The sequence below is a fragment of the Rosa chinensis genome, chromosome 4 (assembly GCF_002994745.2).
Source record: "Rosa chinensis cultivar Old Blush chromosome 4, RchiOBHm-V2, whole genome shotgun sequence".
Taxonomy (NCBI): Eukaryota; Viridiplantae; Streptophyta; class Magnoliopsida; order Rosales; family Rosaceae; genus Rosa; species Rosa chinensis.
The window spans coordinates 14,475,516-14,619,694 of record NC_037091.1 but is presented as its reverse complement, the minus strand read 5'-3'; the positions used below and the strand labels follow the sequence as shown (position 1 = coordinate 14,619,694).

Genomic DNA, 144,179 nt, shown 5'->3' with positions numbered 1-144,179 from the left:
TTCATGTTGAAAAAACAGACAGGGTGAACGGAGCACCCGCTAAAGCCGTCCAACGGCATTGCAGAAAACCAGACAAACCTAGCTAGGGCGACAACCTAGGCTCCGAAGTTCTCGATATAAGTTTATATTTCATGGAAAACTTTTTAGATTATATCTTCACTTTCACTCTTCATTTGAACAGAAAAGAGTTTGAATTAAAGAAAATAATCCCAGATTAAAAAAAAAAATTTAGTTATCCATGGTTAGAACTGTAAGTATATTATTGACACATGACAACTTATCTTTTATTATTTGATTTTTTTTTTGGAAGAATGACTGGTATAGCTGCCCTCAAGCCTAGATTAAAGAAATTATAGAATACATTGGGGGGGGGGGGGTGGGACATGGTGCCTTATCCCCAACTTACAATTAGCGAGAATAGAGTGTACCGCAATAATAGTAGGAATCTCTAAAAAAACAATGTATTCTAAAATGCACAAATTAGCAATGGTTGCACTTCTGGCAACTACATTTGCTTTATAAGAGAGCTGACATACCAAAAAAATCACACTCACGAAGAGCGTCAATGAACCTATAAAAATAACTTTCCTACTATGTTACCAATCGGAATTAAGACCGATGACACTAGAAGGTTGCATTCATTCAACAGTGACCCGCTGCCTCGCTAGGCCAGACAAGGCACACCGAGTGTGTAAGCCGGGACAAAGCCCATCGAACTCTACCACAAATTGGTAGAGATTTATTATAAATGTAAAACTACAAGTAAGCCCACCAAAATGGGCCCAGTAGCTTAGGAGAGGCCTAACCTCCATCTAACCCAACAAGTCGGACGCGCACAACAGAAGACCACCGACGCTAATGGATCTGTGCCTCCACCATCATCGAATCACGTCACATCACTGAGCCATGAACACCCACTGACCTTGATGGTGGAGACGCCCTAGATCGGAGAGCTAAATTAAATTCGACTTCTCGAATGGGTCGATCACCACACCCTACATCAAAATTCAACAACCCTAGAACAAGAGGAGATGCAACGCCATCCTAGTTCGGCGATTGAGGTCGTCCTCACCAACTCCCAATCCACCACCGCCGCTCCACCATTGCGCACAACCTGTGCCAAAGCACCGATCGAGTACGGATGAACAAGCTGAACTATGCTTGTCGCGCCTTCTCAGTATGAGGGTCAGACGACTCACCCGACCTCCTGTGCCAGCCCCGTTTACACCACTGCCCCTTGCCAGTGGACTCACACAGAATGGGATTGCTCGGCCAATGACAACGTCCCAAGGAAGCGCCGCCGGACGGGGTAGTAAGATGAAAACCTTTAAGCAATGCAACTGTTTCGAAAAACTGCTCCCAAAAAAGCTGAAGTCAACCTGTCGTGTTAAGACAAAACAAATATATATATATATATATATATATATATATATAACAACTTATCCTGAAGTGCAAAAGTTTGTCCTTATGAGCATGATTTGAAATTTTATGGATGTAAGAGCAAAATGATCACTTATAAAGGGCTTTTCTTGAGTTTGCTAGATAATTAATTATTAAAAAAACATGCACTTATTTTTAAGGGATCTTGACCCAATGCCCAAATTTGGGTCAAGATACCCCTACTTAATCTGGTAAGAGATTTTAATTCCTGCTCACCCAATTCACATATCAAACGACGGTTATAGGCTCTTAAAATTTTAAAATTACCATATGCCACTACACCCCCCTTTCTCTCTTCACATCGACTTAGACCAGAACTCGACATCGGCGGCCTCCTGCATCTCCTCCCGCCGCCTGGATCTACATCCCCACCTTCCTCGTCGTCCTTACCGGCTCTGGAACAGTTGGCAATGTCCTCTTGATCTCCCCCATGTTCCTTCCCCAAATGACGACGTCCGGTCCGATCCCCAACGGCTTCACCATCTCTCTCACCGGACTGTAGGCCAGATCGTTGGAGGACTCATCGGCCTTGATCGGTGGTGTGAGGTTTTCGAGGGTGTTCTTCTCCTACGACTGCGATTCTTCCCACCAGAAAAGGCTTCTTCTTCTTCTTCGTCTTCGTCTCCTACGACGGCGAATACCGCAAGGCATTGTCGATGTCTGGTGTTTTTCTCTGCATATTTGGTTTTCTAATAATGATCTGATCATGGTGTGGGTACAAGCAGATGTGATTAATGTTCTCTCGGAGAAAATGATATTCTGATATTAGATCTCTTTTCATGTTTGCTGTATGTGCTTCTAGACCTACTTGATAGCAAAATTGAGAGGTAATTATTAAATGGATGAGGTACTCTGAGAGTACTTGGATTTTTTGGTGGAAGTGGTAAAACAATTTGACACATGAGAATTGCTACTATATAAGGTTAATAGTAGGGCTATCACTCGGTCGGTTTGAATCGATTATAGGTATTACCAACTTCAAAACCAAAGCTTTCGGTTTCGAAATTGAGATACCAATTACCAACCAGAATTTTCAGTTTTTAATCATACCTGCCAAATTTGGTATTTCGGTTTTCGGTATTACCAACTTTAGAATAACTAATTCTTTATAATATAAATTAGAATAAACAATACTAGATTTTCAAGTTTATAGTTATAAACTTTTTTTGATTGAAATAGGTCAACCCATTCATTAAGTTCAGCAAGCAGTATAAAAACAAAACACCCCTATAGGGTCGACAAAAAGAATCGTTCCTCAGAACCTCTCAAAATCCCTATCCTAGAAGAATAAAAATCCCAAAAAGTCCCCAGTACACCCACCTTTCAGAAAGTCCACGCACCATTATTCTAATAAAAACCTAGAAACCTCGAAGCAAACATAAAATGATTTCAACTAAGGTTCTGGTTTTTGCGACCCAAAAAGAAATTAAATTAAACTAGCAATAGAAGGTGACAGACCACCTTCCACATTACCCTCAGCATCAGGAGATGACCCAAAATGGGCCTATAACCCTGTCGAAAATAACCACATCCAAGGCCCAATTTGGGTAAACCTTAGGGCAAACCCTAGAGCACAGTCCCAAACTAGAGCCCAGCAAGCCACTTTAGGAGAAACCCTAGCCTCCCCAATAGTTCTGCCGTCGCCGTCAACCTCTTGGAAACCGCCGCCGTCTCTATAGAAACTGCCACCCCCATAGAGATCACCACTGCCACCATAGAGACCACCGCTGCCCAAGTTCCCATGGGAACACTGACCACTACCGTCATAACCACCATCAAGGACAGATTGCATAATCAGATTTGATACCCAGCAACTCAAGTCCCCTGACGAGCAAGACAGATCCACCATCACCACCATCAAATCAATGCAATCCCAGGCAAACCAACCTGACCAATCATCGCTGCAAGCCGCAGGCTGAACATTGGTACTCGCCCTTGCCCTGGCATCCATCCTCCCCAGAGAACCCACATAATTAACATACCGATCCAATCTTAGATCGGTAACAGAGCCACCATCACCACAGCCATAGCATGCGACGAGAAGAATTAGGCAGCAGCCTAGGAGCAAGGAGCCCCGTCGAGTTGTCCCGCCGGCACCACCAAGAGTCAGACTAGAGAAAGGTGAAATGACCCTCCTCTCAGTCAAAAGCACAAGACCGCCACTCCCTGATAAAAGCTGCCGTCGAGAAACCTCCCGCAAGGGAGTCAGAGAAGAGAGCTTTAGAACATTTTTCATTGTTTACATAACAATTGTTATAGCTGTAAACTTTGTATTCATCTACTTATTATAGTTTTCTTTTATACATATGACATCAAGTTTTTGCCATTTTCAATAAAACTAGGTTATTTAACCATCTTTGACCAGGTTACTTAAGATACATGTACTATTAATGTAGTATATGTAGTAATGTTCATACTATTATGAAAAATTTTATGTTTATTTCTTAATATACATGTATGTGTATTGAAAAATATAGTATATAAAGCTAATATTTAGATAATCAGTAGATTTGGTATTTACCAAAACCAAACCAACTTTTTCTGTAGTTTTCGATTTCAATTTTATTGGTCTCGATTACCAAAAAGTCGGTTTATCAAATCTAAAATATCGGTTGGTGTCTGTCGATTTGGTAATTACCAAACCAAGTGGCAGCCCTAATTAATAATGAGTACTAACAGAGGTTAATAGTGGGTTTTGCATTGATGATGTGAAAGGTGAATTCTTTTGGTTCAGAACACGTCATAATGGAGGAGAAGATAGAGAATTGGAGGAGGGTTGCTTCGTGGAGCAGAGTTTGGTATACTAGAGGAGATGAAGTTGTTGAAAGAACTGCAGGATCATTCTAGTTTGTTAATTTGTTCCCTTCCTTCCTTGCGTTTTTTTTTTTCTTACTTCAATTTTTGAATTTGGGTCGTATTGTTTGAGGTTGATGAGAATTGAATCTTGAAACCGATGTTGTTAAATTAAAGTGTAGTAGTACTGCAACACAAATGTCCAAGCGCCCATTTTGAGAGGCAATAATAATCATTTTATTGGGAGATAATAAATTTTCTTTTTTTTGGGGGGGGGAATAAATTTTTTATTGAGTTTATTGGGGGGCAATAATAATCCCCGGTGACCTCTTTAGGGACATCCGGTGAGGTTTTCGGCAACCGATGACCGGAGTCCCGTAATAGGATTCCCGCAATCGATGACTGGATTCAAGCGATCGCATGACGGGACTCCGGTGAAGTCTTCACTGACTTATCTTTCTAAGTGACAAAGAAAATGAAGGCAAAATTGTCTCAAAAATGAATAAATAAATATTTAATTGGATATTAAGGTAAAAAATATGTAATTTGTTGAGTAGGCGGGTAATCTTATAAGATATTTAGGTAAATGAAGTTAGTGTAGTTCAAATTTAGATAAATGAGCATTTTCCTTATTTTTGGAGCCAAGACTTCAAGAGTGAAATACAGTACCATGCCCTGGAAAATTTATAGCCACTAAAAGTGATTGGCACACCCAAGATCACTAGTCTTGGTACTTCATTAATTAACTGTGATAAGATGGTGATAAGGGCGGGATTCGTTTATGGCGTTTTAACAAGGCATATTTGATACCGCTTTTGATAAGAGACATGACACTACCTCGTAGTGTTTTAACTGTGAAGAATTAATTAACAATATATATCTTTTGAATTCACTTTCTTCGATCTCTTATCTTATCCTATCTTTTTTCTTTGCTATTCTTAAAAGGATCGTGCAGAGGTAATATTGTACTTGTGCTCCTTTGAAAAGTTTAAATAAAACCAATATATAAGGCACAAGGAGTGGACATTTCCTCGATATGATCGTAAACCCTAGAAACCCTAACAGAGTCTTACAGTGCGTTTGGATGAGAAAATTATAAAATCCGTAGGAATTTATAAATGATGGAATCTTTAATTCCATCAATCTAAAATTCTATTAATTGCAAATTCTATTGTTTAGTTGCATCTATTTTGGATTTGAAATGTGTAATAAATTAAGAAAGTTTAAAACAAATAAAAAGATAAAATAGAAAAAAAGTCTTGTTTTGGAAATAAAAATTGAATACTGCAAAGGAATTCGTAAATGACACTTATTTTGGTGGAAATTGAAGTGAGGAATTTAAATAACGAATTCCTTCGTTTTTTTTTCATAGAGAAATTTAAAATTTCCAATCTGATAATGCCAAACGAGGGAATTGGCTTTTAGGAATTATGAAATCCTCAGTTTCAATTAAATTCCATCATTTTTTCTCTCATCCAAACACACTCTTAGGGTTTTCGGTAATCACTTCTTGTTCATTCACTACAATTGAATCCATATCCATTGGATATTAACTCCTATTCAGGTGATCACTGACCAAACAAAACGACCCAACTTGGGGCTTTTGGTGTAGGAATTAGTAATTTGGATTTGACAATAGCATTTGTACACAACGATTAAAATATCAGTTTATACATATCTATCGAAATATTAAAAAAGATATATATCGAAAATGTCTGGGATATATTGAAGATATTTTAGAAAAGAATTTTTTTGAAAGATTCAATTTTTTTTTTGATAAAATAGAACATACCAATGGTATGCCCCCGTTCATAGATAAAGAATAATACAGAAGACTATTCCATTGAAACATTTCTGCTCAGAGTAGTCTATGCCACATAAAAATACCTGGCATTGCAGGCAATCTATTTTACCTAACCTTACACGCCGAGTACGCAATTGTGGTACGCTAAAGCTAAGCACTTCCACAAGACTCATAGAGATATTCTTATAAACATAGACAATTAAGCTAACTAATACAACTAGACTACGATGGGCTCCTGCCCTTGAAAAGGGTCAGACCTCCTCACAAACCCAATTAGCCCAGAACTTGTGACCAAGCCCAAAAAACCTAGTCCCAGGCCCAGGGGTACCAAAGACAACACAATAGCATAATGTAATCTGCCCCTGCTGGTCATCGCCGCCGCCGCCACATTTTCCTGCATACGGCCCTTCCAACGCAGCATCAGCGCCACCTCCTCCCAACTACCTAACATAGATCAGCAGAATCCTGACCGGTGCCGGAACTGGAAAAGAAAAACAATGAACTTGACAAACCCAATTGGCCAAAACCAGCGACCGATTAGAAACTGCGTTCTCAACAACTAATCGCCGCTGCAACAGTAGAGGCCTCCTCGTCAGCCAATCCTCGACCACCACCGCTACAAGAACCGCACTTAGTCAAATCGCCGCTGCAAATCCTCCTGCTCCAAACCGCAAAACCTGCTCCAAACTGCAGAACTTGCTCCAAGCCGCAAAACCTGCTTCCTCTACCTCACCTTAGAACCTCGCTCGACGACGATAGATCACGTCTCTGCTAGACCCGATGATGAGGAGGAGATCCGTCGCCGTCGCTCTCTGGGCTCAAAAACCTAGGTTTCACTTTTTTTCATATTCTTTTCTTTTTCTTTTGAAATATCAATATACTTGAAAGATTCAATTTATTGGATTTACATATATATATATATATATATATATATAAATGTCAAGTTCATCTATATCCAAAAAGAGACTCTAGGTGGTTGCAAGAGTGCAAGACTCTTCCATGCATAAATTAAAGTGCACAAACTCTTATATAGATTCCTCACTATAATTGTTTAGGTTGTTCTTATCTTTTCTAATCCAACATCTTCTGCAAAATCACATGGATTCCTTACTATGATTTCATAGGTAGTTCTCCTCGTCTAAAATATTCAATTCTTCACATAATTGAGGGGATTTCTTCATACCTAAATTCCCTTCAAGGGGATTGCTCCTCACCTATATTTACTTTGAGGGGATTTCTCCTTACCCATCTCCCTCTAAAAGATTTCTCTTCACCCATATTCCCCTTGAGGGGAATACATTTCACCCATATTTGCCTTGAGAGGATTTCTCCTCACACAGATTCGCCTTAAGGGGATTTCGCCTCACTCAAATCTGCCTTGAGAGATTTCACCTCGAGGCATTTTTTTCAAACAGGTTTAATTGTTGCCTCTCTATTAGACAATTTCCTGAGTAGAAACCGTTCTTAAGTTTTACACCCCCACATAACCTCCATATTCCATAATAATCGAGTAACTCTTTGATTTTTTTCTTTCTCTTCTCATATTTTACAATATTTATTCATTTTATTAGGATATATATCTTAAATATCTAATATATTAGGGATATTTGATGATATCGGAGAAATTTTGTAGAAACAGTGAAATATAAGATATTTTCCCTTTATAATATATCGGTCTTTCCAAAAGAAGATATATCGGGGGCATATATAGGAGATTCTACACATATTTCAAGCATTCAGCTTGTGTGTACGTGCTCAAAGTGGAGGAGCCAACTGTCAACAACACCATGGCACTAACAAACAGTCACCATCTGCATTCTTTTTAGAGAGAATATCACAAATGATCACTGAACTATGGTTTGTTCGACACTTTAGTCACTCAACTTTTGAAAATATCACTTTAGTCACTCAAGTTAAATATCATTTATCATTTTAGTCATTTTGTCTATTTCCATCCATTTTTATCCATTGAAATCTTGTAAATATTATATTATCTCAAGGATATTTTGGTCAAATTACTAAAAAATAAAACTTCCTTCTCTTTCACTCGATCATTCTTCCTCCAAAATTCCAATCTCCAAAATTCCGGCTTGGATTAGATGCAAAAGTGGGATTTGAAATCTGGGTTTGGAGGAAAACCCAATGGGACTATACATGCAGACAAGAGCGGCGTCGTCGTTTTGGCCAGCGATGTCAAGCTCCGAGCTTCCCTCACTGAAGCCACCGTCGTCGGCGGCCCCAGCTGGAAAATCTTGTGCAACTGCTAGTGTGAAAAAGAAAGACAAGTGTTTGGTTGCAATGAGTAGTGTCAAAAGAAAAAGAACTTACCAGAACAGCTTGATGAGACTTGCTGAGCCCTTCCATGGAACTGAGAGTTATTCTGCTTCAAAGTTTACAGTTTCCTTTCATTAGCAAATGAAATTCGTATCTGCTATCTTACTGAAAACTGAAAAGTCCCCAAGAACTTGACTTTTGTGATCTATTTGATCATGAGATTGATAAATCCAAAGTGACGTTCGGGAGAGTATTAAAAATTAAGAAATTTGACATTCGGGATGTGAGACATTTTGACCCACTCCTTTCCTTGTTCCCTCGTTGCAATGTTCTTGGAGAATTTCACACCCAGTGACGGTCAAATTCTGCAATGTTGTCATCTTAAGGAAATCTGGTAGCACTTGTAAGAAGAAGCAGGAGTCAATCTCTAAGGAATTAAGAAGCGGCATTATTGCAATTGAATCATGTTCTTCTGTGAACTCAACCCTGCACTGCCTTCCCACACGACCCCAGTTGCTCAATATGTCTTTACCCTGAGATATTTTAGATTTTTTTATATTATTTTCTCTAATAAAAAGTAGTGATTAGACAAAACTGCCCTCAATTTAACTGCTTAAAATAATAAATTTAATGGCAACTAAAGTGATAGACAATGTTTAAGTTGAGTGACCAAAGTGATATATTCAAAAATTGACTGACTAAGAGCATCTCCAACGGGTTGGTTAAAAAATTTGTGTCAAATTCAAATTTGACTGATGACGTGTCAGGGTTATTTTAGATAAATTTTAAGTCCAATGGATTAGTTATATTTAAATATTATTTTATCATTTTTTGAAATATTTTATAACAAAAAGAAAACTATATTTCTCTTTCTTCCTTTTCTCTTCAGGTCTTCGCTCTTCTTCTTCTCTGGGTTTCAATCTCTCTCAAAATCTAAAAGGAAATACCCTAGTGGCAGCATATACCACAACTCACCAATTCAACCCACTCAAGGAATCAAGCTCCACCAAGTGCCAATCCATGCTCCAGGAGGTCGGAGACGAACCCAGAAGCATAGGACGACCAAGGAGGACAGCGGCTTCGCGGGTACCAGAAAATTGCAGGAACTTCGCCGGAAAACCCGAGTTGAGCAATTTTGTTGGCGAGTTGCTTCCTTATAGCTTTGCCGCGGGTGGATTTGCGAGCGGGCCATTAATCCCAGAGAATCAGAGAAAGAGAAGAAATTTTGGGGATAGAATTAGGGCTTTAATAGACTGGGGAAAACATTTGTTCTGTGTCTTTTTGCTGTTCTTGGAAAACCCAAGAAATTAGGAAGAGGGTGTTGTTGAAATCTCTATCTTCTTCTCCTTCTTGATTTTGCTTTGGTCTGGATAGTAGATAATGGGTATGAAGAAGAGAATGAACGAGAGAGATGAGGAAAGAGAGAAGACAGAAGAAGAGAGGAGAGAGGAGAGAGGAGAGAGAAGAGAGAATAAAAAAATAAAAGATAGTTTGTCTTTGGTCTGTCAAATTTGACAGCCTTCATAATCTGTCTTTTGCCACATCAGACCACGTCAGAAATGGCACATGGGTTGGAGTAAACAAAAATGTCAAAAGTAGCCGTTCAGTTGTCCAAGTGGCAAAAGACCGATGGATTGGAGATGGTCTAAAGTGTAGAACACGTCACAATTCAATGACCATTTGTGATATATATATATATATATATATATATATATATTTTTTTATATCATAATAATTAATGGAAATCCCCATGTTGTGGATAATGACAAGCCTCCGATGAAGCTCTGTGCACGACGTATATGTCTAGCTAGCATATATACAACCATCGTCATGATTGAGTTTTGGCCGTACGCACTCTTCTCGAACTTTAGTTGGTGCTATTCAGACGTAAAATGCTTTGATCAATACATTTCCTACCAAGCAAAACAATTGAATTTCCATCAATGTATTCCACAATATACAAAATTTTTGCAATCAGTTAAAATAAAACATTCAATAAATTCCTTTAAAAAAACAAGCACAGTCAAGCAAAAATGAACTAGAAATTATATAGTTATCATTAGGGCTGGGCGTCCGGACCCGAAAGACCGAGGACCCGACCCGAACCGAGGAAAAAAGCCCGATTCGGTTTGGTTTTAGAATAGAATTTTTCGGTTCGGTCTAAAGCCCGACCCGAATTCATGTAATCGGTTCGGTCTCGGGTTCCATATTTTCAGGTCCCGAAAGCCCGAACCGACCCGAATACTGTAGCAGTTGCCACATGTCAGTCTATGATTGGGTGTTATAATAATAAGTTAAATATTAAAAAATAAAAAATAAACAACCCTAAAGGTAAAGGGCCTTTAGTCCAGCCCTAGAGAGTAGAGAGTACTCGACCTCAGCCTCCCTCTCTCAGCCGATACCATCGATGCCATCGATACCATCTCAAATTCTCAATCTCAGATTCTCAGCCCCAAATCTCAGTGACTCAGTCTCAGGCTCTCAGCCGGTTAGCCCCAAATCTCAGTCTCAACCTCTCTTTCCAGTCTCCAGTCTCGATCTCCAGTCTCAACCTCTCTCCAGTCTCGATCTCCAGTCTCAACCTCTCTCTCCAGTCTCGATCTTCAGTCTCAACCTCTCTCTCCAGTCTCGATCTCCAGTCGTCGCCGTCGATTCTCCCTAAGCCTCGATCTCCAGTCATCTGTTAAAAGGAATACAAACACGGCAAAGAGAACAGGTAACTCTTATCCAGATTATATTTGATTTATGCAGTTACTTTTTCCCATTTATCTCAACCTGTAATTGTATTGTTTTGGATTTTCTTGGCTTTTGCAACCTGTTTCTATAAATTCAGTTTCATAGGGAAGAGAGTAGGTTCTCTCAATTGATGTGCTATAAGGATAATGACATATGGGTTTATATATATCAGTGTTGACATTGAATTCTATCGGGGCACTAACAACTTTCTAATCATATAAACCATTGTCCTTCATGTGTAACCTTGAGGAGGTTCTAGACTAATGATAGACTCCAGTACTCACTTCAGAAATCTCCTATAAATTAAAGTCTTATTTGTACCTTCAGCAACCTCTATGCTCCACCAATAGCAGTAATTGTCAATTGTTTCTGGAATTCTTCAGTCATTGTAATTTCATAAATTGCTACCAGTTCTCGATCTTACTTCATGATAATTCTTTCCCCATGTGTGTTTATTCTTTTTAGTATTAACTCTGCTCAATATTCTAGGTGAACGTATTAATACTAACTCTTTCCTTTTGTTATTTTCTTTCATTGGAGTGCAGATGCAGGACTTTGGAATATGAAGTTGCTGATTCTTTATAGCTTATAGTCTTATACTCCTTTCAAATCTTGGTCATAGTCATAGCATTTTATGGCTTCTCCTCAGAATTCATCCCACAGTTCCGATTCCAATTCATCCCAAAGTTCTGATTCCAATTCCAATTCAAAAGCCATTGCTCTTCCAACACCAACTGATGCTTCAAGGGTTCAGACGATTCCCAAAACATTCAAAAGCTCGAAGAGGAAGGCTGGTGTGAAGAGAAAACATGGTCAAGCTGCAGCTGCTGGACCGAGCAATGTTGGAGATGATGAAAAAGAAGCAAAAGAAGAAAAACCTGCTGGAAGATCTTGGGTGTGGTTGCACTTCAAGAAGATTAAGAAGCCTCAGTTCGAGATTAAGGATGGTAAGAAAGTTCAAACTTGTGTTAAACAGAGAGCTAAGTGCAATTATTGTGGAACTGATCTTGCATCTGATACTTATGGAAATGGAACTAGTTCACTTAGGAGACATATACTAGAAGTGTGCAAAAAATATCCGGGTAGGGTTGATTTAGAAAGTGGGCAGCAGGTATTAAGTACCAGTGGCACTAAGGAGTTGGTGATGGTGAAATGGAGTCAGGAAGCTTGCAGGGAAGCAGCCTGCAAGATGATAGTAATGGATGAACTGCCTTTCAGTTTCATCGAAAGGCCGGGGTTTAGATACTTTTGTAGTGTGGCTGTACCTAGGTGGGATGTGCCTTCTAGGAGGGTTATTGTGAAACTATTTCTGTCCATGTATAAAGCAGCCAGATTAGAGCTGAAGAAAGAGTTAAGGAATCATTTCCTTTGCTTGACCACCGATACATGGACATCAGTGCAAAATATCAACTACATGGTGGTGACTGCCCATTTTATTGATGCTGGTTGGACATTGCACAAAAGAATACTGAATTTTAGGGTGATTCCTGATCATCAGGGCAATAGCATAGGGAAGTTGTTGGAGGCATGTTTGCTTGATTGGGAAGTTGAGAGAGTGTTGACAATTTCCGTTGACAATGCAAGTGCAAATAAGGTTGCAATTGAGTACGTTAGGAAGAAGATGTTAGGCTGGGAGAAACAGCCTGTTCTTGGAGGCAAGTACCTGCATGTTAGGTGCCTTGCACATATTCTGAACCTCATTGTCAGATCAGGCCTAAAAATGATGGAGAAATCAATTGCTTCAATTAGGAATGCGATACGCTATGTTCGGAGCAGTGGACAAAGACTTGATGTTTTTAAAAAGTGTGCAGAGAATGAGAAGGTTGAGTCGAAGAAAGTATGCATCCTTGATGTGCCAACAAGGTGGAACTCTACCTTTCTAATGCTAGAGACTGCTTTACAGCTGCGAAAAGCCTTTGATAGAATGGCTGATGAGGAGGACAGCAAGTACACGCGGTACTTTGATGAGGAAGAAGACATCGATGATGAAGTGGATGAGCTGCAAGTTGGAGGGTCTGATTCAAGGAAGAAACAGAAGACAAAAAGGGTGGGGCCACCGGTTAAAGAGGACTGGGAAAAGGCAGCAGTTTTTGTGAGGTTTTTAAAGGTCTTCTATGATGTGACAATGAGGATTAGTGCCTCAAATCACCCAACATCATGGAAAGATTTTCATGATATAGTGGCCATCAAATCGGAGATCGATGAATTGTTCAATAAACCGTATGATTTCACTGGTTCAGAGACTGAAATGATCTTGTTCGATATGGCTGTGAAGATGAGAGGGAAGTTTGATAAGTATTTTGGAAGCTTGGAAGACTGCAATCAGCTTTTATTCATTGCCTTCGTGTTAAACCCAAGGTTCAAGATCAGAAACTTTGAAAGTATCTGCAATAAGTGGCTGAAAATGAAGTCCGATGACATTAAGAGGAAGTCTGCCGAGGTTAAAGAGCTTCTAGTGGCCCTTTGTGATCTGTACAGCTCCTCAATGATGTCTTCAAAGGCTGGAAATGGAAAAGCTAGGAGTGGAGAGAGCTCAATTAGCCAAGGCAGCAAATCCAGCTCCAAAAGGACGGTTGAGCCTACTGGAAAAATAGCGGACATGGAACAAGATTGGGAGAAAGAATTGGAAGACTCCGACGAAGCTGTTGTTGCACATGAAGTGGATAGATACTTATTGGACCCAATTGAGAAGCCTGCAATTCCTCATAAGTGGGATATATTGGAGTGGTGGAAGTTGAATGGTGCCAAGTATCCTAATCTTGCTGCCCTTGCCAAGGATGTTTTGGCAATACAAGTGAGCACAGTGGCAAGTGAGTCTTGCTTTAGCACAGGCAGAAGGGTCATTGATCCCTTTAGGAGTTCTCTAACTCCCAAAACGGTGGAAGCATTGATATGCTACCAAAATTGGATCAGATCCGAAAGCATCCACAACATTCAATATGTTCCTAGTATCGAGGACATTGAATTTTATGAAAGTGTGGAGGATGGTATGATTTTTATTTTTGGAATGGCTGCCTTGTTAATTGATTTCAAGTTTATAATGCAATGTAGTAATGTCTACCAAAATCGGGACAGTTCTTGTTTAAACTTTGTACTTTTGTTGTTTTGCAGAACATGCAAGGGAGGAAGGTGCTAGTACAATTGATCAGCCTGAAAAGCCATCTACGTCTAAATCATCTAAAGCTTCAAAGAATTCAAGGGTAGGTAATGCCGGCAAAAGTAAAGCAGCAAAATAAGGTACTGCCCCAGTTATTCTTTAAAACTGTGCATTTCTGCATTTGGTTGAGCCTACTACCTTTAGTTAGTTAATGTTATGCAATCTGCCCCAGTTTTTGTTTAAAACTGTGCGTTTATGCATTTAGTTAGCACAAAAAAGGTGGGCCACCGGATTCAGCTTCTTCACTGCAAGTAAGTGGCTTTATGGCTCTGGCATTTTGGGTTGTTTAAATTGCTTTTTTGTTCTTGTCTGAAATTAGTTTAATGGAAGCTCAAGTTAGAGAAAGTAGTAAAGAGCTTAAATTTATAGTTCATTTTGGTGTTTGAGCTTTATGTTTGTGCTGAGAAAGTAGTAAAGAGCTTAATGTATAATCTGCCTAATGTTCTGCATTTCTGTTGGTTAGTGCTAAGAAAGTAGTAAAGAGCTTAATGTATAATCTGCCTAATGTTCTGCATTTCTGTTGGTTAGTGATGATATTGGATTGTTCTTCTTTTTGGGGTTATGAATTTATGATTAGATTGTTCTTTTCTGATGGGAACAAAATTTGTATGATTGCCGGCAGTGGAAAGTAAGTAATAAGATTAGAAAAACTAAAATTAGAAGCCAGATTTTTTTTGGGGTTCACTTCTTGGCCATGTTTTGGACTTTTTTTTAACTTTGAATTTGTAAATTGATCAGCTTTGAAATGTGAATGCAGAGTTGCAAAGAGTTGTCATGGAGTTCTAGACCTGTTGAGCATGGGAGCCGGCCGAGCAGCAATTTGTGGCTTTGTGCAAAACGGGAGGATTGTGTTCATGTTTCTGTTGCAGTTGTAGTACCATTCAAACTTTGAATTTCAAATGATTGAACACATAGTTGAAATGATTGAATAATTTGGATTGTTTTCTGTTGGACAATGGACAATGTATTTGTGAGTTTGTGTTGTAAACTATATAAATTTGTAATAATGCATGATTACTGTTATGTTAATGAGATAATTGGATATGTATTCTAGTCTTCCAGGTACCAAAATGAGTGGCAAATGACAAGGTGCAGAATTGTATTTGGAAAACAGGGGAAACTGGCAAACATTCTTGAACTGGAAATTGGGCCCGAAAAAGCCCGAAAAGCCCGAAAGCCCGAACCGGTTCGGTTTCTGTCGGTTTTCATTTCGAAAAAAGCCCGAACCGGCCCGAACCGATATTCTCGGTCTCGGTCTCGGTCTTACTGATTTTCAGGCCCGGCCCGACCCGAGCCCAGGCCTAGTTATCATTGATCAATTCCTTGCACTAAAATAAAAACCCAATGGTAATTCAATCTTTCAACAAAGAAAGAACAAGATAACAAATTAAAAGAACATTAAAACTATATTGGTCAACTGTTAGTATTGTATGGGGATGAAATCAGCTGTCTCAGATTTCTGTGTCTCAATTCTATCCCCTCAACATGATTGGTTCATAGAGATTAAAAAATGGAACAAAAGATTATGAGAATATTTTTTTAATCTCTATGGATAAAATTGGGATAGAATGATGGGGATAGCTGATTTCATCCCGTATCGTATGTGGTACTTACTAGAAAGAGAAAGAATAGTTTTTTCCCGTATACCCAGAAATATCATGTATTTTGCTCACTTGCACCAACAAATTTGTATTACACTATTCTCTTAGGAAAAGACTTATAAGGGTAGTCCTATTTAAGGTAGTGCCTATTGTATCCTATGTTGACTTTTGAGTTTGGATTTTATTATTTACTTTGAAAAACCTAATCTCAAGCTTCTAAGAAAAACAAAACTAGCTTTCAACATGCCCAAGTTTTTCACCTAACGGTTACTTTAATAGGCAGAATCACTGCTGCTTGTTTCTTTCCTAAGCCAAAACTAGTACTTCCGATAAACAGAAAATCTAAATTTCAAGGTTCTACAGGATATAGGCATAAAATAGATGGACAATATAAACATAAAGCATTCTGAAATTGAAAAATTTTGACGAAGTGGATGAGCATTCTAGAATTATTTATTTAAACATAATTACAAGCTAAGAACTCAGAGCCTCATTGTTAGGTAAACAAGTAAAAACAGTTTAGTTATCCATGAGAATGATTACAAATACTTACTTGAAATAAAAGCACACTACTCCACACTAGACAGGAAGGAAAACACACACTGCTACTATGGCTTTCTTACTTCTTGAGAGAAGACTCTTCTGCTCAATTTTCTAATGTCTTACAAACTGAACCTAAAGATCCTTTTATAGGGAGCGGAACTCAAACTGGAATTTAAAACACTAAAATGTACAGAACAACTCCATTATTTTTTGCTCTCGTGAGTGCTCCGGATGATTGAGGTCGATTGACCAAAAGCATATTCCTTTAGGTGAAATGTTTTTCACCTTCTTCTTTTTTGAAAAGCAAAAGCATCTTTAGGAAAAAAGCCAAAGTTGCTTTCGGTGCTTTTTACACCTGCTGCTTTACATGTTTTCATCTGTTTCAGAATTGTGGCCTAGGACAAAAGAGCTGTTTTCCATTTTAGCTTTAGTTCCGTTTTCTTCCATCTTGTAGTGGTTGTCGTTTTCAATCTTTTTGATCCACTGAAAACAGGCTAACATAGAGGCGATCTCCTTTCTCTTAAGAGATAAGAAAAGGTCACTGCTAATAACCTTAGGGTGATCATATGCAGTAACAATAATTTTTTCTCCTGTTGCCAAAAATGTATTTTCTGTATCTTCTTCGATGATCTTCTTGATATATTCTAGTGACATAGCCTTCATGGAAGGAATACTAGAATTTGGTTGACCATTATATCCAACAAATGCAGGGTGAAGATACTTCCCTTGAATGATTCTCACATAATAGTATGGAGAAATATAGTCAACCTCACCATTTTTCTTCTGAATCCACTCTGGTGGAGTAGATCTGAACTTTAATACGAGGATGCAGTCATTTTTTCTAACATTCTTGATTGTGTTGACTATCATGGGCGGTAGTCCCTTGAGATCATCATTGGTTTTTGTTCAGAGGTTATGGACAAAACCGTTTTCAACAAGCCAAAACTTGTGTTCTTGAGGATGTTCACTCTGAACATTGACTACATATCTTCCAACATAAGGTCCAGGGACAGTGAAGAGGGTTTGAGGTAGACACGAGTCGAAATTTTGACTTCCAATAAGATTATGAAAGTCGAACCATTCTGATTCTTTTAGTGCTAAAATTAGAATTCCAGCACTTTCAGGATCTTCAAGATACTTAATTTTTTCAATCTGAACAGCACTCTGCTATGTATTTTCATAAACTTCTTCAAAATGTGGTCTGGCATTTTCATGGAGTTCTTCAGCTAAGGCAAACAAAGCTGGGAACATGAGACCACTGTTTCTTTCCTGAAAAGCATATAAAAGGTTATCTAAAATGACTTTCGGTGATATGCTAATCTTCTGCCAGTTCTGAACACAAGTTCATTGAAAGTTTTTAATTCATAATTGAAAACATTTATAACTCCAAATGGAATTATTTTTCTTTTTGGCAAAGCAACAACCTTAAACGGTTTTGATGAGCCTTTACCGTCTGCCGTTTGAGACGGGCTAGCCAATCCTTTACCCTGGGATTGATCAGTTGTGGCTAATCCTTTTGGATTTAGCAGAAATCTTTTGAGGATTTTTTCTTGGGGTTCCTCAGCATTTTCAGGTTCTTTTCCTGTCTTCTGTTTTTGGGATTGCGACCTTCATCGCCTTTTTTTCGGCTGAACATTGCCATTTCTCTTGTTAAGGCGTCTGGAAGATAGTTCTTGTTTCTTGCAATTAATTCAACATTATAATTTTATTGGTTAAGAAATAATTGCCAGTTTGCTAATCTTCCTCTATCAGTAGCTTTATCAAGTTTAAATTTTTTTACTCTAGCATAATCGGTGTGTACAGTAAAGGGTTTTCCTAGAAAAGCTGGAGAATTTAAAATTATTTTCTTAACAGCTAAAATTTCTTTTTCTCCTGTAGGATAATTTTGTTCTATAGGGCTGAACTTGCCGCTACAAAATTTACAGATTTTTTCAATGTTAGTTCCAGGAGTTTTTGCCAAAACAACACCAGACCAGTAATTATCACTAGCATCAGTTTGGAGTATGATTTCATCATTCTCTTCTGGTTGTTGTAGAGGGGGGAGATTCTTGCAGAGAGATTTTATCTGCTTCACAATTTTTTCATCATCTTCTGTGAAGTTCCATTTTCTTTTGGAACTTGTTTTAGGAGATAACATTGCTGTTAGTCCTGAGATTTTGGGAATGAAATCCCTTCCATAGTTGATGACTCTTAAGAATCTTTCTAGACTCTTAGCATCAGGAATTTTATCCGGGAATTTTTAAATTTTCTCAAGGATATGGGGTTGGAGTTTTATTACTCCATTCTTGATATTTATACCAAGAAAATCAACTTCGTCTAGGATAAAGTAGACTTTCTTTTCTCCTAGGATGATTCCATGCTGAACTAGTAGTTTAACAACCTCATGAAAGTGTTTCATATGTTCTTCTCTGTTTTTGGAGAAGACAAGGATGTCATCAATGTAGACGACACCAAATTCAGCAACATGTTTGAAGATGTCATCCATCTTTCACTGGAAGATTGAAGGGGCTTGTTTTAGGCCAAAGGGCATTACTAACCATTCATAATGACCTTGTGGTATTCCAAATGTAGTGAGAGAAACACTATCTGGATGCATCTTGACTTGCCAAAAACCCGACTTTGCATCGAATTTTGAAAAGACTTTGGCTCCTTTGAGCTGATTGATCAAGACTCTTACTTGAGTTATTTGATATCCGTCTTTAACGGTCTTCTTATTGACATCTCCGTAGGCAATCACCATTCTAACTTTTCCTCTAACATTTTCTGCATGGTTTCTCACGTAGAAAGCTGGAGCATGATGGGGGCTAGTAGATGGTTGAATTAATCTCTTGTTCAGGAGATCTTCTATATCTTTTTTAAATTCTTTTTGATCTTCTTCTTTATATTGAGGAATAGCTTTGACATGACATATAGCATTCATATCATGTAATCTTAATTCACAGACCACTGAGTCTTTTTCCCAAAATTTCTGCGGGCTGACATCTATATTCTGTTCGAGCATTTTCTTGATTTTATCAAGAGTAGGGATTTTTTAAGATTCAATCTTGTTTTGGAAATGCTTGAGATTATGCTCATGGATGAAACTAGCTTCTTCATCTTCACTAGTTTCTTCTTCTTCTTCTTCAAATGATTCTTCGATAAGCAATTCTTTTTGTTGCTTAATTTGAAGTACATGTTCAAATCTAGGCTTGTAGGGCTTATGATCACCACTATTTTATTGTGATCTCTGATATTGAGTAGTAAAGTTTGGACCTACTACACTTTTTTCTTGGGGGTCAGTCGATCGACCCAAAATATTCTGTCTCCTTTTCTGAAGCCCATAGCTTATTCATCTTGAACAAATCTCTGTTGGAGAAGGAAATCATTTCCCAATAAGAAATCTGATCCTTGGCCTTCTGATTGCCAAAGAGTATTGATGATAAATGTTCCTTCACCAATGGTGATAAGAACATCTCTAGCGACCTTTTTCATGGTTAAATGGCTTCCATCAAAGGGGACACCAGTAACTATTCGCTGATTGTCTTCTTTCCAGAGTTCTTCTGGAGTTGCAAATCTCTTTGCAACTGTGAATCCTAATCCATTATCTACAAATGTATGTAGATGATACTTTTTGTGATCAGAGAATTTCAACCCAATCTCTATGTAGTTGCTATATCTACAAGTAGAGATGACTTTTGATTGTTGAAGCTCATTTTCTTGAGCTTGTTCTTGTGGAACAAATGGCTTACATTCTTCTGGAATGTTTTCTGGTTCAACCAGTTCAACTGGTTCTATATTGTCATCGATCTTTTCTTCCTTTATTTTTGAGGAAGATTCAACAATTTCTTGGAACAAAGTTTCTATCTTTTTCTCTTTTTGTTCACTGAAATATTCTTCATATTCTTGTTCTACCAGTTGGTTGATAACGCCATTCTTGGTTTTTCTTCTTACTTCAACTATGAAGCATTCTTTGTGATAAGTCTTTTTCGATTCTTCACAGAACATGGGAAGTCCATTCTTTTCATGACATAGGCAGTAGTCACAAATGAATGTACCAGGATTAATCTGATATGAAGACACTATTGCTTTTGTCTGGCTTTGTTCCCAGTTTTTGACTTTCATAACATTAATCTGTCTAGATTCTAAATATTCTACTTCAAAATCTAATTCAGAATCAGATGAGGATTCTTTTGACCAGGCAGAGTAAACTGACCTGTCATCATCCTCTTCATTAGAATAAGTTATTTCATAGCCTTTCATATTTGTTGTTTCTACTATAGGCTCATATTCTTCAAATAGAGCTTTTGTAGATATTTTAGTTTTTTCTGGACATTCATTGGCATAATGCTCTTCAGCTTTGCATAACCAGCATCTGTAAGCTTTCTTGCCTGGTTGTTTATTCTGATGGTGGGTTTGGTGATTCTTATTTTTCTTGAAGAATTTCTTTTTTGGATCTCCATCCTGTTGTTTCTTGAAGTTGGAACTTTTCTTAAATTTCCAATCTCTTTTCTTATCACTCTTTCTGAATGGTTTTGAGTAATATCTTTCTTTTTTCTTACTGAATTTGGATTCATGACATCCCTAGTTGGTAGGCATATCTAGTATTCCATAGTAGAAGTTTTCAACTCCTTTGAGTTGTTTCTTGGCCATTTTGTCTTTAAGATTTGCTTTGCATTGTTCTTTTAGTAATTGCCTAATTCTGTTGGAAATTCCTCCAACTGAAAATCTTTCAATTGGTTTTTCAGCTATGCTTTCTCCCATAGCTGTTCTCCATGGTTCAGGAAGTTTCTTGTGTAACAGGTTTACTAGATCAGTATTTTCTAGTTCACCTATTGTGCAGTAGTATTCTTGGAATTCATTTAGATATTCTTCAAAATATCTCATGTCACAAATTTTGAGAGCATATATATTTGATTTGGCCATTTCTTTAGCCTTTTCACTCAGCTTTGAGAGATCTCCACAAAATTGATCGTACAGGGGTACTGCAAAATCATACAGAGATTTTAAATTTTTTATTTCTTCTAGCCAGTCTCTTCCTCTGGCAGTCTCTCTAAAAGACAAATAGTATTTTTTGACTACTCCGGTGAGAGTAGTTTCATAGTACACCTGAAGGTTTGGTGCTTCAAACTTTCCAAGGGTAAGAGCAGAAGCCATCATGAGGCTATCTACCCATTGGTCAATAGCTTTTCTTTTATCTAGAGCTTTGTCTAGATTTAGCCATATACCATAATTCGTGATTGGCACCCTAGGCATATTGTCTTCTGGGACAAATCTTTGAGAATTTCTTTCTTCTTTTCTGCTTGTAGGAGCTTTTTGCACAGGGAGTTTTAGTTTTCCCTTTTCTCTAATGATCAAAGTTTTGGAATTGGAGCTTTCTCAGTCTTCCATTTCTATATCTTGATAAGGAAGGATTTTTCTTACCTTTTTTGTTTTGAAAATTTTCATTTATTCAATTAGTTGTTCTAATCGTTCAGTATTTTCGCAAGATTCTGCTTCATCATAGAGTTCATAGAGTCTTTTTGCTCTAAACATATTTATTGGTCTATTTAGATCATATTCTAGTTCTTCTTCAGTGATAGGATCTATTGGTTCTTCTACAACAAATTTAGTGCCACTAGTACTTGCTTCTCTAGTACTATTGCATCTTCTGAAATTTCAGTTTATCCTGATGTTCTCAGGACCGACATCACTTTTTCTGTGATCGTGAAATTTTAGACTGATATTTTCAGTCTTTCTACTTTCATAAATTACTGCTTTGGCACTTTCTGGTGGTTTCTTTGGACCAAATAATTTTCATTCAATAGGAAAAGTTACTTCATTCCAAGTAACCTTGTGAATGGTTCTTCTGACTGGTGAGGAATCCAGTAGTAAGACCTGAGATATTTGATATCCTTGTCTTTGGTTCTACTGTGGTACTCATCAGTTTATAATATATTCTGTATACTATTGCAAGTTCTTGCATGTTTTCTTTCATTGATATGCCGTCTGTCTTGACTCTCAATCTTAGACAGTGAGCAGTATCTTTCAAGCTTGTAGAGAAGTTTGAGAAATAGTTGAAATACGCTACTTGATTGCATAAAGATGCTTCAAGCGTTCCCAATAGACTTTCTTGAAAATATGTTAGTCTATTGTCTTGTAAGACACATAGAACTGAACAGTTTATGCCTTCTCGGGCCAAGAGTTTTATGCCAACTTGGACTGCTCCAATATGCATAAATTGATAATTTTTTACCTTTGCTCTGGCAACTTCTTGAGGAGTGATCATCAAGAGATCTGTTTCTCCTGTTGTGGAAGGAGTTGTAAATTCCAATAATTTGAAATAATGGTTGTCCATCAATTCAAACTTTCCTCTTTTATCACTACTACAAAAAGTTAATCACACAACACTAATCACACAACGGAACAGAAATCATCCGTTGTGTGTTTAAGTAAGCTTTATTGCACAACGGTACTTGTTATATTCTGTTGTGTGAATGCCAACAAAATGATAACTTTTTTATCAGAACTACATTGCACAACGAACTTAAGTAATGTCTGTCGTCTGAGTCTTAAAAAAATTAGCGGCAGATTTCCCTCCACTTTGGAGCCTTGGTTGCCTCTTGAAATCTGAAATTTGTGCTACTTGATACAACGGTGCTTTATATTTCCGTTGTGTGATTGAAAACTGGATGCCAAATTTTGAGGAAGCTTGATTGAATGTCTTCCACAAGGTAAACCTAGTGCAAGCTGTAGAAATCAGACAACAGAAGTTATACTTTTCTATTGTGTGAAAGTGGGAACATATAGCCGGCAACATTTTGAGCCAAATTGCTGTATGCGGCAGATTTCCCTCCATGTTTTGACATTTTGATACTCTTACAACAGTTTGTTAGGTTTCTGTTGTGTGAGCAACTTTAGAATTTGTTGGAAGTTTAATTGTGCCTCCCACCCAGCCCAAGCCACATCGTGTCGAAAGAAAAATGAAACAAATTCTCTCGAGCTCTCTCAGTTGTGAAACCCCCGTCTCTTCACCACCCCTCCCCACGACTCTCCCAATCGTGAAACCCCCCCCCCCCCCCCCCCACGAAACCCCTCTCTCTCAGTCTCTCGATCTCTCTTGTCTCAATTTCATGCTCTCTTCTTCTTCAATCTCATCACCCCTTTTCAAACCCCAACCCTAAAATCTTCCTCCCCCAGCAATGGCCTCCTCCCCCGACCACAACCACACCCTGAACGGCGATTCCAACACCCACGCCTCCAAAAAGCCCAAACTCTCCTTCATCACCCCTCCGAAATCGCCGCCGAATTCTCCCACCACGACCCCACCGTCGCCCGAATCAACAACGGCAGCTTCGGGTCCTACCCCGACTCCGTCCTCCAGGCCCAGCGCCGCTGGCAGCTCAAGTACCTCTCCCAGCCCGATCACTTCTACTTCAACCACCTCCAAGCCGGCATCCTCCACTCCCGCACCCTCATCAAGGACCTCATCAACGCCGACCACGTCGACGAGGTCTCCATCGTCGACAACGCCACCACCGCCGCCGCCATCGTCCTCCAGCAGGATGCCTGGGGCTTCTCCGAGAGCAAGTTCGAGCAGGGCGACGCAGTCGTCATGCTCCACTACGCCTACGGCGCCGTCAAGAAGTCGATTGAGGCCTACATCACTCGCGCCGGCGGGCACGTCATTGAGGTACCCTTGCCGTTTCCTTTGAGGAAGAGAAGCAAACACGAGTTGCGGCAGAAAAGGCTCTGAAGCACCTTAGAGAAGAACACTTGGAAGCTGATTCAAGAGCGCAGGACCTCTCTGCAAAGCTAGCTGAAGGTCAGATTGTGTGGCTTCGTTTGTAAATTTGTAGCTTCTGTTAGACACTGGAGCTAATGACTGTGAATTTGCGAGTTTATGGTTAGGAGTCTGAATCTGTAGCATTGTGTGTTGAATTGTGTAGCTCAACAGAAGTACTCTGTCTAGACTTTATCAAATGTGACTTTATCAAAGTTCTTGATCGGTTTACCTTGGCCATTTCCTACTGTCTAGACTTTATCAAATGTGAGTGAATTTTCTTTGCATTTGTGATTTTATGAAGTCTTTGATTTATGCATTTACTTGCTGGGCGTTTGATGTGTGGCAGGGGATGTTATATTTGATGCGGAGTATCCGATGTCTGCACCCGATATTATATTCGGACCTGAAGATGAAAGTTTTCAGCAGTTTCTTGTATTGCATGGTGAAGATCCGAAGTCTCCCATGAACCGTTTGGGTGGTTGGGATAGCAGAGACCCTACGCAGCTCATGCTTCTCGTTCAAGAACTGAGGTTAGGGGCGTTTCTCGTGTAGGTTTTGAAGTTTTCGGTCATTTTTGGAGTTGCTGTTGCTAACTAGTTGCATGTTCCAATTTTAAGAGATCAATACATGGCCTACCGGATGAAGCGTGTTGGAGAGGTTCAAGATGACCGCGTGAAATTTGAAATTAGCACAATTGCTTTTCGGGAGGTAATGTTTCAATTCAATATTGTTTGTCTTGCAGACTGTGAGAACTTTAAATTTATATACCGAGTGCGAGGGGATGCACTAAGAAGTCTTCTTTTGTGAGTATTTAGTTGAGACCAGTTGAAGATACTTTCATTCTTTTCTTTTTGTAAGGGAAAGACAGAGATTGTAAATCCTGGTGTATAGATTATAATGACCGCGTTATTGCTCATCCATTGAAGTTGGTCTTTGTATTATTTTGACTTGGAATGCAACATGAGTTCAATCAGGAGCAACTTATCAATTGATTCATTTCTTTGGAACATTTTGACCGGCTACTTTAGCAGATGATTGTTTTAATTCCTTCAACTTTTCTTCAGGGAATTGAGATGCACTTGAGTTCTGGATATGATAGGTGCATGGCTGAATATCTCCCCCCTCTTGAAGAGACTCTTGAAAAACAGGTCAGCTGCACTTCATTCACTGGCGAATCTATTCAGTCTATACTATACAGTTGTAATTTTGAAATGTATCATAATTGTTAGTAAACTTTGTCTTGTTATCAAGGTTTTGGAGGCAGTTTCCTTAATTGATGTTAGAAGGCGCTTTATTGAGGCATTAGCCGTTCAGTTTGGAAGACCAGTGGAAGCTGATCCGGTATGCATCCTAGGCACGTACTTCTTTGCAACGTGTTTGAAACACTAAGGGTAACTGTTCATCTTGAAATCGCAGATCTTTTGCAGAAAGGCAACGTTTCTAGCTGCTTCTGGAGTTTTCACATTTCTGGTATGCTTAATCGTACTGTATCCTATTTGTATGTATATTACTTAAAACCAAGGCCTATGCTAAGTCATTGATCAATGAATTGATACTGCACTATCACATTTCTTACCATTTTGCCTACATCTAGCAAAGCTTGTAAGTCATGTCAGTTTTATACACTTTACTCTAAATATAAAAATAGATATTGTTATACTGTATTAGTTGGCCTTATTGTTATATGAAACTTGTTGTATTTGCTGCATCCTTGCACTTGTTAGTTGATCTTCCACATTTATTGGCCAAGCTTATGAGAGTTTCGTTTGTATAGGTTCATTTAACAATTACAACTCAGTTTCCAAAGCAACCGCCAGCTATAGTGCTTCAAAGTTCCCAGGCAAGGATATTCTCCTCCCAACCTGTAGATTATTTAGTATCATTGTCAAACCTTAGATATATAGGTAGTCAGTGTTGTCTGCTTCAGACCAAAGGTTAAAGGTCTATCTGCTACTGTACATATACATATTGTAAAATTAATATTCTTGGTATCTTTTATCTCATGCATCAAGTGCCCGTGTATGAATATTTTTACCAGCTTTGAGTTACCAGACTTGTACGAGAATTATGTTATCTAAAGTTGGGTTACTGCATATTTACCTCACTAGCAATCTAATTTCATGGTATAATTTCTTCATTTTGTTTCTGTTTTTACTAGCCTTTCTGTTTACACTTTACTACTTTTTCTTTTCATTTACAAATGCATTACAGTTATCTGTTTTGTTCTTGTTCGTTATTGTCTTCGCTATTGTGATGTGACATATCGGTGATTGTCATTCATACAGTTGTTAATGTCCTCATTGCATACTAATATATGTTGTGTTCTTTTTATCTGGACTTGGGTTTGTTTTGATGCTGATATTGATATTGAATTGGTTGGTTGTGTGTGCAATGTGCAATGTGCAGTGATCCTGCGCAATCAAAGACTGCGTTTGTTACGTTCAAGGATGCCAAAGCTCTTGAAATCGCACTCTTGTTATCGGCTCTTGTTCTTGGGTTACATGCTCTTGTTCTTCATTCCTCTGGAAAACCAACCCCTTTGGTACTGTATCATGCTCTTCTGCTGCAATATGTGCTAACTCGTGAAGCTTCACAATAAGCTTGGAGGTGATGCAAATGAGAATATATATAGTGCACAGGTTGCTTGATAAAATGGCACAAGAAGGTTTTGTTGAAGCGAAAAGATATTATATCAGCTTTTGATTCATGTGTAGCTAGCTAGGAATGCTTTATTGTTTGGTACATTACCTAGTCACTTGAATGTATGGATGTTTGAAAAATGGTAATGGAATGATATGGATTTGAGTACTTTTTATGTGGTAATTACTGTCCAATATTTAGTCTTACAACACAATGCAAATCAATGTGTTGTCTGATTGTAAAAGAGTTCAAAATTGAGGCTTTTCCTACAACAGTCACTGGTTTGTTACCCAATTTGATTACAACATTCACACCACAGCCAACCAAATAGAGTAGTTGTGTGAACTAACAACCAACAACAAAAGAAAACAAAGTTCTGTTGTGTGAGATTATAACACACAACAGAAATGAAATCATCTCCGTTGTCTGAGTAATCAACATACAAGGGAGATAATTTCACTTCAGTTGTTCTGTTGTGTGAGATTCATAACACACAACAGAAATGAAATCATTTCCGTTGTCTGAGTAATCAACAGACAAGGGAGATAATTTCACTTCAGTTGTGTGTTATTAATCTCAGACAACAAAGAATGAGTAATATCTGTTGTGTGTTATATATCTCAGACAACAGAGAATGAGTTATATCTGTTGTGTGTTATATATCTCAGACAACAGAGAATGAGTTATATCTGTTGTGTGTTATGAATCTCACACAACAGTGAATTCTTTCTTCTGTTGTCTGAATGTACCGACACATCCCCGCGCATGCCATGCCAGGCACATGCTTGCACAGAATTCACACAACGGAAACAGATATTCTGTTGAGCAAAGTATTATCACACAATGGTGAAATCACCGTTGTCTGATTTTTCAATCACACAACACTCGTTTAGACCACGGTTAGTTTGGTCATCACACAACAGAAAATCACCGTCGTCTGATGACCTTTTTGTAGTAGTGTATAGATTTGTTTGAAATCTAATTTTGGAATTGCGAAGTTTTTTACCTCTTGTTCTATTTCATTGTATTCGAATTCTTCTGCATTTAGGAGTTGTACTCCTTTCTTTTTTCCAAAGATGCTCATCATTTTGACATCTCTTGCTACCAAGTGTTTTGGCTTTTCATATTTGATTCTAGTCAGACTAATAGAAGGTTCTAGAAAAATCATGTTTGGAACAAGATTCTTCTCAGGGTTTTCTAATGGTTTGAATCCATTAGCTTTCTTTGATTTGATTGGAGGCCTTTTCTTATCCTTCAGTATATTTTTTTTATAGAATCCAGCATTTCTTGTTGTTCATTGATTTTTCTACTAACACTTGTTAGCTGTTCTTCTTCCCTTTTAGGAAGTTCTTTGATATAATCAATTTTATTTTCCAATTTTTCTAATTGGTAGATTATATCTGGTAATTTTTTTAGATGATCGTGACATCTAGATACTTCTTGTATCAGGTTCTGTTGTTTCTCATCAGAAGATTTTAGTAGAGAATTCAATTTCTGTAATATTAATTTAGACATTGTCCCCATTGGGGATTCCCTTTTTGAGTTTTTTCAGCAAGCTCTGATACCAATGAATTGTAGATCTAACCGATGCTCAAATAATCAAGAGGTTTTTGTTCCTCTCGAAGATACTCTTCAAGATCTCCGAAAATTTTCTCAGATTTATAAATTCTTTTTTGAGCTATAAAGATAATTTCTCAGTAATTGGGAGTTTCTCTTTTAAGCCTTGCTCGAAAATATTTTAACTTTCTCAACTTTTCTTTTTCTTCAGCTAACTCTTTACTAGTTATTTTGTAAATATCAATTAATTCTAATATGGAAATGATAGAAATTATGAATAGTGAAAACTAACTGTTTACCTTTGAATATAGAGGATGAATTCTAGCTGTAATTATCATCTAAACAAATAATTTCAAGATGGGTCCACCACGTTTCATCAAAAGGAAAGAAAAAATATTGTTCATAGTAATAGTAAAATTACAAAGGTCAGAGAAAGAAAAGGAAAAAGGTGTACTAATGGTATAAAAGTAGGTACGATGGGTAGGTGAGAAGAAAAAGAGAAAAGTTTTGTGTGAAAGGGAATAAAAATAAGTTAGTAGTGTTTTAGGGAATCAGAAATTGAGAGAAAATCGCTTTGTATTCTCATTGATAATAGGGGCCTCTTTATATAGAGGATTACAATACTGTACTTACATAGGCATTTGCAAGCATAATTAGCTATAATGAGCCACGCTCATGCTACCGCTAGTGGTACCAACTCCCGCCAAAGGAGTGACCTACGGGAACACAGCCAAGCAGGCTACCGCCTGAGCCCCGGCTTGCCCCCAGATCACAGCTGACGCGCCGCGCCAAGACAGCACCAGAAGATCCAAAAGCTGGGGACTGAAGCATGTCAGTCCCACATCGAAAACATGAAGAAGATCAGCTCCTTCTTCACCTATAAAAGGTTCTCTCTTCTCTCCTCATTAATTAAGCATTTAATACTTACTTACTGTTACTTTGTCAACACAAATACATTGACTAACTTAGGCATCGGAGAAGAGAAGACAGCCCAACTCGGTCTCCCTTTGACATCCTCTGTATTTCACCGGAGCTCTAAAGGGTATCATAGATAGCGGTCCGCCCATCGGACCAGCTTTAACAAAGGTTTAGCTACCGCTGAACGTTAAACATTAACAAATATATAGAGTCTGAATCATACAAGGAAAGATAATCTCTAGATTCTTCTGATTAAACCCTATTACCACTAGGTCAAGTAACCTAGAGTTTGGGCCAAACACAAATTAGGGTTTTACTTGAACACTCCCCATTATGTTGCCCAAATGTGGGGCTTCTCTCAGAGGATTACAATACTGTACTTACATAGGCATTTGCAAGCATAATTAGCTATAATGAGCCACGCTCATGCTACCGCTAGTGGTACCAACTCCCGCCAAAGGAGTGACCTACGGGAACACAGCCAAGCAGGCTACCGCCTGAGCCCCGGCTTGCCCCCAGATCACAGCTGACGCGCCGCCACGCGCCGCGCCAAGACAGCACCAGAAGCTCCAAAAGCTGGGGACTGAAGCATGTCAGTCCCACATCGAAAACATGAAGAAGATCAGCTCCTTCTTCACCTATAAAAGGTTCTCTCTTCTCTCCTCATTAATTAAGCATTTAATACTTACCTACTGTTACTTTGTCAACATAAATACATTGACTAACTTAGGCATCGGAGAAGAGAAGACAGCCCAGCTCGGTCTCCCTTTGACATCCTCTGTATTTCACCAGAGCTCTAAAGGGTATCATAGATAGCGGTCCGCCCATCGGACCAGCTTTAACAAAGGTTTAGCTACCGCTGAACGTTAAACATTAACAAATATATAGAGTCTGAATCATACAAGGAAAGATAATCTCTAGATTCTTCTGATTAAACTCTATTACCACTAGGTCAAGTAACCTAGAGTTTGGGCCAAACACAAATTAGGGTTTTACTTGAACACTCCCCATTGTGTTGCCCAAATGTGGTGTTTCTCTCGTTGCCTCGCTAAAAATCTTGCCGAGTAACAAAAACCCAGTGGGACAAAAATAACCTCTGTCGAAGGGGAAAAAGAGCACAACACAGCCTTCACGCTTCGAGGTGAACATGTAGACATCTCCCCCTGATGTCTGTGCTTCCCCCTGATGACAACGATCATGGGAGTTCAGATAATTTCAGCAAGCCAATCCTTGCCACATGTTTCTCGAACGTGGAATTAGGCAATGACTTAGTAAACAAGTCTGCCACATTTTCCTCAGATCGAATCTGGTTTACTTTGATCTTGAGGAGCTTCTGTTGTTGCTAATTTAGAAGAATTTGGGCGATATATGCTTGGTGTTGTCGCCTTTGATGTAGCCTTGCTTCATTTGTTCAATGCAAGCAGCATTATCCTCATAAATGCTAGTAGGCTCATCTGTGGTAGACTTCAGACCACAATTGCTTCGAACATGCGTAACTATGGATCGAAGCCATATACATTCACGAACTACTTTGTGAAGAGCAATAATCTCTGCATGATTCGAAGAGATAGCGACTAAGGTCTGCTTTGCAGACCTCCAAGATATCGCAGTCTTTCCCATGGTGAATACATAGCCAGTTTGAGAGTGACCTTTGTGTGGGTCAGAGAGGTACCCAACATAAGTAAAACCTTCCAAAACACTTATATCGTTTTGAGATGGGGAGAGGGGACACAGTCCACCATGTATGGCGTCCCTGTTACTTGATGGGTATGAATCCATCTTCTCTCTGTAGGGATAGAACAAGCCCATATCAATCGTACCACTTAGCTATCGAAAGATATCTTTCACACCAGTCCAAAGGCGTCGTGTTGGCGCAGAGGTATATCTAGCTAACAAGTTCACAGCAAATGAGATGTCCGATCTTGTGCATTGTGCTAAGTATAATGATGCGCATATTGCACTTCTGCCTCTAGCACTTATTCATCATCATCTTTTGGATGAAATGGATCATTCTTTGGATCAAGACTACGGACGACCATTGGGGTGCTTGAAGGCTTAATCTTGTCAGTGTTGAAACGCCTAAGCATCTTTTGGGTATAAGCTGATTGATGAATCAGGATACCTTCTCTACGGTGCTCAAGCTCCAAACCGAGACAAAACCATGTTTTCCCAAGATCTTTAATCTCAAACTCAGATTTCAAGTGTTCAGCGATTTCCCTTAACTCTTTAAGGGTGCCAATTATATTCATGTCATCGACATAAACCGCTATTATTGCAAATTCGGAACTTGTCATTTTTATGAACACACATGGGCATAGTTCATTGTTGACATATCCCTTACCAATCAAGTAGTCACTTAGACGGTTATACCACATCCGTCTGGATTGCTTCAATCCATATAGTGAGCGTTTCAATCTAATCGCAAACGCGCTCCGTGGTTTAGAGCCACTTGATTTGGGTAACTGAAGTACATCAGGAACTTTCATGTATATTTCTGTATCTAGATCCCCATATAGATACGCAGTAACCACATCCCATAAGCTGCATGTTCAGTTTTTCAGAAACTACCAAACTGACAAGGTAGCGGAACGTAATGACATCCATTACGGGAGAATAGGTCTCCTCGTAGTCGATTCCAGGGCGTTGAGAGAAGCCTTGCACCACAAGGCGAGCTTTGTACCTTACAATCTCGTTTCTCTCATTACGCTTTCTAACGAATACCTATTTGTGACCAACTGGTTTGGTGTTGGGCGGTATTGGTACAATTTTGCCAAATACCTTTCTTTTCGCTAGAGAATCAAGTTCTGCCTGGATCTCATCTTTCCATTTTGGCCAATAAGCTCTACGTTAGCATTCATCGACGGAGCGTGGTTCGATGTCATCGGTCTCAATAATCTCACACGCGACTGAATACGTGAATACATCATCAATGATGACGGAGCTTCTTTCCTACTTCCCATGTACACTAGTGTAATTTAAGACATCTCTACATTCTCAGGGATAGGTTCTGACATTGAGGCGTACCCCAATGATGTCTTTTGGACATAACCATAATCCAGAACATTCTCATGGGACAAATTTTGAGTATCGATGATCAAAGGATTTGTTTGTGCCTCATTTGCTCTCTTTCTAAGGCGAGTATCCTTCGAACCAATCGGTCTACCGCCCTTCCTTGCTAGACCTGCAGCCATAGATGCCACATCATTGCCATTCTGGGCAATGGCGCCATCTCCTGGTGTCATAGGAGTGGTGTTATGTCCAGTATTTGGGACATCGATCCTTGCAGGAACGTTTGCAGCAGGTATGTGTGATCTCGTCACTTTAGCAACATCAGAAAACGTATCAGGCAGAGTGTGCTACGTTCTGGTGCTCAATTATTCTTCGCACTTCAAGTTCAGACTGTGCGGTACGGGGATCGAGATGAGACATAGTGGGGACAGACCACGACAATTTCTGTCGTTCCTGTTGAACATCTGTGTTCTTATCTCCCCCTAATGACGGGAAGACTGTCTCATCAAAGTGACAATTCGCAAATCTAGCGGTAAAGAGATCGTCTGTCAAGGGTTCAAGATAGCGGACAATAGTTGGAGATTCATAGCCAACGTAGATGCCCATTCGTCATTGTGGACCCATCTTAGTACGCTGTGGCAGCGTAATAGGCACATAGATGGCACACCCAAAAACATGTAAGTGCGAGATATCAGGCTTATACCCAGTCACTAGCTGTAACGCAGAGTAAGTTTGGGTGGCAGTGGGTCGTAGACGAATTAGCGTTGCTGCATGCAATATTGCATATCCCTAAGCAGAAACAGGGAGATTGGTGCGCATAACCAATGTCCGTGCTATCATCTATAGTCGTTTGATAGCGGCTTCTGCGAGACTATGTTGGGTATGAACATAGGGAACTAGATGCTCTACATCAATCCCCACTGACATGCAATAGTCATCGAACATTTTTGATGTAAACTCCCCAACATTATCAAGTCGAATTGACTTAATGGGATGGTCAGGGTAGTGAGCCCGTAGATGGATAATTTGGGCGAGGAGTTTAGCATAAGCAGCATTCCGAGTGCACAACAGCGCGACATGTGACCAGCGTGTCGACGCATCAACCAATACCATAAAGTATTTAAAAGGTCTGCATGATGGTTGAATTGGTCCACAGATATCCCCTTGGATTCTCTGTAAGAATGGAATGTGTATTTTGGGATCCTTTGCATAGGACGATCTCGATCCTAATTTCCAGAAGGAACAGACTTTGCAAAATGAGCGAGGGGCCTTAGAAGCAACCAATGAGGATTTTGGTTGGGCCTACGCGTCTGTAGCGCTATTAGAAGCAAAATGTGTGGCTACATCTCCCATCATGGCGGTGGAGCCATGGGAATTGTTGTTTATGGCGTCATGGCCATTGGGAGGAACAACCATGGCATCATGCTCATGGTTAGCACCATTGATGGCATCATTACATGGGACTTGGGCGGCCCTATGGGGCCCCAAGACTGCTGCAGCGCCAGATGCTGCAATTGTTGCGGTCTTGCTAAGTCCAGGAATCAATTTTCGATTCTTGATTCTTCTCACTCTAAAGAATAGATGTCCTTGTGAAGTCTTTAGTATACAGAGCATCATAACACGACCAGGGTGCCCTAGTCGGTCATGCCAAAGCCAGTATGTGTCAAAATCCAAGAGATCTTCTCTTATGACATGATTGGATTCAATTGGTCGAATTGTAGTGACATAAAGTCCACTACATTGACACATAAGCTTCTCTAAGATGCGCTTTCGTCCTCAATCATTAGAGGTAATGCAAAGGAACTCTTTTATGTTCTCAGTATGCGTTTTTCGCATGGAATTCGTTGGCTCTTATATCTTTAAAGCTCAATAAGGTTCGATTTGCCTTAGGAGCATAGAGAGCTTCTGCGACTTTAATCAAGGTGCCATTTGGCAATAGGAATTGGGCCGTTCCATGTCCTTGAACTAAACATGATGGCCTAGCCATCGTAGTCACAGAGGAATATATAGGCAACATCTCTAAGAATAATTGCCTATGGCGTAGAATGGTGTGCGTAGTCGCACTATCTGCAAGACATTGTAGTTCTCCAGAATCCATTCCTAAAAGAAAAGCTCGTAATTAAAAATGAGTCATAAAGAAAAGAACTCAACTTTTATTAATAATCCAAATGGAATTACATCATCGTTTCTTTGACCAAGGAAAATCAATCCAATAAACTAGCTAATGCAAAACAATGGTAGTCGTCTAACTCCTTTCGGTAATTCCAATGCAAATGTGACCAGGTGAGTAGAGAGATATCAGTGGAGCAAAGCTCGCTTAAGTACCACTTATCTCAAAACCTTCCTAGACATCACACTTACATTGAGTACGCCTACTTTGAAGAAAGACTAATACCATTGGCATCTACTAAAAAAATAATATGGCAATTGCCTACATCTCTTGGAAAATAAAAAGACTTAATCAAAATCGCCAGTTTCTGGGTCTTGATCCTTGTAGTCTTCCACCCTTAGATCGAGATCGCCATCTTGATCTTCTTGTTCCATGTAATTTGCCTCCCTTGCTTCACGATACTTCTTGTATGCGTTTGCAACATTTTGGGATGCTTTACACGCCCTTGCCTAATGTCCTGGTAGTCCACACCTGAGACAAGCATCATTATGGTCAGGTTCCCTTGATCGAGGCGCTTTAGGAGCGCTTTGAGGAAGGTTATTGCCTTTGGTGGCGTCACCACCATAACCGGAGGCTTGGCCCCTCTCTCTTCACACGTTTTCCTCCACGGTTCCGTGTACACCTATCTTGGCAGTTTCCTTCCTCTTTGGGGCGAGAATATGGACCAGAACGTCTAGAATTATCCCTATTCTTAGAATTTCACTCCTTGCGTCCTCCCTTGGAGGCGCAACTATAATTAGACTCCGGAATTGACTTGGTTCCCACGGGTCTAGAGTTCATGGCACCAATTAGCTCATGAAATCTTGTGATGCGTCTAGCATTGACATCAATCCGATAGTTTTTGGCTACCATCAATGCAAAGACGGGGAAGGTGGAGAGAGTCTTCTCGATCAACTTTGTATCAGTGATTTTCTGTCCACATAATTCCATCAAAGACTTGATACGAAGTGCTTCTGAATTGTAGTCAAGTACTGACTTGAAATCACAGAAGCGGAGGCTATGTCATCTCACTTCTAAGTCTGGAAGCAGGGAATCACGGACGTTGCCAAAACGCTGCTCGAGTTCTACCTATAGTTTTCTTGGGTCTTCCTCATTGAGGTACTCATTTTGGAGCGCGTCATTCATGTGCCTTGTCATGAGAATGATGGCTTTTGCTTCATTAGCCTCTCTCGTAGCTCTATTTGCTTCAAAAGCAGCAACTTGTTGAGGAGTAAGCACGTCCTGACTTGGCTCTTGGATTGTACTCAGGATCCCATCAGCCTTAAGATGCTGGCGCACATCACGGACCCACTTGTGGTATCCTGCGCCTGTTGTCTCTAGTGGAGCGAAGCTCAACTTATTCAGGTTACTCATCTTGAAAAACAACAAGAAAATATGGTTAGTTTCGGAGCGAAAAAGGCTACCACGAAAAACTATTAAATTTCTGAGCGTAGTCGCTTCCAAGAAAATCCGATTCCAAGAGGGGTTTTGGATTAGATCGAAACAACGATGTGTGTGGTCGATCGTTTTCTTCTCAGCAAACTCTAAGTTTGAAGGACTCTACAAGCTCCAAACTTGGAGTGAGCACGAACCCCCACAGTTCGGTTTTTGGTCTCCCCTATGAAGAAGAAAGAGGGGTAGAAGAAAGGAGATTGCAAGTCCCCGATTAAAAGAAGAGAAATTGAATTTAAAAACTCTAAAAAAAACGGGAACTTTTAGAAAAAAATACCTTGAAATTGGTCGCCGGAAAATTTGGTCAGAAAAGTCGTCGGAAAAAGTGGCCAGAAAAGGTTGACCGATGGTTGACCGGGCTGCTGACGTGGCAGTCTGGTGTTGACGTGGCAGGCTGACTGGACCCTGACTGTGTGCTGACTAGATGCTTGTGTGGATGCTGACGTGGCAGGCTGCTTCTCGGTTCTGGGCCTGAGTCTTTGCTTCCTTCTAGGTCGAGGCTGGTATGCTTTCTTCTTCTGTGCTGAAGTTGACTTCTGTGGCTGGGCTGCGTCTGGTGGGCTGGCAGGATTGAGGATGCAGGTGGCGGTTCTGTGGTACAGATCTGCTGAAGGCGGGTTTGGGTGTTAATTGGCCTGTTCCGGGGTTCTGGAACAATGGTGCTTCTGGTGGTGGAGTATGGAAATCTTTGGAGGAGGAAAAATCTTTGAACAGGGCAGAGGAGATTTCGTCACTTCCGGAGGCCGGTTCAGTGTTTTTCCGGCCGGTTCTGGGTTCCTGGAATCTGGGGCTTCAAGTTAGGAGGCGGAGGTATTCGGGATTTGAGAGCTATGAAATTATAGTTTCAGGGTTAGGGCTTCGTGCTGATAACTTGTTTTAGGGAATCAGAAATTGAGAGAAAATCACTGTGTATTCTCATTGATAATAGAGACCTCTTTATATAGAGAATTACAATACATAAAGTTTGAATCATACAAGGAAAGATAATATCTAGATTCTTCTAATTAAACTCTATTACCACTAGGTCAAGTAACCTAGAGTTTGGGCCAAACACAAATTAGAGTTTTACTTGAACTAATAGGATGTATGGGAAGTATATTAGTAGATTAGGGGTGTACGGACATTTTCCCGATAAAGAAAAATAATCCATCATTATGGGTCAAGAACTCAAGACTAAAAATTAGTGTATATATATGGGGCAAGTCTGGGGTCAAATAGAGAAATAATATCAAAATAGAAACCCCACTGGTCTCAACGTGCGCCAATGGCCATGCACACAGAAAATCCACTTACTTAAAAAAGACTTGCTCATCAAGCACTAGTTGGTGGGGGGGGGGGGGGGGGGGGGGTGAGCCTAGTTGGTGGCGTGCTGCCACGTGTAATGCATTCTAATTATACTTAACTATAATTAACTATGGTCAACTGAATAATCAAGAAAGAGAAAATATACGTGAAAAAATAAAATAAAGAAAATTTTCTCTCATCTCCATGACTCATCATCATCTTCTTCCTTGGAGTGACGCAAGTAGAGAACTCTCTACAGTCTACAGAGAGAGAGAGAGAGAGAGAGAGAGAGATGACATAATGGCCCAAGTGAAAAATCTGTAGCAATGGAGCTCAAAGCATGCATCAATGATTTGCCCAATGTTTCCACCCCAGTTATCAAACCAAACCCGAACTATAATGCTTACAATCCTCTACCACACAACCCACCTCAGAGAAACTTGTAGAAGCCATCTTTTCGTTAATTCAGTGTTTTCGTTTTCCATTTGATTTTATGTGGCAAAAGCAAGTGAAAAATCTGTAGCAATGAGGACAACTATTGAGATGAATAAGATAAGATAAACAGTAAGACGCAGAGATGGACCTCTTTCTCTTCCTCCTCCTGCTCTCTTTTACTCTATGGCTTTTGTTTCTCTCTTTCCTATTAAACGAACAAAAAGATTTCTGCGCCCAAAAAAAAAAAAAAAAAAAAACAAACTAGTGATCTACTGCTACTCTATTTCTCTCTCTCTTCTTTCTGATCAGTTTCAGAGGCTCACAGACTCGAGGCCCATACAGAGGATTGAAATATTAATTTATATTCGTTGGAAAAGGTGATTAATATTCGATGGGTTTTGCGACGATGTAGAATTTAGGTTTGGCATCGTTTCTTAGAAATTCGCAGTCTTTATGCCGGTTCCTGCATGCTAGATTCTGGGTTTAATTTGGTAGGATCTGCAATTTGAGAAGATAGCCGTTGTTGGTTTTTGTTTGGATGTAGAAGACAGTGAGGTATGCTTTATGTGTGCTATTAGTGAATCTTTCGGAGTGGGTGTTAATGACAAGGCCTGCCATTGAGGAATGTGGTTGTATTGGACAAATCATGGTGATGAGAAAGACGTGGTTTTGGGAAGAAACAGATGAGAGGGAGGAGGGAAGAGAAAGTGAGAGAAAATTGAGAGCAAAAAGGGCATAATGTATATAAAAAGAGAAACTGACATGTTTTGCTTTTTCAATGCTACCTATTTTGATAATAAGAAACTACTAGAGTTCGTCACTTGTCTTAGTGCTAGCACTCCCTGGTTGAATAGACTCTGCATGAGAGATAAATAAGATGGAACAGGAGGGATTTGCAATTAATTGAAAAACAGATTTATTATTATATTTATTGTGTCAGTTTGATTAAACAGTAGATAACTATAGTTAACTTATTTTACCTATGTCAGTAATGGTCATTCCATGCCACCACCAACACTCGGTGGTGAGCAAATTCGATTCTGAAAAAGACTTGGAGCTCCACTATATAAACCCCACACCACTTGGAATATGGCCAGGCCATTCTCTCATATCAGAAAGATGAACAACGTTTTTGTTCCTTGTCGTAGGAAATTAGAGGGCATTTCATGCATTCACAAACTCCCTTGCATCCGCCAATCTTCTTGTAAAGGTCTAATTCGTTCACTGTTTCACTTCCTACTCTTCCTTTTAAATCCTTTCATTATCGAACTTATTTACGTTTTAATGGTCTCTGTCCTGGGTTATTTGGCTTTGAGGGTCACAAAACCAAGAACTAGAACTTCCTTTAGGCCCAAGGATTTTGATTTGTTCTTCACATCTGTGTCTTCCACAACAGTAGCAAGCATGTCAACTGTAGAAATGGAGGTCTTTTCAAACACCCAACTCATCATTATGACCATTTTGATGCTAGCGGGTGGAGAGGTTTTCACTTCCTTGCTTGGACTTCAAATTGCAAGGTCCAAGATTGCCAAATTTCATGATAACAAAGTTGATGTAGAACTCAGCTCTTCTAATAAGGCCTCCTTCGATCGAATAGAATTTCATGATAACAAAGTTGATGTAGAACTCAACTCTTCTAATAAGGCCTCCTTCGATCGAATAGAGTTAGGTTTGGTTACCCTTTCACAGTTAGAGAGTCAGCAGAAACCTAACATTCAAAATGGTTTAAAAACCTTTGACAAGGATATCAAGTACAAGTCTATTAGGTGTCTGGCCTATGTGGTTTTAGGTTATCTTTTAGTGGTTCATATAGGTGGTTCCAGTTTAGTTTCATTGTACATTATCCTTGTTCCAAGTGCAAGACAAGTACTCAAAAACAAAGGCATTGAAATCCAAACCTTTGCTGTTTTCACCACGGTTTCCACCTTTGCAAACTGTGGTTTTGTCCCCACAAACGAGAATATGATCATTTTCAAGAACAATTCTGGGCTTTTACTTCTTCTAATTCCCCAAATCCTTGTTGGAAACACCATATATCCCGTGATCCTTCGATTTGTGATTTGGGGTTTGGAGAAAATCACAAGGAGGGTGGAGTTCAGTTACATATTGAAGAATCATAATGAATTGGGTTACAGTCATATGCTATCTGGTCTTCATTCTCTTCTTCTACTTGCCACTGTCTTGGGGTTCATAGCAGTTCAGCTGATACTATTTTGTGCCATGGAGTGGAAATCTGAAGCCATGGATGGTCTGAGTGGCTATCAGAAATTTGTGGCGTCATTGTTTCAAACGGTGAATTCCAGGCATGCTGGTGAATCGGTTGTTGATCTCTCCATCATCTCTCCTGCAATCTTGGTGCTATTTGTCTTGATGATGTGAGTTACTCTTTCGGTTGTTTAAATATACACCAACTTTATTTTCTCCACAATATATATATATTATATATATATATATATATATATATATATATATATATATAGAGGCTCTTCCACTAAGAGATTCTTTTCTTCTTTTTTTGTCATTCTAATGCATCATTTATGAGACCCACTTTTCAATCATATTTCGACATCTCGACTGTTCAGTTTTTAGGTTCCAATGCTTATGCAAATTTTCAACCAAATTAATAATCATTTAGGCATTCAAAATCTTGATATACGTTTCTAAACATAAACGATTCAGATTGGACAGATTCGATTTGTCCATTGATTTGATCTAATTTGGTACCTTAATGATCATCAATTTGACTGAAAATTTGTAGAACTGATCTACTCATAGGGACCTAAAACCCGAACGGTCGAGATGCCGATATGCGAAAGAAAGTATGAGTCTCACAAAAGATCCCTTAAAATGGCCAAAAAAAAGAAAAGAAAAGGAAAGCCTCACTAGTGTATATATATAGTGTGGAGAACTTGGCGAATATTTTGGCCATTTTACTAAGGCCTTGCGCGCGCGCGCACACATACAGGGCTTTTCTTAAGGGATTTTGATCCTATGTGAGACCCACCTTTTGATCACATATTACCATCTCGATCGTTCAGTTTTTAGGTCTATATGAGTAAATCAATTATGCAAGTTTTCATCCAAATTGACAATCGTTAGGGCATTCATAAATGTGATTTACAATTATAAACATGAAAGATTCATGTTTGACAGAATTAGTTTGTTCATTAATTTAATCTAGTTCAGTACCTTAACGATCTTCAATTTGGTTGAAAATTTGTAAAAGTGATCTGTTCATTGAGTTCTAAGAACTGAACAGTCGAGATGCCGATATGTGATTGAAAAGTAAGTCCCTTAACAAATTTCTTAAATTAGCCAAAAAAAAAAAAAGATCTCTTAATAAAATGGTCATATATATATATATATATATAAGACGATAAGTTATGATATTATTTCTTAAACGCTAGCTAAATCGGTCACAACCCTGAAGCATTGTGTAGCTCATCTGAGAGAATCGACTGATACTAGATTGATGTACTTAAATTCAGGTATCTTCCACCGTATACTACATTTGATCCAGCAATTGGTGGTTGTCAAGAAGGTGATGCTTCCGGAAAAGAAGAAATTCGAAATCCGAGAAAGACTTTGCTGGAGTCTCTAATATTCTCACAGCTGACTTATTTAACCATCTTTGTCATACTCGTTTGCATCACAGAGAGACAAAAGATGATGGAAGACCCCCTCAACTTCAATGTGTTGAATGTTGTCGTAGAAGTAATAAGGTGCGAATTGAACAAGCATAATTGCATGCCTTTTAAATTATTCCATTCAGCAACTCTATTCTCTTATAAAGTTTTGATTGCTTATTAACATTCAATTACCTTAGTAAAAATAAGAGTTTACCTAAGGTTGACCACCTGAAATTAAAAAAAATCTGGAACTTGTGCGTAATTTGCAGTGCATATGGAAATGTTGGGTTTACAACTGGCTACAGTTGTAAACGTCGACTGAAGGCGGACGGTGATTGTATAGACAAATGGTACGGTTTGGTTGGAAGATTTAGTACTGAAGGAAAGTTCATCCTCATTCTTGTCATGTTCTTTGGAAGGCTGAAAAAATTCAGTATGAAGCAGGGTAAAGCATGGAAGCTATCTTAGCATTCAAGGTATCTCTTATCTGTAACTCGCTCTGTTAGTTGTATGTAATGTACAAGTGCTTCAGTCACCTGTCACTAGCACTATCGATTTTCAAAGTCAATGCATGCGTGTAAGATCTAAACTATAATATGATGTTTATTAACAGCGCGGTGATTTGAGAAAGTGGAGTACCAAACCAAGTCACCAACGTTAACCTAATTTCATCCTTTACGTATATGATCAACCATAAGAAGTGCGTGTCCTTAATTCTTTAAAAATAAGGGGGGGGGGGGGGGGGGGGGGGGGGGGAAGTGTGTGTCCTTAATTTCTACCAAACTTAATTTGTCTTATACATATCGTCACTGCATGAAGCTAGATATGATGTAACACAATGGTGCTTAACTAGTTTGGAGTTTCATTAGGAAATTCTAATATTATTAATTTTTGGGGATTGTTTACGGTACATTAATGTACCTATATTAGTTCAATACTACAACATAGATGGTAATTTCTGACTACGAAAAATGGTAGAAAATGGGGTATTTTTGTCGGAAATACATTTTTCAGACAACAAAGTTTTCGTCGGAAGTCGTCGGAAATGCCTTGGTATGAAATAGTTTTCTTCCGACCAACCGTGGGAAATTCTTGGCCATTTCCGACAGAAATGGCCGTCGGATTTTGGTCGGAATTAATGTTTATTTAGTCCAAAAAAAGTTGACAAAATAAAAGTTTTCCATCAGAAATAATTATATTTCCGACGAATTAGTTGTGACCACATTTTTTGTTGGAATATCCATTTCTGACAACATAATTTCTAGCACTTGTTTCGTTAGAATAACTCTTTCCCACATATTTTTTCCGACCACAAAAGTTGTGTGAAAACTTTATTTCTATGACATATTTTCGACCACTTCATCGGAATAAATATTTCCGACTAACTACTTTTGGTGGGAATTACTATTTGAGTATTTTCGATGACATATTTGCTTTGTGGGAATAAACATTTACGTTTATACAAATGACTTTTACCGACGAATATGGTTTATCAAATTGAATATTTCTTTTCTAGAACATGAAGAACCAAATAGATACATAATGAAGATTTGAATAATTGATTGAATGCAAGTTGCATAGTCTTAATATATAGGAAAAATAACATCATCTATAACAATATAAATAGTACGAGAGAAAATATTAAACTAAAGTGCTTATTCAATTTGTTACTAAACTAACATCATCCACCTCTTCATCATTATGTGTTGATTCATTGGGAATGTCTTCGGGTAGAAGAGTCGGGATGTAAAGTGCTTGCTGTCCTTTTCTGTCATTTTTCTTCCTTTGTCATGACTACAATATAATATGAAGATATACAACAAAGTATATTGAGTAACACTATGAACTGTAGTTTAGTTAATAAACACAAATAATGAGAAATGGGAACCATACCGAAACTGAATCAGCGACTTGCACAAGTCTATTGACTGGAACACCAAGTGCATGTAAACCAATTGTTTGAATTAGATCTGGGCTTAGAACCTTCATACAGTTCTGGATTTAGAACCTTCTGCCACCGATACAGACATTGTACTTCTGATCTATCAAGAAAATATTGAGCAGCATACACAAGATACTATCACCAAAAGTAATATACTGGATAATACAAGAAGACTAGGTTTCTGTTCGTGTGTTTGAGTGTGTGTCTTCATACAGTCTCCCTCTTTTGGTAATTCACAACAAACATGTACCATACAAATAAACAATTAGATGAACACTAATATTTTCCGATCTAGGATGGCTAGGCGGCTAGCTTGCTTAGGGTTTCTAGGTTCTGAATGGTACTTATTGTTCAACCAAAGATATATTTAGTTTTAGTTCATCAAGGTCTCCAATACTAAAAGATTACATTTGTTAAGCATGTCTGAGCAAACTAATTGCCACCTAAAAGCCCAATACCTACTGAAGTTAGTAACTACAATCTCCACTTAGCTGCTTTCTGTCTGTGTGGGCAAACACCAACATAAATCATAAGCATGATTGAATAAACAAAGACAAACCTATTTTCTTCCAATTATTCCCCTTAAACTTTGCAACTGCATTCCTCAATGTATCGTCCTGTAACCAATCCAACATGTTGCAAATTACTGTAATATCTCACAAGAGGTATGAAAAAGAAAACAAATACAACATGTTTAACTAGCGGTACATATAAAATGGGTCAATGCTATCATATCATAAGCTAAAGCCATTGACCATAGTGCTCTCAGATACTTTTTTGCACATTATTCATAAGGCAGCACTCCTCTATTGGAACTTCGCTTCTCCCCTGTTACAAACAATCACCAAAATCCCAAATTCCTTTCAGTTCCTTACTTTCTTCCAGTTCCGGTCTCTGACATTAAGACCTAAGAAGTTAAGTTCAATAGTCTTCAACAAAGAAGAAAATAATATCATGGTGAAATTTCTTTACCAAGAAAAAACTCTAAAAAAAAAAATAACAACATCACTCCAATGATTTCAACTTTCAATTTACCAAGAGACAAGAGTAAAGGAACAATCATATGGTAATCTCCCTTTGTCGTAAATGTAGGACATGAACACTATACTTTATGCAGTACCAACATTACCTCCAAAATCAACAAACTAGAAACACAAACACAATAGATACATAACAAAAACTCTCAAACACTATCCCCTAAAACTAAAAAACCTAAACAAGGCCCCATATTTACTCCAAGATCCCAAAACCCCACCGCCTTAGACCCAGACACCTAAAACCCAGATTTAGGTCAAAATGTAAAGAAAAAAGAACTCACTCACCTCAAATCCTAAACAAGACCAATCATAGAATTTAAACAAGGCTCTAGTACTATTGCCCAACTGCCAAACTTCTTTCAATTTTTGTTTCCGAGTAGATCTGGAATGGAGGCACCCCGGCCAGCAAAGAAAGACCAAGAGGATTAGAGATCAGATTAATCAAAAGATATAGAAGGATAAGAAGTTCTGAGATAGAGAATAAGAGGAAAAAAGAAGAATTACGCGAGAGAGAGAGAGAGAGGGAGAGAGAGAGAGAGATGAGAGAGAGAGCAGGAAGAATTTTAGTGGTGGCAAACTTAAATCTTTTTTCATTTTTTTTTTAAATACAAATCCCAAACCCCAAACTTCAAACCCTAAACCCCTAATTGTTATTTTGTATATTTATTTTTTGAACAATTATTGTTTTTTTTTTTATGTAAACAATTATTGTTATATATATTTGTGTACAAAATAATTTGACGATTGTCAAAGATTTGTGGTATTTTAGAAACACCAGACCCTTTAATTCTCGAATTTTTGTGCGGGGAGTAAAGTTCATGCTTAAAAAACTTCAAGATATCTCGTCAGGTAGAAGATATCTTGTTGAGGAGTAGATGTCTTGTCAAGGAAGAAATATTGTTTGGATATGCAGATATCGTGTTGAGGAAGAAATACTGTATTAAGGAGCAGATAAGTTTTCAAGAAGGTGTCAAGAAACATATATCTTGACAAGTTAGAATAGGAACCATATATCTTAATATCTCGTCTAAAAGCATATATCTGATTGAGGAGCAAATATCGTATCTAGAAGAGAATATCTCGTCGAGAAGCATATATGTTGTCTAGGGAGTATCCTCTCATCTAGGAGCATATATCTTGTCAAGGAGGGGTGTCAAGAAACATATATATTGTCTAGGATGGAATGTCTCGTCTAGAACCATATATCTTGTCTAGGAGGGAATATCTCGTCAAGAAGCCTATATTTTCAGTTGAGAAGCAAATATCGTGTCTAGGAGGAAATATCTCATCCAAAAGCATATGTCTTGTCTAGGAGGGTACCTCTCATCTAAGAACAAATATCTTGTTAAGGAATAGATATCATGTTGAGGAAGAACTATTGTGTTATGACTTCGATCCACTCGGTCAACCGGTTAATGCTTAATAATCTTATTTTGTGCACTACAAGCTTCAAAGGGAAAGGGCGTCATCGGATCGTGAGATTGAGATATCGACCATTAGATGTGACAAGTATATTATTTTAGGCTTTAGGTTCAGATTTGAAAAATTCCATCATAGTTATGATATCGATCCGCTCAGTCAACTGATTAAGGCTTAATAACCCCATTTTTGTTCACTATAAACTTCAAAGGGCAAATACATCATTGGATCTTACACTTGAGTCATTGTCCATTAGATGAGCCAAGTACATTATTTTAGACTTCATATTGATACGCCCAAAATAGACGCTCAACTTAACCCTGCAAGATGTAGTCGTTAGCAATATAGAGTGAGCAAGGATCGTTCAAGCCGGGGATTGAGGGTAACAAATTAATCACACAAAATAAAAACAAACTAATTTAAACTAACTAAAACACAAATCAAACAAACAAAATCTGAAACAAAACAAAACAAAACATCAAACACATAAAAGAGAGAAAAAGATGGCAGGACACAGAAGGGGATAGAAAGGTGCGTTGCAATCCTAAGTTGAAACAGATTTGGGGTTTTTATGTTCCTATGAAAATAAAAGGAAAATAAGAAAGCAAAAACGATTTTAGAGTTTGAAAAACAATATGGAGAAGACGTTAGAGACTCGGAAATCCACCACCAATTACTTTCGAACAATGTTAAGTTAACCTAGATTCAATTACTGAGGTGTGAATAGAAACCAACCAAGAAACAAGTCGGAGCAGATCATGTCCCTTATTAATGTTTCCCTAATTACTTAGTCTACGTGAACGCACAATAGCTAAGCCTATCAAACATGCAATCAAGGTATAGAACGCTATCCTATCAACAACACATATAGTGTCAACACATTTGAAGCATTAAGATCTCATGGAAACGATTGATTATAGAGTTGCAGTCTAGTGTGGAACGCCTACCTAGCATGCTCTTCTAGTTGTTTATAACATCAACTTTTGTTCAAAGCCTTGCATACTTGTGGATTAGAAAACAAGACGATTAGGTGAATTATTTTCTAAACCTAGCTCCAATTACATGCATATATCCTAAGTGTCGACCCAAAGAACATAAACACATAAAAGTTTTCAATCAAGCAGAAATAAACAACCAATTCACACCAAAGATCAAGAAACTAAATTTAAACAAACATATGTTCTACATAATTGGGGCTTCAAACCTTGCCCCTAACAAAAAGATAGTTAGTTACACATTGTTTTAAAAACCAAAATAAAACAAATAGAGAAGAAGAAAAAGATGATGGCGGATGAATGAGAAAGAGAGATAGAAGAGAAGGTGAAAGGCGTGGTCCTCTTCAACGTGTGCAGAAGCTCAATATATATAGGAGAAGTTCAGCCCTAGTTTCCTTCTTCAACAATGCTTTTAAAACCTTCCCTTGTTGCTTGAGGATTCCTTTAATTGGTGCACAATTAAATGATTTTCAAGCCTTGGTAATCTTGTTGTAATCTTGTAGAATTATTCTAGGACTCTCCTTAATATTTGCAGCAGCAATAACCTTCCAAAAATGCCCTGGAAATCCGTCCAAAGAAGAATCTCGGCCAAAATGCCCTGTTTTGACTAGGATTCAATTTCTGACTCTGAAGCTTCCTTCTTGGACAAGGAATGACTTCGTCTTGACAAGTTTCTGGATGGTTCTTGACTCCCACGTGCTCTATGACATCTTATCTTCTAGATTGATCAACAACCTTCTGGAAAAACTCCAAGTAAATAGCCGGAAAAGATCTCCCAAAAAGCTTCGTGAAAAGCTGACAGTTTCTGCCTTATCGGGAAGCCTACTTTGCGCTTGGTTTCCTACTGCCTCGTTGATGCTTATGACCAGTTCTTTGGCTATAGTTGAAGTATGATATCATGTCTTCATGGATCGCTGGCCCTTTCTTCAAAGTTACAGCTGGGATGATGCAAGAATTGCTCCTCAAAACCGTTCCCAGAAAGCTGATTCTGAAACTGCAGTTTTCTGCTTTGCAGCAACTGTTTTGCACAATGAATTCCGTGGACTTCCCTTCTAGTTTCTGGCCAAAAGGTTATCAAACTCAGTCCTCTGCATCAGTACTTCATGATCCAAGGCTCCACTGCTCCCTTTAAGCTCTTATTTCTCTTGAATCAATTCACGAACAACCTAAAAAGAAAACAAAGTTAAAACTGACTTTTACAAGGAATCAACTATGAAAAGTGTAAGGGATTTCACACTATATTTGTCACATTTATGCTCCTATCACATATTCCAAATTCAACTAATTCCCCATCATAGTTATGACTTTGATAGACTCGGTCAATCGATTAATGCTTAATAACCATATTTTTGTTCACTTCAAGTTTCAAAGGGTAAGAGTGTCATTGGATCATACTCTTGAGATACCGACAATTAGATGTGACAAGTACATTATTTTAGGCTTCGAGTTTAAAATTCAGTAAATTTTGTCATAATTATGACTTGGATCCACTCGGTCAACCGATTAATGCTTAATAACCTTATTTTTGTTCATAGAAGCTTCAAAGGGTAAGTGCGTTATTGGATCGTACACTTGAGAAATTATTCGGTAGATGTGCCAAGTACATAATTTTAGGCTTCTGGTTCAAAATTCAGAAAATTCCGTCATTGTTATGACTTCGATCTATTTGGTCAACTGAATAATGGTTTTTTTTCTTATTTCTATTAACTCCACACTTTGAATGACAAGTCCGTTAACGAATACAACACTTGGGACATGATAATAAAGTACATGTCATGGCGAGTCATTGAAATTTTTTGAGAAATATTTCAAACACCAGAGCAATTTATTATGATTTTTAAGATGTTTTAGAATTATAGAAATTATTTATTTGAATGTATACATATTTATTGTGATGCCCCGAAAATTCGTATTTATTTTTCGAGGATTTTCCGGAATTTAAATTGTGGTTATTGGACGGTTTCGTGGCTCGTGGATGGAGCGGAAGTGTTTCGGGCGAATAATTAATTGAAGAATATGGTTTTAGGGGGGTTGCCAAAGGTTGACTTTTTATACGTTGGGATTCTCCAAAAACTTCCTTCACGAAAGTTGTAGAGCGCATCAATACGAGTTTGTGGATATATGGAATGTGAGAATTGGAGTTCGTATGAGAAAGTTATGGCCATTGGAAGGAATTTCCATTTTGGTATAAATAGAAGTTTCCCAAGTTGGAAACTTACTATTTTCATTATTTCCATTTCCGGAAAACTCACTTCCTCTCTCTTCTCTCTCGGCTGCACCTTCAGAAACAAAATAATCCGACTGACCCGCCCCGGACCCTGACCAGCGGTCTCTGGTAGTGAAACTTGGTCAGCTGGTTCGTCTCCTCCGTCTGGTCGTCCCTCTGGTGTCCTCTAGCGCCGATTCACCTCCACGGCTGCGCTGCAAGGCAGCGCAGTTGAGTGTTTTCGGACCCGATCAGTTCTCCGATCTCCGACGTCGGCGGGGCTTCAAGTTGAGCTTGGGGAGCTCAGAGCAGTCTCCTTGATCGATCCGTGGTGGTTGTTTGGATCGATTTGTGTAAAACTTGGTTCAACTCAGATTGGATTACTGTTCACGGCTTGTGAGGTAGTTTTCGACCCTTTATGCTTGTTTTCTGACTTCGAGCTAGTTATGAGAATTCACAAGCATGCTTAGATGAAGCTTTTTGATGTTGGGAGTTTTGGAAAATATTGAGTTTTGGCCGGCAGCGGTGCGCCACAGCCTGTGGCGGCGTTCTGGCGGTGTTCCGGCCACTTAAGGAACTATTTTTGGTATTATATATGTTCTACTCGTTGATACGAGCGTTTCGATATATAATATGCAAATTTTGGAGTTCGTATGGAATTGTTATGATTTTTACAGTTTCATACCGATCGATTTATTCGATCCGTGAGGATTCGAGCGTCCGATCGACTTGTGGTTTGGTCCCGTCGATCGTGGACGAATTCCGGGGACTTTGGGAGGTCTCGGATGTGGTTTGGCCTCATTCGGCTTCACCTTGGGAATTTTGGTTCGATTTAGGGTTTCGAACGTTATTCCTTGTGATTCGTTGACTGAATGAGAGCTGTAATTCCTTAGGTACGTGACGAGGTATTCTTTGGATAGCTATTTTGGGTGGTTTTGCTGCTTTGTTTTGTATTGAAGACGCAGCGGGAGTTTTGAGGTGAGTAATCTCACAAGGTTCATTAATGAACGGAATACCTTTATTTTTTAGAGTTATTTAGTAATTGCAAACTATAGTTGGTATTAGTAGGCATTCCTGAGTGGATGACTACATATAGATATATATTTACGTGAAATATATATGTTTTGGTGGTTTGTGGATTTATGAAAACAATAGGCATGAATGATGCGTTTTATTGTTTTGGGTTGTGGCTTTTGGAAAACAAATGATTGTGGAAATGTTGATTTCGATTTGTTTTGAAAAGCGTTGAGATTTGTGTAACATTATGGGTCCAGTGCGACTACTTTAATGTTTTTCTCCAAGGGATTGTGCGGCCCGAGGACTGAAGGTCTATGACCTTGGGAAAAGTGTGAAGATTTTGGTATGAAACCAATATGCATGAATTGATGCTTTTTATTGTTTTGTGTTATGGCTTTTCGGAAAACAATGATTATGGAAATGTTGATTTCGATTGTTTTCAAAAGCGTTGCGATTTGTGTAATGTTTTTGAGTCTTGTGCGACTGCTTTAATGATTTGCTCCAAGGGACTGTGTGGCCCGAGGATCGAAGGTCTATGACCTTGGGCAGAATATCAGGTAATCACGTCTTTGGCCGGACGAGTGGTTACGTTTCAATTAGAGCTCTAATCTGTCTGCCATATAGGTAATTCATGGGGTAATGGGAATTGGTTATTGATAACTCATGACATTACGTGTTTTTAGGGAACAAGGTGTGAGTTGCTTCCTTATTAACTGTTTTTAAGGGGACAAGGTGCAAGTTGTTTTCCTTATTAACGATTGATAGAAATCAAGGTGTGAGTTACTTTCTATGGTACGATTATGGTACAATTGATAGAATTCAAGGTGTGAGTTGTTTTCTATGTTTTACTGATAGAAACCAAGGTGTGAGTTGCTTTCTATGTTATTTTGATAGAATTCAAGGTGTGAGTTGTTTTCTATGTTTTACTGATAGAAATCAAGGTGTGAGTTGCTTTCTATGGTACGATTATGGTACAATTGATAGAATTCAAGGTGTGAGTTGTTTTCTATGTTTTACTGATAGAAACCAAGGTGTGAGTTGCTTTCTATGTTATTTTGATAGAATTCAAGGTGTGAGTTGTTTTCTATGTTTTACTGATAGAAACCAAGGTGTGAGTGAGTTGCTTTCTATGTTATTTTGATAGAATTCAAGGTGTGAGTTGTTTTCTATGTTTTACTGATAGAAATCAAGGTGTGAGTTGCTTTCTATGGTACGATTTTGGTACAATTGATAGAAATCAAGGTGTGAGTTGCTTTTTGTGGTACGATTTTGGTACAATTGATAGAATTCAAGGTGTGAGTTGTTTTCTATGTTTCGATTTGAAAGGAAATTAAAGTGTGAGTTGTTCTCCTTTATTTCGTGTTTTTAAGGATCAAAGCGTGATTTGGCTTCTTGATTGAAACGTGCGGGGTTCATCCCGTGATTTTGGTGTGAGTTGTTTTGAGTTACTCATACGGGCTTACCGGGTTTGTTGTGTGACAACCCGGTGCACTATTCAAACGGTGTAGGGGTTAATCCTGCAGGTCAGGGTAATCGTGGCTGAAGCTGAGGTAGCTTGTTGGCAGCAGAACGGGTAGGAAGCAATTTTGATTGGCTTTGCCATTGTTATGACTTCCGCTATGTTGTAAACTCTGATGAGCATTTACGTTTTATCTTGTTGTTGACAATTTAATTCGTAAGCTTATGTAATATATGACTCTGTGGGCGGGTCAATATTGACATAGTGGGTTCAAGGCATCAATACGTATGTAGTTTAAAGGAAAAAAGTTTCCAGGTGTTTGGTATTGATGGTTGAACGATCACGCATATGTAATTATGGGATTATATATCGATTTTTATTTGTGTTAAAAATCAGGGGCGTGACATTTCTTTTATTTCAAAAACTACATGGGAGTAAGACAAATTTTTTTTAGAATAAGACAAATTAAATTAAAAAGAAACCAGTCTTTCAATAATTCAAATAGTTGTATGGTGAACTAAAAAAATTATAGAGTAACCTTGTAGTAACGAATTAGACGAATAATCTGACCTAGCAGAGTGCTTTGCTAGGGTTTGTGGAGTGGCGATGCTTGTCGTGACCTACACCTACTTTTAGGTTTCGGCCTCTTCGCCTTCGTCATCGTTGGAGGCAGTGTGTCTTGTGAGAAGAGTTTGAGTGCGGCTGAAGCTGTGTTGGTGGGCCAACGAACTGCTGGTACAGTGTCGGTGGTTGGCGGTGATTACTGGGTGGATTGGGATCCGGGTAGAAGCCACGGTGATCTCAGTGGGTTGCCTCTTCCCGGCGGTGCTGCTGACGCGGTGGTGATTCGTTGGGTGTGAAAGGGAGCTTTCCTCTGGCTGGATTGCATGACTCTGTCAGTGTTGGGTTCGATTTGTGGATCTATGCTTGGTGGTGTTAACGACTATTGTGTTGGTGATCGGGTTTGCTCTCTGGTGTTTGTTGCAGATGATGGAGAATAGAGAGGTTCCCAATCTGGGAGTCTGAGGACGTCCGGTGGGGTGGGGTGGCTGGGTTCGATCAAGTCTGGTGTGATGGTGGCAGCCGTGTGTTGGGTTTGTATGGCCTTATGGGTTTCTTCTATTTGTTACAAGATCAGCGCTCTCCGTGGGCTGGTGGTGGCTCCGAGTCCTAGGTGGTGGTAATTATCTAGAGAGGACGAAAGTCGCAGTTGCTGATGGAGACGGTGCACTTCTACGGTGGCGTAACTCAGCTTGTCGGAGTCGGGTTGGTGGGCTGGGTGCCCTAAGTAATTTTTTAGGGGACTGGACTTGGGCCTGTTTTCTGGTATCATGGGCTGTATTAGGGCACTTTGCCTCTGAGTGGGCTGCAATGGTTGGACTCGCTTACTGTTGGGCCCGTAAAACATTTATTGCTGAAGTAACGGACAAGGAAGAAGGCATGGAAGAGGAGGCTGTTGCTCCTCTTCCAGAAAATATTTAAATTTTGTTAGGTCACAAATTTCATAATCTATATGGGTTTTTTGCTCGTGCTTTGGGGATTACTGAACTTTGTTTGGAATAAAAGTGTGTGAACTGTCTAAAAGGTGGGTATACTGGGGGTATATTGGGTTCTTGTTCTTGTTAGAATAGGAGTCTCAGGGTACTCTGAGAAGCAATTCTTTATGTCGACCCCTTAGGGGTGTTTCGTTTTTGTACTGCTTGTTGAATCTATATAATAGGTTGACCTCTTTTGATAAAAATAAAAAGAAACCTTTTTTTTTTGGGGGAAAAGAAACCATTAAAAAAAGGTTAAAAAATTAAGCCAAAGAACTGTTTAAAAAAAAAAAATAGACAAAGAGTGGATTCAACAGGTTACATACAATTTTGGGTTAATTACATATAAGTGCATCTTAGAATGTTTTTTTAGTCATAAGACCACCAATTAGTTTTTTCTTTTATAAGGCCACTAGATTAAAAAAGTTGTTATATTTTGGATATTAAAAACTAATATATTTACATAAATGCCACTAGAGTACAAAATCAACATTCATTCTCTCTCTCCTCTCCGTCGAGGTCTCCGGTCAACTTCGGCGGGTCTCCGGCCGACCTCCGGCCAACTCCGATTGACCTCCGGCCGACTTCCGGCGAACCTCCGGCGACCACAAAAGCTACTGTCTCCAGCAACAAAAGCTACTCTGGTGAGATTTCCGACAACCTCCGGCGATGTCACAAAAGCTATTGTCACCAGCAACAAAAGCTACTATTACCAACAAAACCTATGCTCCCCAAAACCAAAAGCTACTATCTTCACCAACAAAAACTACTGTCACCAACACCAAAAGCTATTGTCACCAGCAACAAACACTACTGTCAGAAAACTACTGTCACCAACACCAAAAGCTACTGTCACCAGCAACAAACGCTACTGTCACTAACACCAAAAGCTATTGTCACCAGCAACAAACACTACTGTTACTAACACTAGAAAACTACTCTCACCAGTAACAAAAACCAAAATAAAAATGCTACTGTAATAGAGAACATAAAACATATTCAATGATACACAAAATATGCAGGATTCAACAATGATATAACTATGTAAAAAGCTACTTCCATAGTTGTAAAAAGCCACTACCATAGCTGTGAAAATCTAGTACAATAGTTACATAAAGCTACTGTCAATGTTGTAATGCTACTGTCATTTTTCAATGGTGACGCTCTAAACTCATAGACATAATTCTGCCACCTTCAACACTTCTTGGTTGGCTGAATCATCTCTTGGTCAATGGAGGCTTCAAAATCCAAATTCACATGATTTTCGAAATCTACTACTCACCTATTTCATCAATACAGCTCTAGTCCAAACTCAAACAAAACTAAGCAGCACTGGAAAACTACCAAAGCTATAAGATGAAGTAAGACTAAAAAACGATGGTATCAGAAGCTTCTCAGTCAACAATCACCACCAATTTCAACTCGAAAAGTGAAATTGAGCTTGAGTGAGAAGGAAACTTTACCAAGTGAATGTCCCTTTCGAGTGGGCCTGCCTTCGCCTGATCGACAGTCATCCTCTCCATGCGCAACATCAACGACTCAATCGAGCCTTCCCTGCCGAAACCCTAGCCTCCACGGCAGCTCCCATTGCCAGAGCTTCTAGAAAAAATGCAATCGCAGCTGTGGATTGAGACCGATTCAGTGGCCGCCGTCGGAGGCGAGCTGAAATTACAGGTGTCTGAATCGAGGTGAGAGCAATGGCGGTGGGGCACGGGAGCACGAGAACGCTAGGAACGTCAATGGCTTAACACCAAGAAACGCCTACAGTGCTCGGATCTACACCGAGAATGAGATCTGGAAGCACTCAACACCAAATTCAGATGACATCGACGTCGGCCTTATTAGTGACGGCGACCGAAGCTTGCTCGCAAACCGTGAACATCTACACGCACTGGTGGAGCGACGCGAGCTTGTTGGCACCATGCATCTTCGAGTCGCAGGTTAGACACAGGTAGGGCGGTGCCGTTTTGAGGTTTTGCAAGCTTGGATCGATTGGAATCTCACCAGATCGGAAGCGGTGGTAGCCGGAATCAGAGGGAGGAGCGACGTGCCAGAATAGGAGGCGGAGACCAAAGGCGTGAAATTCTGTGGTCGAGGAGAGAGAGAGACTGTGATCGGAGAAAGAGAGGGAGAGAAGGGGGGGGGGGGGTAAGGGCGTAGACCGATGGGAATTAATTGGGTTTCTTAAGTGAGAGGGTAAAATTGTCAGGAATGAATTAATTTGTGGAAACAAGTGGCCTTATGTGTATAAAAAAAATTTAGTGGCCTTATCACTAATTGAAGTTTCAAAAGATCACTTGTGTGTAATTTTCTATACAATTTTTTATATTTTTTATTTCCGACCGTGACTATGTGGTCGGAACTAAACCCTATATTTTTCGACAACTTTCCGACAAAACAAAATTTTAACAGAAAATGACCATATATTTTCCGACGACATCAAACTTGGTCGGAAAAATAATTAGCCGGAATTTTTTTGCTGCCAAATTATAATTATTTCCAACCCCATTCTAAACTTTTTCCGAGAGTTTGATTGCTATCGAAAATATTGGTCATTCCGACGGCAAAATATTTTTGATCGGAAATAGTGTTACTTCCGACCAAAAAAGGATTTAGTCGGAAAATGACATAATTTTTGTAGTATACAAAGGTAGACTACCTCGATACAGAGGTAGACCAATCCAAGCTAGTCTACTTATTCATAGAATTAGTCTAATCTAGTCTACTTGATGTATTGGTACATTAATGTACCGTAAATTTTTTCTTATTCTTGTATTTCCGATTTTAATTGGAGAAGATGTGACTAAAAGTTTAAATTGGGGCCATTGATCAAAATTGTACTTTGAAACTTTGAATTAGTTTGCATTAATTATAGATTTAGCTTCCACTTTCATAAATATATTTTTAGTTGCCATACTGGTCACCCACCATTGAATTTAGTTTCCTTTAGTTTTAAGGGTACAATTGAGATTAAAACACTTAAAAATTAATATTTTAATCTCAACCCTTGAACTTTAATCCAATGGTAGGTGACCACAAAAGTCTTTATCACCAGTAACCACCTTGTCAACATGACTACGCATATGTACTGATCGAAACGAGAGAATATGTCATTGATATATACTAAAAACCCTGTCAGTGTCCGGAGCTTAATTGTGACCGTAGTAGAAGTTATCCAGTGATATAACAATGTCTGCCGGGCAAGTGATGGTTGAACTTTGCCAAACAGATGAGGCTGTTTGGTTTTAGAAAGAGTCACAATTACGTACGTACGTAGTACACCAAGTCGTTCTCCAATTTTCCTATCTCTACTCTTAACGTACATGGATAGCCAATTGAGCACACCATAATTTTCCTCGAGGAAAAGAGACTGATACTGAAGAACTGCAAAGGATAAGGTTACATTAGTTTCTTGTAGCAGAGTGTGATTGATGAAATTCATAGAATGGTGCAGAGATTGGCCTAGGGGGTTTACCATCCAGGATCAGAATAGTACATGTACGTGAGTTGGTCCTAATTGAGATGAACTTGACCCAAAAAAAAAAAAAAAAAACTAAGAGTAACGACCTATGTACTTTCTATTCTAGTTCAGCGAAACCCAGACCATTCGACTAAGGTTACTGAGCCACAAAATTCGGAAAACATAGAACCAATGGCAAGAATTTTTTACACAATAAAAGCCTCAAACGGTGTGAAGACACTGACAGATAAAAAAAATTATTAAAGCGAATCATTAAAATACATAAAGGACTTTACAAATCTCAATCGACTTCCAAATCATCAATACTTGGCGGCTAATTCCGCTCAACAATCTTGCTCTAGATCTCTTTCGTCAACAAGAAATGGCAGAATATGCTCTCACAGGTTAAGGCTAGCTCATGGGATGAAGTATTTTTATGAGCAAAGGATCACCGTGAGAGTATGCTAGGGTTTTAAAGGATTAGGTGATAACAAGCCAGATGGGCTTATACAAGTTGTAATTAATTTTGTAAGAACTTAATAGTGCGAACCAGTATTGATGACCAAAAAAAAAAGGCCAGTAAGCTAGGGTTGGCCTCATCATATGGCCCTTGGGCCCAAAGCCCGCCCTAAGCCCACCATGCCGGTAGGGCCAAAGCCCAGCCCGGCCCGACCCTTTCTCAAATAGGGTAGGGTATGGGTCATGCAAATGAAGCCCGACCCTACCCTCCGGCCCGACCCTATTGAGCCCTTTAGGGCCAAGCCCGGCCCGGCCCAACCCTAAAATTTGTATTTTATTTTTAATATTTTCTATTACATAATACATAGAAATGGAAATATATAAACTGTTATTAGAAAATGGCAGAATGGGTATGTTTTGTTCTAAACCCAATTAATGTATCACTATATGAGGCCCATTTTCCTGGCCCGAGTCCGATTCCAAGTCCAAAGTGAAAGAGAGAGCCATCTAGGTCATCCAAGCTCAACCTAAACTTCTAATTTGAGATTCTGAGCGACTGAGCTTAGTAGCAGGAGGCGGCAGCCATTTGGAGAGAGGCATGAACTCGCACAGACCCTTCCCGATCCGCCACTCTCTTCTTCTCTATTCCACTTCCCCAATCTCCTCTAAAACCATAATCCACCAAACCTCAGCCGCCTTCCTCCAAAACATCCCCAAACTCAATTCCGATTCAGGAACTTGAGCAATATTTGCTATCTGCTCAGATCAAAAGAGGCTGGATTGAACGAGGCCACAAGGGTGTGAATCAGAATGCAAAACGATGCTGATGAGTGGTTGAATGATTTATGCAAGCCCAGAAAATTGAAGAAACGCAAGGCTAACACAAGGTTATATTGTAACCTTGTTTATTTTCAAATTATTTCTCAATGGTTTTTCGTGATGTTGTTGGGGAAGTGTTTAACACATCTTTGTAGGCATAATCTCCTCGCTTCTTCTCTTGCCATAATGAAGCCTTTAGATTTTTGGCTATATTTTAGAACTCTTAATGGATATGGTCTCCTCCCAGCCAATGTATAATTAAACTTTGTACTATACAGGCCTTGAATTGCAGATTATTACCACAAGTAACTAACTACCATCCATCTTTATTCAGAGTCAAGCTCTGATAACATGTCAACTGAGTCTTTATCTTGGTAGACTAATCTTATATGGTTGTCCAACTAATATAGTTTAGCTAAAGACTATATTGTTTATTATCATATAACTATGACATGTTATTGCGGAGTTAAATTGTAGGCATGTGGTTGTTGTATGTCATGACTAGCAATTTTAGCCGCCTATGACATGTAATGTTGCTGAACTGAAATATATTTGGGTATTGCAGGTTCTTTGTTTGGTTGCCATGAAAAAGCCTATTTCTCCTGTTGATGTTAGTAAGAGATGAAGGAAATTTAGCTTACGAGAGGAAAGTTTGCTTCAGTTTTTGTATCAAATCTGCCGGTACTTCGTGTGAATTGATGAAAAGAGTTTTTGTAGCCTCTGGGTGCAATTTCAATGAGAATGCCTAATTAACTCAGGTGTAGTGGGATTTGTAGTTATTCACTTATTTGTAATTAACCCAGGTTCTTAAGTATGATGGTTGAAGTCGTTTTTGAGTTCAATTTTTTTTTGGAAGTTTCAGACAGAGAGCATACTTAGTTGCCAAAATTTTGTTTTATGTGAGTTAAACAAAAGCCCGGCCAGGCCCTATTCAAAAAGGCTGGCCCAGCCCGGCCCTTTTGACCCTTGCGGAATGGGTTTTAAGGGCGGGTAAGGGCTTACATATTGAAGCCTCGGCCCGGCCCTACTTTTTGTTGACTCGGTCAAAGCTCGGGCCGGCCCTACCCTAAGCCCTAAAATTTAGGGTAGGGCTGGCCCTAGCCCTGCCCATGATGAGGCCTAAGCTAAGGCTGTCAATGGGTCGTGTCGGGTCAAGGTATATGTCGTGTCACAAGAGACAAATCCAAACTCAACCCATTTATTAATCGTGTCAAAAATTTAAACCCAAATTCAACCTACTTATTAAACGGGTTACCTGTTTCCAACCCGCTTAACCCATTTAATAAACAGTTTGTGTCGTGTTGGACAAAATGACCCATTTAAGGGCTAACACTGCGAGCCATTTAACTAAAAAAATGCATAAATTAATTAAATCCACTACCTAAGATCGAGGTCATGGGTTCGAGTCATTATGGGGGTGGAGGAGTGAAATCTTTTGATCCTCTTTATATAATATAGAAAAATTAAATTCACTAAAAACTCCATAAGATGAAGAATATAAATAATTATATATAATTCATAAATAATTAAATCCAATAATGATGAATCAAAATATTTCAAATTGTCCAATCTTAGGATCAAATACTTCAAACTTCCAAAATTTCAAAGAAGAAGTATAGCATAATTGGGTTATACGGGTTCACGTCGTGTTGGAGGGTTGACCCGCGGCCTACCAGTTTATTAAATGGGTCATGACTGGTTGACCCGCTGCAGATCCGCTTTTTAATTGTGCGGGTTTCGAGTTGTGTTATCGGGTCGTGTCGGAATTGACAGCCCTACAGTAAGCCCACGTGAGAGAGACCATGTAGCAAAAAAAAAAAAAAATTACTTAACATTTTCAATTTGAGATTTGAATTTTAACATTTTCCGATAAAAGGATGAGAAATATAACTATATAAGAAGTTATTTTATAAACTTGGAAACTATACTGCAAAAAAAGATCCACATCATTTTTCTTGTACGTGAATAATTGCTTCTAACCATTTCAGAGACAAAACAAACATCTTTGCTGATGAATCAGTATGCTAAAACCTTATCAATATAGGTTGACCTATGTCCTCATCTTAACTACAAGATATCTCTCTCTCCTTTTATTGAAAAGAATCGGTATATATAGCATTAAATTTTGGTACTGGGATCCTAGCAATCAAATCGCTAATCTACAAAATACTGTACCAATGAACAATAATTCCTTACCTTATTCATGATTCCTAACAAAAACTAACTCAAAGGACCGGGTTTGAAAGTATTGAAAGTGTATGGAGCCAAGTGAAAAATGACAAACTACAGGGACCAATTTGGTAAGTTTCAAAAACAAAAATCATCAGACTTTTTTAGGGAAACGATATTTGAGAGAGAATTGCTGTGTGTTCTCATTGATAATAGGGGCCTATTTATATAGAGAATTACAATGCATAGAATCTGAATTGTACAAGGAAAGATAATCATACAATGAATGGATATCTCTAAGATATTCTCCGAGATTCTCTCTAATTAAAACCCTATTACCACTAGGTCAAATAACCTAGAGATTGGGCCAGACACACAAATAGGGATTTACTTGAACACTCATCCTTGTGTCGCCCAAACGTGGTGCTCCTCTCGTTGCCTCATTAAAAACCTTGCCGAGTAACAAAAATCCAGTGGGACAAAAATAACCTCGGTCGAAGGGGAAAAAGAGCACAACACATCCTTCACGTTTCGAGACCATAAATGTAGACACCTCCCCCTAATGTCTGCATCTCCCCCTGACGACTACGGTCATTGGAGTTCAGATAACTTCCGCAAATGATGCTACCAACAAGTTTCTCGAAAGTGGAATTTAGGCAATGACTTAGTGAGCAAGTCTACCATACTGTCCTCATATCCAACCTAGTTCACTTTGATCTTGAGGAGAGTTTGTTATTACTGATTATACTTGGTGTGGTCGCTTTTGATGTAAACTTGCTTCAAAACAAGTAGCATTATCCTATATGCTCGTAGGCTCATCTGTGGTAGACTTCAAACCACAATTGTTCGAACATGCATAACTATGGATCCAATCCATATACATTCACGAATCACTTCGTGAGGAGCAATAATCTCTGCATTGTTCGAAAATATAGCGACTAGGGTTTATTTCTGTAGACCTCCAAGATATCACGGTCTTTATCCATGGTGAAAACTTAACCAGTTTGGGAATGACCTTTGTATGGGTAAGAGAGATACCCAATATCAGTAAAACCTTCCAAAACACATGTCATTTTGGGATGGGGATATTGGACGCAGGCTAGTGTTGGCGGCGTTCCTGGTGTGTGATGGGTCCGAATCCATCATCTCTCTGTAGGGATAGAATAAGCTCATATCAATCGTACATCTCAAGTACCGAAGGATATCTTTTACACCAATCCAATCGCGTCGCGTTAGCGCAAAGCTAGATCTAGCTAACAAGTTCATGGCAAATAAGATGTCCGGTCTTGTGCATTGAACTAAGTACAATAATGCACCCATTGTACTCAAGTGAGGGACTTCTGCCTCTAACACATCGTGGTCATCATCCTTCAGACGAAGAGGATCCTTTTCAAGATCAAGACTACGGACGATCATGGGGGTGCTTAAAGGCTTGACCTTGTCAAAATGCCTAAGCATCTATCAACACGATGCTCAAGTTCCAAACTAAGATATATCGTGTTCTCCCAAAATCCTTCATCTCAAACTCAGATTTCAAGTATTCAGCGGTTTCCCTTAACTCTTTAAGGGCTTCTAATAAAGATCATGTCCAACATGAACCGCGATAGAATCCGAAACTTGTTATGGAAACACGTGGGCATATCCCTTCCCAATCAAGTAGTCATCTTAGTGAGCGTTTCAAACTTTTTGCAAACGCGCTCCGTGGTCTAGAGCTACTTGACTTGGGTAAATGAAGTTCATCATGAACCTTCATGCATATTCCGTATCTAGATCCCCATAGAGATACGTAGTGACCACATTTGTAAGCTGCATGATCAGTTATTCGGAAACTACCAAACTGACAAGGTAGTGGAGTGAAATGACATCCATTACGAGAGAATATGTCTCATTGTAGTCGATTCTAGGGCGTTTTATGAGAAGCCTTGCTCTATAAGGCGAGATTACCATCTCTTTTTCTCACTACGCTTTCTAAAGAAAACCCATTAGTCAACAGATTTTATGTTAGGAGGTGTTGGCATCATTGGCTCAAAAACCCTCCTCTTTGTTAGAGAATCCAACTTAACCTAGATTGCATCTTTCCATTTAGGCCAAATTTCTCTACATTGGCATTCATTCATCAATGAAGCGTGGTTCGATATCATCGGACTCAACAAACTCATGCGCAACGAAATGCACAACTACATCATCAATTATAATGGAGTTTCTATCCCACGTCTCATGTACACTAGTGTAATTTTCGTAGATCTCTATATTCTCAGGAATAGGTTCTGACGTTGAGGCGTCCCCCAACGGTAACCTTAATCCGGAAGATACTCATGAGATGGATTTTGAGTATCGATGATCAAATGATTGAAATGTGCCAAAGTATCCTTTGAACCCACGGGCCTCCCACGCATCCTAGCTGGGGCCATGGCCTATAACGCCAGAATGCCACTCTCTTTGGTGTTGGCGCCATGCATATCTCCGTGTAGGGTGGAGCTATGTCCTCTCGTAGGGACGTCCTTCCTTGCAGGCTTGTTTGCAGCATATTTGTGTGATCTCATCACTTTAATGGGGATCGAGATGAGACATAATGGGGACAGACTACGGAAATTCCTGTCGTTCCTGTTGAAAATTTGTGTTCTTATCTCCCCCTAACGACATAAAGACTGTCTCATCAAAGTGACATCTGCAAATTTAGTGGTAAGGAGATAGCCATGCAAGGGCATTAAGTGGCAAACGATTGTTGAAGTCTCAAATCTAACTGAGTTGCCCATTCGTCTGTAAGGACCCATTATAGAGCGCTGTGGTGGCGCAATGGGCACATAAAGGGCTCACTCAAATGTACGTAAGTGCAAAATACTTGTACCCAGTCACTAGCTGTAACGCAGATATACATTGAGTGGCGGTAGGTCGTAGATGAATTAGCATAGCTGTATGCGATATTGCATCACCCCAAGCGGATATAAGGAGATTGGTGCGCATTACCAATGTCCGGACTACCATCGTAGTCGTTTCTGCAAGACCATTTGGGTGTGTTCATAGGAATATGATGTTCAACATTAGTCCCAATGCAATAACCATTGAAAGTCTTCGATGTAAACTCTCTAGCAATGTCAAATCCAATTGACTGAATAGGATGATCTGGGGAGTGAACCCGTTGTCATATGGTATGTGCTAGGAGTGTAGCATAAGCAGCATTACAAGTGGACAATAACACAACACGTGACCAGCGTGTTTGAGTGTCAACCAACATCATGAGATATTTAAACGTTCGCAAGTTGGTTGAATCAGTCCACAGAATCCCCACTGATTCTATGTAAGAACAAAATGAGTATTTTCATATACTTTGCATAGGACGGTCTCAGTCCTAATTTCCCTAAGGAGCGGTTTTGTAAAACGAGCGAGAGGCTTTAAAAGCAACCAATGAGAATTTTGGTTAGGCCTGAGCGTCTGAAACGCTATTTGAAGCAAGTTAGTGATTGCAGCATCACTTGGGGCACCATCACCATAAGGGAGGTTTTCAAGCTGCTTTGATGAAGGCCAAAGTCTAATGTGGCGTTCTCAAATAATGTCAAAATGCCGGAACAAGAACAGTTAGATAGTGTGTTGGGTGTGGTATGAGTGGACAAGCATGAGAGATATCTAGGTCTCCCAACTCATATGGGAAGATCAAAGACTGAAGCCTTTGAGTATTTGAAAGAGAAGTTGTCCAAGAAAGTAGTGAGTTAGCGTACGAAACTGTTGAATGGAGCTGGCAAAGAGATCCTAATTAAAGCAGTGGCATAGGCAGTTCCCATGTATGTTATGAATTGTTATTTGCTTCCACAAAGTACGTGTTATGACCTCCATCAGTTGTGTGCTCAATTTTGGTAGGGTGAGATTGATTCACAAAACAAGATACATTGGCAGTCTTAGGAGAGATTGTGTACGCCAAAGAATGAAGGTGGTATGGGATCAAGGTGCTATGGGATTTAAGGATTTACATCTTTTTAATTTGACAATGCTTGCCAAACAGGGGTGGAGAATACTCAAAAACCCAACATCACTTATTGCTCAAATTTACAAGGCATTGTACTTTCCAGAGGGTACGTTTTGGGATGCACAGTTAGGCCATCGGCCCTTTTTCCATGGTGAAGCATTGTTGAAGCTCGTTCAGTGTTACAAGTTGGTACAAGGTGGATGGTTGGTAATAGGGAAGACAGTCGAATATGGGACCATAGATGACTACCGGAAAACATGTATGCACTCAGACCTTAGTCACAGCCTCCCTTGCATGGAACTGTCTTTGTTTCGGAGCTTATTGACCGAGAAATAGTTGCATTGAATGATAAACTGATTAATGAGCTATTTTCTCCTCCAGAAGCTCTGCTTATTAAATTCATTCCTCTAAGCAGTCACCTACCTAGAAATAAAGTTGCATGGCATCCACACAAGAGAGGAGTGTTTACTACAGACTCAGCTTATTATGTAGCTCGAGATATTGCTTATGATCGAGTTAATTAGCTCCCACCAGTAGATGAGTTTTAAGCTTTATGGAAGACAATATGGAAGGCTAAAGTCCCCAAAAAATTAACTAAAGGCTATGAGGGTGAAACAAATTGCTTGTTGTGTAATTGTCTCCTGGAGTCAGTAGGACATGTTCTAGTAGATTGTCAGACTGCTCAGGAGTTGTTGGGTGAGGTCTCTTTGCAGATCACTTGTCCAGCGAATCGGTCTTTATTTTTAAGGAGCGGATGTTGGAATGTGTTAACGGGGTGTCCTTGTCGCAATTTGAATAGTTCATGATGTTCTTGTAGGCTTTGTGGAATAACATAAATGCTGCTTTGTGGGAGGAGAAACCAAGACTACCAGCAGATATAGCAATTGGTACAATGAGTTGGTTCAATGAATATAAGCTGGTACATGCTTCTTCAATCCCAAGAATGAAGGTAATTCAACGGCGGACCAATCCCACTTAACATGTTTTGAAATGTAACATTGATGGGAGCTATAGTTACCATAAGAGGAAAGATAGAGTTGGATGCATACTCCAAGACCATAAGGGAGGTTTTCAAGCTGCTTTGATGAAGGTTGTGCATAATGCAGTTTATGCTTTTCAAGTGATAGCTAAATTTATAAGCTATTGATTTTCCTTATTCACACTTAAGATTCTCAATTGTAGCAAGGGCAAACAAGGGTATTTCCCACAGAGGGCTAAGGTTATAACTACTCAAAACATATTGACAAGCCGTAAAAAATCTGGAAAATAGACATCCGAGCCTTTCCATCAATATAAAGATCATCCTCTGGATCATTGTGAGCCGGTTTCAGTGATCTGTCGAAATTGACTGATCTGCACAGGCAAATTTACTGATGTGGCCTTTCAATCCCTCTTTTACTTCTTTCCTCCTTCTTTGCTCCAAGATACCTATAAAACAAATAAACAACATAAAGAACGATAAAATACACTAAACTAACAAAGAAAGTATAGAGATTAACGTTATTAATATCGCATAATTATGCTCCTATCAAATACCCCCACACTTAAACTTTGCTAGTCCCTAGCAAACAAAGGACTAACTAGACATGGATCTAATATCTTCCAAACATCTCAGAGAACTTATAATGCCCACAACTATGGTCAACGAGATTCAAGCAGTCATGAAATCAAACTCATAATCAGACTTAAGAGCTAATTTACTTTGATAACCATCATACTCAAAATATAATACAGAGATAATCAAAACCGATGCAACAATAGAAAACCTAACATCTTCATGTTTCAAACAAGTTTCAACTTAATTTCTCACAAAGATGCTCTCAATTTCTTTTCACTCATGGTTTTCTGACTTTAATGCACACAATCCTAAATATGACTACGTGAGAGAGATGATATATATAAGGCAACAAAAAGCTCACGTAGATAGTATGATAAAGAAGCTCTTTCTGATAATACATTTTTTTTATAAAGATTTCACGAACAATACTAGCATAAGACCAAATGAACCCAAGCCATAGGCTCATCTCCATGCACAAATCTCCACAGACCAACTGCCGTACCCAATGATCAAATAGGTCTTTTATTCAGGGTTGGAATGGGCCCAAGTGTTAAGGTTAATAGAAAGAAATGATAGGAAAATTCAAAGGTCCTATAGAACTTAATGGAGCACAAAAAGAACATAAGAGATAAAAGAATCTTGAACTCCTCAAGGTAATTGATCTTCGAACACATGAAGCAAATAATTTTTTTTTCAAGGCCAGATGTCATCTTCTTGGACCTTTGCTTCATTCTAAACCTTTCTTTTAACACCTGTGAAATAGGACAAAGACCAAATTTTATTGAACAGGCCTTCAATTCAAAACAACCTCCTTATTCACAAAAGGGGGACTAAAATCCATACACACTTTCTTTTTTTTTTCTTTTGCCGTATACTTATTTTTTTCATATTTTTTCATTCCTTTTCTTTTTCGGCATACTTATATTTTTTTATGGACAAGTCTTACCCCCACACTTGCTTACAAAAGTACCTCGAACATAAGTACATCTCTCTAAAAATATTTGCTCCACTATTTCCTTAGGATAGGGTAAGGATATTTCTATACTAAGCTTTAAGGGAAGGAATTTGTGGATGACGAAAGAAAAGGCTTAATGTAGGCTCAAGGGGGTTAACTAGGGGGTTGCACATCTTGTGTGCAAAAAAAGGACACAGGTTAATTTGGCTATGGTGGTAATCCTAGTGCCTTTATCCCTTCAGAGGTTCAAGCATTAGATTGGCAAAAAGTTTCGACAGGCATGAAGACCAGTTCTAGCATTCTTTAGTCACATTAAAAGCTGCGGTCAATATGCATAGTCAAGATGAAACAAAATGTGAAATCAACAAACCCTCGTCAAGAAAATAGGATGATCTAAATTAAAATCACTCAGAAAAGAATAGCATATATACTGGCTCAATATCTCACAAGGGTAAAATCAAGTCTAACTCACTATAGCATGCTTCAGCCAAGTTTTCAGTCATCACATAAGCCTTAACTATCTATTGCACCACAAATCAAGCATAATAACTATCAAAGTCTATTAGCAATTACTTAGGATTATGAATCCAAAATCATGCTTGCAATCATCTTGTAACCATATAATTTAAATAAAAGTTCATGCTCATTATAGTGTTGGAAGACTCCTAAAGACTTAACAAAAATAAATACTAAATTAGACTCCTTTTTAAAATTTTTTTTTTTTATAGATGACAAAAACTAACAACCTAAAAATAACATTTCAATTTCCTTCCCCCCACACTTAAACCAAACATTTCCCTCAATGTTTGACCAATGATAACATGGAATGAATAGAATTAAGTATAGAAAGAGAAAGGCTAAAAACAACAAAAACAAATATAGTTAAGAAAAGTAGAGAATGCTCCCTCTTGTAGACTTCCCAAAGCACACGATTTTTGGAGACGAACTAAAGACACCAACCTCAAGGCTATTAAGCCTTGACTTCCTAACATAAACTCCATGCCGAACTTGCTCCAAAGATACTCTAATAATGCTCAAAACAATAGGAAACATCACTTTTCACAAACTGATTTCAGCTAAAACCTTGCAGCAGCCCTACTTCCGAGGCTTATAGCTCATCCATTCAGAACCGGAATCCAAAGGTTTTACTTGGAGATGAAACTTCATATTGAGGGCTTTCCATACATATGTGGCACGAATTCTCAGTCCAAGGGATGTGAAAACTAGAGACCTGCAAGATTAGCAAAAAAAATTATAGAAAACTGACAGAATGACCTTTTTCCATTCAAACCTGAATATCGGAAGCTACGGGGGTCACATTCAGAAACCCTTTGGTAGGAATGAAGTAAACATCTGGGGCTTCAAATCCATATAAGCTTTGTCCCATTTGGACTTCGGAAAGTATCCCCTATTTTGCACTTTATTTGGCTCAACTGCCCAGTTTTCTGGTTTTTTTCCCCGACCTTTCTGTACTCAGCTGGAGACTGCAGACTCATTAGAATTCGGAATTTAGATCTACCAACGCCATTAAAAAGTAGACTCCTGGGGCGTTCGATCCATAGATAGTACGTCTTCTAGCTCCCAGTGACCTGTTAACGGCAACCGTTCAAAGTGAACTGATCCGCGAGGCAAAAAAACTGTTTTGCTCAAAAGTGATTGTCCTCAAACTTTCCTCAACTATATGACCTGCACACAAACTGAAAACATAAAAACGAACAAATATGAAGCAAAGATTGAGAAGAAAAGGAATAAAGAGTGCGTCCCTTATGATTAGAAGCTTTAAATGCCGCAATCTTCTTCCTCCATTAATTGGGTTGCCTCCCAAGAAGCGCTTGGTTTAATGTCCTCAGCCTGACATAGCAACTCTTCATCAAGAGTAATCAGGAGGTTTAGGTCTTGGTTCCACCAAATGCTTAACTCTCTTCAGTGAAGTTTCATGGTTTCTTGACAGCAAGTTGGGTACCTTAGTATCAATGGAAATATATGATTTGATGCACTTCTTTTTCTTTTTCTTCTTCCATTGTCTCCTTCTCTTCTTACATCCACCAAGCATGGATAGAAGGATCTCCTCATCAGCCTTCGGATGCTCATAGATCACCATCTCCACATGATCAACAAAGTTAAGAGTTTCATGGATAGACGGAACGTGTGTAGAATTTGAATGTGGCAATGAAGAATCAGGTGGTCTTCCATGTGATAGCAACAAAGGCTCAAACAAAGGAGCTTTGGTGGTCTCCTTCTCTAAGCAATCACCTATGTCATCCTTGTAATGTTCTTGAACCTCATGATGTATTGTGATTGCTTCCGGCCTATGGAACACATTGTCATTAAACTTAACTTGAAGTTCCTCATGGTAAGAGTCCTCATCATCAACATATGCACAGGCTTCCAGCTCGGTTGCATATTGCTCTGTATAACTCTCACAAGTCGCGACTTTGAGTTTCTCTTCATGGGGCTCATCCAAATCCAAGCCTTCATCCTTATCAAATATTGATTCAAGTGGTGCATCATGAGGTTGAAGCAAGGTTGCAGATGTAAGGGGCTCCCATAGAGTTATCAGAAGTGTAGGAGGGTGCTCTGGCGGTACAATGGTCTCCAAAATCTCATCAATTGCAAGCCAATCATCATCATCATTTGTGGAAGCTTCTTGACTTGGCTCTTGCTCATTTGAATCTTGACTCAAGCATGCCAACACTGTATCAAGTTGTCGCCCAATATTCTCAACAGATTCATTAAAACTTTGGTCATAAATTTAAATGTTTTCCTCATAAGTTTTCATGTCCTGGATACAAGAATCCACAATCGACGAAAAGGAAGAAACATTTTTAGTCATAGAAGCAACTAATTCTTCAAGAGATTCACCTTGAGGTGTTGGCGATTGATAATCATGGTAGGATCCTTGTTGGATATTTGAGTAGCCATTCCACACAGAGTGTGGAGGATATTCCCATGCCGGATTATTTGCAGGCGCATATTGATCATTCCAATGCCCTTGGTTTGCTTGATATCCACCAAACATGCTACTTTGATGAAAGTCACTTTGATATTGCATGTTTGGACATGTCTCCGCTGAATGCCCAACCATGGAGCTAGGGCTGTCAATGGGTCGTGTCGGGTTGGGTTCATGTCGGGTCAAGGTATTTGTCGTGTCACAAGAGACAAACCCAAACCCAACCCATTTAATAATCATGTCGAAAATTTAAACTCAAACCCAACCTATTTACTAAATGGGTTATCCGTTTCCAACCCGCTTAACCCATTTAATAAATAGGTCGTGTCATGTTAGATCAAATGACTCATTTAAGGATACATTGCGACCCATAAACTAAAAAAAAAATTCATAAATTCATTAAATTCACTAAAAAAATCCACAAGACGAAGAATATAAATAATTATATATAATTCATAAATAATTAAATCAAATAATGAAGAGTAAAATTTTTCAAATTGTCCAATCGTAGGATCAAATACTCCTAGCGTCCAAAATTTCAAGAAGAAGTATAACATAATCGGGTTATATGGGTTCACTTCGTGTTGGCGGGTTGACCCGTGGCCAGCCCGTTTATTAAATGGATCATGGCGGGTTGACCGCGGCCGACCCGCTTTTTAATCGTGCGGGTTCAACCTGCTTTATTTCGTGCGGGTTTCGAGTTGTGTTATATGGTCGTGTCGAAATTGACAGCCCTACATGGAGCATATGGAATATGACTCATAGGCTCGATGCCACATCTGAAACAAAGAAAATAAAAATCAAGTTAGTAATATATACAAAAACAAACAAAACAGATAGAAACCAAGAACACAAGTAATTTGAACACAATAGTCTCCGGCAACGGCGCCAAAAATTGATAGCTAAATTTATAAGCTATTGATTTTCCTTATTCACACTTAAGATTCTCAATTGTAGCAAGGGAAAACAAGGGTCTTTCCCGCAGAGGACTAAGGTTATAACTACTCAAAACAATGTCACAAAAGTGACCACTGGTCCTAGAGAACCGCAGTCAAAAACCTAACCAAAAACCTAATCTACACTATTCATAAAATTACGAAAATTTACAGAGAAGTACTAGATACAAAGAGGTCGAGCATACAAAATTTGGTAATTTTTGGAATTGATTTACTATTCTAAAAAAATACGAAAATATAGAGTACAGAAACTGAAAATAACAAAAACTGGTTTTAAGATGGTTAGAAAACAATATGATGAAGATAGTTAGGGAAGATGCATCCACCCCGGACAATCACACACAAGATGATTTGTTCAATACTAATTCAATTGATCTAGATGAAGATGCTCAGATTGGCTCGGTACGCTTGAACACAACCTATTACCCTTTCTTACTTCGTACGCTAGGCAGGAAGTGCTCTACACCTAGACTATTCCCAAGCAATGCAACCTAAAGGTACGCTTATTAGATTAAACATGCAGAGATCATTAAGGTCTAAAAGAGTTTGAGACATCACTAGGTATCGCAATAAACTTAGCGCCTTGCTAAACCTAGGACTTAGTTTACTTGATAGTGAAAACTAACAATTGCTTCTCTAGAAAGTTTGAGGAGTCCAACTATTGACACAGGCATCAAACAATCAAAGCGGTAGAATCCTAACATGCATACTAAGTGTGCACTCAAAGCATACAAGCAAGTATTCATCAATGGAAAAGTAGTAAACAACAGTCTCATCTTGGATTAAAAGAAAATAAAATCAAAAGTCAAATCATCTTGTAGTTCATGTCTAGGGGCTTCAAGCAGCCCCCTAACTAATAAAAACTAACAAAACATAGAATAAACAAAATTAACTAAAGAAGGGGAGGAAGAGAGAGAGAGGGAGAGAGTTGATGTAGATTGATCTCCTTTTATATGCTTAGAGGTTGCCTTCATCTTTCTTATTGTGTAGGAAATCCAAAACCTAAAAGAATTAGGGTTCACGTGCTTAGGTGGAGTTTTCCTATTGGCTCTTGAACTTGATGACTTGTTCCAACCATTCACATCGTGCCATTTGTCCATCATAAGTCGGAATATGAAGCACAAACTCATCCCCGGGCTTCTTGGTGTGATTTGGGCTTCGAAACATAAATTCCCGTCCAACCTCATATTCACGTGCAGCCTGACCTTTTTGTACTAAATCGACCATAACATCTTGTAGAAAAATGATATTGACAAGCCGTAAAAATATCTGGAAAATAGACATCCGAGGCTTTCTATCAATATAAAGATCATCCTCTAGATCGTTGTGAGCTTGTCTCAGTGATCTGTCGAAATTGACTGATCTGCACAGGCAGATTTGCTGATGTGGCCTTTCAATCACTCTTTTACTTGTTTTCTCCTTCTTTGCTCGTAGATACCTATAAAACAAATAAACAACGTAAAGAACGAGAAAATGCACTAAACTAACAAAGAAAGTATAGAGATTAACGTTATTAATATCGCATAATTATGCTCCAATCATCAAGTCGAGCTCCTAGCCTTAAAAGTTGCAGTCCAGTTTGCTATATCGCTGCACCATGAATAGGTACAGTTCGAAATTGATCACTACCTAAAGCTCGTCCAAATTATCAATGTTGGTGATGAAGATGCTTTAGTTTGCGGTCATATTGTGGATGAAGTTAAAGTGATATTTAGACATTATTTTATGTATTCTTTAGCTCATGTTAATCGTTGAGCCAACAATGTGGCTCATACTCTTGCTCACACGGCTCTTCATTCAGAGCTCTCTCATTCTTGTTCTTGTATGCTAGCTCCTGAATTTATAAGGAATGTCATCTTAAGCGATATTCATCGCTAATTCAATGAAAGTTTCATTTTATCAAAAAAATAAAATCTTATAATTTATTAATAAAAATTTATTTTATTAGAGGGTAATAAAATTTTATTGGGATTTTTTGGGGGGCAATAAAAGTCTCCGGTGACCTATAAAATCTCCGACGACCTCTTCAGAGACCTCCATTGAGATTTCTGGCGAAGTTTGGCAACCTCTCTATATATATATATATATATATATATATATATATATATATACACAGATCCTATCCAGAGCGAGGCATCGCTTTGAAATTTCAGAGCGAGGTTAGGGTTTAGGGTCACTTTTCGGTCGCATATCCACATCTCAACCGTTCAGTTTCTAGGTACTAATGTATAGATCATCTCTACAAAATTTCAGCCAAATTGATGGTCGCTAAGGCATTGATAACTGCCTTAAAGCTAGTACGGTTCAGGTTGGACAGATTCAGTTTGTCCATTGGTTTAAGCGAGTTAGATACCTTAAAAACCATCAATTTCGTTGAAATTTTGCAGAGATGATCTATACATTAGTACCTAAAAACTGAACGGTTGGGATATGGATATGCGACCGAAAAGTGATCCTAAACCCTAACCTCGCTCTGAAATTTCAAAGCGATGCCTCGCTCTGGATAAGATCTGTATATATATATATATATATATGGCAAAGGGAAAGAATGCAAAATTGTCCCAAAAATAAATAAAGAATTAAATTTTATTTAGTCCCTGTACTCTGACCATTTTTTCGTTTCAGTTCCTAACATTTTCAATTAATCTGAAAAGTCTCTAACGCTACAATTTCCCTCCAATAAGTCCTCACCATTAAGATTCCGTCAAATTGAGTTGTTAAGTTGCTGACGTGGCAATCCAAGCCACGCCAACTCAGCTCGATAATGGTGAAATACCCAATATAACCCTATGATCTTTCTCCCTTCCTTTTTTTTTTCTTCTTTTGTTCCATTTTTTTTCTTTTCTTCCTACCTTCCTCTTCTTCACACCCAAACCACCACCACCGAGCTCTCTCTCGAGCTCAACTACCAATCCCATTGCCATCATATATCAGCAAATTCCAAGAACTACACCTGCATAATCAATCAAACCAACATATTCAACATCTGGGTATTTCCCAAGTTCATCAAAAATAAAATTCCATCTGAAATTAACCCCAATTCTTTCTCCGAAACCCAAAACTATCCGAATGAGACCCAGAACCTACATTCTCAGCTGCAGAATTTGTAGCCAAATCTACCCATGAAAACACTTTCAATTCAATCAGTGAGTTTCACTACTATTATTGACAATCATCTGGCAAAGATAGCTAGCTACTTGATTCTTAATGGCGTGGAAGATGGCGGAGCCGTCCAATGACTCGATTGGAAACACTGAGTTACCATCAACATCGTTGCCCGAATCGGTTGGGAATACTCCGAGAATCAGAAGCCTTTTTTGGAATCGAGGAGTTTCGCTGATCATCATCTTCTTCACGTGGTCTTCTCTCAGAGCCGATTCTTGAAACTCACAGATCGAATTATGGCAAAATTCGAATCCATCTTGACAGAACCCGCCCCGGATTCCACCCTGGAATCCGAAGTGGCCCTGCGGGACCCACCTTTAAAGAAGGTTTACCAAAAATTTCGGCATAACCTCCCCTAAAAATGGACAATCCAAAAACCTGCGGATAACCAAAATTCACTTCTAATAATCCAACCACCAGCTCCTGGAGCCACCATGCTCCCATAGTTCAACCAATCCAATCTCAAAGATAATAATATCATAACAATCTCCAAAAGGTAAAAGAGACTCCAAGATGTAAGACGTCAAATATAATTCGTACAAGTTTGGGTCACAAATCCCATAGTAATCAGAGCATCCTAGGAATGTAAATGGACAGAGAGTGCATCAGGCTAAACAGGTAACCTACAGAATGTGATGGCGGAAGCAGGTGCGGTCACTATGGCTCACTCTCGTATGCCGAGCAGCAATACTGCAATCTGGGCATTTGAAACCGAAGGGCCCAGGGAAAAGTATATAAAAACGTTAGCGTGAGTGGACAAAAATAAACAATTGAAAAGAAAAAGGAGTTTATACTTTCCCACATTTATATCATTAAAACTCCCGATGCATGCAATAATTAAGAAAACCACGAGAAGCTCCGCTCAAGAAAAACCGACTAGCCCCGCTAGTCAAGAACAACAACAAACTAATAGGATATGGGGAAGAGAGTTCACCATACGGGAATGAAGCCTCTCAGGCTCAACCTACCCTCGACTGCCACTCACACATAGATTGTGCGAGGAGGAGAACTAATAACCTCTACTTCCACTCACACATAGATTGTGCGAGGAGGAGAACATTACCTCAACTGCCACCCACGTGAGGAGGAGAAAGGCTACCTCAACTACCACTCACAAACACAAAGTAAGTGAGGAGGATACCTAATCACATGTCCCGCGTATGGTGAGGAAGAAAATCGTCGAAAACCAATAAATCCGTATAGCTTCCCCACACTTCTCACGAGATAAGAATCCAAGTGTGCAAAGACGTGACCCCGCACGCCAAGATTTCTCTCAATCACAGAATAGTAAGTAAGAAAAATCCATAATAATCAATATTTCACTTTGGCGGATATTTTGAAAATAAATTAGAGTATAAATTCTGAATCCGCGCATAGCAAAAATAATATCCGAAATTAATCATAGATTCTTATCTCGGAAATAAGTAATTAGTCAAATAATATTATAAATCATAACCAACCTTTGAAACTCGTTATTGAAAAAAAATCCCCAAGATAAACCGAAATCAATTTCCGAAAATCAATTCATTTGCTCAAAATGTAATATGATTAATAACTAGAGCATTATTTTAAGAAATAAATGCATGCATCCTTATTTAAAAACAAAAGTCCACTCAAGATATACGGCTAACGTGGTATCCAAGCGTAAGGATCCTCATCAAGCGATAGGTCGGTATCACGTCCTATACACAAATATAATCCGTAAACAATAATTCGATAGATATTTACGATAATCAATAATTAATCTCAAAACCCATAACCTCAACTTCTCCAATCCTCTTCCACAACCAATCAAACTTCACCAACACTGCCCACTCGTCGATTTCAACTATATAACAATTATGGAGGAAATCCGACAATCGGATTCACGATTAACATTAACCAAAATCCAAATCTTTAGAAATTTATAACCGATTCAAAACTCCACCAATTCTTACCAAACTTCACCATTAATATCCATCCGTCGATTAATGTATTCCATATCAGAACAAGGGAAATCCGAAGGTCGGATTCCCACAAATCAACAACCGAAACTCTCAAACTTCAGAAATTCATAATCCATGACAAACTTCTCCCAAAATTAACCAAAATCACATATTCAACCTCTACAACAATTATAGAATTTAATAGGCTAAAAATTGAAATTAAAAAGCACCCCTACGCGCCTCCACGCGCGACCTACAGTGACGGCGCGTGGGGCCCACGCGCTGACGGCCACCACCTCCGATGGCCACCAAATTTTGGCAGCAACAACTACTCAACACGCCTAATCTCTTTCTCAACTACAACCCAAACTAATTTTACCTTGAAACGGTCGAAAACAACCGGTGAAGAAAACCCAGAAATTCAAGAACCCTAGGTTGTCGATTCGGCCTCTACACAGCAAATTGGGATGCAAGGCCTTAGGGGAAATGATCTTCGTCGAAAACTGAGCCTTCGACACCGGTTTGGTCGCCGGAGACCACCGGAAACGAAAGAATTGCCGGAAAACCCCAATCTGCTACAGTTTGCGTCTCGCCGTCGATTCTCACTTCTCCGGCCAAATTGGCGTGACCCACGGGTACTAGCGTGAAGAGGGGGAGTAGGCGCGCCGGTGATGATCGGTGACTCGTCCCCAGGTGGCCGGACGGCGGGGAATTGAGAGGAGGAAGATAGAGGCCGAAAGGGAAAGAGGGAGAGATCGGGGGAAAGAGAGAGAAAGGGTGGGTTTCCGGTTTTGGAAACCTACCACAGTAAAATTTCAATATATATATAAGGGCTAAATACTAGTTAGTACCCTGTGGTTTAGGTCCAAAATCAATTCAGTCCCTGGACTTCTAATTTCATCAAAAACACCCCTGCACTTTCAATTTTGATCTAATAGGTCCAATCCGTTAATATTCTGTTATGAGTTCAAGTTATAGTTGGATTATTTGTTGAAAAACTATTTATTTTTAATAGTAGGACTCACTCCTAAATTGACTATGCAGACCACCTCGACACCACATCATAAAACATAGACCATATATGAGCCACATTAACAAGTTAAATAACTCAATTGTCGGAAAACTAACAAATTGGACCTATTAGATCAAAATTGAAAGTGCAGGGGTGTTTTTGATGAAATTAGAAGTTCAGGGACTGAATTGATTTTAGACCTAAACCACAAGGTAGTAATTTGTATTTAGCCCTATATATAAATTTACCATGAACAGTAACTTCCTTATTTCGCTCATAACTTTCGCATACGAATTCCGATTTTTACGTACCACGTATGCACGCGCTCGGTTTAATGTCCTCTACAACTTTTATGAAGAACATTTTCTCAAATTTTGACCCAAACAAAAAGTCAACTTTTAGGGCCACTAAACGTACTGAAACGATAGTAAAAGTGGAAATAAAGGTCGTTTACCGTCCAAATGACTAGTAAACGGGTAATTGAGATACGGGACGTCACACATGTTCACTCTTGTATATGAAATTGTTAGATTCAACAATTGGGAATTGTTTGATTGCGAGGGAGTTGATGATGGAGTTGAGAGAATTGGGAAAAAAACTTACGCATGGATTTGCCATTCCATCTAGAGAAGCAAACCTGAGATTTCGTTAATGGCATGGAAGATGGCGGAGCCGTCCAATGATTTCGCCGTGATATCTATCTTTGAAGAAGTGAGTCGGGGATCCGATAGGTAGGTGGTATACTCCACTAGCTTACTGTGACCATTCCTATGGCTGTGCTTCTTCCGGCGGAGCAGATTCGTAGTGATATAAGATTTTGGAATTGAATTCCGGTTGCTGTTGTGAGTTTGATTATTAAGTTTTGTGTTGTTGATGTTCAGTAGAATCTAATCTGTGTGGCAGTCGGTTGTGTGCAATTCGATCTGGAGCTTGGTTTTTCCAGTCATGGGTGATGACGACCAAGTCTGGGTCCGAATTGAATTTGAAGCAAGGAAGGGAGGAAGAACAAGGTAGGCAAAAAGAAAAGGAAAAAAGGGAATAAAAAAGTTAAAAGAAAAAAATGAAGGATGAAAGAAAACAAGGCTGGAATGGTAATTTTATCTTTTAAATGGGACCCTGAGATGGCGTGGACATGATTGCCATGTCAGTGACATAACGGAGCATCATAACGGAGTGGACCTATTGGAGGGAAATTGAGAAGTCAAAGAGGTTTCGGATAAAATTGAAATGTCAGGGACTGAAATGATGTTGGAGGCAAAGTACAGGGACTAAACAAAATTTAATCCATAAATAAATCGATGTTTAATTGGGTATTAGGGTAAAAAATATTTGATTTGTTGGGTAAGTGGGCAATCTTATAAGATGTAGGAGTAAATGGAGTTAAAGTTGTTTAAATGTGGGTAATTGTATATTTTTTCCAAAAATAAATCACAAATAGTCTCCAAAATTCTACGTCAATTAATATTCTGGTACATCAATGTTATAATCCGGAATAATTATAACATATATATCATAAATTAAGCTCTTATAATCAAATTGTTAGTTAAGCATCATAATCAAATATATTGTAACAACTCATTAAGATGACAAGGGGTATCCAATAGCTGACAATTATTTATCTCGAGATGTCTTATCTGACCATAAGAACTATCCCAATGATCAGACATCTCCACCACCATCTTCACCTCACTCATTAATCCCCTCCACTTGACAACTATTCACCTTCATCACCTCCTTCTTCTCTTCCAATACCTAATGAGGATTTTGTCCCTGCACTTTGCCGCATAAAACACATTACAAAACTAAATGTCAAACTAAAAGATTATGTTTATTCTCATGTTGTGTTGTCTACTTAGGAGGATTCATCGTCTTCTTGGCAATTTCGTAATAAAGATAGTGCTTTCAAAAATTGATCAACCAAAAATGGTAGTCAACTTACAACCCTGCGGAAGATTGTAAAATAGACTAAGTATGCTATTGTTACAAGTCGGGGATTGAGGGTACTCCAAATAATTCAGGCAACAAAACAAACTAAACAAAGAAAGAAAGAGATGAGAAATGTGGCGAGAAGACTGGGGATGGTAGAGAACTGTAGACGCAAAACATAGTACAATAAAAGGGAGATTTTTAGGGTTGAAAACTCAGAAGATAAAATAGAAGAAAATTGATGGATTGAGATATTCAAGGACATGTAAATCAACCACCAATCATATGAAAATCCAATTATTAACTCCTAATTCCTTTACTATGCTTGTGAAAGACAACAATCAAGAACAAACCATGAACGCATGCGTAAGTTCTTTAATACTTCCCTTAACTTATCTTAGTGAACGCACTCAAGTTAAAAACATTCTAAGTATGCAATCTTAAAATGCTTAGTGAACGCTCATAAGTCTATTTGATGGATTCATAGATCATTAAGAACAATATAAGTTTGATTGTTGATTAAGTTCATCCTAGTACAAAAAGCTTGTCTAGTCAATAACTTAAGCACATATTGATTTACTATTATCCTATAGTAGTTGCTACTTGTGAAATAAGATGCAAAAAGATGCTCTTTTAATTCTTGCTACAGATACATGAAAACATTCTAAGCGTGCACTCAAAGAACATAAAACATGTAAGAGTTTTCTATGAAACAAATCAATATGGCCAATCACATAGAAATTAGGGAGAAAAATAATCATAATTATTGCACATAATTGGGGCTTCAAAACAGCCCTTAACTATAAAGAGAATTAGTTACTCATGACTACAATGTTCATGATCAAAAACATATTAAAGAATTCAACTAAAAAGGATAGAAAAACCGAAAGTTTTAATGAAGTATGGTGAAGGGCAGCCATGGCAGCAGGTCTTCAAAGCTCCAAGAATGCGAGTCTTCAAGGATGTGCTCACGGTGGCATGGACTGAAGGAACGACTACTATCCTCCTTTTCTTTGATGTGAAAACATAGAAACTTGGAACTGAGGGAGTTGTGGGCAAATTGTACAGAAAGAATGGATCGTGGTGTTTCTGAATTGGTTCTTCAATTATATTGTCGAGGGAATGGATCGTGGTGTTTCTGAATTATATTGCAAATGGGTGTACAAGATCAAGTACAATTCAGATAGCACCATTGAATGCTAAAAGGTCCACCTCATTGCCAAGGGTTGCACGCAAAGTTGAAGGGGGTGAATTATTATGAGACGTTCTCACCCACTGCCAAGCTCACCACATTTAAGTGTCTCCTCGCTATTGCTACCTCCCAAAATGGGAGTCTTCATTAAATGGATGTACAAAATGCTTTCCTTCATGGTAACCTTCACAAAAAGGTTTATATGATTCATCGACTTGGATTCAGTTGACATGGGGAGAATCTGGTATGTCGGCTAAATAAGTCATTATATGGTCACAAACAAGTTTCTCGAAATTAGGTCTCTAAATTTTTCAATGTTATTCAAAATGCTGGCTACAGGCAATCCAAAGCTGATTATTTATTGTTTACACGTGATAGAATATACTTGTTAGATCCTTAAGATCTTAATAGAATAATACCCATCTCCAGAACTCACAGCTGATACCTTTCGTAAACTAAACAAGATCGCACCCTACGATGCTGGCAAACCGCGCAGCCACAAAAAGAGACTGTTTGCATAGCCTCCTAGGTTAAGCCAAACATGCTCCCTTTCTTTCTAGATTGTGGGTGGATGCTAGTCGCCTCAAATCGGCTATTACAGAGGAACTAATATCGCCTAATACTTTATTTAATTTAAAAAAATATTAATAATAAAAAACTCTTGTTAGGCATATCAAATCCTTTTTCAACATCCAATGGTACATAATTTGTAACTCTAGAAAGCTTAGGTTTCTTCCATACCCTAGTTAGGGTAGCCTAGGCTGCCTTCTAGACCTTTGAAAGACATAGCACAGCCTTTGGCTCTTCCATCGCCGCCACCGGCTTCACAAACTCTATAGGTGACGCATTGCCAATCGCTGAATCCCATCCTGGAATTGCATTCGCATCTGCCATTGAGAATAACCTCATCATTGTTGACTCCGGAACCCTAGGTTCCACCGTTGTACTCACTACCGCACTTTGGGTCAAAATCCTAACCTCTTGTATCGTCAAAATCTTACCCAGTTGCACTGCAACAAGTTTTGCACTCCTTGCCGCACCTTTTCTAGCCCCCTAGCACTATCATCGCTGGGATCACCATAGCACCTGACAGTTTGTCATCTGGTGAGCTAAAAATTGGTCGCACGCACCCGTCCCGTGTGAGAAAACCCACACACCCTACACAAACCTTTCAACTTTTCATAATGGAGATGAACCAAGACCTTCCCCCCCCCCCCTCCCCACCTTGAACTGAAAGCTCCGACTGCTCCATAGTGGACGCCGGACGTTGATCAATGCCCTAAACCGTTGCTCAGCCAACCCTTGATTCAAAGAGAAAGATTCTGTTCTTAAAAACTTACCCATCGAAGATCCCAACAATATTAGGGTTTCCTCCGTTCTTAGGGGCAGAGGCAACATTTTTACAGTCACCCATGTTTTAAGTGAATGAAGTGGGACTCTGCCAATGTCGCCAAGCCTATCAGACTGCCCAAGAAACAACATTTTTCCTCTGTAGTTCCAAGGTCTCCCATGAAAAACCCTAATGCAATCCTTTTTCACCTTGAACTTAAACAGAAACCTCTCATCATCTTGGGCCACGATCGTAAGTCAATCTTTCAATCCCCAAATCACCTCCATAATCCCTAAAAGACCCTTCTCATCCCCTTACTTTGGGTTGATCATCTATCCCTACCAGATAAAAGCCTTCCTTTGTAACTTCCATCGACCCCAAAGTTCTGAACACAACGACTGCTTCCTTCGTCACTGCCTAGGCTGTTGAAAGGCGAGCTGCCATCTCTTCTGCCATGACAATAAACTAGAATGATTCATGCGGCAAAAAGTAAAACCCTAGTTTCCCATCGCCACCCTTACACTTGCGGTACTTATCATAGGTAAGTATAGGTAAGTAGACTTAAGAGATTTGTTTCTAGTTTTGTTATAGTCTTTATAATAGGACTAAATACTATTTAGTTCTTGAGCTTTTGACCATAAAACACTTCAGTCCCTGGCCTTCTAATTTCACACGTTTAGTCCATGTACTTCAAAATTTCAGACCAATAGGTCCTTGCCGTATAAAAGTCGCGGCGAAATGTCTATTATGCCCTCAGTTCTTTTTTTTTTTTAATTAATTAATTTTTTTTTTTTTTTTTTGGAAAAGGAAATTTTTTAATAATAACAACAACAACAACATAGCAACAAATTAGTTGCTAACAAGAGTGTATTAAAGGTTTTTTTTTTTTTTCCAATTGTTAAGTTTGCAACTCATAAAGAGATTTAAACATCCACCTTTGCGGAGAGCAAACACGGTGGCTGAAACCTCTCCCCTTGAGAAACCTTAAGGCCGGTTTTTCTGAGTGCGGATTTGTTCTAGTCCGGTCACTCCGGTGGCCCCCCTGTCCTCTGGCTGCTCTGACGTCTTGGGGGCTACTGCCGGACGGGTTCTCGATGTATATTATTAGAGGGAGCTCTTTGGGTGGTTGTTTGTACTCGGGATATATCGGATGGCTCTGGCATCATTTTTCTAGGGCATCATCTCTGAGCAGTGGTTGTGTTGACCAAGACTGGACGACCTTGTTGATAGTGGCTTAGATCAATAGCAGTGAGGATAGTGAGGCACTGGATCGAGGCGGTGCTGTTTCATGGCAGCATGGAGGGCAAAGATTTGGGTCATGGCACGGCTCGTGGCTGCACGGGCTGGGACGAGCGGGTTGGGCAAAGCTGCTGTAGCTGGTACGTACGACATGGCGTCTTGGAGATGGATGTGGGCCTGGACAGAGCCAAGCTTGATGGGCTCTGAGTGGGAACTCTTCTCTTAAAGGCTCTTGGGCTAAGCAATTTGGGCTAGGGTTATTGCCCTAGGTCCTGCTTATGTTTTAGCTTGTCATTTACAATAAATTTCGTTTAGGAAGCTAATGCACTTTGAGTGCACTCTTTGTACCTTAGCGCCTCTATAGTAGTACCAAATAAGGATTTCTGCTATGTCTACGTACATGAATGTCTAATGAGTGAGTCTATTTCTATGTATCATTGTGGGTACTACCACTATCTTCTTGGCTGTTTGTAGACAGCAGCGGAATGGTATATAACAGCTTATTCTGACTTTAGATGATGAATATAATGGCACCTGGTTTTGGGTTTGATTCAAAAAGGCTTCTTTTTTTTTTTTTTTTTGAGGTTTTTCGATCCAAGTCCTTTTTGTTATATAAAAGTTGGATGTAGTTCGCGCATCTTTTCTTGTTAATTGTGGTCCATTTGATTTTTTTAATAGTCCATTTTACCCTTAGAACCAAATAAGGTAAATAATTTCAAATTCACTAATTAAATCATAATTTTAGCTCAATTTTAAATTTCAAATTCAAATTCCAAAATCTAGAATTCATCATTGAATAATTTTCAGACATATAAGATTAAATACATTCGTGTGAAATCAATATACCTAAGATGTAGGTATCGAATACTTATATACCTATGCTATAGGATGAAAAACTTTATAACAAAAATTTAAACATTATTACTTCAATTGTATCTATATAGTAGGTATTTAGTATCTATATAGTAGGTATTTAAAGTTGTATAGTAGATACTTGACCTACATAGACATACGAAGCAGGAAAAAGATACATAGAATATATTACCAATCTAATTAAAATGTACAAATATGTACATAAAAACCTATACCTAATTAAAAGATAAAGGTATGAAAGAGAAAGTGAGAGATAATGAGAGAACTTAGCTTAGATATAGAGATATAGAGAAACTTGGAAATTTTTTAAACTTGTGAAATCTTACCTATAATTAAGGCATGTAAATGTGAAATAAAAATGTTTGATCAAATTCTATGGCAAATGTTACCTATAACACCATAATCGATTCTATAACAAACGTAAGCAAAAACTTCTTACCAAGTTTATAATAAAGGTAGCTGCGAATTGAAGAAATCATGTTAGTAAGACCTAAAAACGAATGAAGAAGGGAGAAACCACACAAAAAATACAGATATGAGAGAAAAGAAATAAACAAAAAAAAAATCAGAAGTATGTGTTGGAAAGAAGAAATGCATGGAAGAAGGAGAAGAAAAAAGAGATGATTCGGTAGAAAAGAAGAAGAAGAAGAAGAAGAAGAAGAAGAAGAAGAAGGAGAAGGAGGAGGAGGAGGAGAAGGAGGAAGGAGGAGGAGACAATATGTAATAGGCAATAGCAGAAAAAATAATATCTTAATATATAAGTTTCTTCTTTTGAATTCAATCAAGGATCTAATAATGTTAAGGGCTAAATACAAATTACTACCCTGTGGTTTAGGTCCAAAATCAATTCAGTCCCTGAATTTCTAATTTCATCAAAAACACCCATGCACTTTCAATTTTGATCTAATAGGTCCAATTTGTTAGTTTTCCGACAATTGAGTTATTTAACTTGTTAACGTGGCTCATATATGGCCTATGTTTTATGATGTGGTGTCGAGATGGTCTGCATAGTCAATTTAGGAGTGAGTCCTACTATTAAAAATAAATAGTTTTTCAATAGATAATACAACTATAACTTGAACCCATAACAGAATATTAACGAATTGGACCTATTAGATCAAAATTGAAAGTGTAGGGGTGTTTTTGATGAAATTAGAAGTCCAGTGACTGAATTGATTTTGGACATAAACCACAGGGTACTAACTAGTATTTAGCCCTAATGTTAATTAAAGTCAACATATTAAATTTACTAATTTTACATTAACAAGATTGCAATAATTTAGGATTACAATTAATATATTTATTTTTACTATTTATTGTGTAGAATATATTAAATAAGGGTGTGTTAGGAATGAAAAATTTAGGTGTTGAATAAGCAAAATAGAAAAGGAAACAAATCCAACGTAGCAGGTGAGTCAGTGGACCGCGATTAATAAAAAAATTCATCCGGACTACATCCAATATGGAGTGTGAGTTTTGGACTTAAATCAAATTAACTCTTTTTAAAATAATAATAATAATAACTCTTAGTTTGACTTGTACGGTATATGGGAAGACTCGAGGCTCTAGAACATGAGTACATGACTATGAGTGCCATTTTGACTAAAAAATAGTATGAAATATATCTATGATTGCAATCATAGTATGAAGCTAGTATTAACAAACACTTTGTACTATAATCAACAAAGGCCTACATGTATTAAAAGGGTTTTTGTCTATTTACCCCATTTTTAGAGATTTTTTTCCCACTTACCCCATTAAGTTTTTTTAATTCTCTATTACCCAAAACACTCTAAGAAAGTCTTCCCTAATACCCCATTAAGATTTTTTTTTTGTTTCTTAATTTTTTTAATATCATTTTACCCTCACCCCTTTGTTAATGTGAGAGAGAGAGAGAGAGAGAGAGAGAGAGAGAATGGAAGAGAGAGAAACCGTGGGAGACTTCGCCAAAGCTCGGTCACCGGCCGCAGGAATCCGGTCAACTTTAGCCAGATTCCGGTCACCGGCTGCCGCCCACCGGAAAGTTTTTTTTCCCCCAATAGACATCTATTGCCCCCTAATAGATGGGCAATAAAGGTTTATTGCCCCCCAATAGACGACTATCAGCCATGTATTGCCCCTCAATAGACGTCTATTGCCTTCCAATAGGACTTTCAGTTGTCAGAATGGGAACTAATCTCCCTAAATTTAGACAAATAAAACTTGGATTACATAAAAAAGAACAAAGAGATTACATCAATTCAAAACGTCTATTGCCCTCCAATAGAGGGGTAATAAACCTCTATTGCCCCCAATAGAACTGCAGGCTTCGATGTTTAATGAATCAAAGTTTGCCCCTCAATAGCCTTGTATTGTCCTCCAATAATTTTTTTTTCCTTCCTTCCTTCTACCTCCATTTTCCCAAAAAAAAAAAAAGAAAAAAAAAAGAAGAAAAGAAAAGAGGGACGTTGCTTGTTCCCTTTCTTTTCATGATTAGTTCCATTGGGTATGCCCTTCACATGTGAGCCTGTGAGGCATGCATTGATGATATTGGAATTGAATCAATGCTTGCAAAAATTAAAGAAGACAAACAGTGGCTTGGTACCAATAGCCCAAAGCATGATTGCTAAAAGTCTAAAACCGTACATTTGATATGCAAAATTTGGAACTGCAAACATCGATGTTTAATGAACTTCCTCTCAGTTCAGACCAAACTTCAAAATCAGATTGATCCAGGCGCTAGCATCAGAAGACGGCACGATGCCAGCGACCCAACCGACCTAATGAGACAAACTCTTGAACCTCCATAACCGGTACCAGAATCCTCCGAGAAGCTCCTGCGCTCGACACCGACAAGGTGGACTTGAAACGAGCACCGGAGGAGGAAGGAAGGCTTCGACGTTGGCGAGCTTGAAGGAGGCTTGTGAAGCGCGACCTCGTCCTCCTCCCAAGTTGGATATTTAGCTGGCCACGTCCCTGGGAAACTTTCTCCAGCGAGGGGGGGAGAGAGAGAGAGAGACCGGTAGAGATCGTGCTGGAGAGAGAGTGTGTGTCGTGCTGCAGAGAGAGATGGAGAGTGGCATAAAAACTAATTTATTAATTAGGTTAAGGTTAGAATTGTCATTTTACTTCAAATTGAGTTAGTGAGAATAAAAATTTGTTGCTGGGGTAAGTGGGATAATTTTAGCTGATTTTGGTGCTTTGAGTCAAAGACCCTAAAAATAATAATAAATAATGAAATTTTGGAATATGTTTAAGGAAAACTAAATTGGGAGATAATTGAGTTGTTCTTTCATTGATAATAGGGGCCTCTTTATATAGAGGATTACAAGCATAGAGATAGAGTTATACATGGAAACATAATCGTACATTGATTGGATATCTCCTAAGATTCTCCAAGAATATCTCTAATATAAACCCTATTTCAATTAGAGCAAGTAACCTCGAGTTTGGGCCAGACACATTATGGATTTACTTGAACACTCCTCCTTGTGTCGCCCAAACGTGGTGCTCCTCTCGTTGCCTCATTAAAAACCTTGCCGAGTAACAAAAACCCAGTGGGACAAAAATAACCTCGGTCGAAGGGGAAAAAGAGCACAACACACCCTTCACGTTTCGAGACCATACATGTAGACATCCCCCTGATGAGTACGATCATGGGAGTTCAGATAACATCCGCAAATGATGCTACCAACATGTTCTTCAAAAGGGGAATTTAGGCAATGACTTAGTGAGCAAGCCTGCCACACTGTCCTCAGATTGAACCTAGTTCACTTTGATTTTGAGGAGAGTTTGTTATTGCTTATTATCCTTGGTGTTGTCGCTTTTGACGTAGCCTTGCTTCATTTGTTCAAAACAAGCAGCATTATCCTAAATGCTTGTAGGATCATCTGCGGTAGACTTCAAACCACAATTTTTCGAACATGCGTAATTATGGATCCAATCCATATATATTCACAAACCACTTCATGAAGAGCAATGATCTCTGCATTGTTCGAAGATATAGCGACAAGGGTCTGTTCTGTAGACCTCCAAGATATCACGGTCTTTACCCATGGTGAACACTTAACCAGTTTGGGAATGACCTTTGTATGGGTCAGAGAGATATCCAATATCAGCAAAACCTTCCAAAACACATGTCGTTTTGGAATGGGGATAATGGACGTAGGCCAGTATTAGCGGTGTTCCTGGTGTGTGATGGGTCTAAATCCATCATCTCTCTCTGGGGATAGAACAAGCCCATATCAATCGTACATCTCAAGTACCGAAAGATATCTTTTACACCAATCCAATGGCATCGCATTGGCGCAGAGCAATATCTTAGCTAACAAGCTCGTGGCAAAATGAGATGTCCGGTCTTGTGCATTGAGCTAAGTACAATAATGCGCCTATTGTACTTAACTAGGGCATTTCTGCCCCTAGCGCATCTTCGTCATCATCCTTCGAATGAAGAGGATCCTTTTCAGGATCAAGACTACGGACGATCATGGGGGTGCTTGAAGGCTTGACCTTGTCAAAATGCCTAAGCATCTATCAACAAGTTGCTCAAGTTCCAAACCGAGACATAATCGTGTTCTCCCATAATCCTTTATCTCAAACTCGGATTTCAAGTGTTCAGCGGTTTCCCTTAACTCTTTAAGGGCTTCTAATGAAGATCACGTCCAACATGAACCGCGATAGAATCTGAAATTTATTATGGAAACGCATAGGCATATCCCTTTCCAATCAAGTAGTCACTTTAGTGAGCGTTTCAGCCTTATTGTAAACGTGCTCTGTGGTCTAGAACCACTTGACTTGGGCAAATGAAGTTCACCATGAACCTTCATGTACATTCCATATCTAGATCCCCATAGAGGTACGTAGTGACCGCATTTGTAAGCTGCATGTTCAGTTATTTGGAAACTACCAAACTGACATGGTAGTGGAGTGCAATGACATCCATTACGAGAGAATATGTCTCATCGTAGTCGATTCTAGGGCGTTTTGTGAGAAGCCTTGCACCATAAGGCGAGATTTCGATCTCTTTTTCTCATCATGCTTTCTAACGAAGACCCATTAGTCAATAGGTTTTATGTTATGAGGTGTTGGCATCATTGGCTCAAAAAAACACCTTCCTCTTCGTTAGAGAACCCAACTTAACATGGATCGCATCTTTCCATTTAGGCCAAATCTCTCTACGATGGCATTCATTCATCAACGGAGCGTGGTTCGATATCATCTGACTCAACAAACTCATGCACAATGAAATATGCAACTACATCATCAATTATGATGGAGTTTCTATCCCACGTCTCATGCACACTAGTGTAAGTTTCATAGAGCTCTATATTCTCATGAATAGGTTCTGACGTTGAGGCGTCCCCCAATGATAAACATAACCCGGAAGATACTCATGAGACGGATTTTGAGTGTCGATGATCAAAGGATTGGAATGTGCCAAAGTATCATTCGAAATCACGGGCCTCCCACGCATCCTAGCTGGGGCCATGGCCTATAACGCCAGAGTGCCACTCTCTTTGGCATTGGCGCCATGCCTACCTCCGTTTAGGGTGGCGCTAGGTCCTCTCGTAGGGACGTCATTCCTTGTAGGCATGTTTGCAGCATATTTGTGTGATCTCATCACTTTAGTAGGAATCAGGATGAGACATAGTGGGGACAGACCACGACAATTCCTGTCATTCCTACTGAACATCTGTGTTCTTATCTCCCCCTAACGATGGGAAAACTGTCTCATCAAAGTGACATCCGCAAATCTAGCAGTAAGGAGATCGCCTAGCAAGGGCATGAAGTGGCAGACGATTGTTGGAGTCTCAAATCCAACTGAGTTGCCCATTCGTCTGTAAGGACCCATTATAGAGCGCTGTGGTGGCTCAATTGGCACATAAAGGCACACTCAAATATGCGTAAGTACTATACTTGTACCCAGTCACTAGCTGTAATGCAGAGGTAGGTTGAGTGGCGGTGGGTCGTAGACGAATTAGCATAGCTGTATGCGATATTGCATCACCCCAAGCGGATATAAGGAAATTATTGCACATTACCAATGTCCGGACTACATCGTAGTATTTCCGCGAGACCAATTGGATGTGTTTGTGGGAATATAATGTCCAACATTAGTCCCAATGCAATAACTATTGAAAGTCTTCGATGTAAACTCTCTAGCATTGTCAAGTCCAATTGACGGAAGAGGATGATTCGGGGAGTGAGCCTGTTGTCATATGATATTTGCTAGAAGTGTAGCATAAGCAGCATTTACAAGTGGACAATGGCACAACACGTAACCAGCGTGTTTGCGTGTCAACAAACATCATGAGATATTTAAATATCCGCAAGTTGGTTGAACTAGTCCACAGAATCGCTACGGATTCTATGTAAGAACATAATGAATATTTTTATATCCTTTGCATAGGACAGTCTCAGTCCTAATTTTCCTAAGGAACGGGTTTTGTAAAACAAGCGAGAGGCTTTAGAAGCAACCAATGAGAATTTTGATTAGGCCTGAGCGTCCGCTATTTGAAGCAAGTTGGTGATTGCAGCATCACCATGATGGACGCCATCCATGGCGTCATGGATAGGGACTACGCTAGCCCTAGGTTGGTGGTGGACGGAGGTGGTGCCCTAGGCAGCTGCGTCGGTCACACTTAGTCCAGAAATCCACTTTTGATTCATGCTTCATTTCGTTAGAAAGAAATGATGTCCATGTGAAGTCTTTAGTAGACGGATCATCATATCATGACTTGGATGATCTATCCTGTCGTGATAAAGCCAATATGTGTCTAAATCCAAGAGGTCTTATCTCATAACTTTATTGAATTTTATAGCTCGAATAGTGACATAGAGTTAACTAGAGAGACACATAAACTTCTCTAAGATGCGCCTTTGTTCGCAATCATTAGAGGTATTGCAAAGGAACTCATTTCCGTTCTCTACATGCGTTTTCACATGAAATCCATTGGCTACTCATAGGTGCGATTTGCCCCAGGAGTGTAGAGAGTTTTTGCGACAGTAATCAAGGTGCCTTTTGGCAAGGGAAAACTTGGGCTATTCCATGTCCTTGAATTAATACTGATGGCCCAGCCATCGTAGTCACAAAGTCATATGCTCATAATCAAAATGGAGTCATAATGAAAAGAACTCGAAATTTTATTCATAAGCCAACAGAGGTACATCATTGTCTCTTTGACCAAAGAAAATCTAATCCAAAATGCTAGCTAATGCATAACAATGGTAGTCGTTTAACTTCTTTCGGTAATTCAAAAATAAATGTGACTAGGTGAGTAGAGAGATATTGGTAGAGCAAGGCTCGCTTAAGTACCACTAATCTCAGAACATTCCTAGACATCACACTTACTTTGGGTGAGCCTACTTTGAAGAAAGGCCAAACCATTGGCATTTACTACAAAAATATGTGGCAATTGCCTATTACATCTCTTGGAAAAATAAAGACTTAAACAGAATTGGCGATCTATTGATCCCAGCCAGATTTGTAGTCTTCAACCCTTCACTCTAGATCATCTTTTTGATCTTCTTGTTCCACATAGTACGCTTCTCTTGCTTCACAATATGCTTTGTAGGCGGTGACAATTTCTTCACGAGCTCTACAAATGTGTGCCTAATGACCATACACTCCATATCGAGAACATACATCTCTTTGCTCATACTCCATTGATTGAGGCCCTTTGACAATGTCATTTAGATGGCTCTTAGTGTTGGTGGCGCCACCAACATGGCCAGAGGCGTTGCCTCCCTCTCTCATACCACGTTTACCTCTTCGGTTCCGTTTCTCCTATTTTGGCGGTTACCTTCCCAAGTAGAGCGATTATATGGACCAGAACGTCCAGAAGTATCCCTAAGATTAGGGTTTCGCTCTTGGCGCCCTCTAAGAGAGGCGCGACTATAATTGGACTCCGGAATGTACTATGTTTCCATGGATCTCGAATTATAGTTCTTCACAAGGATGTTGTCATGCTTTTCAGCGACATTCATAGCTCTAATAAGCTCATGAAATCTTGTGATCCTTCCTGCAGTAACATCTATTCGATAGTTCTTAGCAACCATCAATGCAGAGACGGGGAAGGTAGAGAGAGTCTTCTCAATCAACATCGCATCTGTGATCTCTTTACCACAGAATTCCATTAAGGATTTAATGCGAAGTGCTTCCGAGTTGTAGTCAAGAACTGACTTAAAATCACAGAAGCGGAGGCTATGACATCTCACTTCTAGGTCAGGAAGCAAGGAGTCACGGACGTTGCCAAATCTTTCTTCGAGTGAGACCCACAGCCTTCTGGGGTCTTTTTCATTCATACACTCGTATTGGAGTGAATCATCCATATGACGAGTCATTAGGATGATGGCTTTCACCTTATTTGCCTCTAAGGCTGCTCTATTTGCTTCCAAAACTTGAGCTTGCTCAACAGTTAGCACGTCCTGGCTAGGCTCAAGAATCATATCCAGGATTCCATCTGCCTTGAGATGTTGGCGGACATCACGAACCCACCTATGATATTCAGAGCCAGTTGTTCCCAATGGAGCAAAGTCCAATTTGTTCAGGTTACTCATCCTAAAAGAGAACAAGAAATTAGGGTTAGTTTCGGAGTAAAAAATGCTACCACGAAAACAAATAAAATTTCTAAGCGTAGTCGCTTCCAAGAAATTCGATTCCAAGAGGGGTTGGATTAGATCAAAACAATGACATAAGTGGTCGATCATAAATTCTCTACAAACTCTAAGTTTGGAGATCTCAACAAGCTCCAAGCTTGGAGTGAGCACGAAACCCCACAGTTCGGCTTAATTAGGTCTCCCCTATGATGAAGAAAGGGGGGTAGAAGAAGCGAGTTTGCAAGTCCCCGAAAAAGAAGAGAAATTGAATTAAAAAACTCTAAAAAAAATGGGAACATTTAGTAAAAAATACCTCAAAATATCTCGCCGGAAATTGACCGGAAAAGTCGCCGGAAAGTGGCAGGAAAAGTGGTTGACCGGTGTTGACCGGCATGACTGGAGGGCTGACCGGCGTTGACCGGATGCTGACGTGGCAAGCTGATGTCTGTTGCTGACATGGCAGTGGGGTCCAGTTGCTGACGTGGATATGGGGTCCGGCTTATGACGTGGCAGTGGGTCCGGATGCTGACTTGGCAGGCTTATGTCAGTGGGCTGGGCTTTGACTTCTTCCTTTTGGGCTGGGCTGCTTCTTTCTTCTTCTTTTCTTTTTCTTTTCTTTTCTGCTGGTTTTTCTGCCGGAAGATAAGGCGGCCGGTTCAGCAAGTTTTAGGTCAGTTTTTGGACTTTTTCTTCTTGTTCCTGAATCTTCAGATCAAGGGGTTTCTGCTAGCAAAATTTGGTGGAAATTGGAGGTCAGAAAGATGGTGAACTGGTAGAATATTTGCTGAGGGTTGTATAGAGCTTCCATGGCCGGTTTGGTAGGTTTCCGGCCGATTCTGGTGGTTCTTCCGCCAGTTCTGGATTCCTGGGGTCGAGCACTTCAAGTTGTGTGGCGGAGGCAGAAAACGGTTCAAGGTTTTATATTCGGATTTAAGGTTTTAGCTTCTTGAATCAAGGTTTGGCTATTTGTTTCAGGGTTAGGGCTTCGTGCTGATAACGTATTTAAGGAAAACTGAATTAGGAGAGAATTGAGTTGTTCTTTTATTGATAATAGAGGCCTCTTTATATAGAGGATTACAAGCATAGAGATAGAGTTGTACATGGAAACATAATCATACATTGATTGGATATCTCCTAAGATTCTCCGAGAATATCTCTAATATAAACCCTATTTGAACTAGAGCAAGTAACCTCGAATTTGGGTCAGACACATTCTGGATTTACTTGAACAAAATATTCATTATTAAGGAATAGTCAGATGGGAATGAGTTCGGCCATGTTCAGATCAGAATTTTTTTTTTTTTTTTTTCAAATTTATTCCATTTCCAATCCAACTTATTTCTGAATTTTAATACTTCAAACTTTCGAAATAAGATTAGAAAAAATTCAAAAACATTTTGGCTCAGCAGATGGAATCGAAATTTCTTATCCAAGTGACAGTTCTTTATCCTCTGATCTATGCTTTATGAGTGATCGAATGAAGTTTCCATCTTTTTCTTAAAAAAAAAAATTAATAATAATAATAATAATAATAATTAACCCATCCCCGGTGGATTGGGACATCTAACAACAAATCAAGAATCGTGTTATTGCCAAAACAAAAAAGAAAACATGATGGTCATCTTGACATGTGACTCGACAACAAGTCAATTAAGTCGGGCCGACCACGCATTGGCACGTCCATTTAACCAGAAATAGAAACTACGCATGGCACATACATTTAACCAGAAATAGAAACTGTGCTCTGCTCTCAAATTATATTCTTAGGTAAATAATGGTGGACACGGCTTGTACGCGGGGGGAATATTTTAACCATATGCATCTTGTCACCATGATCATTCTCAATTAAAAATTTCCAATCAATCTGAATTATGTGAGCTATCTATATATAAAACAACTGAATTATTTGAGTTTCTGATTCAATAGATAGTTTAACTAGATGAGGCTGATCATCATTTACCTGTCCCAACATGGACTCATGGACCATAAGTTAACCAACTCACCAACTTCTTCATTGATTAATAAGTCTTACATCCACATGTGTAATGTTTGCGACCGACCGTGAACTTCTTAAAACTTTTACAGTGAAGACTTTGATTTTGTTTTGTTGATATAAATGGATAACTGAGCTCACAATTTTTATGTTCAACAAAAAAAAAAAACATTTACGAGTAGCTATGCTCCAACTGAGTATAGTTTAATACCAAATGGTATTAGAATCGTTATTTCTAATGTAACGAAACTTTCTTTTTCCAATATTTTTGATTGGAAATGGAACTAGCTTACATCGCAGAGAGTTTTCAATGTGTTTTTATTTTTATTTTTTACTTACTACTTATGAAGGAGGAAGAGTAAATTGGGAGCTTATACCATTTACTGGCTGAGCGACCTTAGGACGTTTAATTGAACAGCATCATCTCTCTCTCTCTCTTCTTCTTCTTCTTTTTTTTTTTTTTGGTAGAAAAACGAGAGTAGGGCCTTAATACCATTCAACTTTCCAAAGAGAGTAGGGACTTATTAATCTAAGATAAGAGGGTTAGAGAACAAAGTCCTCGAAGCAACTCTTAACAGCATCTCCTCTCTTAATACCATTCAACTTTCAAATTTGTCTTTTCAAAGCCACTTCCATTGAACTCTCCCTTAAATAAGAGACCATGTAAGGTATTTTCATCGTGTAACTTTAAAATTATAGAAAGAAGAACAACAGTACTTTGGGGGACATTTGCACCAATTCAAATTTCTCCAATGCTATCTAATAATCTAAATGAGTCTCTACTAGGATTTGCAATATTAAAACTTTCCCAGGTTATCCAGACTATAAACAAGATTTAATCATGCAGACTAGGTTTTCGAGTTGAAAAGAACTAATGATTGTTATTGAAAAGATTTAAGCCAAATGAGTACCTTACGCGTGGTCCACGCGGATAACAAAAAGAATATGCAATTGAGGGAGTGCTATATATTCCTTTATCCAAAAATTATGTAGTTTAGAATTGAATGATTGAGCCAATAATACAAGTTCACGAGGAGTAATTATCAAACAAATACACACACACGTATTGTCGGTGAGCTGTGACATGTTGATAAGTTATAATTCGAACATTATAAAGATCATAAGTTCAATTATCACTGACATATGTAAGCGTGGGGATAACTAAGGGTTTTTTAATATATATATATATATATATATATATAATTTAGTTTAGACACAGTCCAAAGAGGGGTGTGTGTGTGTGTAATATTTATCCAGAGCGAGGCCTCGCTCTGAAATTAAAGTGCGAGATTAGAGTTTATGGTCACTTTTCGGTCTCATATCCACATCTCGACCATTTAGTTTTTAGGTACTAATGTATAGATCATCTTTGAAAAATTTCAGCCAAATTGATGATCTTTAAGTTATCTAACTCGCTTAAACCAATTAATGAATGAATTGAATATGTCCAACTTAAACCGTACTAGATTTAAGGTAGTTATCAATGCCTTAACGACCATCAATTTTGCTGAAATTTCGCAAAGATGATCTATACATTAATACCTAAAAACAAAACGATCGAGATGTGGATATGCGATTGAAAAGTGGCCCTAAACTCTAAAAGCGCACTTTAATTTCAAAGCGAGGCCTCGCTCTGGATAAGATCTGTGTATATATATATATATATATATATATATATATCCTCGAAATGTCCAAAAACTTTCATTTTGATAAGGATTAAATTCAGTTTACCCTCTTGAGGTTTGGGGGTAACTTTATGTTAGTCCCTGTCCTCTCAATTTAATCAGTTTACCCCTCGAGCTTGTCAATTTTCCTCAACCGTGTCCAATTTCCCAAATTCCGTCTAAATAAACGTTAAATATGACGATGGGGCCCACTTTAGGGGCTAAAATTGTTATTTCAAGAAGGAGAAAAAAACAAACAAACACTAGAACCCAAAAAAAGAAAAAAAATTCATTTCTTCACCACCATCCCATTTTCTCCCCGTTTCTTCTTGCACCCCCAAAAACCTAGTTCGCCTATCCCACCACCACCCCTCTGGTTTTTCTGGGTTCTTCCTTTCTTAAATCAATCACTGTCCTCAACTTCCTCTAAATCTTGACCTCGCCGGACCTTGCAATCTCCGACCTCCCTCATAAGCCATAAGCTCCTGGGTTTCAGATTGCAGAGACTTGAGAGGAGAGAGAATATATCGGAGTTTCTCTCTCCTCTACCAACTGGTCCCTAGCTACACATCGCAACTCACCTCCACCACCACCATGCTTGCTAGTCTCCAACAAATCCTGTCCGTCCTCGGCGTCGTCCGGTGACACCGGAAACCACCTTACGCGCCGATCTTATCACTGCCCAGAAATGCTCTGGGCACTCATTGTTCCGCCATGGCTGATCCTCCTCTTCTTTTTCTCGTTGTTTCCTCCTCTTTTCCTCTCTCCTGTAGAAGTCTCTGATTCTCGAAATGAAGATGCTTCTCTGTTTGTTTCTGGATCGGGCCTGCACGCGTGTAGATTGGATTTTCGAGGTGGCGGCAGCGGGCTCTGGGCGCGGTTAACCTAGTTTGGGATCAGATCTCGGATCTTGCATCTCGGTGCTGGCTAATGGCGGTGGCTGTGCGGTGGTTTGGGTTCGGGCGCGATCTTTGCAGTCGTGGGATTTTACCAGAAATGGAGGTCATGTCAAAGATGACTGGAATCCTTTTCGCGTCGTCGCTCAGGGCTGGACAGATAGGGGTGCCGGCCTGGTCGCTGGTGGAGGTAGTTTCTTGAATAGCAATAGTTTGAAGTATTTTTAGCATGGTTGGTGTTTGTATACTATTAGATATTTTGGAGCAAAGATGAGTTGGAGATTATGGTAATGGACTAATGGATTTCCTGGGATTTGATTTTAGTTGAGGAAGCTCTCAGGAGCTATGGTGTGGATGAACGCCATGACTGAGTCGGGAGAGGATGAGTTGAGTTTAATGGTTCTCTACTTATTAGCTGATAGGTGTATGTGAGGTTGAGGAAGCTTTGGGGATCAGAGGAAGAAGAAAGATTTTTTATTTTTTATTTTTTTATTGCTTTTTTTTTTGTCATGAAATGACCATTTTAGCCCTGAAAGTGGGCCTCATCATCAGATTTAACGTTTGATTTAGAGGGAATCTGGGAAATTGGACACGGTTGAGGAAAATTGACAAGCTCGGGGGGTAAACTGATTAAATTGAGAGGACATAGACTAACATGAAGTTACCCCCAAACCTCAGAGGGGGTAAACTGAATTTAATCCTTTTGATAATGTAATGATACATCATCCACTCTAGAATCACATGCATGGAGCATAAGGCAATGATCTTGTATATCTATGTTATTCCTTGTTTTTATGTGTTTAGTACGATTTATTTAACAAGTTGTAGTTACATTTAATTTGTATGAGGATATTGAGTAAATCAATATAAAGATTTCCGATCCTTTACCAAATGGATATTAATAAAGGCTCGGCTCAATCGTATTACCATATACTAAGGTCTTGTTGCTCATTATAGTATTGAATTATATATTTTTAAAATGTAAACCGAATTGAAGAACAATATCATTCAATGAACGAAGTAAAAATAAAAAGAAGTGAGAACACAGTGAGAATAAAGCGAAGTGAGAACATAGTGAGAATGAAGCGAACATAAAAGATGACATCAGCAGAAGGTGTAGAAGTAAGGAAATTCTAATAGAAGTTGAAAGACATGAAGTTACCAAAGGCACCGTTTTTCTTTTCTTACTCATGTATCAAGCCTAAAGATATATGGAGGACAAACAAGGAAGTAGTACTTATCATGTTGCAAATATAAACACTTTTTCCCATTAAAAAGAAAAAAATAATTTCACACTTTTTGAATATATAATTTGAATATGGATAAGTCTATTCAGACCTCCAAATTTGCTATTTGGACCTCCTATCAAAAATTTTGCCATCAAAGTTCCATGTCTACCCTCTTTCTCTCTTTCTTACTCTCTTCCTTTTCTCTGAGGCATGAAGTTTTCATATCGCCAAAACCTTGCATTACCGTTGCAATGGTGCAGAGAGAGAGAAAGATTCTTATTCATTTTCCCTTCCATTTTAATTGATATTGATAAACTTTCTTTCTCTTGTTCACGTACTATAAGTAAGACAATTGACATGATATGATTATGAACTATTTGCAATAATTAATAGTGTTTGGAAAAAATGCAAGAACAGTGTCTGGAGACTCTGAGGACTGTCAAAATGATACCTGAACTTTCAAACGTATCAATGTGATATCTGGACTTATATTTTCTTGTCAACGTAGTACCTACATCAACTTTCCGTCACAGCATCGTTAAATTTACCACATGTGAGGCACGTGACATACAAAATGAAGATAAAAAGACTGATTTGCCCTATAACTGACATTTAAAATGCACGAACAGTGTTTAGAGACTCTTAGGACTGTCAAAATGATACCTAAACTTTCAAACGTATCAATGTGATATCTGGACTTATATTTTCTTGTCATCGTAGTACCTACATCAACTTTCCGTCACGGCACCGTTAAATTTACCACATGTGACTGTGTGAGGCACGTGAGGTACCAAATGAAGGTAAAAAGACTGATTTTCCCTATAACTGAAATTTTAAATATTTTTTTTGGTAAAAACATTTTAAATATTTTTTTTGGTAAAAGAATGATTTACCTTTAATTTTTTTAATTAATTTTTTTCACCCCTCCACCTCTCGTCTTCTTCCTCTCCGCTCGATCAACCACTCTCTAAAAAGACTGGTTGTCCTCGCCAATTCCTCCTGCAACAACACCTCAGTACTCCTCGATTTCAGGCACACAGCGCTGATATTGTTGACCTCGACGAAACGATCGGCGGCGCACTTCATCGCTGATTTCAGATTTTGACAAGCAAGGCTTCAAGAAGACTATGTCCTTCATTTTGGAGGACGAAATTGAAATTGGGATTGGGATTTGGATTTGGATTGGGTTCTCTGGAAACTTCAAAGGTACTCAAAGCGGGACTTGAGATCGAGGAAGGAGGAGGGCGGAGAGATCATCTATATCATTACTTGCTAGTGTTTTTGTTGTAGTTAATAACTTGATATTAATGGATTTTGAGTTTTAGTTCGAGTTTTGGTGGAGGTGTGGGTGTGGGTGGTGACGAAAAATGAAATTCAGGGTTTCTGCAACGTCTTCTTGGTTCTACTTCTTCATTGCCCATTTCACAACAGGTCTGCATTGATGTTGTTGAGGCGATTTCAAAGGAGGAATGAAATTTTGTGTTAATTCGATCTGATACATCTGTGATTGTTTTGGTTGTTTTGCAATCCAAGTCTTCGTACTTTCTCTAATGGACTTGGAGGTGTTGAAGAGGTCATCTACCTCGCGGCGGAAGCTGATAAGGCAGCGGGTCTTCTCCTAGATCCAATGCCCCCGCTTCTTTGGGGCACATACCTCGTGGTCCTCGCCGCAGTTGCTGGTGTTGCCACCAATTAAGGCAGACTTGGGAGTTGAATAGGGTTGAATGATTTTGCAGAAACAAGTTGGACATGGTTTTGTGTTTTAGAAGTGAATCGAACAAGGGAGAAGTTTTGCTAAAAAAAATTATTTCTCATTCTTTTTTGTTCTTGGAGTTCCCAGATCTTTCATTTCTCTTTCAAAATGGGTTTGTCGAGTTTAAGAAGATGAACAAGAATGAGTTCAAGAACATGAACAATTGAGATTTCTTTTGTTTTTTTTTTTTTTTTTGCCTTTTTGCTGGGTTTGAGAAGATGAACATGAAGAAATGTTAGGTTCATACTTACCGGATTGGGATTTTTTTTTTTTTTTTTGAGAATATATTGGATTGATCTTGGTTAATAGAAAAAGCAAAAAATTTAATCATCTTTTATTTTCAATGTAATAAATTATTATATTTTTATTTTCAATTTTAAATTTATTCATTTAGGATTTGATGGAGTGGAAAAGTCTTTTTTGCCCTCATTTTCGGCCTCATATGCGTCAGACGTGACTCGAACTGACGGAGCCGTGATGGAAAGTTGATGTAGGTACTACGTTAACAAGAAAATATAAGTCTAGGTATCACATTGCTACGTTTGAAAGTTCAGGTATCATTTTGACAGTCCTCAGAGTCTCCAAACACTGTTCGTGCATTTTTCTCTTTAGGATTTGATGGAATGGAAAAGTCTTTTTTTCCCTCATTTTCTGCCTCACATGCGTCACACGTGACTCGAACTGACGGAGCTGTAACGGAAAGTTGATGTAGGTATTACGTTGACAAGAAAATATGAGTCCAGGTATCACATTGATACGTTTGAAAGTTCAGGTATCATTTTGACAGTCCTCAGAGTCTCCAGACACTGTTCGTGCATTTTTCCCATAGTGTTTATACATGACTTTGGCAGACTGGTTGTTTGCCTCATGTTTTAAAGTGTGAGCACGTTGCTCTTGTTTCAATGGATTTTTGGTTTGTTAACCGGCCTTTTTTTTTTGGTACAGAAGAGAGTAAATAAAGTTGGGAAGAGCAAGATACGGCGATTCTAATGTGGAGAAACATTTTTCGTTAGTGTTGTTAGAGTTGGAGTGGTGGAAGGTAAGGTAGATTCATTGGGTAGTTGAGTGAGGATTGTATGTATTGGGAAAATTTTTGATTAAGTGGTAAAATAGGATTTCAAAATTTTCAAAAAAGTTGAGAAGTCTAAATAGAAAATTTTGAGGTATGACTAGAATCACTCTTTGTACATTACACATGTATTATATAATGATTTTATGAGGAAAAAGTTTTTCAATATTAAAATTTTATTATCAACGTAATTTTAATATTTTATACATAATAAGAACAGAAAATTCAAAAAAAATAAAATTTAATCAGACTAGTAAGATCAGACACTATGAGATACGGGTATGTATTAAAGAATTTTCTATGGTTAGACAAGGTACTGTGATGTTTATCATACACTCATTTTACATCTATTTGAACAAAAATTACAATTATTTGAATCAAAATTACAACATTGAGAACAAAGTTACCATATTCATTTACACTATTGACATATAATTAAACAAAAATTACAACATTTTCAACAAATTTGTTCAAAAACTTGTGACAATGTCGTAAATGGTGTAATTATCATTATTAGAACTAAGATTACACAAAATATTACTCAACATTACCACTTTGACAACAAATTTGTTGTCACACTTATAAATGTGTGTATGAGATACGGGTATGTATTATAAAATTTTCCATGGTCACAATATTGTAGATCAATCAAGATTGATCTAGTGAAATCACCGGTTGATTTAACAATATTACTCTTTAAAAAACATGTTCAGCCGTTTGAATGCAGCCATTGACTCCAGACGCCTCTAGGCTATATATAGCCTTACTTCTCTAATCCAGATTCAGGCCACAAGCCCACACAAATATATATTTTTTTCCCCAAAGTCAAGTAAAGATGAACAGCTTTGCTTGTTTTGGCCAGAAATTGCACCACCTTTGCACTTGTTCATTTCTCAAACTAGCATTTCTTAGCCAATCCATGGGATTTCTACTTCTATGCTATTATCGATTTCTTCTTCTTAGAGCTAAGCCATTCTGGGTGGAACTAGTTTATTTTGTCACCCTTTCCTTTTTGGGTTATTGGGTTCTCAAGGTATTGCCAGTTAGAACCACCGACTCTTTTACCCCTAGGAACTTAGATTTGTTCTTCACCTCAGTTTCTGCCACAACTGTTTCGAGCATGTCCACAGTTGAAATGGAGGTCTTCTCCAATGGCCAGCTCATCTTAATGACCATCCTAATGTTCATAGGTGGGGAGGTCTTCACCTCCATGGTTGGACTTCATTTCAAGAAGTTCAAGCTCATGATGATGATGAGCACAAAAGAGAAGATTACTTCAGTTAACAGCGATGTTAGCTCTTCATCAAGTCCCGCAAAGGCGATTGATGAGAATATTGAATTGGGCTTGGCAATCAAGCCCGAATTTCCTCATGAGCAAATTGATATAATTGCAGCAGTAGATGATCAATCCTTGACACTTCAGAATTCCATTAACCTTTTGGGTTACGTTGTTTTAGCTTATCTTCTAGTGGTTCATTTCCTTGGGGTGGCTATGGTTTTGGTTTATCTAGCATTTACTTCAAGTGCAAGAAACATAGTAAAGAACAAGGGGATAAATGTTCATACATTCTCATTTTTCACCACAGTTTCAACTTTCTCAAGTTGTGGTTTTGTTCCCACCAATGAAAACATGATTGTCTTTAGCAAAAACTCCGGTCTCCTTTTAATACTCATTCCTCAAGTCCTTCTTGGGAACACATTGTATCCATCTTGCTTGAGATTTTCAATTTGGCTTTTGGGAAAAAATTTCAAAAAGCAAAGAGATTCTTGCAATTACCTGTTGAAGAACACAAAGGAGGTTGGATACCTACACTTGCTTCCTAGTCTGCACTCATCACTCTTGGTCGTTACAGTTTTTGGGTTCATCCTGGTACAACTTCTACCTTTTGCCTCCATGGAGTGGAGTTCAGAAAGCTTAAGTGGACTTAATTCTTACCAGAAAATCATTGGATCTTTGTTCCAAACCGTCAATTCAAGACATACCGGTGAAACCATCGTCGACCTCTCCATCATTTCTCCCGCAATCTTGGTATTATTTATCGTGATGATGTGAGTTTTCCTCTCCATCCATTCATTTATCTAGATTATACACTTAACTAGTTATATAAAATTAATTATACATCAAACAATTAATCAACATCATTAACTAATTAGGCAGATTCATGCATTTATGCATTTATGCACTGTTCAATGTTCATTCATTAAAATTTCAGCAACATATATTAGATAAAGGAAATCAAAATTTAACAAATATAAACTTTTACAAACAAAATACAAAAAATAATACGACAACTATAAATATGTCAAATTGTAATTTTGTGACAAAATATATACCACACGGTTGTAACCAATACAACATTTGGGATAGTCAACCAAAATAGGTCGTTTTCTTGACGATGTGGATGGGCATGGGAAAACATTAACAAACAAGGAATCTTCTAATGATAAAACCTAGCTAACATTTCCCCAACTTACCGAAAGAAGGGAAGAAATTAAGCATCCTTAGGTAATGGAGCTCCTCTAGTCGAGGCACGAATTGAGCCCTAGGACTAGGACATAAGAAGGACAGGCCACATGCATCTAGAAAGAAGAATCAAACGTTATAATAAAAATTAAGTAAATGACTTTGTTTGTTCGTAACCAAAACGAAGTTGAATGCCCTAATTTGGCTTTAGTTTTTGGTCCCGTACGCATGCATCAAGTAGTCTTCATCGTGTTTGCCACCCTCACCACCATTAACTCACATCATGACATGACACACACAGAAACTTGCACAACTCGAATTGGATGCTTGGCTCTTCCCCACCCTAATGTTTTATATACATGTGGAGTTCAATCTCAATGACATAACCAATAGATACATCCTAACTCAGTTTCATTGGACCTAGATGATTGCTCTTTGGCCCCAATTAACAAGGCAACCTAGTTTTCTTTAATATTTATTGCAAAATAATGTCTTTTTAATTCCTTATTAATAATGCTTATAAAATAGCATTTCTCTTCAATCATAGGACTTAAATAACTATTACTTTGTACTTGTTTTAATTATTGTTTTATCAGATACAATACAAAGTTCCTAGGTTCGCTTGTTGATAAAAGAAAATGCAATAAAAAAAAAAGAAAGAGAGAAGAAGTTCCTAGGTTTGAATTCATCAATCCCATGATGCATATGCTACATGCTATATACATATATTTTAAGGTTCAGACTAAATGTAGCCAACAAATCTCTAAGTGTACCTAGCGAAATTAAAGTTATCAATTTTACCCTCAACTTATTAATGAATAATATTTGCTTATATATTCCCACTATTCGCTATAGGCAGTCACTGACGGCAACTCACCCTTCTTTCCCCATCTATGATTTTTGCTGATTAATTTTCGGCCCCTGCTTTATCGTCTGGCATCTATGGATTTAAATTACTTGGTATCAGAATATTAATTTTTATTAATCAATACTAATTAATAGGTAGAATGTAAAATCATTTCACAAGACATAAAGCCGAGTATTGTTAAGTTTGGAGGCGGTGAACTTCATATAAAAATCTTTATAGCTAGAGATTCTTCTTCCACCAGTTATATGAATTCTAATAATTTGCAAATAATGCCCTGTTTATAAAGTTCCCATTATTTAATCAACTTGAAAAATTATTCTTTGCACAATCTGGCATGCCGTCCCCATGAAGAGAAAATTAGGTCCTTGAACATTGAATCTGGGCAGCATCCAGAAAGAGCAGGTAACAGCTGCTGGTAATGGTCACCGGTGAGATGAGGCCGCGAGGGAAGTGTCAATATGTTTTAACGAGTTGTTACCGTGCTATTACTTTGATCATGAGCTACAAAATTGTATTACTTATATATACGCTATATTAATCAATCAAAAAATTGATAGATGATTTGATGTCGTACGTACTATTATTTTGATTATAAGCTACAAGTTTGTTTTATTTTGCTTTCTACTTGAACCAAATGCCATGTTCCTGAGTAGTACTGTAAGTTAATGTGAAAATTGTTCTTGTTTCACATGCAGGTATCTTCCTCCTTACACTTCGTTTCTCCCCGCTATAGAAAATGATCGATATGATCTACAATCTCATGATCAGAGGAAGAAAAAGAGAAGAGGAAAGCTCATGGATAATCTCATATTCTCACAGCTCTCCTATTTGACCATATTTATCATTTTAGTCTGCATAACGGAGAGGAAAAGCTTGAAAGAAGATCCTCTCAATTTCAATGTACTCAATATCGTGCTTGAAGTCATCAGGTGATTAAGAAAGAACAGTGGCCCTAGCACTGCCATTAAAATGATTACAAGCTTAAGATATTAAATTACTCGCAATTGAGAACATGGCATTGGCGCATATTAGTCCTAAATTTGCTGCTAAATGGAATATCGGAATAATCAGAGTGTGATTCGCCAAATAGCGAATAATGACGATGATGCTTAATGGACAATGTTATTAGCACTTGTTAATTGATTTAGCATTCTGCCGTCTGATTTCATATTACAAACAGAATATCAGTACATAATATTTCATATTACAAATTAAGCATTCTACAGTCTGATTTCTGTTAATTTTACCATGTCCTGCAGTGCTTATGGAAATGTAGGGTTTACGACCGGCTATAGTTGTAAACGCCAGCTCAACCCTAACGGCGATTGTCAGGATAGATTGTATGGATTTTCAGGAAGATGGAGTGACGAGGGGAAAATAGTTCTTATAGCTGTCATGTTCTTCGGAAGACTCAAGAAATTCAACATGGATGGAGGTAAAGGATGGAAGCTCCTCTAACTAAGGACCATAACGATCGAGAGGATAAGACAGAGAGAAAATTTACAGATGGTTAAAATGTATCCAAGTTTTCTTTTTCTTGCTTTTGGTGGGTAATGTACAGATATGTTCATTCCCCCCAAGAAAATTACAAGCTAGCTAATTTTACTCACAAGCCAAACCATATGCTCGAACAGTTTAGGTATAATTCAGCGTAATACGCATGTGAGACATTAAATTCTTAGGTATCAGCAAATTAATTAAGTGGCGTATACCATATATATACACGATCACCTCTAATGTGGAGTGGTCATGCAACTAGCACGCGCGATATATATGTTGGAAAACCCTCATGCCACAATTTGCTCATTGCATTGAGTAGATAACAGGATTTGTTGTGAAGTTATGGTAACAGGGCGTGGAATAGCCCTCACTAGCTAACAAGTACTCAACAAAAAAAAATTATCTTAATTTTTTTACTATGTTTAGAGAGATTAGATAGCTAATTAAGCTAGCAGCATGGCTAAACATAGATTAATTACCATTGGAAAGAGCAAGATTACATTGTTTTAAGGTAGTTTTTCGTTTGAAGCTCTAAAATTAGATAAGAGAGAAGTAACTACTTTTAGATAAAAAAACACAAGAGGTGGCAAGGAATATTTAAGGGCATGCATAGAAAAACTTCAAAGAGATTTTAAGATAAATCCCGTCATAGGAGGACTTCTTCATTTGAGGCATAGAAGTCCTTCTATGCGACCCAAGCGACTAGATATAACACCCGAGCTATAAAATCGTAATGGCCATTGCAAGAAGATTTGACACGATAATGGCGCTCAGAATGGGTGTTTATAATGTCATGCTTATTGGGTTTGCAATGGCTTGGCTTTCTTGCGTCGTCGATGGTGCTTCACGTCGGCATGTTTTCGAAGTAGGTAGCCGTGGTCGCCTTCCCGATCATAGCACCATCAGAACAGTTTTGGAAGTTGCCACCTCCAAGGGAGAAATTAAGCCTCTCAACGAGACAGAAGCTGCACAGGTGAATCAAACAAATCTTAATTAAACTTTATATCTCAATCAATGAGAATAATGTTATATATCTATCTCATATCCTTTGGTGATTAAATTCTTATGATTCTAGGTGTTTATTCTGTGCAAATAACTTTCATGTCTGTGCATAACAGGGATAACATGCATACCATGAAGTTATTATGATAATTTGCATGACTGAAAATGACATTAACTTGCACCATGTTTTGGCCTTGCATATGACTAAAAATTAAAAGCAAAAAGAAGAAGGGAAAAAAAAATTCAAATTCTAAAACGAGCTCCGGTTTTAGGTAAAATCAAACAAAATCTTAAATTTCATATCTCATTGAGTATCTATGTAGTTTTAATTTTGGATCACCTGGCAATTTAGATATTGTTATCTATCTCATCATCATTTGGTGATTGAAACTTTCATCGGTCTAGCTAATTATATTGTTTACTTAGTTGATTTTTGAAGAGAAGTATCATCATAGCCTCATAGGGTCTTAATTTTTTCTTTGCATCCCCTCATGAAAAAAAAAAATTATTCTTTGAAAACAATTAATAAAATAACAAGAAGCAATTATGTTATGGTTTGGCCTTGCATATAAAAAGAAAATTAACTTACATTATTTTTTGGCCTTGCATATGAGTAGAAAATAAACTTGTATTATGTTTTGGCCTTGCATATAAGTAGAAAATTATAAGTAGGTAAAACAACGAATAAGAAATTTGTACGACTAGAATGAGATTTACTTACATTATGTTTTGTGCATATTATAAGTAGAAAATTAAAAGCCAAAGTAGATAGAGAAAACTTTATAATAAAAATAATTTTAAAAACATAAAAAACTAAACCTTTTACTGCCTATAAAAATCAGATTCGAGTTTTAGTTTGGCCCAGATTTGCAGTAAAACTTTAGGCAAGAGTGTATCAAAAATGTTTCAAAGGTTCAAGTGGCTTTAAACCTTTTCTAGGTCCAAGGTCTGAATTCGAATTGGTCATTCTTTAGTTGGATCTATTGAACTTTTGACCAACTTGTCAATTTTTGCATAATCCTAAATGAAAAACAAAGTAGTGTTAGGGACCGGAATCAAGACTGAAATTAGCTGTTAAGATAACAGCATCAAAAATTAGCTGTTACACATGTGAAAGGAATATAAGGAACATAAAGGAAAATGCCCAAAGACGCTACAACTTGACATAAACTTGCAGGGTTTGCTGCAAATATTTCGTACATGCACAAACTAGGGACTATATATCCAAAAACAAAAAATAGTCCTCTAGGAGAGTTTCATTTCCTATACTAGCTATCATTTCTTTTGGCCATCACCAACTAGGCAACTAGTAGGGGAGTGTTCACGAGACATGGTTCCCATAACCACCCACAAATATCTATCAAATAGCAACAATATAAATTATCTGACCTGGACAACAATCAATATAATATCATACCTTATTTTTTTTTTTATTACAAGGAGGGTTCGTGAGTAACTATTCATGTTATATAAACTAAATGGTCACATGCATTGTGTCTGTGTGCGTAGAAGATTGGAAAAGAAAAATAATTTTCCTAGATAGTTTTATGTGGGAGAAGTTAGAGAAACTTAAGGGAGAAATTTTTTGCATGCTTCATGAGAAAACAACTATTTTTGTGTTTCTTCATTCATTGTTAAATTTTAACCTTTTTTTTTTCATGTTGTCTTACAAAAGTCTCCCTTATTTATCAAATAAGAATTAAAAATTTTATTTGATCTAAACCAGCTGCTATCATAGTAAATGGTTTTAAAGCCTTAATTCAAAGGGGGAAAAAAGGTGGAAGAGGATTTAAAATGTGGGAATTTTTTTTTTTGAAGGGGTTTGAAACCAGCCAAGCTGGAAGGGTCATTCCCACGCCTGACTTATTATATTAAAATGAGAGAATTTTATTATGTGTATGATTTGGTGTAACCAAAAAAAAAAAAGTTATGATTTGGTGAGAGGCGTGAAACAACACTACAACAAATTCATATCACGAGCCGTTACAAGACAAAACGCCAACCTCTCTTTTTCTCCTGTTCCTCACCCAAAATCTCTCAGTCTCACTCTTCTTTCTTCTTCCCAGCTAGCGCCGTAGCCTATAGCTTATGCTCCTTCTACACCTCTCACTTTCTCTGCTACTTTTTCTATAAAAATCAGAGCCCTTTCTTTCTCTTCTTACAATTTGCTTTTTTGATCCAACCATGGTTGATTTTCTTAAGCAGTCACGGAAGTTTGTAATCCTAATTGTCCTCTATTTTAACTCCATTCCTCATGTTCATCCCCTTAACATTGGTGTTCAAGACACAGATACTTCCATCGTTCTGGTTTGCTTCTTCGTTAATTAAATAACTACCATTCTTTTCTTTGTCAAAATCATAACAATAGCAATGTTGAAGTATTTTCTTAATATTGCCATTGCTGCTAACAACTTGCAGAGTAAAGATTGCAGTAGAAAGTGCGAGTCTGAGTTCTGTACAGGTACTGATTTATTTACTCTTAGATTCATTTTTAATTTCTGTGAAGAAAATAGTTAACCTGTAATGATCCTAATTTGATTTATTTTCTTTTTTCTTTTTCTTCTTTTTTTTTTTTGTGTGCAAAAACAGTGCCTCCATTGCTAAGATATGGAAAGTATTGTGGGCTTTTGTATAGTGGATGCCCTGGGGAGAAACCCTGTGATGGTCTAGATTCTTGTTGTATGCAGCATGATGCCTGTGTACAATCTAAGAACAGTAAGTTCATTTCTTAATCCTTAATTGCTGTCATCTTGAACTTCACTCTTTCTTGCACTAATCTTCATTTTTTCAAGTGTTTTTTTTCTTTTCTTTTTTTCTTTTTCAATTCAGTTCTTAATAGCTTACGCTTTTGGATCCACTAGTTGTCTAACACTGCATAAGATCGACCTCTTGTTAAGGAGGCATTAGGTGGTATAGACTTATCATAAACTCGTTGTCTAATTGAGCATTTGGAGTCCATTGCAAACAAAAAGAATACAACAAAAATAGGAAGAAAAAAAAAAAGGTTCGCACAATTCTTTGAGATGGCCTTGTTCTTTATAGCTATGAAATGCACTATTGAGGGCGAGAAAAAACAATGGAATCAAAGTGTTCATTCTTATTGCTCAAGTAGATCTTGAACGCTGTTGAAGCAAAAGTATATGATTAAAATAGCTAGCAAAGAAAACTTGGTGCTCATTACAAAATGCTCGATCAGTCACAAAGAGGGCCCTTTCTGCTAATCTTGTAGCTAGGATGGGTACTTTTATGTCTTTATGCTCTAGAGGGAGCCCCATCTGCTCATCATAAAAATATAGCCATAGAATAGTCATATACGTTAACAATGAGTGAGACACAACTCACAAGATGATCTTAATTTCGTACTGTCGGTAGTGGGACTGGATGCAGCCAAAAGTTCTAATTGAAATTTAGTTGGAGATGTTATTTAATCAGGTTATTGATAATAACAAGTCTTAATTTTTGTCTAGTTGTGCATGATCCATACAAGAAACTTGACCCCTGTTTTTGCTATTTCATAATTTTGATTTGTTGGTTTGCATGTGAGACAGTGAGATAGATTCGTATGAGCAACTAGAACTAATTGATTAAAATTGCAAATGATGTGGAGCAGATGACTATCTGAGCTCAGAGTGCAGCCAAAATTTCCTAAAATGCATGTCACAATTCAAAAACGCAAAAGGACGGACCTTCAAAGGGAGCAAATGCAAAGTTGAGGATGTTGTGGAAGTTATCACAATTGTGATGGAGGCTGCATTATTTGCTGGAAGATATCTCCACAAACCTTGACAATAGAGCCACCCTTTCTACTTGTTTCTCAACATTTAATTTTTCTTTTTAAATTAATTTTCTTCTTTTTTGCATAGTTAGAAAGAACTTCAGATCAGCAACAAATCAGAAAAGGAAAAGGCTTGAAAGAAAAGCATCAATTTCAATGAAAATTTTCATCGGAGAAATGCCACAAACTTAACCCTGAAGGACACCAGCTTGCAATAAATCAAGTCCCAATATTGTATCTCATAAGCAGTAATAAATCAAGCCCCATATCTATTATCTACACCACTTTGTGTAAATATGAGATCACCTGTTCATCCTCATGTAGATTGACCACAAAAACGAAAAAATCGACTTGAAGGAAAAAAGAAAACGAAACAGTAGCAGATAGTTTGGCTAAAACTACATCAATTGCTCTAGAGGAGCTGTACGTGTTCTTGGATCAGCCTTTCCCTCATACTATTCAGGCTTTACTTGATGACACTGCTGAAGTTGGCAGAGCTAGAGTTGTAGGATCTAATTTTGCTTCCTCTAGTCAGTTTTCTTTACATGCTTAGGCCGGCCCTTTTGGCCTCCTTGTGAATGAAAAATAAAAGAAGGAGAAGAGGTTTGGTTTTCTCACCTCCTCCCAAATCTATCAAGAATCCATCGTGTTCTTCAATATTGTTCTATTTAAAATTTCCTAAGAGGATAGCAGCCAAAAATTAATTATTTTCTGATGTAGGACGAGATTTTAGTCAACTTCAACAAAGAATCTCGAAAAGAAAGAAGCGTCTGCACATTAAGAAGAATTATTTGAATATTGAAAATTGGTATTCAAATAGGCTTCTTAATGATGGAATTAATCATAAATTACTCTTTTGGATATACCGGGATTCTCGAGCGAAATCTTGGTTGAGATTCCAAATATATGTTTGCGTAATATTCTTTAATATCTAGGATTTTATTTCCGATTTTTATTTAATTAGGTTTCCTAGTTTTAGTCTATAATAAATTGTTCTTTTTGTTTTCTAGTTGTATTAGGTTTATTCTATGTGCCCTATATAAGGCACCTTTTCGATTGTAATTTTCATTCAAGTTATCAATAAAAACCCAAATATTAGAGAAGTTTCTCTATCTTTCTTACGGATGTGTCCGTAATTGCTAGTGGATTCTAGCTGATCTCATATGGCTTTCGACGCTTGACGGAGCCTCTTACTATCGTGTTCACGCTTCCCGCATCATTTTCTAAACAAAACTTCATCCATCATCTTCTTCAAGTACATATTTTTTTGTTCATAAAAACAAACGTAAAATTTATTTGGTGCATACAAATTGATGGAAAGAAGCGATTCTTATTTTGAGGAAAAACAAGAACACTTTATTCATAAAAAATTGATAGCAATATAAATAAACTTTTCACGAAGTGCTCCAGAGAAAATAAGTTCATCACATATGATACTACACTTACAACACCAGACCACCCAAAGTACACAGAAAATAAAGAGTACAAGAAATATTAAAAAGAAGCGACTCTTTATTAATAAGAAAAATTGTTGTGACTTCAAGTGACGATTGTGTAAGGGATTTTCAAGTTTGAAGTCTGTTTTTTTTTCCCCCTAAAACTTCACTCATGCTTCATTTTAAAATATAGGTCAAGCAACCCTTTGGGGTTAGTCCTAATAGTGAGGGAGCCTCAAGACTAGGCGAGGTTAAGGGTTCTATTTCCCTTTAAGGAAACAACAAAATTATATAGGTGAAGCAAATCTCTAAACATACCGAGCTTTAAAAAATCGTATACTTTCGAAAACTAGCTTGGAATAGAAAATCATACCAGCATCCCACACTCAATTCCCAAAACTTCACCGTGAATATCAAATACAGCTCCCAGAAAATTGTCCTTGATTTTTTCTTCCAAACCTCTTGGGCATATCATTTATTTTTGGGTTTTTGTCCATTTACCCCATTTTTAGAGATTTTTTTCTCACTTACCCCATTAAGTTTTTTTAATTCTCTCTTACCCAAAACACTCTAAGGAGATCGTCTCTAATACTCCATTAAGATTTTTTTTTTTTGTTTTTTAATTTTTTTTAATATTATTTTACCCTCACCCCTTTGTTACTTAGAGAGAGAGAGAGAGAGAGAGAGAGAGAAAATGGAAGAGAGAAAAACCATAGGAGACTTCGTCGGAGCCCGGTCACAGGCCGTCGGAATCCTGTCACCAGCTGCCGCCCACCAGAATTTGCTGAAAATCTCACCGGAAATGTTTTTTTGCCCCCAATAGACGTCTATTGCCCCCCAATTGACGTTTATCAGCCATGTATTGCCCCTCAGTAGACGTCTATCAGCCATGTATTGCCCCCCAATAGACGTCTATTGCCCTCCAATAGAACTTTCAATCGCCGAAATGGAAACTAATCTCTCTAGATTTAGACAAATAAAACTTTAAGTTAATTAAAGAAAAAGAACGAGAAGATTACATCAATTCAAAACGTCTATTGCCCCCCAATAGACGTTTATCAGCCATGTATTGCCCTCCAGTAGATGTCTATCAGCCATGTATTGCCCCCCACTGGACGTCTATTGCCCTCCAATAGAACTTTTAATCGCCGAAAGGGAAACTAATCTCTCTAGATTTAGACAAATAAAACTTTAATTAAAGAAAAAGAACGAGAAGATTACATCAATTCAAAATGTCTATTGCCCCCCAATAGACGTCTATTGGCCCGTAATAGACGTCTATTGGCCCGTAATAGACCTTTAACAAGCCTCTATTGCCCCAACATAACTTCATTTTTTTTTTCATTTTTCTTTCATTCTGGGCTTCTTCCCCCATTTTACCAAAAAAAAAAAGTGAGACACCAGTGAACAGGCACAGTAAACTTGCTATGATAACCTCATCAACACCAACACCACCACCAGCCATGCATTCAGAAGGTCTAGCCCGGCCTCGCAGACGAGGAGTCCGACTCCTTCAAAAGGTTCAGCCCGGCCACGGAGAATCCAAGCTTCTCGGTGAAGAGGACTGTCGGCTTGGCTTCAAGCCTGACCCCGGAGAGCACGACGATGGCGATGGTGGCAGAGCCAGGTGGCCATGGGAAGAGAGAGAGCCGACGTCATGGGCAAGTGTCCGGCGAGGAGAACGAAGAGGATGATGCCACAGGACCACGCATCGGCCTTGGATCTGTCGCACTCGACCCGGTACAGAACCTCCGGCGCCGTGTACGCCGGCGTCCAGCAAGCCGTGTGGAGGAGAGATCAAGGCTAGTCGGAGGGTCCTAAATTGGAGACCATACACGTACATTTCCGGTGCGTTCGAGGAGGAGGTCGTGCGGTGGGTTACTGAGCTTTCACCGAGAGAGAGAGAGAGAGAGAGAGAGAGAGAGAGAGAGAGAGAGAGAGAGAGTTTCAGATCAGGAGGAGAGAGAGAGAGAGAGAGAGAGAGAGAGAGAGAGAGAGAGAGAGAGAGATCGGGGTGAGAGTCTGAGAGAGATTGATGTTGATGGCAGTCATTGTAACTCTTTAATTGGTTTGAGGGCGAAATGGTCATTTTATGTTAAATTGTGTATGTGGGAATACAAATCTGTTGATGGGGTAAATGGGATAATTTTTCCTTATTCTGGTGCTTTGGGTCAATGACCCTTTATTTTTCATACTACTATACCGTAATTAAGAATGGCCCAAGTAATAAGATGGATCCTTAATCTCAATAGGCTTTTCTACATTCCTTGAAAATTTTAGATCCCAGGAGTTTATTTAAAAGTGAATGAATCATCTTGAAGACATATTTGAGTAGACATAAAATTGTATCTCTTTCTTCAATTTTCCCATAGACATATTATCTGACAAGTTACAATCGATTTCAGTTGATTGTATACAAATTTCAATGCAAACAGACCATCTTCTTCCTTATCTTTGGAAGATGATTGGTTACATGGTCCATGTCAAAGTCGTTGGTGAGGAGGGTGGGGCTGCTGGATATGATTAGCCTTTTTTTTTTTTAGAAATAAAGGCTAGTGCGGTTACCCTCAACCCTTGATTCAAAATAAAAACTGCTGAATACAATGGGGGACATGATAATACCATTAAGCATCACAAAAACTGCAAAAGCTTCCATAAATCCTATGTATTTAAACATGTAACAAACTAGAAAAGAGTTTCATACCAGCTAGTCTATTGGTTTTAGAATAATAGTCATATATCGTGAAGATAACTCTAACGCAAAAAGACAATTAAACTAGCTTTTTCCTATACCAAAAAGAGTCTATAGATGTTTATATTGTGGGTCAAAAAAGAATTCTCATCCAACCAATGAAAATGGACTAGCTAGGGGGAAAATGATCAAATAATTTAGAATGAAATCTTCGAAATTGCCGATTGGATCAATAATATAAACATAAATAAATTAATGGAAGAGTCTCAACAGTGGAGATGAGTTCAAATTTTTAAACACAAGTACAGAGGTGTAATTAGTATGACGTTTTAAAAACAATATTCAAGGGAAGGAAACCAATGAGAATACCTAGCGCTCGAGGGTTTGGTAGTTGGTAGCTCCGTCTCACTCGGAGTCGACACCGCCTACACTTTCTCCTTAGTACAGATACCTTTGGGCTTCAGCCTATTATTCCTTGGTTTCACTGGAGGAGAAGATGTTCTAGTTTTTTTGTGGATGGCTGTTTGGATCCTGAGTTCCCGTCCAGTGGCATGGCTTTGCTGCACCTCTTCAATGGTGGTGCTTTGTGTGGCCCTTCAGTTTGTAGGACTGGGGGACTAGATCAAGATAAGATCGGGGTCGATGGTCGATGTCTGCTCAGGTGGGCCCGTGCGTGCACCAGTGGCTGTGAAGGTTGGCCGGAGCTTTGTCTAGAGAGTCGTTAGGAGGCGAGGTGCCAAGATTTGCTGATGGGTGGTGTGATGGGCTTTTGGGCTACTAGGATCGAGGATGGGTGGTAGGGCTGTCAATTCCGACACGACCCGATAACATGACTCGAAACCCGCACGAAATAAAGCGGGTTGAACCCACACGATTAAAAAGCAGGTCGGCGGTGGGTCAACCCGCCATGACCCATTTAATAAATGGGTCGGTCACGGGTCAACCCGCCAACACGAAGTGAACCTGTATAACCCGATTGTGCTATGTTTCTTCTTGAAATTTTGGACGTTCAGAGTATTTCTTCATAAGATTAGACAATTTCAAATATTTTGCTTTTTAATTATTGGATTTAATTGTTTATAAATTATTTATAATCTTCGTCTTGTAGAGTTTTTAGTGAATTTAATCAATTTATGCATTTTTTTAGTTAAATGGGTTCCATTGTTAACACTTAAATGAGTCATTTTGTCTAACAAGACACTACCTATTTATTAAATGGGTTAAGCGGGTTGGAAACGGGTAACCCGTTTAATAAATAGGTTGGGTTTGGGTTTAAATTTTTGACACGATTATTAAATGGGTTGGGTTTGGGTTTATATTTTGTGACACGACAAATACCTTAACCCGACATGAACTCAACCCGACACGACCCATTGACAGCCCTAATGGGTGGCATAAGTCTGATGGTAGTGGTCAAGGATTAGCTCGGCTGCTGATGTTTACTTCGCCGATGTGGCTAAGTTCCGGGGGCAGAATTGTTGAAAGGGTTGCGAGGATGGGTGGCCTAAACCCAGTGCTTTGGGTGGCCTTAACAAATTCAGATTGGGCTAGATTTCATTTGGACTTAAGCTTCAAGTCTTACTTGGATTTGGGCTCTAAGGATGGACCTTGGTCTGCTAGGAAATGTGGTAGAGGATGCAGCTATTGGTGAAACTGCAATGGAGGAAGTTGCTGAAGGGGGTGACATGTTCCTTTTGGAATATGCACCAAATTCAGCTAATGCGGAAATATGACACCAAGGATGTTCTGTTCATCTATGCCTTTTGATTTTTTCTGGACGAATTTTGAACTGTTATGTAAGTGCTTCATGGTTGTTTAAAAGGTAGAATTGATCATGTAATGGTTTTTTGATAGCCCCACTGGGGTAAATTGTTGTGTATGATTTTGCTTATCAATAAACAATATTTAAGTTGTAGATATTCTTAAAAGTCCGATAATAAATATGATGGTGTGGAGCAAGTTCAAAAAAGGATCTCATAGTGGCTAGCCTTGTCATTCATTATTGCTTCTAGGGTTTTAGCCCAACACTCGTTGATGACTTGTAATGGTGTCGTGGTTCCACTTGGTTTTCTCGGTTTCTAGCTTCTCTGGCAGATTCGAATAATTCTGTTCTCAGCTTGTAAAGGTTTTAATGGATCCAAAAAACTTAGGGCAAAGGGTATAGTCCAATCTATTTTACACAACCGGAGATGACTTCTGGGTTATGGCTACCCGATCTATGTTTGGCGAGCTCTAAATTTGGTTTGATGGAAATTCTATATCTGCAAGTGTTGTCACGCTTGTTAGTTAACCGAGTCCTATGTTGGGATTTAAGAGTGTAGCAAAGAGTCTCGTTGGTTGGATATTACAATCCAAATCCACATTAAAACCCAAATTGCCCACTTTTATTTGACCAAAAAGAAAAAGGGAAAAAAAACCACCATAGGCCTGGGCGCGGCCTCAGCCCGAGCCTGAAGTTTTTCGATAGGGTTTCTCGGATTTTCGAGCCTTTTGCACCATCTCAAAATTTAGAATATCTAGTGAAGAACTATTACCAATCTGACTAGAAACAGATCTGCTAATGAAGAAATTTGAGGAGGTCATGAAACTTGACGAAGAAATCTGGCCAGAAACATATTCGTCGGGGTTTAGGTAGAGGAATTTGAGGAGATCAAGGTCTTCATCTTATTAGCTGGAGAAAATGCAATAGTTAACAAAGACACCTCGTTGAAAGAGTCGGACCTGAGGAAGCGAGAAGGAGAAGAAGACGACGACAGAGAGGTTTCTGATTTTTTTTTGGGTTTCCTGATTGGTGGAATCTAGGTCCGGGACCAGCCCATTTTTTTCATAAACGGTCTGGGCGTCCCCTTTTTTTTTTTTTTAAAGCCCAGCCCGAACCCAACGGGCCAGATTGGTTTGGTGTGGGTTTTCAGGTTTCTGGATTAAAATGCCCAAGCCTACCATAAATTTAACAAGGAAGAAGCAAAATCAATAAGGGCTTGAGCATGAGTTACACATAGAAGTTGTCACTAAAATTGACAAAGCTTTCAGAAATTGGAACGATAATTGCATGTGATGGATAGGCATAGAAGAAATTCATCATAGGAGCTCAACCAAATTCATCATACAAAGGCTAGGCACGGGCGGGGCCATGTATCAAATATGAAGGGCTCGAACTCAGACCCAAATTTTCGGGCAGGGCCCAAATGGTGTGATTAAATTTCAGGGACCGTATTAGGCCCGGACAATTTTTTCCGAGCCGGATTTCTGGGCTTTCAGGCCCATTTTGCCTTGTGATCCGACTTCAAATCTCATTGATGCGATCTCTGCAAAATCCAGATAAGATAGCAAGAAGATGAAGATACCTAGATGACCGATTTACATAGTAATCAAGAAAACTATTAGGCACCCAGATGATCAAATTCCAATATACATGACAATAATTGAATTCAAAGATGGACAGAAAATAAAGTTGTTGCAAATTGAATCGGTGGTGGTGTGCCAAAGCTTCATGCAATCATGAATTAACGCTTCATGCAATGATGCTTTGTAGATATTGGGCGTGTCCTCATAAGCATCCTTGGGGAGAGCCCTACCCATGACCTGGTATGCGACACAAAAACGACTCCATTGGAAGCAGCTTAGGGGTTTAGCTTCACCGTAAGGCTTGGCGACTAGAGATCGAGAGATCAAGAGAGAGAGAGAGAGAGAGAGAGAGAGAGAGAGCGAGTTGTGCAGGCTTACCTTGAGAGCAACCATGTCTGCGAATTATAGAAGATGGCTCCGATCTCACAGGCCTACGCGTGTAGAGAAGCTTCTTTCGATGGAATACGCGTTGAGAGAAGTTGGAGAAAGAGAAATGCGTGGAAGAATCAAGAGTCAAGAGTCAAGAGTCAAGACGGAACCCAGTAAATGAAGAGAATGAGTCAGACAAAAAAAAAAAAAGGCATGTAAGGTCACTTGTTAGGGCCTAGCAAGCCTAACATCAAATGAATTTCAAGGCCCAGGACCGACCCGAAAGTTATAGACATCGGCCCGGGTCAGTAAAAATGATTAAATTTTATTTTAAAACCCGAACCCAATTTGACCTGAATTGACCGGTCCGGGCCGATTTTTCAGGCTTTTTCGCCCACCCTTAAAAAATTGAGTTTCAAAAGAAAAACAGTATTATTCCACCCATTAGACCCAACCATCAGGACGAACTCGTATTGGAATTGCCTCAGAAAATTTGTCAAGATCCTTTACAATACAAATGTTGTGGCTCATGAAGAGGATGCCAACAGGGGAGTTAGAAGCCCTTTACATGTACAATGACAATTAGCACAGAAAATCCGTACCAGCAGTCAACTCAACTGTGTCCTCAGAAGCCCAACCCAATGACTTGCAAGCTCAGCATGAACATCCAAATCTAGCATCCAGCGCCCAAACACTACAGAAATTACCGGCATCCCTTACCGCAATCTATCCAGATTTGTGTTATTCAATTATTGGGGTGTTGTACAAACATAACTAATAAAACTCTAAATCCATAACATGTGCTTTATACATATTTCATTTCCATATATTATATGTGTACTTCTCTCGGTTACTTATACATGCATATACATATGTAGAGAGATTTAGAACCCTAAAATATAGTTACATAACCTCCACATGACATGATATTATAACATTGACATAATCTTATATGTTTCATTTGAGACCATAACTAGATCTTCTCTACTGCAGCCGAAAATTCAAAACATTCAGCTTCTTAATCCAAGCTAAAATCTGAAATGGAATGGAAAAGGGTGAGCTACCCCAGCAATGCAAAGCAACTACTTATCATGTTATTCACAGAGAAAACATACAAACCTGAAACCATTGTGTATAAACAATAAGAAGTTGCTCAAAGGAACAATATTAGCACAATAACCAACAATTTGCCAATTCTAAGACTAATCTGAAGCAAGAGGGGCATGAGAAATAAATGAAAACAAGTTGTACTTTGTCGACAAGGAGAATATAAGAACAGTGACTAACATATCTTGTCTCTTAATAATCAAAGGCATCTACGATTTTCTTTAGAAGTCTAAAATCTGTAGAGAGACGAGCATGTGGCATACAAATGACAGGTGTTTCCTATATATCTACGATTTTTTTTAGAAGTCTAAAATCTGTAGAGAGACAAGCGTGTGACATACAAATGACAGGTGTTTAAGTGCTAATGCATGACCAACTTGCTGGAGCTCAAATCTTTTAAATACAAATTGGCCTCTCACATTTGGCAAATTGCCAAATTTATATCGCGGCCATTATTTATAAAACTCCAAAAGCTTTCACAAAATATCAATCCTCTACACTTATAAAAACTTTTCTATTAATTTATTTACTAGGGGTGAAGAATCCCATGATCGCTTTCACTACTTTCCCCTTTATAAGAGTGCAGGCTTTGTAGAGAAGAAGCCAATAAATACATTGGGTCCATGAGCCTTGTATAAATGGCACAGCAAACATGCCTAATCTCTTTAGATATTATCTGCCTGAAGAAGCAGCAGCTAAGCCTCAGAAATAGGATTTCAACAGCTAACCTCTCAGTAATAGCACTAAGCACCACGTGTTCTGGATTTCTGTCTCTAAAAGAAACTTTTACAATTCTGAGAGCATCAAGTACAACATAAAACATTGTTATACCAATTCTTGTAGGCCTGGGATGGGGTCCTTTCTTTAGTACTGAGTAAGCTAAGCAGTCCACTGGACTGCAATCCAGATGACAGTGGCAGACCTAAGGAGCAGTTTGGTCTACTTAACATAAAAATGAATGACATCACTAAGCTGAGAGCTGAGCTTCTTGGTTTCCAATTTAAACAATTTAAGCTTAAGGCAAAACCTAGAATTGACAAGAGCCCCGAACCAGGGACTACCACACACTAGTCTCCAGAAGCAGGAAATCAGCCAAGTTGAGGACCTCATATACCCTGTCTAATTTGTTCATGATAAAACATATGAGATCTTCAAGCTCAAAATATGACTGCACTATAGCACTATTTCTATTCTAACCAGCAGCCACCTCATTAGAACAATACAACCTATAATTATGCTGAAACCTGATATCACCAAGTACAAGCCAAGGAATACCAAAACACGGCCATTAGATAAATGACTAGAATAATAAGCTGCAAAGAACTCATATCCAGCAGCCAACTAGTTAGAACAATACAACCCATAGTTATGCTGAAACCTGGCATCACCAAGTACAACCCAAAATATACCAAACATGGCCAGTAGACAAATGACTAGCATTATTAGCTGCAAAGAACTCATCTCCAGCAGCCACCTCGTTAGAGAATACAACCTACAATTATGCTGACACCTGATATCACCAAGTACAGCCCAATGAATACCAAACATGGCCACTAGACAAATGACTATCATTATTAGCTGCAAAGAACTCATCTCCAGATCCAAAATATGCAGATTTGTTCAGACTCCTAAACTTCACTAACACTTGGGAGGAGGAAAAAGGATTCCAACACAATTTTGCAATACATTTCAAGTCAAAATACATATCACTGACCCAGGTGTCAACACAGCCAACCAAATCCAACTTAAGTTTCCAGAGTAAGGTCCTACTATCAGTCTTCTTAGGGGCAACGTAAGTGATCCCCAAAACTCTAACACGCCCTATTAAGTTCTTATGAGAATAGATGTGATACATTCAGATTTGCCCATGCCAAAAGTTTTGTTATTCTATTTCTTCATTTTCCAAAAGTCTATCCTGCAATTATGCCTCTCCATTTTCTTCCCTAACAAGAGAAAACACTAACATGCCAAGTGAGTTGGTAATTTTTATGCTTTGCAACATGTCAACAGTCTACAACAAACATTCATAGAGTAAAAATAGTAAAATCAAAACAATGAAGTAAACAATCAGCATTGGATAGAAATACCTTCACACGCAAGCCAAACTCCCCATATGATTATAAGCCTCCAGCCATTCAACTTTTAAAGATCTCTGGGTCCCAGCGGTGCCTTCCGGAGCTAAGTCACATAGTTTCTTGAACGTCTTATCCCTAAGATTGTAAGAGATGACCTTAGCACGAAAATACAGCAACAAACACAGATCCCCTCCATTGTCTTCTCGAGTAAGAGATAGAACAACAAATTGATAATATCGATCCAAATAGTACCCAACCACCTCCTGAAAGGAATAGCTTCTGGAATACAAATCAGCTTTGCACTTGACAAACCAACCAGAGTAGTCCTTGGGTATCAGCATCTCATTAATACAAGACCTATTAGTTTCAATTATCGGACCAAGATCAACATGGTATTTGACAACCCAGCCAGAGTAATCCGGCTCCAATTCCCTTACATCAAACTGATTAACGCAAGGCTTGAAAATATCAATTAGGTGCAAATGGCCACAAGACTCCCCAAAATACCTATACTCCCTATCAAACATTAAACCAAGTGGACTAGACAAAACTCCACCCCTCACCGGCTTTTCATCCGAGCCATCACCAATGTGACAGTAGAACAACTCATCCTTGTGGTTTAGCCAATGAATTGCTCCATTGCAGTACACCCCGCGGCCAAAGTCCACTTCAAATTGGCACTGCACGAAGTGGACTTGACTCAAGCATAGACTCCAACTCCGAGTCTCTGATGCATATATCCCAATCCCTATAGTATTACGACTAGTCATCCAAACAGAAACCACTTTGTAATGAACATTTCCAGTTCTATAAGGATCAAAAGCCAAAGCAATACCCAAACTATCATCGAATTGACAAGCATATGGAGGAGAGGGAAGTCTCGAGAACTGACTGGCTGTGGGATTGACCACATAGTATGCTCTTCGGGTCGTTTCTTCTCCGCCGGAACAGCAGAGGAGCAAGCCATTGCAGGACTGCAGAATCTTGATTCCTCGCAGCTCCGGGACCGAATCGAGCGGATTGGAGTGGGATCCGCATCGAGTTTCGTCGTCGGAGAGGGAGATGAAGCTGAGGCGTTGGTTGGTGGAGAGGAAGAAGAAGGCGGAGACGGTAGGGTTAGGGTTTCGGATGGTGTGGCGTTCACGGAATTTGGGGCTGGAAATGAGAGAGAGCCAGTGCTTGGAGACGGATTTGTAGCGGATGAGGGACTTGGCTTCTAAGCGGACGAGGATCTGCGAGAGGAGATCGTCGTGGTTGGCTATGGTTTCAGCTGGTAAGGAATGTTTGGGTGATTCTGGACAGGCAGTCTCCATTTTCACTCTTTCTTTCAAGGGGTTTTGCAGCTTCAAATCAAATGGGTGAGAAGAGCTATGACACTTTATATGGTCGTGGACTCGGACATACTGGGCCTTGACCAAAACCAAGGGCAATTTTTACATCAAGGTGGTGAGTTTCATGTTCCCCTTCTAATGATCCTTGCACTTTTTGAAACAAGGGGTGTCAATCCGTTTATAAGGTAGAAAGACGCGAACAATATACAATAACTCATTTGCAATGGGATCGTCAAAATGGAGTTACTACCTAAAGAATCTAGAAAACTAGAAATTCTATGTAAAAATGCATTGGAAAACTATGTAATTCAAGTAACCAAATAACTTCATACTAATAGGGAATGAACCAGGCTAGGTCTAAAGTTTGAACTTTAATCTCTTCATAAAGCTTCAAGGATCACCCTACATAGAGAGGGCTCCCCCATAAACACCCAACAATTGATTAGGCAACAAAAGACCCTCAATAGCAGTCCAGAGCCAATTACAAAATCTAAAGCCCATAACCATCTGCAGCAACCCTAGCAAGAGTGTGCAAAACTTTGGCCCAAAACTCGGACCCATCGCTCAATTCTGAATCATCATCCACCTCGGTGGAAAGTTTGTGCTAGCCAAGTCGAGCCCAAAAGAATCTAGCACTCTTTATCAGACCATCATCGTCGATGACCCATTCCCTCAGCGTACCGCATCCACCCTCACTAGTGATACAGAAGAGGTCACAAACTATTACAGCATGATTCATCCTAGATTCTATATGAACCACCTGCACAATAAAAGAAACCAATCGAATTTCTTAAGTGGTTAGGGCATCGAAATGGTACAAGCCAAAGGGGGTTCGACAGTCAAGTCAGTGTTTACTCAACTAAACAGTAGGCTACTTAATAGAGTTTACTATATATGTGTGTGTGTGTGTGTGCGCGCGCCCCGTATAAGGCTCTTCTAGTGAGGGATCCCTTTATTGTTATTTTAAGTGATCGCTTATTAGACCAACTTTTCAACTGCATATGGGCATCTCAACCATTCAGTTTCAGGTCTATATGAGTATATCACTTTTGCAAATTTTCAGCCAAATTTATCCTTGTTAAGGCATTCAAAACAATGATTTACAATTATAAACATGAATAGTTCAAGTTTGAAAGATTTGATTCGACCATTGATTTGATCTAGTTCGGTACCTTAACTATCATCAATTTCGTTGAAAGGTGATCTATTCATGGAGTCCTAAAAACTGAATGGTCGAAATGCTGATATGTGATCAAAAAGTGGGTCCCACAAAGGATCCTTTAAATTGGCCCCAAAAAATTATCCCTTATCGGAAGAGCCCTCTATATATGTATGTGTATATGTTTGATATCGAATCTGTCCAACTTGCACCGTTCATGTTTATAATTGTAAATCACAATTTTGAATGCTTTAACGCTCATCAATTTGGCTGAAATTTACAAAGATGATCTATTCATGGAGTTCTAAGAAGTGATAAAAAAGTGGGTCAAAAAACGATCCCTTAAAATGGCCAAAAAAGGGATCCCTTGTGGAAGAAACCTCTATATATGTGTGATCTAGTTCAGTACCAAATTTGTCCAACATTAATCGTTTATGTTATAGATATATGGACCGTGCCGGAAACCCTAAGGACGGGTGTTGCCCTAATGGGCTTGCCTTGTGATCCAAGCGAGACTTTTTCGAATCCCACATGTTTTACCGTATAGTTAGGTTTGATAGCCTACCTATGTGGCTGAGCGGACCTGCCTGGAGTAGGCCATTACATGCTCAGACTTGTGAAAGGGCATTTTGTCCTTTCCAAAGGTGGAACTGTGGATTCCCCTTGGTACTTGAGTGAATGGGTGTGGCAAGCTGGACTTATTCCTTCCTCAACTTAGAGGTAGTTGATATCTGAATCCCGGATTTGTATCAGCCTTGACTTGGCTATGGACAAGAGCCCACCTTGGGGGTGATGATGTCTATCTTTTCACATCAAAAGTTGCTTCAGTACGAAGCAGGTGTAAATCATGCCTCCATATCAGTAACACCCATAACACAGTAACCAAACTTTAGATGCCTTGAACCAATCATAGTGCAATCCCAAAAGAAAAGTTCTGATGAGAAAACCAGGCCAGAACCAAATCGTTGTCTAAATCAACTTTCTTGTCACCACAATCGGAGCATGCTACTCTAAGCTTCAAAACTCAGTGTTCATAAAAAAGGCCAATTAGAATGAAGAAAATCGCTTCGTAAAGCGGGCAGAAAGGAAAGCCAAAACCCTCAACATGCTAGATGACAATAAAGGTGTCTCTCAAAAGCATATTTGTAAAAATCTAGTGAAAAATCAAATATAAATTATCCTATGGTTTAACCTTGGCGACCACTTGAATAAGAAGAAACCATATTATTATTATTATTTAGAGCAGAGATATTATCAGCCGAAACTCAAAAAAATGTGCCACAATAACTCTCAAATATTAAACAATTTTTGATAAATTTTAATCTCTCGAGATCAAACAAAAGGAGCTATAATCATGAAGAAATCATGAAACTTCGACTCCTATTAAACCATAGCCGACTAGGCTTCGAACGCTATCATCGGTGTTTGGTGCCAATCCTAGATTGAGTTATCCTCTTTGTATCCTACTGCTTCTCTACAGTCATCCAAGGTCGGTCTTGTTCGACAAGTATCCAATCCATTTTGAAGTCTTGCTTTTTGGATGTCAGATCTTATTTCTTAGAGCAAACTCGATGTTCGAGTAAGTTCCTAGTAGTCAGTGGGTTGGCTGGGTCTGGATGGCAGAGCCAATTGCGTAGGACCAGACTCAAGGGTTCTAAAGAATGTATCCAGCTTGGCCAACCTAGAGCGACAGGGGATTGGAGCTTAGCTTGTAGTCGAGACGGCGCTTGTCTGGTGCGATCTTGGCAATGGCAAGCAACACTAGATCTGCAAGCTTTGATTGGCTCTAGTTGGAAGCTACTTGCGTCTACAGCGGTGGTGACAAAAAGATTTGATACATGTTCTGTAAGGGCTATGGTGTAGAGCCCTAAGCTCCAATCAGAATGTGAGATGACTTGTTTTCTCCTCACGTTCGCTACTGTTCCGGCTGGGATAGAAAGGTGGGTGCACAGAGCAGGGGTTGGGATTTGGGTGCTTAGTGACATTCAGAGGCCCAGATCAAGGGTCTCCAAAACATATTAGTATGTGCTACAGGTTTGTAGGCCCAAGTTGGTTGGGTCAAAGGCGACTAGAGTTGTCGACGCCATAATGGATCAGCACTACATGCTGGCTGAAGACACAACATTGTGATGGTTTGAAAACGGCAAGGTCAATGACATGTTTGGTTTGGCTGCAATTTAGGTATCCAAAGCTACTTGGAATTGTATTTGGGCCTAAGTGTTGGACCAGGCTAACAGGCTTAGACTCTCTAGGGTTTCACATTTGGGATCTAGGAGGATTAATCCAGCAAATTACACTTATATTCTCTATGTTTGCAGTGAGTCTATATACTATGTTTATGGGTCATAGTTTAATATGTTTGCTTTGAATAAGTGAGTGCTAAGTTCAAATATAAATGGTCTATCCCTATGTATCATAGTGGTTTAAGTGGTTACACCATAACTTCTTAATCTATCTATAGAAGGCAGCGGAATAACATGTGATGTTCATTTTGACATCCATATTAATGAAATTCATGACGGGCTATTCTCTATCTTCCTAACTGAAAAAATATCTCTCGCCATAAAACTATCAAATACAAATCGAGGAAAAAAAACAAAAATACAAAGGAAAAAAAAAAAAGATAGGTAGAAGTCCATGTTCTCTTTTTCTCTCTAGCAACACAGCCTCCCTTCCTCCAATGTTTAGAAAGAGTTCAAACGGCTCCTCCCCCCTCAAAGTGATATATATCTCTAAACTGAAATAATCTCTTTTTCACGCTCATCTATCTCAAATATTGGGTGCGTAATCTCAAAAACCATCTCTATCTTTTCCCAAAAATTTTGTCTATGTTGGAGGCCGAACTCTTTCATTCATTCATCAATCATTATGTTGATCATACACACTTCATGATTTTTTTTTCCGTTGCAGGAATCTAACTATATTAACATGTTTCTAGCAAATTAAATTTTTATTTTTAGTTTTCAAGTCCAGTGATGCACAGGTTTGGAATTCATGGGTCTATCTTTCGAAAATTCAAGTCAGTTAATTGTCACTTTCTATCCCTTTAATTGTTTCAATTCAATATGCCAAATTGCCAATACTCTATGTTGGGTTTTTTTTTTCCTTTTCTTTTCTTCAAGCAATCAATTAACTTTTAAATTTATTCTTTAGATTCGTTTTTTTTTTTTTTTGAATAAAGAGCTGGTGCGGCTGCCTTCAAGCCTTGATTAATGAAACTGTCGAATACAAGGGGGGGACATATATTGAGCCTAAACCCCTGATTACATTGAGCCTAAATTTATTCTTTAGATTCGTTCTTTATTTGTTTTAGGTTGTTCTGCAGTTGAAGTAGAAGTTAGCAATGAGGCATACTACAAAGAACTATGTGTTGAGGATAGTGTTGAAGGCTGATGGCAGTTTATATTCATATCCACATAACTACTAGTCTTTGGTATAGAGGTTGAAATATCAAAAATGATGTCGAGGTCTTTAAATTGCAAGCGCATCTTGTAGATGGATTCTTAGTTTAAATAATATCTTTGGCCAATCCTAAAAATTAATTATTCAGTAAATAATCATTATGAAAAATTTATATAGATCCCATGAATATATCAATTTGTTTAAGGAAAACTAAAATTGGGAGATAACTGAGTCGTGCTTTCATTGATAATAGGGGCCTCTTTATATAGAGGATTACAAGCATAGAGATAGAGTTGTACAAGGAAACATAATCATACATTGATTAGATATCTACTAAGATTCTCCGAGAATATCTCTAACATAAACTCTATTTCAACTAGAGCAAGTAACCTCGAGTTTGGGCCCGACACATATTCTGGATTTACTTAAACACTCCCCCTTGTGTCGCTCAAATGTGGTGCTCCTCTCGTTGGCTCATTAAAAAACTTGCCGAGTAACAAAAACTCATTGGAACAAAAATAACCCCAGTCAAAGGGAAAAAAGAGCACAACACACCGTTCACGTTTTGAGACCATACATGTAGACATCTCCTCCTGATGTTTGCATCTCCCCCAAAGATATCACGGTCTTTACCCATGGTGAACATATAACCAGTTTGGGAATGACCTTTGTGTAGGTCAGAGAGATACCCAGCATCAGCAAAACCTTCCAAAACACTAATATCTTTTTGGGATGGGGAGAGGAAACACAAACTACTGTTAGTGGCGTTCTTGACATATGATGGGTCTGAATCCATCGTCTCTCTGTAGGGATAGAACAAACTCATATCAATCGTACTACTCAAGTATCAAAAGATATCTTTTATACCAATTCAATGGCGTCACGTTGGCACAAAGCTATATCTAGCTAACAAGTTCACGACAAATGAGATGTTCGGTCTTGTGTATTGAGCTAAGTATAATAATGCGTTTATTGTATTTAAGTAAGGCACTTCTACCTCTAGTACATCTTCGTCATCATCCTTTAAACGAAGAGGATCATTTTTAGGATCAAGACTACCGATGATCAGAGGGATGCTTGAAGGCTTGACCTTGTCAAAATGCCTAAGCATTTATCAACACGATGCTCAAGTTCCAAACTGAGACATAATCGTGTTCTCCCAAAATCCTTCATCTCAAAATCGGATTTCAAGTGTTCAATTGTTTCTCTTAATTCTTTAAGGGCTTCTAATAAAGATCATGTCCAACATGAACCGTGATAGAATCCGAAACTTGTTATGGAAACGTGTGGGCATATCCCTTCCCAATCAAGTAGTCACTTTAGTAAGCGTTTCAACCTCATTGTAACGCACTCTATGGTCCAGAGCCACTTGACTTGGGTAAATGAAGTACATCATGAACCTCCATGTATATTCTGTATCTAGATCCCCATAGAGATACATAGTGACCGCATTTGTAAGCTGCATGTTCAGTTATTCATAAACTACCAAACTGATAGGATAGTGGAGTGCAATGACATCCATTACGAGAGAATATGTCTCGTAGTCGATTCTAGGGCGTTTTGTGAGAAGCCTTGGCCATAAGGCGAAATTACCATCTCTTTTACTCATCACGCTTTCTAACGAAGACCCATTAGTCAACAAGTTTTATATTAGGAGGTGTTGGCATTACTGGAGCAAAAACCTTCATTTTCGTTAGATAATCCAACTTAACATGTATCACATCTTTCCATTTAGGCCAAATTTCTCTACGTTGGCATTCATTCATCAATGGAGCGTGGTTCAATATCATCTGACTCAACAAACACATGCGCTATGAAATGTACAAATACATCATCAATCATGATGGAGTTTCTATCCCACGTCTCATGTACACTAGTGTAATTTTCGTAGAGCTCTATATTCTCAGAAATAGGTTTTGATGTTGAGGCGTCCCGATAACCTTAATGAGGAAAATTCTCATGATCCAAGGATTAGGTTGTGCCAAAGTATTCTTCAAACTCATGGGCCTCCCACGCATCTTAGCTGGGGCTATGACTTGTAACGCCAGAGTGCCACTCTCTATGGCGTTGGCGCCATACCTACCTCCATGTAGGGTGGTGCTACGTCCTCTCGTAGGGACGTTCATCCATGCAGGCATGCTTACAGCAGATATGTGTGATCTAGTCACTTTAGAGGAGATCGAGATGAGACATAGTGGGGACAGACCACAACAATTCCAGTCGTTCCTGCTGAACATCCTTGTTCTTATCTGCCTCTAACAACGGGAAGACTGTCTCATCAAATTGACAATCTGCAAATCTAGTGGTAAGGAGATTGCCTAGCAAGGGCATTAAGTGGCAGACAATTGTTGGAGTCTCAAATCCAACTTAGTTGCCCATTCATTTGTAAGGACCCATCATAGTGTGTTGTGGCGAAGCAATTAACACATAAATGGCACACTCAAATATGCTTAAGTACAATACTGGAACCCAGTCACTAGCTGTAACACAGAGGTAGATTGAGTGGCGGTTGGTTGTAGACGAATTAGCATAGCTGCATGCGATATTACATCACCCCAAGCGGATATAAGGAGATTGGTGCGCATTACCAATGTCCGGACTACCATTGTAATCGTTTCCGCGAAACCATTTTGATGTGTACATGGAAATATGATGTCCAACATCAGTCCCATAATTCCATTACAATAACCATCAAAAGTCTTCGATGTAAACTCTCTAGCTTTGTCAAGTCCAATTGACTGAATAGGATAATACAGGGAGTGAGCCCGTTGTCATATGATATGTGCTAGAAGTGTAGTATAAGCAGTATTTACATGTGGACAATAGCACACCACGTGACCAGCGTGTTTGCATGTCAACCAACATCATGAAATATTTAAACGTCTGCAAGTTGGTTGAATCAGTCCACAGAATCCCCACAGATTCTATGCAGAATGAGTATGTTCATATCCTTTGCATATGATGGTCTCAGTCCTAATTTTCCTAAGAAACGAGTTTTGTAAACCAAACGAGAGGCCTTAGAAGCAACCAATGAGAATTTTGGTTGGACCTGAGCGTCTGAAACGCTATTTGAAGTAAAGTTGGTGATTGCAGCATCACTTGGGGCACCATCACCATGATGGACGCATCCATGGCGTCATGGATAGGGAATGTGCCAGCCCTAGGCTGGTGTACAGCGGCTGCGCCAGAGGCAGCAGCAACGGTCACACTTAGTCCAAGAATCAACTTTTGATTCATGCTTCGTTTCGCTCGAAAGAATGGATATATGTGTGAAGTGTTTAGTAGACAGATCATCATGACTATGATGAACTATCATGTCGTGACAAAGCCATTATGTGTCTAAATATGTTGAATAATAAAAAATATACCCACAATGTACAAAGCATGGAGCTGTCACAATATTATTCAAAAAAAAAAAAAAAGATGAGGATAATGACAGCAATTAAACAAATGTTTTGTTACAAAATATCTCTTTCTCAATTTCAAACAAGATGAATGGTTGACCAAACTTCAACGGGGAAAAGCTATAGAAACAAAAGAAAGCATTCAAATTGTGATTCAAACATCTCAAAGTGAGATAAGAACAAAGTGGCAAGGGGTGTCTAAGTTCAATATCGGAGTCAAGGAGCAAATCTCTGTTCAACAGCTTATCCACGTGAGCCTCCGAAAATTTAAATTTCAAACGAGCATTTATCCAGCCTCTAGAGCCTTTGCTGCCTCCTATATAAAGAAGACAAAGCTGCATGGGAGAGGGAGAGAGAAATAGAAAAAAGGGTGAGTCAAAATTCTGCATCAGAGTAAAGCAGCGTTCAACGGGAAGAAATCGTGCAGAATGTCTAGTTACCTGGAGACTACAACCCAACGATAGGAGAGCATCAAGTTCATGTATCCTGCTAGTCACTTCTCCATGGTCTTTACTGGTACTTTTCCTTTATCATTGTTGATGTGTTCATGAGTGCAGAAAGTCCTTCCTCTGCTTATTGCTATGTGGCTCTATAACCCTTCCAAACAGCATCAGAAACAAATTCTCCATACCCCCCAAAGCTAAATACACCAACTCACAAAGCCTCAAATCCCTCATTGTTGCCCACCAAAATCAGAAAACAAAACAACCAAATACACCTCCATTTGTCGTTGTGTTAACAAACAGTGCAGGTCCAATGAGACAAAAAAAGAAGCACGTTCACAGAGATGGAGGAGAAGAGATTTCGGCAAGGGAAAAGGCTCACCTGTGTTTTCAGCCTTCTTTCAATGCCTATACTGCGGTGCGTCTTGCGTATGGGTGGCGGAAGTAAGGTCCAAACTAGAGGGTGCACTGCACTTGTTTTTTATGCCTGTATCGCAGTGCGTCCTGCATATGGGTGGCAAAAACGAGTGTCAAGTGAACGCCTGGGGCTGCCAGTTCACACCAACTACAAGTCTGCAAAGTTCTTGGGTTCACAAAGTGAAGAAACTGCTCTGGAGGAATCTTTATGCAGCGCCAAAGGAATAAATTACTTCACCTGCATCAAAGTCATCATCAAAATGCTGCCCCTGAAAGTAAAGTGGTCGTCTCTCTATAAAAGGATGCCTACCTCCAGCCACAAGTTTGCAGAATGCTCGGTGTAGCTCACCTTTAATCACAAATCAACAGCGTGTTCTTCTTGGCTCACCTGCGATCACGAAACTGCAGAAAACACAAAGTGGAGAAATTATGGGAATTGTCTCATACTTACGACAAGTACATAAATGCAGCAGCATGCAAGAATTGCTAGATCGAATTCAAGTGGTCGATGCAGCAAATTGTAGAGGGGAAGCTGTCATGACAGCATTTGAACATCATGGTGCTACCTTCGTAGGCTTCCTCAGTACCCATTAAGGATTGAACTCATGCAATCAATCCTAAGACCACCTGAAGGCCACCTGACAGACTGGAATGAAGCTTGGATGTTTCCTGCAAAATGTAAAACAAGTCAAAGAGATATGAATCTTCTCCAAAGAAAGTAGTAGTCAAACTCTTGTGGTCAGATTCTCTTACCTCGAAGTCACAAACACCAGAATACTGGGGTGGTTATGTTTTCTTCAAAAGATGTGGTACCTGCAACAGTTTTGATAATTAAAGAGTCAATAGCAAGATGACAAACAAACATGTCTTGACGGTAGAAAATTAATCAACACACAAGTCCCATACGTAATTAAGCCATGGTGTTGTTGTAGCTTTGACTGAGAATTTAAGACAGAGCTTTAAGATATGTGTATATATGTATATTCAAGCTGTCATTGTCAAAATTTGCTGCAAATTGTTTTGGCTTTGACCATGAGTCAAACAACAAAGACCAAATGGCTTTGGAGAATCGTAAGTTTAATTATGCTTTGTTTCATGAAACGGTGGGATAATGGTTTAAAAATACAAGAAGACTAAAGAAAGACCATGCCAAAGTGATGATCACATCTTTCATTAAAGCCTGGCGGTGGGAAACTTATCATCACACTTCAAGACAAAAGTTCATATGCATAATTGTAAGGCCATGACGCTACTATAGCTCTGAACTAAATACAAAAAGCTCTCAAACCATGCAATTGAGCAATTGTGCAGCAAGCCTCTTTCTACGTGTCTCATTGTCAATCAAAGAAAAACATAGAAGAGTCCGCATTCAAAGTGAGGCATAGACAAATCAATCGAGTAACGAGGACATCGGTAGAAAGTGAAGAGAGCAATCGGTGCATTTTTAAGAGCATAAATTGGAGTGTAGTATCAGACCCAGAGTCGTCTCAAACTTTTCAGAGGCCCTGTGCGAAAATTTAAAATGTGGCCCTTCAAACTGTAGTCTTATATGAAATTTATACTTGAACAAACTCGCAATATAAAATCAAATAGCCAACAATGATCCGAAAACGTAAAATGGGCCCTCCACATTATTTTCCCTCTCAGTGTGCTCTTATGCCTCTTCATTAACTAAATCTTCACCCAAACCTTCTAGTTCTCTATTAATGAACCTATCAAGACTTCCCCTTAAAGATTGAACCAACTCTGCATCTTTTTTCTTCTTTAAACGTTTTGCATGTCCAGATAAACATTTTCTTTTAGGAGGCATGCTTCTAAATTTTAACACAATAAGGCAACAATATTTCTAGAAAATTGAAGCAAATCAATGTAAATAAGAGAACCTGGTTCCTTGAAGATCAAAGACTCAGATGACTGAGATAAGACTCTGAGTTTGCTCACAGCTCCTTCTCTAATTTTCTCAATTCTCAGAATCCCAGAAAATTGTTAGACAGCCACAACCTTTACAATTTGAAAACCAAATCAACCCATTAGGAATACTAAAGCAAACATTAATTTATTTATAAAAAAACAAATCAACGAATCATACATTCATACCTGAGCGGCTGAGTAGTGAAGTACTGAGGTCGATGAGAATCGGATGGAATTGACTCAATTGAGGAGGGGAGAGAGACAGAACGCCAAAAAAAAAAAAAACAAAAAAAGCAAAAAGGAGAAGACCTGATGGAATTGAGGAGGGGAGAGAGACCTAATGCTCAAAAAACAAAAAGGAGAGGACAAGTTTTGACCGGATGGGCCCCTTTCATATTATGTTAGTTTTTAATATTTATTTATTTAAAACAAAGCCATAAAAAAAAAAATATGGGCCCTCTCAAGTCTCAATGAAAGCATGTGAACGCAAAAAACAATGTGAATGTAGAAAGAAGAGAAGGATTTGGTACTCTGGGGCCCTAATTTTTATATTTATTTATGTAAACATAAACCATTAAAAAAACAATTGGGGCCCTGTTCTGTTGCTCTTGTTGCACACGTTCAGAGCCGGCTCTGATCAGACCCAGCAAATTCAATTGGTTTGAAAGGATGACTCCTCACCAGTTTTGGGTTCGACACCAATAGCTCTGATAGATGTGTTTCGCGAACAGGGATAAGAAATCAAGGCCTCTGATGAGAAGAAAACAAGAAACATTGATTAGCATAAATGCTTTAAACTATAGGGAAAAAGAAGAAGAAGGTAAACTGGTACCTGATTTGGTGCGCGAAAGAGAACAAATGGGGAATCTAGGCACTTGAGCCAACCCATTTATATGGACTTCAGCAATATGACTCCCTCTCCAGATCGAATTAAAATAGTTAATCCTCATCTTGAAATTGATCTCTATCTAATGATTACGCCAAACAGGTCTCCTAAAGGATCCGAAGCTTATCGAATGGAGATGACGTCTTCTTTTTGGGATCAGAACCTTGAAGACGTGAGCTGGGCTCAAAAGGGCTGTATTAAGGGGTGTCCAGATCAATCTATGCACCGCAGTTTCTTTTAGGCTCTGTTAAATTATTTGTCCACAAATTTCGAAGCTCTACAAGGCCCACTCCAAATCAAAAATTCAGGCTCGGCTGAATTATTCATCGACGAGTAAACAAAAGGCGACACAAAGCCCATTTCAAATTCTATGGCCCATTATGAAGCTCGGCACATTCGGGTGCCCAAGTCAAATCAGTGGACACTCTATTAAAATTGGGTGTTCACCAAAATATGTTTTCTCGACGTGTTCAAAATACATACCCGTTGAAGAAAAATTGGTACAAAACCAAAAAATCCCAAATGTTGAACTACAGTGGTTTGATCCCTGCAAGGGGTATATAGGCAGTCTAGATTTAAATCTGGATGCAACCGCGACCTTAACCAAATCTCTGGTTTTCTCTAGACCAAATTCACCAAATCTTTGTGACCGCAAAAGTCATCCAAATTTCCTTATTCAAATGACCTTAAAGTCACCCAAACACTTAACCAAAATTCTTTGGTGGGTCATTTACCCATCGAAGCATCCAAACCTTCCCAAAAATCTGAACTATGAGTGGCTTGATCCCTTATGGGGTACGTAGGCAGCCTGATAAACAATCTAGGTGTAGCCGCAAAATCAAACAAACACACTCCTCTCCATGAAATTTTTGTCTTCGTATTTGGAATCAAATGGTCTTCCCTTGAAGCAAGGGATTGTAATTAAGGGATGTTCTTTATCTCGAATGGGTCCGAACTTAACATAATAAAACTCTATTTCCGTTAATGAAATAGAGTGAGATTGTGTTGAGTATATTTATTTACTATTTTTGCTCAACAAAATCCAAGAGATCTTCTCTCATAACTTGTATTGAATTTAATAGCTAGAATAGTGACATAGAGTCCACTAGAGAGACACATAAACTTCTCTAAGATGCACCTTTGTTCTCAATCATTAAAGGTATTGCAAATGAACTCATTTCCGTTCTCTACATGCGTTCCTGCATGGAATCCGTTGGTTTGAATGGCTCAATAGGGTTTGATTCGCCCTAGGAGCATAGAGAGTTTCTGTGACAATAATCAAGGTGTCATTTGGCAAATGGAATTTGGGCTATTCCGTGTCCTTGAACTAATCGTGATGGCCCAGCCATCGTAGTCACAAAGTAATATGCTCAGAAAAATGGAGTCATAATGGAAACAATTCAAAATTTTATTCATAAGCCAACGGAGTTACATCATTGTCTCTTTAACCAAAGAAAATCTAATCTAAAATGCTAGCTAATGCAAAACAATGGTAGTCGTCTAACTTTTTTCGGTAATTTCAAAATATATATGATCAGGTGAGTAGAGAGACGTCGGTGGAGAAAAACTCACTTAAGTACCATTTATCTCAAAACCTTCCTAGATATCATACTCATTTTGGATGAACCTATGTGAAGAAAAACTAAACCAATGACATTTTACTACAAAGTATATGATAATTGCCTATTACATCTCCGACACCAAAATCAACAAGTCTATTAGAGCATCTTTAGCAATGCTTGCTATTTTTGAGTTAAATTTTAGCTAAAATAGCTAAAAATGTTAAAGGAAAAACACATTATGTGCCTTTGTCAAAGTGATTGACGGAGAGGGAATCAAGTAATTAGCAATCACCATCAATCAGCATGGATCAAGGATCAATCAGTAGTTAATGTCATCATTGTAATTGATATTCCCGTTGTAATTCTCTCACTATATAAAGGGGCTATGAAATGGAATGAGCATACCAATTCCAATTGTCATTTTACTTTAACACGTTATCAGCACGCTCAGAGCAAATAGCCAAGGAAAAAAACCTAGTTTTCAAGTTTCTTTCTTTCTCCCGTCGAAAAAAAAAAAAAAAAACCAACACTTAGAAGAAAAAAAAACTTATTCTTCTTTTGTGCCGCCACCAAAAAAAAAAGTGCACACACTTACCGTGATAAAACATTTTCATATAGCATCGAAAAATGTGACCAATATGAATCTTGGTCTTGAAATCTAATTCACATTTTTGGAAAATAATTTACGTGGATGTCTTTATGACTGCGTAATTTATATCTTCTCTCTTGTTTATGTAGATGGCTAATCCAACTCGACCTGAATTTGACATCTTGGACTCAGAAGGACTTGAGTACCATCGTTGGGTTTCCGATGTGGAAACTACCTTTGTGGCAAAAGACTACACTGCCACCATTACCAACCCCAAAGATGATGAACTATCTAATAAGGTGAAAGCAAATGCCTTAATGTTTCTAAGGGAACATATTGATTCTAACCTATGCTGGGAGTACCTTCAGTTGAAGACACCCAAAGAACTGTGGGATGCCCTTAAGGGACGTTTTGGGAACATTCATAACACTTTGCTCCCAGAACTGACCTTCAGTGGAATGGAATCTGCTTGCTTGACTACAAAAGGGTCATTGACTTCAACAAGGACATGTTGCGCCTAAAGGCACGTCTCAATTTCTGTGGAATGGAAATCACAGAAGATGATATGATCTACAAGACTCTTTCCACCTTTCCTACTTCAGCGCTTATACTAGCGGACTAGGATTGGCTGGAGTATAACAACAAAAGAATCACAACCTTCAATAAGTTGATAAGCCTACTGCAAGTGGCTGAGAGACATAATGAGGTTCGATTGAACAACAATGCTAGGCCTACTGGGACAAAGAAAATTCCTGAGGCTAATTATGGAAAAATGAAAGGTGGAAAGAACTCTAATGCAAAGGGGTTTGGACGTGCTGATCCCTACCCACGTGGCAACAATGCACCATGCGGAAAGGGACGTAGAGGTGGTGGAAACAAGGTGCAAAAAGGCACCTAAGAACTCTTCAGTCAAACAGGATAGAGTTGGCAATGAACCATGCTATAGGTGTGGAGTCATTGGGCATTGGTACAAGAACTGCCAAGCAAGCAACATAGTTGCAGCCACTTACAAGAGATATAGGGAGTCTAAAGAACTAGAAACTCACTATATGGAAGAAGGAGGCCATGACCCAGATGTCAACCTCACAATTGCAGACCTCAATGGCAATAAGGAACTTGCTCAGTCAATGGATGCACTAGTTTTTGACTGACCTGCTTTATCTATTTTCCAAAGACAGTTGTGAAGGCATAATGCCTCATTTTTAATTAGACTATTATTTGGTCTTAAAGAATGATTTGATGAATTAGATTTCTGAACAAAGACCTTGATTTGATTATCGTTGGCTTATTAATAAACTTTGAATTTTATTTTGAAGCACTGAATTTATTCAAATTTATTTACTACACATATTTACATGGTTCGACATAGCACTATAAAGATGTATAGCAATACATCTAGAGAAAAATTATTAGAATGAAAAGAATACCATTCTACGCAAATAGAAATACTCTAAAGAATATGAGCTATATTTTCTAAATACCTCCCATTTATTTGTAGGAATGAATGGAGGAGAACTTGAGTGCTTAATTGATAGTGGGACTACCCACACAATATTAAGAAATAGGCAATTATTCATTGAATCAATAGCCTATAATTCCTCTGTGACTACGATGATTGGATCATCACAAGTAATAAAAGGGCGAGGAACTGCCAAATTTTTGTTTCCTAATGGCACAACATTTCAAGTCACAGACGCTCTATATGCACCAAGAGCTAATTGAACCTTGTTAAGTTTCAAAGCTATTTGTGCCAACGGTTATCCCGTAGAAATACACTGTGAGAATGGAACTGAATAGATATTAACTCTAATGAATGTAGAAGGAAACACATTTTAGAGAAACTTATGAGTCAATCTAGTGAACTGTACCTCACTACGATTCGGATCATTGAATCCTATGCTGTCACCAACAATAAAATGTGGGACACTGACTCATACAGGCTTTTGCATGACCGCCTAGGCACCCCGGTCGTGACATGATGATCCGTATTTTAAAGAACTCATAAGGACATCCCTTCTTTCTAGTGAAAAAAAAAATGGGAGAAAAGTCCGCCACACTGCAAAGTGTCGGTCCTAGTACTGCCCAAATGCAGCCATTGCCTTCTGAAGTACCAGAAGCACTACCTCCCTCCCATTATGCCTCATTGACTATTTCAAAGGCACATCACTTGTTTCGCACAGCCTGTGATGCGGCTAAAATAGCATCACAATTTAACCCTGCAAAATGTAGTTGTCAGTATAGGATAAGTAGGGATCGTTCAGTCCGGCGATTGTAGGATACACCTACACAAAAAGGTCAATTAACAAATAAAAGAATAAAATGGGGGTTTTCAAATTTGGTTCCTAATCTACTTAAAATAAAAACAAAACAAATAAAGCTATATACAATGATCGACTTCCCTAACCTAGACCAATACCACTCGGAAATTACTAAGTGTAAAAACAGAAAATCCATTTCAACATGCTACAAAAATGTGCCCATCTTTAATGCCTAGATAAGAGCTCAAATGAAAAGCCTCAGCAGATCAATCCACTTATCTAATTCATTCTAATGTAGGCTTGGATCGAAAAAGTACTTACCAAGCCTAATACTACTAATTTTCGAAAACACTCAGCGTAATTCTCTTAACTAGTAGTATTATCTAACCCTCGAATCAACTCACACGTGCAAATTAACCATTACACATAGAATTTAACACGTAATTTCCAGAATCATTTAATCATTAAAGCATGATTTTTACCACCCGTTAGAACTAATTACTACTTGTTTAACTCAGCGTCTTAACAAATAACAATTACTCTTGGCAAATTAAGCAAACACACAAGAACACTCACCGTTATTCTAGCATGCAAACTTATGAACCTAAGTCTGAAAATTACCTAAACATGTAAAATGGCACAAGATTGTAACATGCATCATAAAAGAATTCTCGAAATTAACTCAATAATAAACTGAAAATCTCAAAAATATTAATAAAAATATTCTGAAAATTTCATGTCTCCAATTACACAACTCGCAAATCCAAACACACAAAACCGAAATAAAAATTGTAAATAGAGTCATAGTTACACTTTGAAGCTTTCCTCAGCGGCTTAGCAACAAGGTGATGAACTCGTCTCTACTATGGTGGTGGAGCGTCCTTGACTCAGCGCCTAAGAGCTTCGTAGATTGATGGATGGATGGTTGTCACGGTCTTGTAGGATATGGAGGTTTGAGGAGTGAATTGGGTAGTCTTGGAATAGTTTTTGGCCAGGAAGTGATAGGCTAGGAAATGATCTTGGCTGGGAAGCGATGCCAATTCTGTTCTGGATGTTGCCTATTTATAGGGGAGCATTGGTTGGCTTTTGTCGATCATATCCTTCATCATTGGACGGATGAGATTGCATCATAATTCCTTTAATTTTCCAACTGAAACATCTCCTTTAAGGCCTTAACTCCTCTCATAATGGAGCAATTCCTTTAATTTCCAAGCTGAAACATCTTTCTTCTTTATCCTCCAACTGAAAACGTCTTTCTCTTTATTTCCCTTCTTCATTGCTTGGTCAACATGATTTAATAAAGGGCACAAAATTAAATTCTTTTAGATAAAATAAAAGAAATTAAAACAATTTAATTTCAGAAAAATACTCTCATAAATTCTCTCTTAAGGCCCACAGATTAGCATGACGGTGAGGAATCCTGATCCAGCTAGGAATCTTCATGAATTTTGCGTTTTCTGCCTATTTCACGCCAAACACTCTACAAGACTCTTAAAATGACTCGATGATTCAAAACACGAAACTTAAGGGAGAAACAAGGCTAAAATGGGGCATATACTCATTAATATCGTCGCACGTTGTGCTCCTATCAACTACCCCACACTTAGCTTTTGCTAGTCCCTTAGCAAAAGAAAACAAAGACTCAACGAAAAGCAAGTAAATGACTCTATTGCTCCTAACTGTTGTCTTAGAGACTCCAAACTCATGGCTTTCACGTTAAACACTTAATCAAAATCGCATAGATAATTCCATGGTTAATAAACACGTGACATTCATATGACTAAGAAAGATATGGAGAACTTAAGTTATACAATGAATGATAGCATGTTTCGAACAAGTCCAATCCAAACTCACAAGGCATACTCTCAATTTTTCTCTCAGAAATGGCTATGCTTAAAAGCTTCACACTCAAGTATATGCAAGAGAATAAATTATAAGGCAACAAATAGCTTGCATATTTCATCAATAAATGCATTTTGTGAAGAATTATTAAAGACCTCAAGAAATGACTAAGTGCACAAATGGACCTAAACCATAAGCTCGACTGCGTAACTGACTCCACTAACCAAAGGCTGCCCATCTCAAGGATCAAGTAAGCACTTAAAACAGGTTGTAATGGGGCTAAGCTAGGGTTTTCGAAATGAAGATTAAGGATACAAAAATCCTAAGGACCTAGCAGAGCATATATGGACCACCTTATGTCACCATTTTTGTGAGCCAATTATCATTGTTTTGGGCCCAACCTTTACTCTAACCAACATGGAAATGGACAAAGGCATAATTTTCAACTTTGAGCCTTCTACAAATTTGAAAGTCCAAAACCACACTTCAACAATTTCCCAAGAGTTTTCTTTTCAATTTGTCTTCTCTTTTGCTGTTTTTCTTTCTTCTTTTTTTTTTTTTTTCATTTTCTTTCTTCTTCTTTTTTCACGGCAATCTTCTTTCTTTTTCTTGGTTTTTCCCCACCCCACACTTGTCTTTCATCGTCACCCCTACACACTATGTCATGCTCTACTAAGACCCTAAGACAAGGGTAGAGATATCCTGTACTAAGCTCATGGTAGGGTAGTGACGGTGATGAAACAAAGGTTTTCAACGTAGGCTCAAAGGGGTTCATTCTACGGAGTCCCATGACGGGCACAATTGGGGACACATGCTTGTTTGGCTATGGTGGTTACCCTAATGCCTTCTATCCTATCCAGGATCAGGGCATATTATGGCATACAAGTTTTGACAGTCACAACAGTCGAGTTCTAGTACTCTCTAGTCCATTAAAATCTATGGCACATGATCATTGGATTTTCAAAGAATGATGAGGTTTTGCAAATACAGCCATGAAATTCTGAATTTATCAATAAGCACTTGAAAAGAAAGTATTTGAGCTCAACAGCTCACTTAGGGTCAAATGAATTAGACTTAATCCTAGCATGCTTAATGAACCAAGTTACAATCCTATCTCAAATCTTCATAAAAGTATCACAATGTCGATTAACCACATAATTTAATTAAGTCCTATTTCGATTGTGAAAACCTTCAGCCATGAATTCAAAGGCATGTTCATCCTAGACATTAGGGGCATCCTAAGACTCAAACAAACAAAAAGACTCTAAAACCAACATTTTTTTTAAAACTAAAATAAAGGTGTAAACTAAAATAAATTAAACTAAAATAAAGGTGTAAACCCACCCCACACTTAGAATCTACATTGTCCTCAATGTAGGCAAAAAATATGGTATATAGACCCTAAATATGAGGGCTACGAAAATAAGGGAAGGGTAAAATAAACAAACAAACAAACAAAGACACAAGTACAATTCAACCTAAGCAAGTGAAGGGATAGAAATGTCAAACTCTCGTTGATGGCTCCTCCACAACTTTGGTTGAAATGGGTTGCCTCCCATGCAACGCTTAATATTTATAGTCCTTCAGCCTGGACTCTTCTCCTTGGTCACACGTGCTCATTCCTTGGGTCAAGTGTTAGTAATATATACAAGGTTCGGAATACAAACATTATGCCTTTCCTTCACTTTCTAAGTTACTTTTACATTTACATACTTAGGTACTAGAACAGAGGATCCAATATACCTTAAGCATGTCACACAACATTTTTTTAGTTTGTTATAAATATAGTTAATATCTCAATTGATTCCAAGTTGTAAGTCGAGCCCAATAGAAACCACTACTATTGGTGAGATACGATATAGGGATAGTCGCCTAGACATAAGTCTCTTTCCTTTGTTTCAGAAGGCCGGATGGCCAGATTAAGAGTTAAGTGAGAGGGATGACTCATTTTGGTGATACTACAGAGGCTACTCCCTCATTGAGGTTTAGGCCCCTATCGGCTACTCCCACATAGTGGTTTAGGCTCATTCTATAGTATCTCTGAAATCCAATTGAACCCATCACCCAACGTCCCAATCTAAGACACCATCCGTATGCCCCTTACTCAGCTGGGAAATTAACTTATGTGTTAGACCGTTCTCCAAGTGCTAATAAAGGCCGCCCTCAACCTCAAGAGACCTGAGCAAGGTACTAATGAAGGGTTTAGGCCAATATTAACAAAAGGATCCTTGTCTACTCATACGATTTTACACACTTACAACAATTAAGTATTTAGCTAAATTCATAACCTAAGTATATTAATCTAAATGAAACACATACAATTTACAACATGCTAACAAAAACAACTTCTACAAATTGCACAACAATTATAAAATACATGCTTAATTTCGTAACACTCATAAAACTTAAACCAAATCACAATTATAGCTTGGCCTAACATAAATCGCAATTTGTCACCATTCCACAAGTGTAGAACAAAACTTTAGCATGCATTCTATATAAACAACAAAATTGATGACACTTTAAGTGCAAGCGATTTTAACAATCCCCGGCAACGGTGCCAAAAATTGATGCGGCTAAAATAGCCTCACAATTTAACCCTGCAAAATGCAGTTGTCAGTATAGGATAAGCAGGGATCGTTCAGTCCGGGGATTGTAGGGTACACCTACACAAAAAGGTCAATTAACAAATAAAAGAATAAAATGGGGGTTTTCAAATTTGGTTCCTAATCTACTTAAAATAAAAACAAAACAAATAAAACTATATACAATGATCGACTTCCCTAACCTAGACCAATACCACTAGGAAATTACTAAGTGTAAAAACAGAAAATCCATTTCAACATGCTACAAAAATGTGCCCATCTTTAATGCCTAGATAAGAGATTAAATGAAAAGCCTCAGCGGATCAATCCACTTATCTGATTCATTCTAATGTAGGCTTGGATCGGAAAAGTCCTCACCAAGCCTAATACTACTAATTTTCAAAAACACTCAGCGTAATTCTCTTAACTAGTGTATTATCTAACCCTCGAATCAACTCACACGTGCAAATTAACCATTACATATAGAATTTAACACGTAATTTTCAGAATCATTTAATCATTAAAGCATGATTTTTACCACCCGTTAGAACTAATTATTACTTGTTTAACTCAGCGTCTTAACAAATAACAATTACTCTTAGCAAATTAAGCAAACACACAAGAACACTCACCGTTATTCTAGCATGCAAACTTATGAACCTAAGTCTGAAAATTACCTAAACATGTAAAAGGGCACAAGATTGTAACATGCATCATAAAAGAATTCTCGAAATTAACTCAATAATAAACTGAAAATCTCAAAAATATTAATAAAAATATTCTGAAAATTTCATGTCTCCAATTACACAACTCGCAAATCCAAACACACAAAACCGAAATAAAATTGTAAATAGAGTCATAGTTACACTTTGAAGCTTTCCTCAGCGGCTTAGCAACAAGGTGATGAACTCGTCTCTGCTATGGTGGTGGAGCGTCCTTGACTCAGTGCCTAAGAGCTTCGTAGATTGATGGATGGATGGTTGTCACGGTCTTGTAGGATATGGAGGTTTGAGGAGTGAATTGGGTAGTCTTGGAATGGTTTTTGGCCAGGAAGTGATAGGCTAGGAAATGATCTTGGCTGGGAAGCGATGCCAATTCTGTTCTGGACGTTGCCTATTTATAGGGGAGCATTGGTTGGCTTTTGTCGATCATACCCTTCATCATTGGACGGATGAGATTGCATCATAATTCCTTTAATTTTCCAACTGAAATATCTCCTTTAAGGCCTTAACTCCTCTCATAATGGAGCAATTCCTTTAATTTCCAAGCTGAAACATCTTTCTCCTTTATTCTCCAACTGAAAACGTCTTTCTCTTTATTTCCCTTCTTCATTGCTTGGTCAACATGATTTAATAAAGGGCACAAAATTAAATTCTTTTAGAGAAAATAAAAGAAATTAAAACAATTTAATTTCAGAAAAATACTCCCATAAATTCTCTCTTAAGGCCCACAGATTAGCATGACGGTGAGGAATCCTAATCCAGCTAGGAATCTTCATGAATTTTGCGTTTTCTGCTTATTTCACGCCAAACACTCTACAAGACTCTTAAAATGACTCGATGACTCAAAACACGAAACTTAAGGGAGAAACAAGGCTAAAATGGGGCATATACTCATTAATATCGTCGCACATTGTGCTCCTATCAGCCTGCTTTTTAGCAAAAACAGGATTGAGACCTTCCTATGCTAAAGATACAAAACAAAACATTCCATTCTTACAAAGGATACAAAGAGATATCTGTGGACCTATCCATCCAGAATGCGGACCATTCAAGTACTTTATGGTTCTGGTGGATGCTTCGACAATCTGGTCACATGTTGCTTTATTGTCCAAAAGAAATGCTGCATTTGCAAA

The 144,179-nt window shown here is 38.6% G+C and overlaps 5 protein-coding genes and 1 long non-coding RNA gene across 10 annotated transcripts; 4 read left to right on the top strand and 2 right to left on the bottom strand.

Annotated features, from left to right (window-relative positions):
- Positions 1-17,216: 17,216 nt before the first annotated feature.
- On the top strand, positions 17,217-26,137 carry LOC112198856. The gene is made up of 9 exons (XM_040518655.1): positions 17,217-17,260; positions 23,504-23,996; positions 24,215-24,353; positions 24,436-24,619; positions 24,707-24,892; positions 25,189-25,237; positions 25,341-25,430; positions 25,506-25,559; positions 25,864-26,137. The coding sequence occupies exons 1-9, from the start codon at positions 17,217-17,219 to the stop codon at positions 26,026-26,028; spliced, it is 1,404 nt and encodes a 467-aa protein (XP_040374589.1). The 3' UTR covers positions 26,029-26,137.
- Positions 26,138-38,646: 12,509 nt separating this feature from the next.
- Positions 38,647-41,752, top strand: LOC112199852 (sodium transporter HKT1). The gene is made up of 3 exons (XM_024340825.2): positions 38,647-39,908; positions 41,022-41,255; positions 41,432-41,752. The coding sequence occupies exons 1-3, from the start codon at positions 38,653-38,655 to the stop codon at positions 41,628-41,630; spliced, it is 1,689 nt and encodes a 562-aa protein (XP_024196593.1). The 5' UTR covers positions 38,647-38,652; the 3' UTR covers positions 41,631-41,752.
- A 58,946-nt stretch (positions 41,753-100,698) lies between these two features.
- LOC112195878 (sodium transporter HKT1) lies at positions 100,699-104,916 on the top strand. Its single transcript, XM_024336106.2, has 3 exons — positions 100,699-101,951; positions 103,930-104,163; positions 104,494-104,916. The coding sequence occupies exons 1-3, from the start codon at positions 100,738-100,740 to the stop codon at positions 104,690-104,692; spliced, it is 1,647 nt and encodes a 548-aa protein (XP_024191874.1). The 5' UTR covers positions 100,699-100,737; the 3' UTR covers positions 104,693-104,916.
- Positions 104,917-105,349: 433 nt separating this feature from the next.
- LOC112196106 (phospholipase A2-alpha) lies at positions 105,350-109,830 on the top strand. 2 transcript variants are annotated; one of them, XM_040517665.1, is made up of 4 exons: positions 105,350-105,707; positions 108,155-108,197; positions 108,326-108,451; positions 109,347-109,830. In XM_040517665.1, the coding sequence occupies exons 1-4, from the start codon at positions 105,468-105,470 to the stop codon at positions 109,520-109,522; spliced, it is 585 nt and encodes a 194-aa protein (XP_040373599.1). In that variant the 5' UTR covers positions 105,350-105,467; the 3' UTR covers positions 109,523-109,830. The 2 variants fall into 2 exon arrangements, with proteins under 2 accessions (XP_040373599.1, XP_024192181.1); XM_024336413.2 differs by lacking the exon at positions 105,350-105,707 and adding an exon at positions 107,685-108,043.
- Positions 109,831-117,829: 7,999 nt separating this feature from the next.
- Positions 117,830-121,919, bottom strand: LOC112197984 (F-box protein At5g07610). Of its 3 annotated transcripts, none has more exons than XM_040518338.1 (2): positions 120,548-121,919; positions 117,830-118,079 (listed from the first exon to the last, which is right to left on the bottom strand). In XM_040518338.1, exon 1 carries the CDS (start codon positions 121,846-121,848, stop codon positions 120,550-120,552), a length of 1,299 nt encoding a protein of 432 aa, XP_040374272.1. In that variant the 5' UTR covers positions 121,849-121,919; the 3' UTR covers positions 117,830-118,079; positions 120,548-120,549. The 3 variants fall into 3 exon arrangements, with proteins under 3 accessions (XP_040374272.1, XP_024194736.1, XP_040374271.1); XM_024338968.2 differs by lacking the exon at positions 117,830-118,079 and adding an exon at positions 118,129-118,388 and having other exon boundaries at positions 120,548-121,917; XM_040518337.1 differs by lacking the exon at positions 117,830-118,079 and adding an exon at positions 118,422-119,575.
- Positions 121,920-129,945: 8,026 nt separating this feature from the next.
- Positions 129,946-132,948, bottom strand: LOC121052460. Of its 2 annotated transcripts, XR_005809110.1 has the most exons (8): positions 132,789-132,948; positions 132,575-132,692; positions 131,445-131,504; positions 131,258-131,360; positions 131,002-131,093; positions 130,657-130,929; positions 130,272-130,420; positions 129,946-130,166 (listed from the first exon to the last, which is right to left on the bottom strand). It is a non-coding gene; the product is annotated as an uncharacterized LOC121052460 (long non-coding RNA). The 2 variants fall into 2 exon arrangements; XR_005809109.1 differs by having other exon boundaries at positions 130,272-130,929.
- Positions 132,949-144,179: the final 11,231 nt, after the last annotated feature.

Bases quoted from the DNA above. Each gene is read 5' to 3' on its own strand.
- LOC112198856 (XM_040518655.1), top strand. From the start codon at position 17,217: ATGGGCGGTAGTCCCTTGAGATCATCATTGGTTTTTGTTCAGAG. The intron at 23,997-24,214 runs GTACCCTTGCCG...GTTTATGGTTAG, and splicing joins CCGGCGGGCACGTCATTGAG to GAGTCTGAATCTGTAGCATT. The intron at 24,893-25,188 runs GTGAGTATTTAG...TGGATATGATAG, and splicing joins GCACTAAGAAGTCTTCTTTT to GTGCATGGCTGAATATCTCC.
- LOC112195878 (XM_024336106.2), top strand. From the start codon at position 100,738: ATGAACAGCTTTGCTTGTTTTGGCCAGAAATTGCACCACCTTTGCACT. The intron at 101,952-103,929 runs GTGAGTTTTCCT...TTTCACATGCAG, and splicing joins GTATTATTTATCGTGATGAT to GTATCTTCCTCCTTACACTT. The intron at 104,164-104,493 runs GTGATTAAGAAA...CATGTCCTGCAG, and splicing joins ATCGTGCTTGAAGTCATCAG to TGCTTATGGAAATGTAGGGT.
- LOC112199852 (XM_024340825.2), top strand. From the start codon at position 38,653: ATGAACAACGTTTTTGTTCCTTGTCGTAGGAAATTAGAGGGCATTTCA. The intron at 39,909-41,021 runs GTGAGTTACTCT...ACTTAAATTCAG, and splicing joins GTGCTATTTGTCTTGATGAT to GTATCTTCCACCGTATACTA. The intron at 41,256-41,431 runs GTGCGAATTGAA...CGTAATTTGCAG, and splicing joins GTTGTCGTAGAAGTAATAAG to TGCATATGGAAATGTTGGGT.
- LOC112197984 (XM_040518338.1), bottom strand. From the start codon at position 121,848: ATGGAGACTGCCTGTCCAGAATCACCCAAACATTCCTTACCAGCTGAA.
- LOC112196106 (XM_040517665.1), top strand. From the start codon at position 105,468: ATGGCCATTGCAAGAAGATTTGACACGATAATGGCGCTCAGAATGGGT. The intron at 105,708-108,154 runs GTGAATCAAACA...AACAACTTGCAG, and splicing joins ACGAGACAGAAGCTGCACAG to AGTAAAGATTGCAGTAGAAA. The intron at 108,452-109,346 runs GTAAGTTCATTT...GATGTGGAGCAG, and splicing joins CTGTGTACAATCTAAGAACA to ATGACTATCTGAGCTCAGAG.